At 44.4% G+C, this 144,179-nt stretch overlaps 1 protein-coding gene across 1 annotated transcript; it reads left to right on the top strand.

The window, feature by feature from the left end:
• The first annotated feature begins 75,148 nt into the window (after positions 1–75,148).
• On the top strand, positions 75,149–140,837 carry TMEM164 (transmembrane protein 164). Its single transcript, XM_044306299.1, has 6 exons — positions 75,149–75,953; positions 105,049–105,098; positions 105,532–105,598; positions 129,506–129,584; positions 130,642–130,742; positions 137,519–140,837. The coding sequence occupies exons 1-6, from the start codon at positions 75,570–75,572 to the stop codon at positions 137,723–137,725; spliced, it is 888 nt and encodes a 295-aa protein (XP_044162234.1). The 5' UTR covers positions 75,149–75,569; the 3' UTR covers positions 137,726–140,837.
• Positions 140,838–144,179: the final 3,342 nt, after the last annotated feature.

The raw sequence follows: 144,179 nt of genomic DNA, 5'->3' as shown, positions 1-144,179 counted from the left end.
CGTAGGCAATTACCCTTTCTTTGTTATCTTGCACTTGAGCCAACACGGCCCCCAGGCCTCTTTTACTGGCATCCGTGTAGAGGTGGAATGGCTTCTGATAATCTGGGTAACCCAAGTCAACTTCTTCTTTAGGAGTTGGAAGGCAATTTCCCGTTCTTCATTCCATTCAACAGGAATAGGAGTCTTTTGGCTCTTCTTTGGATGCCCCCTCAAGAGTTCCTGGATGGGATCCGCAATTTGTGCGAAATGCGGGATGAAACGCCTATAATACCCTGCAAAACTGAGAAAGCTTCTCACCTCTTTCACGGTCGTAGGAGTAGGCCAGTTACGGACAGCAGCAAGTTTATCAGGATCAGGCTGTACCCCTTCGGCACTGACAACGTGCCCGAGATATTTGACGGCTGGTTTCAGCAGGTGGCACTTGGATGGCTTGATTTTGAGGCCATATTTAGTAAGAACTTGAAACACCTCACCTAGGTGCTTTAGATGGTCCTCGTACGTCTTGGAATATATAATGACGTCATCCAGGTATAATAGTACTGTCTCATATATAGTACGGCATGGTTAGCGGCATCAGGCTGGGCGGTGCCGCGGCGGCAGGGGCCCTAGAGTCGGATGCGGGTACTTCGGCAGGCACGACTGGGGCTGCCTGTCCGATTTCCTCAGCTGCGGACATGGCGTTGCTAGGTGGGTATGGCCCTTTAAATGTAGCGGAGTGGACCGGAGCGGCAATGGCAGTAACTTTATTATTTTTTTTTTTCAGACAAGTCTTGGGTTACTAGCGGGGGTCCCTCCGGTGCCCTGGCAGGGGTCAGGAAGCTTCCGGTAAGATAAGCGGAGAGGCCGGCAAAAGTTTTTAAAGTCTGTACTTACTCCGGTGGTGCTCGCTCCAGGTCTCGCGATATGCGCGGCTACAGGTGTCGGACGTCCTGCGTACCGCGTCAGCAGGTGGGCGCGGCCTCTCGTAGCTCCGGGACTCAGGTAGGCGGCGTTCTTCTTCCTTGTTGGCTGGGCGATGGCTCCGCCTGATTCTTTTCGCGCCAAAATCCTCTTTTTCGCGCCAAACAGCTCCACGAGGCGCACTTGTAATCCGATCAGGTTAAGTGGGCAATATGGCTGTCTATTCACTGACAGCAAGCGGTGACTTAAATCGGCAGCAAACAGTCTATACAATGCAATCTTCACACCGCAATTATCACAGTTCACTTTGGCCCAGCAATTTCCAATAAAACCATTAGGGCTTGTCACTTTAAGGCAATTTACAGCACACAGTTTTTGTATCCGCAATGGCGCAGGAATGTTCGTATCCTGTTCGTGACGCCAATTTATGCAACACGCCAGACCTGCAGGGTATAGCGAAGTGAGGTCACGGTTATGGGCAATCAAGGGCTGCTCACTGTATTGGAGAACCCTGGGCAGGCATGTGGCAGTGAAGGAGAGGTAGACACGGTTCCTCTGGGGCACACTCTGGATGTAGGGACCAGGCCTGATGGTGGATGAGGTGCCCTGGATGTTACAGGTATTTTGAGTGCCTGGGGCATGGTCCCTTTTGGATTTGTGACGCCAGTGCCTTTGACGGTGGCACACCGGTTGATAGTTAGAATAAGTGAGGTACGCAGGTGGTATAGTGAACCAAACGTTGCTTTACTAAACAGTCCAACTTTGTACATGCAGATGTTGACACAGTCTCTTAGTTCACAGATTACAAGCAGGCTTATTTCACAAGATGGCAGGTATTGATTATGCAAGATACTCAAAGGGTAAATCCACAATGCACTCAGAATCAGGTTGTACCTTTCCTCAGAAATAGCGTACACTGTTCCTTCTAGAACTCCTGTCTGGCTTTCTGTCCCAAGGCCCGGATGCCTAAATGGTGGCTTAAATCCTTGGTAAATATCTCTTCCTCTGGTATTAAATACTTGCTTTGCTTCCTAAGCATCTGCCCATCAGGGTTACTTATCTTTGTCTGTGATGTCCTTACTTGTCTGGTGGATGACTGTGGGTTTCTCCCAGGAGGTTCTGTCCTGCAACTGGGGTGTCTCTACTGAGCTAATCCTAGCCTCAGGAGCTTCAGGTGGACGAAGTAACTCCTCTAGTCCCCTGGAATGAACTACCTCTCCCCTGTCTGGGCCTTCCTATATATATATATATATATATATATATATATATATATGGCTCTCTGGCTCCCTCTAACGTCTGGGAGGCTAAACTACACCCTGACAGGCCTGACACCCAGATAATACAGGGGAAAACATGCACATGACATTCGATGCAATGAAACACATTAACCTGTGCAGTGCCCACCTTTACCTAGTGGGACACTACAGTCATAGGACTCAAGAAGAAGGCATGTCATAGAACATTGTGTGCATGTCATGTGAATAGCATGCAACGATGCAACAGCATGTTTCAATATACACATGGCAGATTAGATTGACCTATTGTTAAACAAGAGAGTTTCATAGGCGGCTACTCCATTTTGAAATAATATATCTTAATTATGGAGCAGTCATAGGCCAAAAATGAGCTTTTATTCAATATGCAATAAAAGTGTTGTAGTGCACCAAAGAATTCATACATAAAAAGGAGAACCAAGGGGTTAGGTATCTGGTGTGGACTGACCATTGAATAGCTTTCTTGGCAATATGGGTCTCTTCAAAGTCCCTCGGGTAAGTTCACATCTGCTCTAAAGGTACTCTGGTAGTCTCTTCCAGCAAAGGAATAGACTACCGGAAATACCGTACTACCGGTACGATTACCGGATTACTTTTAGCACAGACATGAACGGAGCTTTATCTTGATAGTGCCACAGTCCATTTCTAAGCTCTGTAAAACAGTTGAAGCACCTGCCCTAGCTGGATTAATGCGCCCTACGCTCTGAAGAACCCTTTTTCCTACTTGTTTTGCCAACAATCTGGTCTGGTTCATCAGGGAGCGATTAGGCAGCATGGTGTTGGTATCAGGTATGAAATGGCAATGGCCATTTGTAAGCATCCGGACTTGCCTCCTATTTTATTAACTCCACCGCTCCGAGGGGGCTAGCTTCATCCCCCAACCAATCACATTAGGAGGTGGAACACTTGCCTCCCCGTGTTCATGTAATTGGTCCACCATGAATCAACTTACCCTGGAGATGACGTCAACTTGTACTGCTTGGCATGCTCCCCATCAAACATTATCCTCTGGGCAAGTAATCTCACAGTCAGATGGTATCCTACATACAGTTGCAAGAAAAAGTATGTGAACCCTTTGGATTGATATGGATTTCTGCACAAATTGGTCATAAAATGTGATCTGATCTTCATCTAAGTCACAACAATAGACAATCACAGTCTGCTTAAACTAATAACACTAAAATAATTAAATGTTACCATGTTTTTATTGAACACACCATGTACAAATTCACAGTGCAGGTGGAAAAAGTATGTGAACCCCTAGACTAATGACATCTCCAAGAGCTAATTGGAGTGAGGTGTCAGCCAACTGTAGTCCAATCAATGAGATGAAATTGGAGGTGTTGGTTACAGCTGCTCTTCCCTATAAAAACACATACCAGTTCTGGGTTTGCTTTTTACAAGAAGCATTGCCTGGTGTGAATGATGCTTCACACAAAAGAGCTCTCAGAAGACCTACGATTAAGAATTGTTGACTTGCATAAAGCTGGAAAGGGTTATAAAAGTATCTCCAAAAGCCTTGCTGTTCTTCAGTCCACGGTAAGACAAATTGTCTATAAATGGAGAAAGTTTAGCACTGCTGCTACTCTCCCTAGGAGTGGCTGTCCTGTAAAGATGACTGCAAGAGCACAGCACAGACTGCTCAATGAGGTGAAAAAGAATCCTAGAGTGTCAGCTGAAGACTTACAAACGTCTCTGGCATATGCTAACATCCCTGTTAGCGAATCTACAATACGTAGAACACTAAACAAGAATGGATTTCATGGGAGGATACCACAGAGGAAGCCACTGCTGTCCAAAAATACCATTGCTGCACGTTTACAGTTTGCACAAGAGTACCTGGATGTTCCATGGCAGTACAGGCACAATATTCTGTGGACAGATGAAACCAAAGTTGAGTTGTTTGGAAGAAACACACAACACTGTGTGTGGAGAAAAAGAGGCACAGCACACCAACATCAAAACCTTATCCCAACTGTGAAGTATGGTGGTGGGGGCATCATGGTTTGGGGCTGCTTTGCTGCGTCAGGGCCTTGACGGATTGCTATCATCGAAGGAAAAATGAATTCCCAAGTTTATCAAGACATTTTGCAGGAGAACTTATGGCCATCTGTCCACCAGCTGAAGCTCAACAGAAGATGGGTGTTGCAACAGGACAACGACCCAAAGCATAGAAGTAAATCAACAACAGAATGGCTTAAACAGAAGAAAATACGCCTTCTAGAGTGGCCCAGTCAGAGTCCTGACCTCAACCCGATTGAGATGCTGTGGCATGACATCAAGAAAGCGATTCACACCAGACATCCCGAGAATATTGCTGAACTGAAACAGTTCTGTAAAGAGTAATGGTCAAGAATTACTCCTGACCATTGTGCACGTTTGATCTGCAACTACAGGAAACGTTTGGTTGAAGTTATTGCTGCCAAAGGAGGTTCAACCAATTATTAAATCCAAGGGTTCACATACTTTTTCCACCTGCACTGTGAACGTTTACATGGTGTGTTCAATAAAAACATGGTAACATTTAATTCTTTGTGTGTTATTAGTTTAAGCAGACTGTGATTGTCTATTGTTGTGACTTCGATGAAGATCAGATCACATTTTATGACCAATTTGTGCAGAAATACAAATCATTCCAAAGGGTTCACATACTTTTTTTTGCAACTGTATGTAGTTTGCACAGCGCTAATAAGATGGTCCTATTGTATGGCAGCCTTTCAATCTTGTATGGAGATATTGCTGGTAACTGTATCCTCTGTCCATCAGTATTTATACATGAAGATCAGTGCCAGTTAAGACCATGACCCAGAAGCAATTTGAGTCAATATGGAAATTCCTACACTACAACGACAATGCAAAACTTCTGAAGCCCTACAGTCAGGGCTGGCTCCAGGTTCATGTGGGCCCTTGGGCAATAAATCTCAGTGGGCCCCCTTGTGGCATTTGTCAAATGTCATCACTACATCTGAGAGTGTTAAAAAACTGAAGCGCAGGCTTCCAGCTCAGACGCACCTTCCTCCAGCGGAGATCAGGAAAAGCACCCTGTTCTAAAAATGAGCCACAGCCTGTACTAGGCTTCCAGGCTCATTATTAGTATATCCCAGTTCAGGCCACTAGGTGGCAGCACTAAACTGTGGTATAATGTAGTAAGAAGACCGACACTCGCAGGATTTTCAATCAGGAATTCGATTTATTGGTCACATATTATTCCATAGTGACGCGTTTCAGCACTAGTGTGCTTTCATCAGACTACAAATTAACATCTCACTTACAGACTTTAAATAGACAAATGAAATACAGGGGAACTGATGTCATCTGACTGTGAGATTCCTTGCCCAGAGGATAATGTTTGATGGGGAGCATGCCAAGCAGTACAAGTTGACGTCATCTCCAGGGTAAGTTGATTCATGGTGGACCAATTACATGAACACGGGGAGGCAAGTGTTCCACCTCCTAATGTGATTGGTTGGGGGATGAAGCTAGCCCCCTCGGAGCGGTGGAGTTACTAAAATAGGAGGCAAGTCCGGATGCTTACAAATGGCCATTGCCATTTCATACCTGATACCAACACCATGCTGCCTAATCGCTCCCTGATGAACCAGACCAGATTGTTGGCAAAACAAGTAGGAAAAAGGGTTCTTCAGAGCGTAGGGCGCATTAAAGCTCCTCCCCTTCATTGACGATAGTAATCATATCATCAAATTGTAATACAATATAATCCAATATGTTAAGCAATCAATCCCGCTGGGGAAAAAGGAAGAAATACATTTATAAACTTTATATGAGCAGGATGCCTCATAGGAAGCAAGACACATTGTATTCACGATTGAGGCCCCTTGGCTCCATCGTTTGTAAACGATGGATCCAGTAGGCCTCTCTTTTTAGTAACATTTTATTTCTGTCGTCCCCACGACAGGGTAACAACACTCCCTCAATAATCTGATACCGTAACTGTGAAATGTTATTTTATTTTTTTCGTGGAAATGAAAGGGTATTGGAAGCTTTTCGTGGAAATGAAAGGGTATAGTAGATTTGTGCTTACTTAGTCTGTCCTTCATTCTCATAGAGGTTTCCCCCACATATAATAATCCACATGGACACTTAAGAATGTAAATCACTAATCTACTATCACATGTGAATGTGCCCCTTATCGAAATCCTTTCACCTGAAAGGGGATGAGAAAAACATGGACCCTTGATAACACTGGAACAAATCACACAGTTAAGACAGGGAAACGTGCCCCGTCTAGGTGCTGACAAGATACTCTGCCCTCTTTCTATTTTATTACTTCCCACGTCAGCCCGAACTATCTTATCTCTAATGTTATCAGCAAGTTTATAACATATCATAGGTGGTCTCTGGAACTCACCTATCTGAGGATAAGATTTAGGTAGTATATGCCAATGTTGATTAACAATAGTCCTCAGACGTTAGGACAATGGGTGATACTTAATCACTAGAGAGATCCTTGTCTCTTTCTTATTTCTATCCACCTGTGTGTTCTCAATTTTGTCTCGCTGTATCTTCAATAGTTCGAGGGGGTAGCCTCTCTCTCTAAATTTATCATATAATCTTTTTTGACACGTGTCTTTGTTACTGACAATGCTTTTTACTCTCTGATATTGAGAATACGGAATTGATTCCTTAATAGATGCTGGATGACTGCTAGAGAAGGCCAATAGACTGTTTCTATCAGTAGTCTTGATAAACAAATCTGTCTGTACCTTGCCATCCTTTCCCTTGATCACCCATGTATCTAAAAAGGAGATCCTATCTAAATCTTGATGTACTGTGAATTTCAGCTCATCCCAGATGGAATTTAAATACGTAGTAAATTCCGTGAGGGATCGAACGTTGTCGTGCCATACGCAAAATTATTATTATTTTTTTTTTACAGAAGTTTGTCTCATAACCTGTACCCCCAGTTTGGAAACATTAGTTGGGCAAGCAATCCTGCTCTGTCACTCTGGAAGTTGTGGCTTACTTATAGAACCAAGCCAAGCTTCCCATTCTAGAATAACCCAGCCTTATGACTCATGCACATGGCTGTAGCTGTTTTTGCGGTCCACAAAGTGTGGATCCGAAAAACACGGATACCAGCCCCGTGGATTCCGCATTTTGCGGAACGGAACATCCAGGCCATCATAGAACAGTCCTATTTTTCTTCATAATGCGGACAAGAATAGAACATGTTCTATGTATATTTTTGCAGATGCCACGGAAAAGACAAATGGATGCGGACATCTTTGGCCGCCCCCATGAAAGTGAATTGGTCCTTATCCGACCCACTAAAAATGCGTATTGGAGGCGGACCACAAATTTGTTTGTGTGCATGAGTCCTTAAAGAAACACCTACTTTGTGTGCCCTTAAAATGTGCCCTAGATATGAAGGAACTTATCCATCACACACACATAGTGCAATATCAACAATGTAAACATATGTGAAATAAAAACACATGAACACTTAAAACATAACACAACCGACACATGACTGATCCCATTTGATGCTTTCTGTGACCAGATTCATCAGAAAAAACATAACGTTAAGGCTACATTCACACAACCTTATGTGTTTTGCGGTCGTCAAATTGTGGATCCACAAAAAAACGGATGACGTCCGTATGGCATCCGTTTTTTTGGGCGGATCTATTGTAACAATGCCTATCCTTGTCCGCAAAACAGACAAGAGTGGGACATGTTCTATTTTTTTTGCGGGGCTACGAAACGGACATTTGGATGCAGATAGCACACAGTATGCTGTCCGCATTTTTTGTGGACCCATTGAAACGAATGGTTCCACAGCCTATCCGCAAAAAAAAAAAAAAAAAAACAGAACGGGCACGGAAACAAAAGATATTCGTGTGAATATAGCCTTAACATGTCAAAACTCCCTGGTGTTCCTAATGCATGTGTAGCGCTCACTTATGTGTTATACATGCAAAACATGTCATCAGGGGAACACCATGGAGTTTTAACATGTTACATTAAAAGTTAAATTTTATTCATTGGGCACTGGATTATTCTATTTTTCTTGAAGCTATTCTTTACTCAAGATCTGGGGAAGGATCCGTGCTTCCCTACACTGGCCAAGGACTCTGTTCACACCATCTGCCTCTGGGTGAGCTGTACTTATTTTTCTTTTGGTTATCAGAAAAGAGACTGGAGGGTCGGGCATATGTGAACCAGCCCCATGGAGCAAAAGAAATATGCATAGGTTTCGGTGCCTAACAGATTTTTAATTGCTTGATCTACAGCACCTCTTAGTGGCTAAATGTAGTATCATCAACTTTGCATATCAGTTTAAGGCCCCATGCACACTGCCGTGTTTCAAAGCCGTGTGCGGGCCGTGGAACCGCGGCCTGGATCCCTCCTGAGAGCAGGAGAGCACGGCGTCACTGGTTGCTATGACGCCGTGCGCTCCCTGCTGCCGGCACAGTACAGTAATACACTGGTATAGATCATACCAGTGTATGACTGTATTGCGGCGGCAGCAGGGAGCGCACGGCGTCATAGCAACCAGTGACGCCGTGCGCTCCTGCTCTCAGGAGGGATCCAGGCCGCGGTTCCACGGCCCGCACACGGCTGTGAAACACGGCAGTGTGCATGGGGCCTAAAGAATATGAGCACTACAGAATTTAACAAATCTTCAGCTTAAATATGTCACATTATCTACAGTAATCTTACTCATTCATTAATAGATAAAAGAGGACCAGTCACCACTCCTGTTACGACTGTTTTAGGAATTACTTGCATTTCGCATAAAATAATACATTTGGAGCATCTGTGCTTAGAGCTCTTACCATTCTTACGTTGTTCCACTTGGAAATGTATGGATAAAATAAAAATGGTGTCGCCATGTGCCCTCCCGTGTTCCTAAATGTTTAATCAGTGAAGAAGGGAAAAAGTAACATCCAGTTGTCAATTTATTCAAATATTTGCAGGCAAAATAATAGAGGAACATCGCAATGCAAGATTCTTCACAATTATTATTTTCTGTAGAATGCAAATGTTTACTAAAGCAGACCGTTCTGGAGACCTGACATGTCCTTTGTAAAAGACCTCTCCCATGGATCACCCCAATAAAGGCATAGGAATGTATTAGATAGGGTTCCTCAGGAGAGGTCATTAAAGTGGCTCTCCGGGAATTAAGAAAATGAAAATACTTAAATATTACTTTATTATAAATATATTCTCAAATACCTTTAATTATTTATAATGGCTCGTTTTGTCTGGGGAGCAATCATCATGGGAAACAAAATGGCTGCTTTCCCATTAGTTCACATAAAACCTGTCATGATCATACATGAGGACAAGTTACTTTACAACACTGAGGTAAAGCGCTGCCTCATCCTCCTCCTCTCTACTTGTCAGGGATTATGATCCTGAATACAGATGATAAGAACTTTAGCTGAATCTCTGTGGAATTTAGTTCATGAAGAGACATGAAGTACAGAGAGGATGGACAGTGGTAATGGATACTGCATACAAGTGCTGCTGCTCATTAGCCACACCTCACCCTCCTCTCATGTCTCCTCATCTTCTCCATTCCCACAGAGATTCACCTGTATTCAGGATCACGATTCCTGATAGGTAGAGCAGAGAGGACGAAGCAGCTCTTTTCCTCAGTGTTGTGAAGTAACTTGTCCTCCTGTGTGATTAGGACAGGTTTTGTGCCTACTAAAAGGATGGCGGCCATTTTATTGAAGATTGTTGAAAGACACCTCTCGTGGGCCTACAAAATAGGGTGGTGTGCCTTGGACAAGTGTGTTTGATTACGTTAACATAATTGGTATTATAATTTATTACAAAAGGAAAAAAAAAATCCCTGTGTATTTGTACAAACTTGAAATACTGTAGGTTAAAATCTTAATTTGCAAAAACAAGCTTTAAAAAGTGTAATTTTTAGCATGTGAAAAAGCAATTTCTAAAACTCCAGTCTATGTTGTTTAAGGCTACTTTCACATATGTGCTAAGGTATTCGGTAGACTGGTCTGGGTTGAGAACCACCTGCTGAAGTTCACCGTATCCGGGGTAGCCAGATACTGATGTTCACTGTTGGAGCTCATTGACTATAATGGGATCCGGCAGGGAACCGGACAATTTCCGGCATGAGTGTCGGGATTCAGTCGGACAAAAAAGTAGTGCAAGCACTAATGCCGGAAACCGGCCAGATCCTTACCGAGTCACATTATAGTAAATGGCGTCTGGTGGTGCCCCTGCCCTATGTGGCTATGCCCAGTACAATGAACTCCAGCAGGCTGTTCCTCTGCTAGAACAGCCTGCCAGATACTTTAGCGCATATGTCAAAATAGCCTAACTCTTTGTCACGACCCTTGGTCATGGTCGTGACTCTTGTGGCCGCATGCAGTTGCCTGCGGTCCTGGTGTTGTTGTCAATCACAGGTGAGGGCTATAGTATGTTGCCTCACTTGTGGTTGCCGCTGGCAACATGGGGTATGTGGCAGCAGTGCAGCCTGAGCGGTGTTAGGCAGCTTGCTGCAGTAGGCATGCGGTTGCACCTGGCAACCTCTCCTTATAGGTGTGCCTTTTATCAGTGTGCACGGGGTGTTATATGTGTTGTGTGCACTTCCCCTTTAAGTTGATGTTTTCCCTTCCCTGGTGTTGGAAGGGTTAACCTCCTTCCTAGTGTGTGTGTGTGCACTGTGTGTGTCTGACTGTGGGTGTGGCTACTTGGCCCTATAAAGCCTCAGTGGAAGGCAGTAGTCAGAGAGGGTGCTTCAGCCATGCTTGCTGGAGACATCCTCCTGGTTATTTACCATCTACCAGTGAGGGCCACCCTGGTGGTCATAAACTTTGTCTGGTGTTAGTTTATGGTTTATGTGTTATTGCAGCATATGGTTTACTGGGTTCCCGTGTGATGTCTGTTGTGTGCTGTGTCCTTGGTGTTGGTTGTGGATAGCAGCACTTGCATGTGGTTTCCAGGTTGTGTGTCTGTGGCAGGTAAGTGTGGTACTAGTCTCACTTACCTGTGAATGCCATATGTCTGTTTATGTTTCCCCTTCCTATGTAGCTTGGCCAGTGAGACTCCTGTTCCTCTGTGTCTAGAAGGAACAGGCCATCTTACCTTGACTCCTAGTTCAGGGACCGGTCGGAGGGTGAGTTAGGGATCCGAGGTTCCTGAGTATGGGCCCTCCTACCTTCAAGGTCGGCCCATGCAGCTAGGAGTTAGGGTCAGGTTAGGGACGCTTTAGGAGGTGACCTGCTCCCTAATCCTGTCGTCCTGGCCGAGCAGCCTAACGTCTTCTGGCATCGCACGGCTGAGGGTTATCCCCATCCTCAGCAGTGACACTCTTTCAGAGCAACAGTAATCACATGATTCGGACAGTGAGAATGTGTACAGAGTATTTGAGATGTATCTGTACTGTGTTAATTTGGTTGACCAGTAGAAGGCAGGCTATAACAATATGGCGTGCAGAAAAAAATATTCCCATTCCAGCAATCACAGGAAATGTATGCATGAAGCTACATTGGTCTCTTTCACGAATGCATTATTGTAAAAAAAAAAGCTGTTGTGGTACATACTGTAACTAGCAACTACATAAACTGGTCTTTCACCATGTTCTTCTTTGTGAGATAAGCTCCTCTAAGAAACACTAATGGTTCCTTTTTATTTCAAAATTATATAGCGATAGCCAGGAGCAGGAAATCTTTTCTACACCTGAGCAACTGCTATTGTAATGATCCTCAAATTCTAGACCAGGGATAGGCAACCTCCGGCACTCCAGCTGTTGTGAAACTACAACTCCCAGCATGCATACTGCCTCTGCTCTTCTCAGAATGCTCATAGAAATGAATAGAGCATGCTGGGCATTGTAGTTTCACAACAGCTGGAGTACCAAAGGTTGCTGACTCCTGTTCTAGACCATGAGCATACCTGAATCCAGGTTCTCGGTGAGTTGACTGAAGTTATTAAGACAGAAGGTTTTTGGAACACCAATGCACAGCAAGAAGCAAGAAGCAAGAAGCAAGTATTAAGGTTATGGCCACACTGTCAGATTTTTTTAATGCAGTTTTGGAAGCCAAAATCACGAGTGGATCATAAAAGGAGAGACTGCATAAAGGTCAGATTTGACTTCTCGTATTTTGGAATTGATTCCTCATTTTGGCTTCCAAAATTGCATCAGGAAACCTGACTATGTGGCCGTACCCTAAGACCAGTGGCGTTGCTAGGGCTGGTGTCACCTGATGTGGTAGAAAATGGTGTCACCCCCCCCCCCCCAAAGCTTAGAGCCCCAGCACCCCCTTTCCCCCCTGGCAGCAGCTCACCTAGGTCAGGTGCTTGCTGACCGAGACACCAAATGCTGTTCAATTTATTCTGGTGACCGCTTCCTGTGCGGATGAGTCACGTAGAAGACGTCCATCAAGCTCCACCCTGCCGCTGCGGCGCTGCTGACATGCCTTCACTTAGCCTGCCGACCGACCCACAATCGTTAAGGGGGGGGTTTGGATAGTAAACAGACCGCTGAGACGTGGGGGGGGGGCTAAGCAGACAGTTCGCCAACGGGGGGGGTGGGGGGGTGGTTGAGGGTGCTAGCATACAGATCGCTGAGGGGGGGAGGTGGAGCTGGCAGTCAGATGGCTTACCCTTGCTAGTGGTGTTGGGTCCACGTCTGGCGGTGTCACCCAGTGCGCAACGCCATTCAGGGCCGTCTTTAATATTGATTGGACCCTGGGTAAAAATTTACTTGGGCCCCCTGGATTCCGCCTTCCCACACCTTAGCAGGCAATCACGCCCTCCACCACAACACACACAAAAAATCTACACATCTGGTAGAGTACAGTGAATGACTGTAAATACTTCCAGTTCTGAAGACTCCAGCGGCTCAGGATCAGTGCTCTGGGCAGCTGGGCTCAGGCTGGAAGTGGGCACCGCTCTGCAGGAAGGAGACCAGGGCTCGGCTCACCCTAGCGTTACAGTGCACCCCAGCACCCCACAGTACGCAGTATAGCACCCTATAGTATACAGCACCACACAGTATGCAGTATAGCACCCCACACTATACAGTACCCCACAGTATATAGTAGAGCAGTATAGCAGCCCACAGTATACAACACCTCACAGTATACAGTAGAGCAGTATAGCACCTCACCGTATACAGCACCCCAAACTATACACAATACAGCACCCCACACTATACAGTACAGCAGTATAGCACTCCACACTATACAGCACCCACAGTATACAGACAGCAGTATAGCACTCCACAATATACAGCACCCACAGTATACAGTATACAGGCCCCCCTTCTCAGCTCTAACAGTACGATGCCTGGACTCAGTGCCGGCAGGCATGGCATGGCAGCACCCCCTGTGTAGCTGACAGCCTGACACCCGGGGCAGTGGCTAGCAGGGCTCAAGAGGCAGCTGCCTTGGGCCCCCCAGGAGCAACTGGGCCCAGGGCAGCTGCCCCTTTTGCCCCTTGGTAAAGACGGCCCTGACGCCACTGCCTAAGACTCTGTGGCATCCTGTTCACTATTTGAAATAATCTATAACATCTAGCTATAAACTATAACATCCCTTCCAGTGCAAAACATCATTATAGGTATAATGCTATGAATACATATATTTCCCAGAGTTTTCCTGTAACCCCTTGAGCGCAGGGGTGCCATACCCACTGGGTTTCTGCTATTTCAAACGGCAGAGTCCTGGAGCTAATGTGTGGTAAAAATACGGGAGCCACATGCTCCTGTGCTCATAACAGCCTCCGTCGATAGGGTCCCTATGATAGGCTCTGATGCGTATCACTGCTATATTCCAATACAAGCCTGCAGGTGGCAGCACTGTATTGGAATATACAGAATGCTGTGTTCAGTGATAGATAAATATATCCATCCATCACAGAATACTATTGGCAATCTAAGGCTACTTTCACACTTACGGCAGCCTTCTCCGGCAGGCTGTTCCGTGAACAGCCTAACAGACCTGTGCTGCTGGAAGTCCGCTCTGGCCCCATTGACTATAATGGGGGTGGGCCGGAGTTCCGGCGGCAGTACAGCAAACATGCCGAGAGGCAGCCGGAATAAAACTACAACATGTCTTGGAGCGGACTTCGGGCGGCATGCGTGAACTAACGGCAGCAAAGTTCCGGAAGGCTGTTCGCCCACCGGACAGCCTGCCGGAGAAGGCTGCCGCTAGTGTGAAAGTAGCCTAAGGCTGTTTTCACATCACGTTTTTCCCATCCGTTTAAGGCCTCATGCACACGACCGTTGTGTGCATCCGTGGCCGTTGTGCCGTTTTCCGTTTTTTTTTGCGGACCCATTGACTTTCAATGGGTCCGTGGAAAAATCGGAAACTGCACCGTTTGGCAGCCGCATCCGTGATCCGTTTTTCCTGGCCGTGAAAAAAATATGACCTGTCCTATTTTTTTCACGGCCAACGGTTCACGGACCCATTCAAGTCAATGGGTCCGTGAAAATCACGGATGCACACAAGATTGTGTCCGTGATCCGTGTCCGTTTTTTCCTATCATTTCAATGGCAAACTTGACTTAGATTTTTTTTTTCATTTTTCATGTCCGTGGATCCTCCAAAAAACAAGGAAGACCCACGGACGAAAAAACGGTCACGGATCACGGACCAACGGAACCCCGTTTTGCGGACAGTGAAAAAATACTGTCGTGTGCATGAGGCCTAAGGTATACAAAAACTGCACCACGCCACACCTGTCATAATCCAGGCTCAAGCTTGACAAAGGGTACCGTATTAGGACCCGAAACATTGCATTGGCTGTAAATGTAATCGTGTGTACTACTGTACGAATAAAACTCAAATAGCAACTTCATTTGGTGTGCTGTCTCCACCATCTTTTGTGGAAAATTATATACAAGACTCCTGGGGTGGAAGGAATCCTTTGGAGACGTGCACCCACAAAAACCCCATACATGAGTGCTGTGGTCACTTTTGATTGGAATAAGGTATACAAAAAAAGTATTTGTTAAACAGATGCCTCAGACTGATGCAGCATAGAGTTCCATTGTAAAAAAAAAACAATGTATACTTTTTTTTGCCATTGTAAAAAAAAAGCATACATTTTTTTTTTACCGGACTGAGCAGGATACAAGAACGTGGTGTGCTGCGTTTTTGTATCCTTTTTTTCTAATGTATACGTCAAACGGAGGCATAAAACGTGATGTAAACCCATCCTAATCTAGTAACTTAAAAAAAGTTTCACATGGGCAAGATTTCCACGCGGGTGCAATGCGTTCATCACATGGTCCATCACATGATCCATCATGGTGGTGGATCATGTGATGGACCATGTGATGAGAGTAGTGACTGTAGATTTCTTGAAAACGTTTCACTCGTTCTTCCAACGAGCTTTCTCAATTCTGAGTGATTGTACAAAAATTCTGAGAATAAATATGTAACTGAATCCACATCTGGTAATTATACCCAGCATTGTATATCGGTGAAACAAAACAACAACTACATCAGCGTATGGTGCAGCATAGAAAAGCCAAAACCTCTGGTCAAGATTCAGCCGTGTACTTACATCTAAAAGGAACAGGTCACACCTTTGAAGACAGTCAAGTATGTGTTCTGTTGTGTCAGAGAAAACGTATCCGTCCCCATTGACTTACATTGAGTCATGACGGATCAGTTTTGCTCCGCACCGCATTGCGGACAGAAAAACACAACAAAACGGAATGGAATGCATTCTGGTGGCATTTCGTTCAGTTCAGTTTTGTCCCCAATGGGGAAGCATCCCCCCCCCCCTTCCTTATTGAGAGCCTATGACGGATCTCAATAGCTGAAAGGGAAAGCGCAGATGTGAAAGTAGCCTTTAAGGGCATAGGATGGGGTCATTAGATTTAATAAAACACATAATATAATATTATTGTTACCAATTGCACCTAACTACAACATAAGCTGACAGTGTAAGCTTGCAAGCCGCTTACAGACTTTCTTTCTTTAATCCATTCACTGTAAATGGCACCTGCTGTGATAAGTAAAGGAAGACTGGCAGCTTTCTGACTGCAGGGCAGGGCTTGCTTACTGTCCTAAATATGCTGTTGTAAGTAAATGAATGGTTGGCTGGAGAGGAAAGCCCAGTCAGACTTGTCCAACAAAAACTTCAACCATTGAGAAGTAAAAAATAAGTGAACAGGAATTTACTGCCATCATATCATCAGTTACCCCATTTGACACAAATTATACACAGTCTAAGGATTGAAGGTGATGTAAACCAGAACCTGTTTAATTGAAAGGGTAATTGCACCCAAACACATAGTTTTCATATTGAGCAGCACGGTGGCTCAGTGGTTAGCACTGGTGCCTTGCAGCGCTGGCGTCCTAGGTTTGAATCCGACCAAGGACAACATCTGCATGGAGTTTGTATGTTCTCCCTGTGTTTGGGTGGGTTTGCTCCCATACACCAAAGACATCCTGATAGGGAACTTAGATTGTGAGCCCCATTGGGGACAGATTGATGCTGATATCTGTAAAGCACTGCAGAATATATAAGTGCATAAAATAAATAAATATTACTTTGAACATTTGTGTTTTTTCCACTGCTGTCATCTGTAAGGACATGCATACCACAGCGGTAGAACTGTACACGGATGGTGAAGGGGCAGATACAGTTTGTTCTTGCTAGCTCACTCCTCTTGCCCTTGGGCATTATGATACTACAGAGTCCTCTCCTTATTTTGCTAATACTTGGCACTCCTACCCAGGGATATGTGGCATGGTGCCGTGATCTAGTGCCAGTAGCGTGATTCATTTTTAATTTTTGCAGAGGAGTTCCCTCTTCTGTCACTTAATCCCCCAATGTAACTGCCCTCCACCCCGCAGGGGGAGAATATTAAAAATGTAAACAGGCGAACCTTCTTATAGAATAATGGGGCCTCATTAGATTAAAAATCACAAGAAAAAAATATTTTCTTCCCCTATATTGTTTTTATTTCTATTAGCTCACTTCTTGAAAAAAATAGAAATTTTGTATAAAAGGCTTCTATAAGGAAATCCTAAGAGAGTGTACTGTATCAGTGTTTAACATAGAGAAAAGAAGGGCCCGTCCAAAAACAGTATGTGGGCTCCTTGAACTCCAGTAGCACATCATGAAGCAGTCCTTTATATTTCCTTAACTAGGACCTTTCACTTCTCTTGATAGGTCTGTTTTAGTAAATACTTGCATTCCCTATGTAATAACAATTATGGAATGTTTTTATAACTCTGTGTTGTGCAATTTCTCTGTTATTCCTCCTAGAAATGTATGGATAAATTAAGAATTGGATGTTACCAGTTGGTAGTATGTTCTTACATATTCTGTCCAAAAAATGGTAACACCCAGTTGTCAATAAAAAAAAAACAAGGGTGCTGGAGGGGATGAGGGTCCACTAGATTAGTACAGATTTGGCATTGGGCTAAACAAGGAAGTAAAGTCTAAAGGTAGATTTAGGCCCCTTTCACACGAGCGAGTATTCCGCGCGGGTGCAATGCGTGAAGTGAACGCATTGCACCCGCACTGAATCCTGACCAATTCATTTCTATGGGGCTGTTCACATGAGCGGTGATTTTCACGCATCACTTGTGCGTTGCGTGAAAATCGCAGCATGCTCCTCTTTGTGCGTTTTTCACGCAACGCAGGCCCCATAGAAGTGAATTGGGTTGTGTGAAAATCGGAAGCATCCGCAAGCAAGTGCGGATGCGGTGCGATTTTCACGCACGGTTGCTATGAGACGATCGGGATGGAGACCCGATCATTATTATTTTCCCTTATAAAATGGTTATAAGGGAAAATAATAGCATTCTGAATACAGAATGCATAGTATAATAGTGCTGGAGGAGTTAAAAAAAATAAAAAATAATTTAACTCACCTTAATCCACTTGCTTGTGCAGCCAGGCATCTCCTTCTGTCTTGATCTTAGCTTTGTGTAGCAACAAGGACCTTTGGTGACGTCACAGTCATCACATGATCCATCACATGATCTTTTACCATGGTGATGGATAATGTGATGACCGGAGTGACGTCACCACAGGTCCTGTTGCTACAAAAAGCTAAGATGAAGACAGAAGGAGATGCCGGCTACGCGAGCAAGTGGACTAAGGTGAGCTAAAAAAAAAAAAATTAACCCCTCCAGCGCTATTTTACTAAGCATTCTGTATTCAGAATGCTATTATTTTCCCTTTATAACCATGTTATAAGGGAAAATAATACAATCTACAGAACACCGATCCCAAGCCCGAACTTCTTGTCACGGCTGCGGATGGGGAAAACCCTCAGCCGTGCGGTATCAGCAGATGGGTGGTCAGAGCATGGCCAGGACAGGAATAAGGGAGAAGGCCACCTCCTACACATCCCTAATTCTGACCCTGTCTCCTATCCGTATGAGCCAACCCTGAAGGTAGGAGGGCTCATACTCCGGAACCTGATATTCCTGCTCGCCCTCAGGGCGGCCCTGGACTAGGAGCAGGGTAAGACGACCTGTTCCTCCTAGACACAGAGGAACAGGAGTCTCACTGGCCAAGCTACATAGAAAGGGGAACATAAACAGACATATGGCAATGACAGGTAAGTGAGACTAGTACCACACTTACCTGCCACAGACACACAACTTGGAACCCACGTGCAAGTGCTGCTATCCACAACCAACACAAAGGACACAGCACACAACAGACATCACACGGGAACCCAGTAAACCATATGCTGCAATAACAGATAAACTATAAACTAACACCAGACATAACGTTTATGACCACCAGGGTGGCCCTCACTGGCAGATGGTAAGTGACCAGGAGACTGTCTCCAGCAAACATGGCTGAAGAACCCCCACTGACTACTGCTATTCACTGAGGCTTTATAGGGCCAAGTAGCCACACCCACAGTCAGACACACCCAGTGCACACACACACTAGGAAGGAAATTAACCCTTCCAACACCAGGGAAGGGAAGACATCAACTTAAAGGGGAAGTGCACACAACACATATAACACCCCATGCACACCGATAAAAGGCACACCTATAAAGAGAGGTTGCCAGGTGCAACCGCTTGCCTATTGCAGCAAGCTGCCTAGCACCGCTCAGGCTGCTCTGCTGCCACATACACAATGTTGCCAGCGGCAACCACAGGTGAGGCAACATACTATAGCCCTCACCTGTGATTGACAACAACACCAAGACCGCAGGCAACTGCTTGCGGTTACAGGAGTCACGACCCTGACCAAGGGTCGTGACACTTCTGTGAAGAAGTTCGGGTTTGGGTACCAAACACGCGCAATTTTTCTCACGCGAGTGCAAAATGCATTACAATGTTTTGCACTCGCAGGGAAAAATCGCGGGTGTTCCCGCAACGCACCCGCACATTTTCCCGCAACGCCCGTCTGAAAGAGGCCTTGCACAGCCTGATATTCGGGCAGATTACACTCGTTCCCGATGATCTGCCCATCTAAATGTGCCGCCGATCACCCGATGAACAAGCAAAACACAAGTTAATGGGGTGATCTGTTCGGTCATGAAGGCACGTCAATTATTGTTTCTGGGCAGGAGATCGTGTGGTCTAAACAGCGATCTGCTGCCCAGAAACAATGCAGCTCTATGAGGATGAAAGATCGCATTAGCGATCCCTCATATTCATTGCTGTGAAGGAGATCACTGGATGTAAATGCAGTAGAGATGGCTTTGCGGTTTGCACCGGCGGTCACTTTGCTCGTTCGCGGTTGGCTGAGTGTCACGAGGGTGTCAAGAGCCACGCCTGACTCCGTTGTACCCGGGGTCAGGAGGTCGCAGCGGTTGGCTGCACGCTCTATGTCAGATAGGGAAGTTTCCTTATTGTAGCTTTCTGGGTTTGCTTTACAAACCCTTTTGGCTCACTCAGGGATCCGTAGCTCCTTCTCTCAGCTGTTCCTTGTCCAGCACTCCCAATCCTCCTTATATTCCCCTCTCACACTTCTCTGGTTGCCAGATATAGAGCTTCCTGCCTGGACATCTATTCTGACCCACTGGAGCTGTGTTGCTGCGTTCTCTGAGTGTTGCCTTAGAACGCTACCCTCCGGATCCCTGTTGGACCTTTGTGGACAATTGTTGCCGTCCACCTGGGTGTTTGTGTTTGTCTGTGTTTGTCTGTCCTCTCCCTGGTGTTTCCCTCTTAGTGCAGTGGTGAGGACTAGCGATCCCACCGGCCCGTTCATTATCTAGGGCTCATTTCAGGGAAAGCCAGGGTTTAGGCACGTGATCGCCGCACGGGTGAGGAACCCGTCTAGGGACGTCAGGGCAGGCAGGTGCCAGCTGCAAGGTGAGTTAGGGGTCACCACCTTTCCCTCTCCCTTGGGCAGGGCTTTCCCTGTTTTCCTCCCTGTGCGTGTTGCCGGTCATTACACTGAGCAAGCGAACATATGGCGATGTCCGCCGGCGCCATATTCTTTTGCATTGTGCCGAACTTTGACCCATGACACATCCATTAGGTGGGACAGGACAGCCAATTGAGACATTTCAGCACATGGACATACCCCCTACCCTATAAATAAACCCGATCTGGCCACCATTTTACATTCAGTCTTTTTCCAGTGTAGGGAGAGGTTGCTGTGCGTTCTGTATTACGGATGCGGACCCATTGACTTGAATGGGTTCACAATCCTCAAGATACAGAGCAGAGCATGGATCGAATGTTCACAGAAGCACTAGAAAACACTTCTGTGGGATTTCGGTCCGTATAACTGCACCGCAAAAAATAGAACATTTCATATTATTCAAGTGAATGGGTCCGCATCTGCAAACGTCATGCACACTAAGGGTGCATTCACATGACCGTATGTATTTTGCGGCCCGCGGAAAATAAGGAAGATGTCCGGGTGAAAACCGTGTTGCATCATTTTTTTTTTTTTTGGAGGACCCGTTGTTAAAAACAGATAAGAATAGGCCACTCTACGGAAACCCCTTTTACAAATTCAGTAGCACTGGTATTAGATAACAGTGAAGGGTCTACTACAAGGAGGCCAACATGTCATAATTCATCAGTCACATAATCTCAATGCAAATTACAATTAAAGTAGGGGCTAGAATTGGGTCTTACATTGTTGCTTTTGTTTAAAATAGGCTGAGTTGCTATGTCAACTAGGAGGCTAGAACTGACAGGTGTTGATAGATTGCATAGCAACCATCTCTATGGGTTTATATTGTAAAGCTTTTGGGTTAATATTTTAGTTAAGGGTGCTTTCACACTAGTGGCAGGGGAGTCCGGAAGGCTGTTCCGGCGGGTGAACAGCCTGTCGGAATAATCCTGCCACTAGTTCACGTGTGCCCCCGGACTGCCGCTCCGTCCCCATTGACTGTAATGGGGGCGGGGCGGAGTTCCGGTGGCAGCACGGCAGCGCGCGGCTAGAGGCAGCTGGACTAAAAATTCATTTCAATGGGTCTGCAAAAAAAAGGTACTCCGTGTGCATTCCGTTTCAGTTTTTCCGTTCCGCTAAAAAATAGAACATGTCCTATTATTGTCTGCATTACAGACAAGGATAGTACTGTTCTATTAGGGGCCAGATGTTTCGTTCCGCAAAATACGGAATGCACATGGATGTCATCCGTATTTTTTGCGGATCCGTTTTTTGCAGACCGCAAAATACATACAGTTGTGTGCAACAAGCCTGAGTCCCACGGGCAGTCTGGTCCCGAAGAGGTCTTCCCACCGTGGAGACCTGGAGGTGCCGTGAGTGGGGACACATTGCTGCCCATTGCCCTCTGACCTCAGAGCCCATGGAGTGTGGAGCTAGCCGGGGACAGTCGCTTTATGTGGTGCCAGTCTGTGTGGCTTCACCAGGACTAAAGACTAAGACGCAGATATGTACTCTGGTGGTAAACGACTGCTCTGTTTGGACTCCGGTAGTCTGGTCACCTTGGTGCATCCACGGGGATGCCAAGTCTTACCTAGTGGCATGGGTTAAGCTGGTGACTCCAGCTGGGACTGTAACCTATGAAGTCGGGGTAGTAAAAAGACCTATGCATGATGTGATACTAGGCCGGGACTTCCCATTGTTTTGGAAATTATGGGTTAAGAGAGACTCTTCTGCAGCCAGTGACGAAATTCCGGCAGAACCTGTACCTGTCCCTTTAAATGAAGGTGTAAGTTAGATGCACATTGAACTCAATGATTTAAGTGAAATGACCACTGAAAACAATGGTGCAGATGAGGTGCCAAATGAAAATGTGGAGTTAAGTGAAAGGCATGTTGATGATGACACTTTTCTGTTGCAGGTGTTAGCAGGAAAGGGGACGCTTCCCCATCAGGGCAAAATGTGTTGGACTTAGAAGTGTCCCGAGGTAACTTTGGTTCGGAGCAATTGAGAGACCCCACTCTCGTGAGTGCTCGAGAAAATGCTACCGTGATTAGAGATGGCTTTGCGGTTTGCACCGGCGGTCACTTTGCTCGTTCGCGGTTGGCTGAACAAGCGAACATATGGCGATGTTCTACAGCGCCATATTCTTTTGCATTGTGCTGAACTTTGACCCATGACACATCCATTAGGTGGGACAGGACAGCCAATTGAGACATTTCAGCACATGGACATACCCCCTACCCTATAAATAAACCCGATCTGGCGCCATTTTACATTCAGTCTTTTTCCAGTGTAGGGAGAGGTTGCCGTGTAGAGCAGGGACAGACTGTTAGAGACACCAAACACTAGCTAATAGGGCCACAAAAGTCCTTTTAAGGACTGGTATAGGTGTGCTATCGATAGGTGTGACTTACTGAGGGGTGTGACATACTTATAATATACTTTCTAACATAGAAAGTATGTTATAGTGCATTTGTATTGTGCTGCAGTTGTGTGCGGTTCTGCTGAGATACTGCAGCTATACAGGGGGACAAACGCCATTGGAACAACTAATTGAAACTGGTGTGATATTCCCGTTGCCCCCCAAAAAACTGATTAAGGCAGGGGTGTGATATACCTATAATATAATTTCTATATAGTGCATTTGTATTGTGCAGCATTTGTGTGCAATTCTGCTAAGATACAGCAGCTATACAGAGGGACAAACATCATTGGAAAAACTAATTGCAACTGGTGTGATATACTAGTTGCCCCCAAGAAAAACTAATTGAGGCAGGGGTGTGATATACCTATAATATAATTTCTATATAGTGCATTTGTATTGTGCAGCATTTGTGTGCGGTTCTGCTGAGATACTGCAGCTATACAGAGGGACAAACGCTATTGGAACAGTGAATTGCAACTGGTGTGATATACCAGTTGTCCCTAAGAAAAACTGATTGAGGCAGGGGTGTGATATACCTTTAATATAATTTCTATATAGTGCATTTGTATTGTGCAGCATTTGTGTGCGGTTCTGCGGAGGTACCCCAGCTATACAGAGGGACAAACGCTATTGGAACAACTAATTGCAACTGACTGGTGTGATATACCAGTTGTCCCCCAAAAAACTGATTGAGGCAGGGGTGTGATATACCTATAATATAATTTCTATATAGTGCATTTGTATTGTGCAGCATTTGTATGCAGTTCTGCTGAGATACCGCAGCTATACAGAGGGACAAACGCTATTGGAGCAACTAATCGCAACTGGTGTGATATACCAGTTGCCCCCCCAAAAAACGGATTGAGGCAGGGGTGTGATATACCTATAATATAATTTCTATATAGTGCATTTGTATTGTGCAGCATTTGTGTGCGTTTCTGCTGAGATACCGCAGCTATACAAAGGGACAAACGCTATTGAAACAACTAATTGCAACTGGTGTGATATACCAGTTGCCCCCAAATAAAACTGATTAAGGGGTTTGATATACCTGCTTCCAGCAAATACTCATTAAGGGGTTCTATATACCTGCTTCCACAAATACTGCTCTTCTATAGGGACTTTGTCACAGGATCATTTTGAAAATGACAGACAGAGGAAGAGGCAGGCCATTCCGCAGGGGTGGTAGGGGTCGGGCAGGTGCACCAGGCCAGAGCCTAAGTGGGAAGTTGGAGAAGGTGCGTGCGATTATGTAAAAGGATGCACCAGAGTTGGTTGAGTGGCTCACTCAGCCTTCCGCTTCTGCACCCTCCTCATCCTCTGTATCAGCACCCTCCTCACTCTCTGCTGTGTGCACCCCCAAAGACACCACCACCACTATAGCCCCTCCACTCGAGTCAGAGGAATTATTTTGCCATCCATTCCCAGACCTTACCGATGCGCAGCCATTCTTGGAATCGAATGAGGAAGAGGCGGTAGCAACGGCCGCCACCCAGCGGTCTGACTACAGTACCCAGATCAGCCCAAGGAGGGTGGTCCCAGCTGTTGCTGCCTACTCCGAGATCTCTAATGTCAGTGGTGGTGAAGGTGACAATGATGACTTGTCGATGGACGTCACGTGGGTGCGCACAACAGAGGAAAAAGAGGATAGTTCAGATGGAGAGACGGAGCAGCAGGTAGGGAGGAGAAGGAGGAGAAGCAGGCAGAACTCGCAGTGCACAGGTGGCAAAAAGCAGACTGCTAATGTACCTGGAGCGAGCCATCCACCATGCACGGTCACATCTGGCGCTCCCAGGATGCTGGCACATGACTCCGCAGTGTGGGCTTTTTTTAACGTGTCAGCTGCTGACAATAGTGTTGCCATCTGCAGCCTGTGCTGTCAACGCATAAGTCGCGGTAAGCCCAACACTCACCTAGGGATGACCACCTTAAGAAGGCACCTGTTCTCCCATCACTGAGCCCAGTGGGAGCAACGCCGTCAGAACCCACAAAGCCACACTCCCGGCACTCCACTTCCTGCCTCTTCTCCTCCCATTTGTCCTCCACTCCACCTTCCACCGTGCCGTTGTCGCGTTCATCTGGCAAAAGGCAGGCTTCCGTTGCCCAAATGTTCGAACGTAAAAAGTTGATGACGCCAGATAACCCTCTTGCCCAACAGCTGGCCGCTGGCTTGTCTACTGCCATATAAACTGGTGGACTCGGAGGCCTTTAGAAAATTTGTGACCATTGGCACAACACAATGGAAGGTCCCCAGAAGGAAATATTTCTCCCAGAAGGGCATCCCAGAGCTATATGGCCATGTTCAGTGGAAAGTGAAGGTATCTCTGAAACACAGTGTCGGTGCCAAGATACATCTGACCAGACACGTGGTCTAACAAACATGGGCAGGGTAGGTACATAACTTTTACTGCCCACTGGGTTAACCTTCTGTGGGCTGTCAAGCATACAACCCGTGGCACCTGTGTGGATTTGGTGTTACGGTCACGGATTGTAATCAGGCCTGCCTCTACTTCTCCTCCTCCTACTCCATCCTCCGTCTCCTCCTCGGCTGACTCCTCCTTTTCCACTGCTACCGCCTCTTCCGCTGCACCCCCCCCCCCCAGCTCCCCAAAGCCTATTCGTCGTGCCAGGTAAGACGATGCCATGCTGTGCTGCGGCTGTTGTGCCTGGAAGCCAAGAGCCACACCGGTCCTGCACTGCTTTCAGCTCTGTGGTAACAGGCCGATCAGTGGCTAACCCTGCTCAATTTGACAGTTGGTAAAGTGGTGTGTGACAACGGTGCCAATCTGCTGAGTGCGCTGAAACAGGGCAAAATGACACACGTCCTAAATACCCCGGGATCCAGGACGTCTTGCGGCAGACCAGGAAAATTTTTGGCCATTTTAGAAGATCTTACACGGTCATTGCCCGTCAGACATCTGATTTGTCCGACGTGCTGGAACTCCACCATGTATATACTTGATAGGCTGCTCCAGCAAAAACACGCCGTTAACGACTACCTGTATGAACTCTGCGGCAGGACAGGTTCTGGGGAGCTTGTTTTTTTTTTCACAGCGCCATGCTCGACGCATGCAGACTTCTGCTGCCATTTCATGACTGGTCAGTCGCAGCCACGGCACCATCAGTGACATCATACCTTACACCTTCTTTCTGAAACATGCATTGCGTCGTGTCATTGATCAAGTCGTCGAGGAATAGTAGCAGGAAGATGAGGAAGTCGCAATGCTGAGTGAATTCCCTGGGGGGCTACTCCATCTGAGACAAGTCAGCAGGAGTCTGAAGAGGAGTCAGAGGAGGATGGTGCCTAGGGGGAGGAGGAGGAGGAGGAGCAAGAAGAGCAGGCTTTAAACTTTTCTGGGATCCCTGGTGTTGTCCGTGGATGGGGGGAGGAGACCGAGGATGACATTCTCCTGGGCGATGAGCAGGAACCAGGCCACTCCACTGCTTCCAATTTAGTGCAAATGGGGCCTTCATGCTCTAGTGTTTGAAGAGGGACCCCCGCATAAAAAGCATAAAGGGCAAGGACCAGTACTGGGTGGCAACGTACTTAGACCCCCGGTACAAATACAAAATGGCGGACATGTTAACAGCATCACAGAGGGCTGTCAGAATGCAGCATTTCCAGCCCTTGCTTCGAGAGCATTTTGCTGTTGCGGGCTCTGGCAGAGGAATTTCCACCCACAGAGAAACAGTTGCGAGTACCAATACTAGAGCTCATGCAAGAAGAGGGCAGTTTGAAGATGCGTTGGTCACTTCGGATATAAGATCATTCTTGCAGCCAACCCATCGACAGCCGCCCTCCAGATCCAGCCTCCGGGAATGCTTAGACCGACAGGTCTCCGACTACAATGGGTTAACGGTCGATGTGGACACTTTGAGAAATGAGGAACCCCTGGACTACTGGGTGTGCAGGCCTGACCTGTGGCCAGAGCTGGCACAATTTGCCATGGAACTCTTGGCTTGCCCCTCGGCAACAGGGGGGACGTTCAGCGCAACAGGGGGGATCGTGACCGATAAGCGCACTCGCCTAGCTCATGACCGTCTAATATGCATCCAGCCACATAATCACTTAATGTTTTCTGTCCGGTGAATAAATAATTTTTGGGGCCTGTAGTCCACTAGCCTGCAGAAAAATTGATATCTATTGACCGTCTAATTTACCTCCAGCCACATAATCACTTGATCTTTTATGTACGGTGAATGCATAATTTTTGGGGCCTGTAGTCTACTGGCCTGCAGTAAAATTGATATCCAATGACCGTCTAATATACCTCCAGCCACATAATGTCACGGTGGGGAGTGGGGAAAAACCCCCACCGTACAATGTCAGGTATAAAAGGGAAGCAGCTAGGCCAGGATGCCGGAATCAGGGAGCAGGTCACCTCCTAAAGCGTCCCTAATCCTCACCCTAACTCCTCACCATATGAGCGGACCTGGATGGTAGGACGGCTCATACCAGGATACCTTTGGCCCTGAGTCGCCCTGATAATCCCTCACATAGGAGCAGGGGAGAGATGACCTGTTCTTCCCAGACACGGATGAACAGGAGTCTCAAATGACCTAGCAGCAGAGAAAGTAAAAGACCTTAGGCAGCAACAGAGTCGGCAGGTAAGAACACCGGAAACACACTTACCTGCCGCAGCCACCACGACGGGAACCCATGCAAAAGTACAGGTGCCCACACACCAAATAGGACACCGTACAAACAACACCACACACAGGTATCCAGGACTCCTGATCTCTGCCTGTGCCCGAAAGAGCAAGGTGCACTGCAGCCCCAGGCAGCATTGCATACAGACTTATGGTTCACCCCTCCGGGAAACCAGCCCCCTTCCAGAGGTACAACACACACAGTGTAACGTCTTGCACACATGTAGGGACAAACACCAACAACATTCCAGACATGTAATACCAAACAAGACATACAACAAACCCTGAACATAAACACACACCAAATGTACAAAAAGTGAGGTTGGGTACATAGAGGATACAAGGGAGACAAAGGAATGACATCGCAGATGACATCGATGTCCTATAAGGTGGCCCACAAGGACTGGGCAGATAGAACACCCTGGACTGGAGCAGAGCTCCAGCATCAACGACAGCTGAAGTACAAATAACTCCAGCCAGAAAGCCACAGGAGATAAAAGCCAAGTGACCACACCCAGTTAGGGAGTTAACCCTTACAGCACCAGACAGAGGGAGGCTACAACTTAAAGGGGAAGTGCACACACCAGCCAACACACAACACGTAATCAGAGGCAACAGCATGCGTGGCAACCATGTCACGACACACACAGCAAAAGCCGAGACACTGCCACGACATGCCATAACAGCAACACGTTGCTAACGACAACTGCAAGTGTGGCAAAAGTGTCACGGCGCACACAGCAAAGACCGTGACACATAATCACTTGATGTTTTCTGTCCGGTGAGTGAATAATTTTTGGGGCCTGTAGTCCACTGGCCTGCTGTAAAATTGATATCCATTGACCGTCTAATATACCTCCAGCCACATAATCACTTGATGTTTCCTGTCCGGTGAATGATTTATTTTTTGGGATTGTAGTACACTGGCCTGCAGTATAATTGTTATACGGTGACCGCCTAATGTACCTCCAGCTACATTCTCAATAGTTCTTTTCTGTATGGTGAATGAATAATTTTTGGGGCCTGTAGTCCACTGACCTGCAGTAAAATGTATATCCTTTGACCGTCTAATATACCTCCAGCAACATAATCACTTAATATTTTCTGTACGGTGAATGCCTCATTATTGGGGCCTCGGAGGAATTCAACACCTGTGACGACCACGTGTTATCGAATTTTACCTATTATCATTTGGGGTTTATTCAAGAGGGGGATTTTGTTAGCCATGTTTTCTTTTAAACATATGTATTTGACATTTATTTGTACTGGCGTGCAGTAAAATTGAGATCCAATGACCGTCTAATATACCTCCAGCCATATAATCACTTGTTCTTTTCTGTACATTGAATGAATAATTTTTGGTGCCTGTACTCCACTGGCCTGAACATACACGAACAAAGGATAAACTGAGACTAGAGGGGTATAGTAGAAAAAATGTACATATACTTTATTAAACAATACATAAAAAATTCATATTCATATCATATCTCACTATATAGGGTACTTTCCATCACATAGGATCACTAAAACTGAATGCAAATCTATGTGTTTCCTGTGACTGTTGTTTCCTATCCACTGGCCTGAAGTAAAATTGTTATCCAATGACCGTCTAATATACCTCCAGCCACATAATCACTTGATGTTTTCTGTCCGGTGAATGCCTAATGTTTGGGGCCTGTACTTCTGTGGCCTAAAATAAAAATTTTCTAGGCTCCAGCAGGCCACATTTTTGACAGTTTCCCTTTAGGATGCATAAAAATGGCCCCTGATTAAAATACATATTTGTTGTGGGAATTGTTGCCATTGATCCTATTCTGGTATGTCACTGTCCATGTTGTGGGACGATTTGTGCACTTCTTGTAAGTATTTGGTGGCTGCAATAATGACCTGAAGGTTTTTAAGGTTCACCTGCCATTAAAGTGAATGGGGCCCACATTTGATCGCGTTCACGTGATCGCATTCACGAATCGTCCCGGCCGATGTTCGTCCATCACTAACCGTGATAGATGGTGTACCACAGGAACCAGAAACTGACCAGAAATTTTTGCATTTTGCCATGAATGGAAACCTACTATATTGAGTTACTAAATGCAATAATGAAATTCTGGAGCAGCTTCTGGTACCAAAATCCCAGATCTCGCACATAACCAGTTACTTGGGGTCATTTGGGCACTAGAAAAACACAAGACAGAGTACTACAAAGGTTTTACTGACATGGAGTGTATAAGAAGATAGGATTATACTGTGAGTCGTGCCCCACCTGCCAGATAACTGCCCTGGATCCACATTTTCGTAGTCCTTTAGTACCTCTTCCCATCACTGAGGTACTTTTTGAAAGAATTGCAATGAATTTGGTGGGTCCCATTGTTAAGTCGGCTAGGGGACACCAGTATATGTTGGTTGTATTAGACTATGCCACTTGGTACCCGGAACCCAAATACGTACATCCGTGTATCACCCCCAGACAGACGGGCTGGTCGAGAGATTCAATAAGACCCTTAAGCAGATGTTAAAAAAAGTGGTAGAAAAGGATAGTCGGGACTGGGACTTCCTTCTCCCCTACCTTATGTTTTCCATCAGAGAGTTGCCCCAGGCTTCTACAGGGTTTTTGCTGTTCGAGTTAGTATATGGTCGTCACCCATGGGGTTTACTAGACGTGTCCAGAGAAACCTGGGAGACCGAGGCTACTCCCTATAAAAGCGTCATCGAACATGTGGCTCAAATGCAAGACCGGATAGCGACCGTGATGCCCATAGTTAAAGAGCATCTGCAAAGAGCTCAGAAGGCTCAAAGCAGAATCTATAACAGATCTGCCAGGGTAAGGGGCTTTAATCCCGGGGACAGAGTCCTGATCTTAATGCTACCGTAGAGAGTAAGTTTCTGGCAAAGTGGCAGGGTCCCTATGAAATTCTGGAAAAAGTGGGCGAGGTGAACTATAAGGTGCACCAACCAGGAAGGAGAAAACCCTTCCAGATTTATATGTGACAAATACCACACCTCGTGCCCACTTGACGTCACCTACATCGAGCTCATGAGACGCGGTATAGTCACGGGTTACCACAGCGTGACTTTACGCCCTCCAGAGGAGCAGGTAAGGTTAGCTTGGTACAGTTTACACAGACACCTCCTGTCCATGCGGGCACAGAGAGGCAACAAGCTGAGAGAGCCTTTTCACTGCCGCAGTGAACACAGCGCTGTCTCAGCCCAGGTATCTGCCACCAGCTTCTCGTTTGATATAAGCCCGGTCCGCTAATGGGATTATATAGGGTGAGAAACCAACCCACAGTAGCTTATAACTAGGACAAAACACGGACGTGGGGATTCGTGGTCGAGATACAAGATAGCACAAGATTAAATTATATTTTTAATCGCCGTAAGGGAACACTAGATATAACACAATATACACAGAGAATATGTACAGTGGTCTGAGGTTACAGATACAGGTTATATGGGTACAACAGGGTTAAGCAGAGCAAAAGATAGTTACCGGGTAAGATGAAAGTTCCTTTGGGTTGTGAGGTGTTCTTTGCTGTAGTCACATGAAGGGCAGTGATCTCAGCTAGTTCCTGGGTCCCCCTAAACACATTACACGATGTGACCCTTCTTCAAACAAAGACCCGCCCGCTTGCTGGCACAAGCCTTTTAACCTATAGCCGGCCTCTCCCTTCCCGGCCTTTGGGAGGGGTCCACTCCCCCCCTGCTGGACTGGCTTCAAATGACCCACAAAACCCTTTAGGGTTCATAGCTCCAGTCCAGAAGGTCACAGGGAGATGGTTCTGGGACCAACAGATCCGCCTGGGTTCCGGGTATACCTAGAGTCCAAACATGGTACCGTTAGTTGGTTTCTGTGGGGAGATATATATATCTTCCTTCCGTGGCATCCCACTATCAAACAAAGAACATGGGCACGTTCCTCGTGGCCACCGGGACACATATATGTATTCCGGTTTGTGCCTGCGATGGCCGGGCGATTCATAATTCCTTATGAAATGTAGGGACAACATGTCTGGGAGGTAGCATTGATCCTGGGCAATAGCTGAGACCCCCTGCTGGGGGTTTCCCTGCAGATTTGGTTGCCTCCAAACTGGCTGGTTGAGGTGTGACATTATCCACCTAGGGCCTCCTTGAAGCCTGGACCCCTGAGGCTTTCTCCCTTGCTAGCTGACAATCAGATGGCTGGGAGGTGGGAACATATTTTGCATGTACACTGACTGTGTACAAGCCAAAAGGTGTATCCACTGATAATCAGGGCTGCCAGTAAATAATATTCCATATTCCTGACACCTCCCCTCTTTAGAGGGCGCTAGGGGGAGCACATTCCTGTGTTTCCCCATACACCTATCCGCACCCTCTCTGGTGGTGAAGGGCAAAGGGGTACGCTGGAGCGCCAGGCTCACGTGTACCCACCTCCCATTCGTTCTTGGCCAATGGAGTCACCCGGACTGAGCCTGACACTGAGGCCACAATGACTGGCATCAGTAGGTACTATAAACGGCCGCGTGGAGTCGGCTGCCTGTAGTACCAGGAAGCTGGAAAGGGCGTCCTTCAGTGCCTGGAAGGCCGGCTCACAGTCGTCTGTCCAATCGACTGTGGAGGGCAGCTTCTTCCTGGTGCGGTCCCACAGGGGCCTCGCCAGGCTACTATAGTGGGGTGCGAACTCCCTATAGTACCCGGCGGTGCCCAGGAAGGACATCACCTGGTGCTTGTCCCCGAGGGTGAGCCAGGATGAGCTGGCATCCACTCTCCCAGGTTCCGGTCCCGAAGGTTCCCCGTCTGCCTGGGGCCCCTCACTTTTGCCCAGCTGGCACTTTCCTGGCGTAAGGATCAAGCCTGCCTGGCAGATCTGGCCGAGTATCTGCGCCAGATGCTCTCGGGGATCCTCCCATGTAGGACCGAAGATGGCAATCCACGCACGCGGCTGCGTACTCTTCAAGTCCCTTAAGCAGCTTGACCATCCACTTAGAAGTGGCAGGGGCATACTCCATGCCCAACAGCATCTCGGTGGACGCCGTCCTTCCGGGCGTGTTGGGGAACATTCCCGGAAGGGGCGGCATTCTGGGAGGGCACCTGCCTCCCGCTCATGGTGCGCCTTTCCCGGGAAGCACATGACACATTCGATGACCGATGCCCCTGGGGTGGCCACGTCTCCCGTCCAGGCCTCTGTATTAGCGGCCCCTGGGTATCTGGTCACCGGAATCTCATGCGCAGCCCACAGAAATTCCACCCTGAACGGATAGGGTAGCACAAATTGTCTGCGCCTAGGCCACGCCTCTGGTGAGCCCTGTTGGACCGTTTCCTGGCACAATTGTCCTTGGTCCTAGACCGCCCTCTGGAGGTCTGAGTCCAAGGGAGGCCGTGCCACCTGCTCCGTGAGAGCCTTCAAGCTGGCGCTAGCCCCTAGTGCCACCTGAAACCCCTGGTGAGACGTGGTCAGAATAGATGAGACTGCCACGTCCCCTGTCAGTTCTACTACCTGCCAGTCCCTAGGCCACTCCTCTGGTGAGCCCTGCTGGACCGTGACCCGGCACAGCCATCCTTGGTCCCGCTTGCTCCCTGAGAACTTTCAGGCTTGCGTCAGCCACTAACGCCACCTGAAGCTCCTGATCGGACGTGGTCAGAATAGACGAGACTGCCACGTCCTCTGTCAGGTCCCTGGGACCGTATCCGGGCCTCCATCTGACTCAGCAGCCACTTGGTCAGAAGGGGGAAAGCCATCAGACCCCTGATGGGCGCCTAGGGCCCCAGCACTCCCACTGCACGTGACAGCCGCTGTCACCGCTGGTAGTGCCTGCTTCCCTTTGCTTCTGACCAAGTCGCCAGTCCAGACGGACTAACTTGGCCCTCTGACATCCCAGTGGCGGAGGAACCCTGCACTGAGGCCTCACCTAGCAGCCCTACTTCTCCTGGGACAGCCCTGACCTCATTACTCGATGTGACCCTTCTTCAGACAAAGACCCGCCCGCTTGCTGGCACAAGCCTTTTAACCTGTAGCCGGCCCCTCCCTTCCCGGCCTTTAGGAGGGGTCCACACCCCCCCTGCTGGACTGGCTGCAAATGACCCACAAAACCCTTTAGGGTTCATAGCTCCAGTCCAGAAGGTCACAGGGAGATGGTTCTGGGACTAACGGATCCGCCTGGGTTCCGGCTACAACTAGAGTCCAATCATGGTATCGTTAGTTGGTTTCTGTGGGGAGATATGTATTTCTCCCTTCCCTGGCATCCCACTATCAAACCAAGAACATGGGTACGTTCCTCGTGGCCACCAAGACACAAATATGTATCCGGTTTGTGCCTGCAATGGCTGGGCGATTCATAATTCCTTATGAAATGTAGGTGCCAACATGTCTGGGAGGTAGCATTGATCCTTGGCAAGAGCTGAGACCCCCTGCTGGGGGTTTCCCTGCAGATTTGGTTGCCTCCAAACTGGCTGGTTGAGGTGTGACATTATCCACCTGGAGCCTCCTTGAAGCCTGGACCCCTGGGGCTTAATCCCTTGCTAGCTGACAATCAGGTGGTTGGGGGTGGGAACATATTTTGCATGTACACTGACTGTGTGCAAGCCAAAAGGTGAATCCACTGATAATCAGGGCTGCCAGTAAATAATAATCCATATTCCTGACACCACGTCAATCTGATCAAGCCGTGGAAAGATTGGGAATCCTTGGTGGCCACACAGACCATGACTAAGAAAGTGTCGCAACCCGGGTAAAAATTAGTGAGGGATTGTCAGGGCACCAGAAACAAGAAGTAAAGGAGTTTCTGCAGAAAAATAGCTTGATGATGTGGTAATTTTTTCACCTGATTGGAAAAGTCATCTCTGGAAAGTGCAGGCCCTGATAGCTCCATTAGTATTGCTGACCTAACCATAAAGCCTGAGAAGTGTGCAGTAGGGCTAGAAGAAGCAAAATACCTAGGCTTCATTATTGGCAAAGGGCTGGTTAAAAAATTACAGAATAAAGTGGCCTAAATGGGAGGAAGTGCTCAAAACCCCAAACACTGTAGCGTGTTTATACCCGGGGGAGCAATCCCTCCGCATGTAAGCCGCAGCTAACGGCAATTCCTAGCAAAAATGCATACAATGGAGGATGTTGGCAGCGGACCACATGCACCACAACAACATCCTACACAAGATGGAATAATGTGTGGATGAGAATATAAAAATCTATAAATCACTGCAAAAGGTGCACCACAATAATATGCTTACTGACAATACTGGCCAAACACTCACGCTGATGTTAAAAACTGAGACTTTGGCCAATATATTCCAGTCAAGAATATATCGGAGCCCACGGCACCCCACCAAGATATCTCAGTGTGGCATGGGTCCTACTGCTAACCTATCTACAGTGTGTGAACACAGTCCGATAGGTGCTGAGGTCCGACTCACAGCCAAACTCCCACATACCTTCATAGTAAGATCACTAATTTAATGGGAGGGTAGGAGGAGGCTGAGAGCCCCACCTATAACAGGCCATGTGACACAGGCTACTAGGTGCACAAAATGTTACCAACGATAAACTATGGCAGATTCCATATGCTGTATATCAAGAAAAAAAATCACAGAAAAAAGTGGCCTAAATGGGAGGAAGTGCTCAAAACCCCAAACACTGTAACGTGTTTATACCCGGTTGGAGCAATCCCTCCGCATGTGATTCGCTGCTAACGGCAATCCCCAGTAAAAATGCATACAATGGAGGATGTTGGCAGCGGACCACATGCACCACAAAAACATCCTACACAAGATGGAATAATGTGTGGATGAGAATATAAAAATCCATAAATCACTGCAAAAGGTGCACCATAATAATCTGCTACTGACAAAGGGCTGATTTAACCCCAGGTCAATAAAGTAGAGGCAATACATAACTGGCCTAAGACCTTAACAAAAAAGTTAGGGCCTTACTTGGCATAACTGGGTATTACCGCCGGTTCGTACAGAATTTTGCCTCAATTGTAGCACCATTGACTGGCTAAACGAAAGGCCCTAAGTCAGTAATGATGAAGTAGACCCCAGAGGCAGAAAAGGCTTTTCATAGCCTAAAATCTGTCCTCTGTCAACAACCAGTGCTCATTTCCCAGGATTTCGGAAAGGAGTTTCTGGTCCAAAGAGATGCGTCTGATATAGGCTTGGGAGCGGTCCTGTCACAAGTGATAAATGGGGAGGAGCAACCGGTGATGTACCTAAGCAGGAAGTTGACCCCGGCAGAGAAAAATTATGCTATAGTGGAATGAGAATGTCTGGCCATTAAATGGGCTCTGGAGTCACTTAAATATTACCTGCTGGGGAGAAAATTTCTGTTGGTGACAGGTCATGCTCCTTTAACCTGGATGAAACAAAACAAGGAGAAAAATGCAAGAGTGACCAGGTGGTTTCTCTCCCTGCAAAATTTTAATTTCAAGGTTGAGCATTGGCCAGGGAAGTTGCAGGAAAACACAGATGCGTTTTCCAGGATACACTGTATGGTTGCTGAAAGTGCCCAGACCTCTGGTCTGGAGAAGAGAGGGGGATATGTGGTAAAGTGTATGGAAAAGTCTTGGAAGGGGTGTATATCTCACCTAGGTTCCTCAACTGGGAGAGGTAAGTCAAATCTAGAAAAGATAAAGTGGTTTCAGCAAGGTGTAGGTTGCTGAGACAGTTTTGTTAAATGTTCATGGGCTGGATTTTAATTGATAAAAGAGTTCTATGAAACCCGCACTACCATGGAAGAGTCTGGAGAGAGGCATAGTACTAAACTCAAAAGAGTGCGTCGCTGCTTGGTCTATAGAGCGTAAATTGCCAAAACACTCAGTTTAATTCAAGATAGAAAAAGGTAGAAGACCTGACTACTCGCCTACTTGCCTGTATTGCTGCAGGCAGCGTCTTAGTCCACAGGGATGATGGCGCTATTCTGCTGTTAGGTTGTGGGTTCGATGTGTCTTCAGCTTCCACTACTAGCATGCGTGGCCCCGGTCGGTGGCGCGAGCGTGTGAGGGAAGCGGTGTTAATAATCCAGTGAAGCAAATCTTCTGTGTGACGACACACCAGGTACGGATGCCTCCTAGGAACAAAACTTCTCTGATGCGTTTCGGAATTTCCAAATTCCTTCCTCATGGATGATTCTGATCCCTCCTGCTCGCAAATAAATAGACATTTGTTTCCATGGTTACCAGTTCTATTCGCCTTGATCTTTGGTAAACACACCAGCTGTAGATAACATGCCGCAGCATAAATGCACTGTCCCCTATTATCTTACTGTGTAGATGCCATCTTATTAATATGGGCTGATATTTAAATATCAGAAAGTAACTTGATCTATCCCTGCACATAGGTGTAAATATGGATATGTTTGTGTTATTTTTATGAGAATGCAAACAATTCAATTTCTTGATTAAGCCCTGCTGGTGCAAGGCTATTCAGGTTATAAATCCACTTCGTATCATTTCTTGACATTAATTTAATAAAGTCCCCCACTCTATGATCGGCTTTTATTTATTCCAGTGCTCCAAAGGTGGACCCCCCAAATTTCCCATTGTGCTTCTATTTGTAGTGACGTGAGAGCGCATGGCCCTCAAACTTTTTGTCTATAATTCTAATATGCTCCCCTATTCTAATCCGTAGTGTTCTTTTAGTTCTGCCCACATATAGTTTTGCGCACGGTAAAAGAATAGGGGACAGTGCGTTTATGTTGAGGCATGTTATCTACAGCTGGCTTGTTTACCAAAGATCAAGGTGGATAGAACTGGTAACCAGGGAAATGAATGTCTATTTATTTACGAGCAGGAGGAATCAGAATCATCCCTGAGGAAGGAATTCGGCAATTCCGAAACGCGTTGGAGGAGTTTTGGTCCTAGGAGGCATCCATACCTGGTGTGACATCACACAGAAGATTCGCTTCACTGGATTACCAACGCCGCTTCCCTCGCATGAACGCGCCACTGGCCGGGGCCGCGCGTTCTAGTAGTGGAAGCTGAAGACTCATCGAACCCACAACCTAACAGCAGAATAGCACCATTATCCCTGTGGCCTGCAGCAATACAGGCAAGTAGTGTGTCGTCTCAGTAGTAGCTATTCAAGCTTGTGTAACCCATTCACTGCTGCAGAACAGCAGCAGTGAATACGATATTGTGCATCAGCCAGTAGGTTTTAAGTACACAAAAAAAAACTAACATTATTATTTAACATATAGCATTTACAAGTAAGGTAACACTACCAATTAGATCATCTAGTGGTTTATACATTTAAAGAAGTATCATTTATACTTCATATTACCACATAGCACTGATTAGTCAGCTCGGGTCTGGTCTTCCACCTTTTTCTATCTTGGATTTTATTTGGACTGGGAAGGTAGGTTTGATAGTGGGACCTCCCCAGTCCACCCCCATTCCAGGGCAGGTTTTTCCCCTAACCAGCTGTAGCCAGCTGGGATCGTTAGGGGGAAATAAAAACACATCCAAGGCTGTCAGTCAGGGGAAGTTATGCCTGAAAGAAGTCTGGGAAGCTGGCTGCCTTGCTGGCTAGAGACGCCGGATTCTCTGTGTGTGACCTGAGCTCAATAGGTGAGCTAGGAGCTAACCTGTATTAGTTAGAGCCCAGACGGGCAGGAGTTGATTTTGTTTGATTTATGTTTTGTGATGCTGGATCTACACCGTACCCAGTGAAGTATGACTGGAGTTGCCTGTAAATTGCTGGACTGTCATAAAATAACAAATCAGTTTGGACTTTAATCCTGTTGTCTGCAAACAAATCTGTCACCGCCGCCCTGTTTGAGAGAGCAACCTCTTACCCCTTGTAAGACTCATCTCAGACATGGCAATACGTGGCATATTTGCCCATAAATTGCACAATCAACCCAGCATTTATAAACATTAATAAATACACAGACTAGAGAGTGGGGGTAAAATTGGCAATGGCCTGTTTATTGAACCAAACTTTAAACAAAACTTTATTAACCAATTATGAGCCTAGTCATAAACTCTGTCTTAAATAAACCATAACCATACATCATGAGTCCATCCCATCACGGGATGACTATCCTTAAACCACCCTTCACAACAACCCATGGCCAAAACTAACAAGAAAAAAGGGGGTGGGTGGGAGGGGGCGCAAAGGAACCAGCTCCACGGGCGGGTGAAGGCAAAGGCAAGCCAGCCTGCGGAGCTCGGATACTTATAGCCCGTTCGCTCAATCCCCCCACCAATTAGACCCTTGTCACCAGGGCCCAGGTAATCCTACCCAGAACCCTGGGACACCATAGGTTATCTTAATTGACCAATTAAAGGACATCACTGGGCAGAATCACAATTCTGCCAGGTGATCCTGAAAAGAGCGGGAAACATTTTCCCTCCAAAATATAAGGCTAAAAATAGCCTTATCATCACTGGGCAGAGAAAACTTTCCGCACAGTGATAGACCATAGGAACTATTGGCAATGCCAGTATTGCCATGTGTACCCCTCCTTAATGTCCGGGGTTCTTCCACTGTTGGAATATCGCTAGGATATGACATCAATGTCTGAAAGGTGCAGGGTCCCACCTCTGGTACCTGCTCCTATTTCCAGAAAGGGGCCCGCAAAATGAACAGAAAGCTGCTGCGCATGTGTGACCACCCTCCGTTCTCCTCTGTGGGAGTTCCAAAAATAGCCGAGCGATGGCTCGACTCTTTCCGGCAGCCCCATAGTGCGCTCTCTATTCACTGCTATGGGACTTCCAAAAACAGCCAAGTGTACAGCTACAGCCTGGGAGGAATGAGTGGAGGATGGGAGTGGTAGTGGCTCTGTCAAGAATGAATGTACACACGGATCACAGTGGCAGTTCTCACACTGATACCCTCCTAGGGCCGTGCAGTGACAGGAGGGCACACCCTTTCTTCCCTCAGGGCACATGGTGGTGTTGAGGCTCCTGCCTGGTGGTAGTTGGGGTGCCTTTGGTGTTCTGTCATGGCAAAGCAAGGCAGGAGGGTAGATGTGGGTGCAATGGCCTGCGTAAGGTTTTGGGAAGGATGGGATTTGGTACCAGATTTATAAATATGATCAAGCTTTTGTATATGTCCCCTATTGCAAGATTGAATATCAATGAGAGCTTGACAAGGAGTTTCTCTCTGAGTAGAGGTCCCGTCAGGGCTATCCACTCTCCCCATTTTTACTTGACATCTATATTGAGCCCCTCTCTGACAGAATTAGGCAGGACCGAGGGGTTTGGGACATTAGGAGTAGAGGACCGCATTTCTCTGTATGTGGATGATGTTCTGTTTTTTTATAAATCATACTAATACCTCACTTCCCGAACTTATCCAAATAGTTAACTCTTTTGGCGTAGTCTCGGGCTTTGATATCAACTGGTCAAAAACAGCCTGTAGATGGACTTAAATATTCTATTGAGGGGCCCTTGAGTATGCTTAAGATTGCTGACTCATTTGAATATTTGGGTATGATGATATCCCCCAAAGTTGAAGATTTTGTACATCTAAATCTGATTCCATTGATAAGCAAACTGAGGTAAAAAATTACGGTATGATTTCGACTTCCCCTATCTAGAGCAGACAGAATATCCCTAGTAAAGATGGTGATATTACCCCAACTTCTCTATAGGCTTAGGAATTCTCCAATATGGATTGAAGATAAGTTCTTTAAGTTATTTGAGAGAATTATTAATGATTTACTTTGGGGAAGAAAGTGAGTAAGGCTTAAACTGGAATACCTTTTTAAGGGTCCATTCACACGTCCGTTGTTTCTTTCCTGATCTGTTCCGTTTTTTGCGGAACAGATCTGGACCAGTTCTGTACCCATTCATTTTCAATGGGTCCTGAAAAAAATCAGACAGCACAATGTCAGATTTTTTTTCAGGACCCATTGAAAATGAATGGGTACAGAACTGGTCCAGATCTGTTCCGCAAAAAACGGAACAGATCAGGAAAGAAACAACGGACGTGTGAATGGACCCTAAGTCGATGGAACAGGGAGGGCTGAACCTTCCTTATTTTAAAGGCTATTTTTATAGCTTTACAGCTACGGCTTTATAGCCATTGGGAGAAAAGCCCACTCTGTAGGAATTTGTTTAGATCTGCATATGACAATATGTTTACGTTATTAGAGTCTGGGCTAATAGCCAGAGTCCAACAGGACTATAGGGAATCTAGGAAGCTACTTACTAAGATGTGGGGCACTATTAGAGATTGGTTTGGAATAAGGGGATCTCTTTATTGTACGCCTCCTTGGCAGATGAGCTAGCTGGAGATAACTATTGGCAAAAAAATATTTTGTATATAGCACAAGTGGTGAGTAATGGTCGATACTTTCATTCTTGGATTTCACATAAAAAGAGCATATAATGTATTTATTCTGGTTTAGGTATCTACAGTTATGTTTGGCACTGTCTAGTGCAAAGGGGAAATTTCTGTTTTAGATAGACACTTCTATACCTTGGAATGTATTGATGGGAAATTTGGGTCAGAAGATTAAGATCTCTCAACTTTATAAATTGCTCCTTGAAGCACGATTTAATAATACACGTTCCCCTGGACAAAGGGCTTGGGGATCTGATTGTTCAATGATCCAATCAGATGATTGGGGAAATATAATGGCTAATTTAACCTCTTCAGAACACAGGGCGTACAGGTACGCCCTTATGTCCTGGTACTTAAGGACACTGGGCGTACCTGTACGCCCTGTGTATTTTTGATCACCGCCGCGTGGCGGGCGGTGATCGGAAGCCGGTGCCTGCTCAAATCATTGAGCAGGCACCTTGGCTAAATGCCAGGGGGGTCCCGTGACTTCAATTCAGACCTGCGGTTTGCGGCTTTTCTAAGTTGCGGCGGCGGCGGGCGGTGCCATTGGGTCCCCATGCGGCTGTAAGGGGGACCCGATGGCATCGCGCTGCCTTCCGGTGACGTGCCTGTGAGATCCAGCCCCAGGATCTCACAGGCCCCGGAAGCTGTATGAGTAATACACAGAGTATTACTCATACAGCCAATGCATTCCAATACAGAAGTATTGGAATGCATTGTAAAGGATTAGACCCCCAAAAGTTCAAGTCCCAAAGTGGGACAAAAAAATTAAGTGAAAAAAAGTTTAAAAAATAAAGTCCCCCCCCCCCAAAATTAAAATTTTCAAGTAAAAATTTACAAAAACGTCATTTTACCCAACTAAAGTTTAAAAAAATTGGTGAAAATAGGGGGGAAAAAAGTATACATATTAGGTATTGCCGCGTCCGTATCGACCGGCTCTATAAACCTATCACATTACCTAACCCCTCAGATGAACACCGTAAAAAATAAAAAAAATTAAATTGTGCTAAATAAACCATTTTTTGTCACCTTACATCACAAAAAGTACAACAGCAAGCGATCAAAAAGGCGTTTGCCCACCAAAATAGTACCAATCTAACCGTCACCTCATCCCGCAAAAAATGAGCCCCTACCTGAGACAATCGCCCAAAAAAAAAAAAAAAACTATGGCTCAGAATATGGAGACACTAAAACATAATTTTTTTTGTTTTAAAAAAGCTGTTATTGTGTAAAACTTACATAAATAAATAAAAAGTATACATATATGGTATCGCTGCATTCGTATCGACCGGCTCTATAAACATATCACATGACCTAACCCCTCAGATGAACACCATAAAAAATAAAAATAAAAACTGTGCTAAATAAACCATTTTTTGTCACCTTACATCACAAAAAGTGTAATAGCAAGCGATCAAAAAGTCATATGCAGCCCCAAAATAGTGCCAATAAAACCGTCATCTCATCCCGCAAAAATCATACCCTACCCAAGGTAATCGCCCAAAAACTAAAAAAATTATAGCTCTCAGACTATGGAAACGCTAAAACATGTTTTTCTTTTGCTTCAAAAATGAAATCATTGTGTAAAACTTACATAAATAAAAAAAAAAAGTATACATATTAGGTATCGCCGCGTCCATGACAATCTGGTCTATAAAAATACCACATTATCTAACCTGTCAGATGAATGTTGTAACTAACAAAAAATAAAAACGGTGCCAAAACAGCTATTTCTTGTTATCTTGCCTCACAAAAAGTGTAATATAGAGCAACCAAAAATCATATGTACCCTAAACTAGTACCAAAAAACTACCACCCTATCCCGTAGTTTCTAAAATGGGGTCACTTTTTGGGAGTTTCTACTCTATGGGTGCATCAGGGGGGCTTCAAATGGGACATGGTGTTAAAAAAAACAGTCCAGCAAAATCTGCCTTCCAAAAACCGTATGGCATTCCTTTCCTTCTGCACCCTGCCGTGTGCCCGTACAGCAGTTTACGACCACATATGGGGTGTTTCTGTAAACTACAGAATCAGGGCCATAAATATTGAGTTTTGTTTGGCTGTTAATCCTTGCTTTGTTACTGGAAAAAATGGATTAAAATGGAAAATTTGCCCAAAAATTTAAATTCTGAAATTTCATCTCCATTTGCCAATAACTCTTGTGGAACACCTAAAGGGTTAACGATGTTTGTAAAATCAGTTTTGAATACCTTTAGGGGTGTAGTTTCTTAGATGGGGTACATTTATGGAGTTTCTACTCTAGGGTTGCATCAGGGGGGCTTCAAATGGGACATGGTGTCCAAAAAAACAGCCTATCAAAATCTGCCTTCGAAAAACCGTATGGCATTCCTTTCCTTCTGCGCCTTGCCGTGTGCCCGTACAGTAGTTTACGACCACATATGGGGTGTTTCTGTAAACTACAGAATCAGGGCCATAAATATTGACTTTTGTTTGGCTGTTAACCCTTGCTTTGTAAAAGTAAAAAAAATATTAAAATGGAAAATCTGCCAAAAATGTGAAATTCTGAAATTGTATCTCTATTTTCCATTAATTCTTGTGGAACACCTAAAGGGTTAACGATGTTTGTAAAATTTGTTTTGAATACCTTGAGGGGTGTAGTTTCTTAGATGGGGTCAGTTTTATGGAGTTTCTACTCTAGGGTTGCATCAGGGGGGCTTCAAATGGGACATGGTGTCAAAAAAAACAGTCCAGCAAAATCTGCCTTCCAAAAACCGTATGGCATTCCTTTCCTTCTGCGCCCTACCGTGTGCCCGTACAGTGGTTTACAACCACATATGGGGTGTTTTTGTAAACTACAGAATCAGGGCCATAAATATTGAGTGTTCTTTGGCTGTTAACCCTTGCTTTGTAAAAGTAAAAAAAAAATATTAAAATGAAAAATCTGCCAAAAAAGTGAAATTCTGAAATTATATCTCTATTTTCCATTAATTCTTGTGGAACACCTAAAGGGTTAACAACGTTTGTAAAATCAGTTTTGAATACCTTGAGGGGTGTAGTTTCTTATATGGGGTCAATTTTATGGAGTTTCTACTGTAGGGGTGCATCAGGGGGGCTTTAAATGGGACATGGTGTAAAAAAAAAACTGCCTTCCAAAAACCGTATGGCATTGCTTTCCTTCTGCGCCCTGCCCGTGTGCCCGTACAGCGGTTTACGACCACATATGGGGGTGTGTCTTAAAAGTAAGTTTTTTCCTAAATCTACTGAACGAAAATTATAATAACCTAATGTATGGCAATATCGCAGGATAGGGATTATAAGTACACACAAAAAAAAAATAAAGAGTTTAGTGGGGTGACAGAAGCCCTTTAAGGAGTTAAGATTAGTGTCGCACAATTTTAACCCTTTCATGACCAAGGGTCATTGATGCCCCCCGTGTCCAGGTCAAAATTTATAGTTCTGGTATGCACTATTTTAAATAATAATATCTTTACAAGTGCTTAGCATATCATTACTGTTTTGACTTTATTTTTTCCAAGACACATAGGGTATTTATTTGCTTGACTGATTTAATAAATTACTGTGTTTTTTTTTTATTATTACGAGCAGAGTAATAGCGAAAAAAGTTTTTTTTTAACTTTTTTATTTTATTTTGGTCACTACACTCCCTTGATTAGTAGTACAAATGCGAATATTGATACCAAAATATATTACCTTACTGATCTGGACGTATAGAATATCTAAATTGTGTACGTAGCCAACTCCCAGGGCACTTTATGGCGCTCAGAAGTAAAGGCATACCTTTCAGCTTTAAAGTGCCATTTTTTCCATAGGCCATTAGATAGCAGCATGTTGTCTTTGCAGTGCACCCTATGCAGACAAAACATAAAAAATCACCTAAAAAGAACACTACTGAGTAAAATAGACATCCCAAAGTATTCAACGAGGGGTATATTATAAAATTGCCATTTTCCATTCCTGCAAAAAAAGACACCCCAATTGCGCACGTCGCCCACTCCCAATACATTTTATGGTGCCCAGAAGTAAAGGCATACCCTTCAGCTTAGATACCAGCATGCTGTCTTTGCAATGGCCATATGCAGCAGAAATGGTAAAAATCACCTAAAGAGAACAATACTGAGTCAAATAGACAATGCAACGTATTCAACAAGGGGTTTATTGTAAAAGTAACATTTTCCATTTTTTTACACCTTTTGTTGGAAGATGTAACAAAACATAAAAAACTGCATTTTTTCACTATGCTGCTGATTTAGCTCAAACTACAAAAAAAATAAAAATCCTACTACACCACTATGTGCACCAAAATACAAACAGGGAACAGAAATATTATACATATTTTTCTTCAGCAAGAAAATTTAAAAGCGTGTATGATACACTTTAAAACAGATTCCAATACAAGTTGGTGTCCGAGAGGGGCAGTCAGGGCAAAGGTATCTTGTGTCTCGTCTGATGCCTCGTTTTGTGCAGGCACGGTACCTCCTTTGTGGAAGTCTTTAGTTTAGTGTTGGGGGTAGAGCTGCAATAAAGTGCCTTTCAACTATTCTCCTTATTTCTTCTGCTTCCAGTGGTAGTGTGGGGCCTCTAATGGGGTACATTAATTTCTCAAAAATTATTTCTTGATACCCAAAAAATATCTGGGGGAACACAAACTTTTTGTACGGCACATAGGAGTTGTACATTGCCATCTGTAGCAAATAGATGGATAACTTTTTATACCAGACATAGGACTTGCGCATTACCTCATATGGTTTAAGTACCTGATCAGACAGGTCAGTACCCCCATGTATTTATTGTAATCTTGTATACAAGTCGGTTTTGTTTATCGGTGGTTGACCCCCTTTCTCCTACTGGCACTGTGGGTTCTGTGTGAATCGTACTTAGCATAAGTACATCTTTTCTGTCCTTGTAGCGTAGTGCCAGCAGGTTGCCACTGCGAAGGGCATCAGATTTTCCTCTTTGTAGTTTTTTTACCAGCAGGGATTGTGGAAAACCTCTGCGATTTCTCCTGAACGTTTCACATGCTCCCTTGAGAAAGCGACCGCGAAACACGTGTCGGGATCCAGGACTGTCTTGGTCTGAATTGGGGTGCAATGGATGGGACTTTAAGACTCCCAATAAGACCGCATTGTAGTTTTTTTTTTAAAGGATAACTGTCATATTATTTTTTTGGCTAAAGTGTAGGGCAAGTGATAGGTAACAATTTTGCAATAGACTTTATTTACCCAAAACCTTTATTTTTGGTAGAAAAAATGGCCCTTAGCAGCACTCTTCAAAAGAGCGTTGCTAAGGGCCATCCGTCTCCGATTAGAAAAGATGGGCTATGCAGCCAGACGCTATGCTTCTGCCTCCCGTGCTTCCCTGAGAGACAGAAGGCTAGGCACAGGAGTCTTAGGAGTTAAAATTACATTTATATTCCCCCGTTCTATGCAATCTAATGCTCCGTTACATTCACTGACCTGCGATCCCTGTGATAATAATTCATGAATCAGCCGCCAGGAAGCACTGTGCGAAGTAAGCCGGCGGCTGCTTCATGAATTATTATCACAGGGATTGGCTAAATAAAGTCTATTGCAAAATTTTTACCTATCACTTGCCCTACACTTTAGCAAAAAAAAAGGGACAGATATCCTTTAACCCCTTAAGGACTTAGGGTGTAGGGTGTACCGATACGTCCTAACTTTAAATCGCAATTGCGGCGCGGCGGGGGTTAATCGCAACAGGATGTCCGCTGAAATCATTCAGCGGGCACTCTGACACAACGCCGGGGGGGGGGGTCCCATGACCCTCCGTGTCTGTCGGCGATCAATTCAGACCTGCGGTTTGCGGCTTTTACCTTATCCGGCGGGCAGCGGTGCCATCGGGTCCCCATGCGGCACCGCACCGATGCGGCACCGCACCGATGGCATGGAAGGCAGCGCGATGTCTAAGGAAGGCATCGCGCTGCCTTCCGGTGACGAGCCTGTGAGATCCAGCCCCCTGGATCTCACAGGCCGGAAGCTGTATGAGTAATATACACAGTATTACTCATACAGCCAATGCATTCCAATACAGAAATATTGGAATGCATTGTAAAAGGGATTAGACCCCCAAAAAAGTCACAAAGTGGGACAAAAAATAAAGTTTAAAAAAGTTTAAAAAATAAGTTTTTCCCCCCAAAATTAAAAGTTTCAAGTAAAAATAAACAAAAACGTCATTTTCCCCAAATAAAGTTACAAAAAATAGGGAAGAAAAAAAAAGTATACATATTAGGTATTGCCACGTCCGTATCGACCGGCTCTATAGACATATCACATGACCTAACCCCTCAGATGAACACCTTAAAAAATAAAAAATAAAAACTGTGATAAATAAACCCTTTTTTTTGTCACCTTACATCACAAAAAGTACAACAGCAAGCGATCAAAAAAGCGTTTGCCCACCAAAATAGTACCAATCTAACCATCACCTCATCCTGCAAAAAATTAGCCCCTACCTAAGACAATCGCCCAAAAAAGTAAAAAAAACTATGGCTCAGAATATGGAGACACTAAAACATCATTTTTTTTTGTTTCAAAAATGAAAATATTGTGCAAAACTTACATAAATAAAAAAAGTATACATATTAGGTATCGCCGCATCCGTATCGTCCGGTTCTATAAAGATATCACATGACCTAACCCCTCAGATAAACACCGTAAAAAAAAAAAAAACTGTGCTAAATAAACCATTTTTTGGCACATCACAAAAAGTGTAATAGCAAGTGATCAAAAAGTCATATGCAGCCCAAAATAGTGCCAATAAAACCGTCATCTCATCACACGAAAAATCATACCCTACCCAAAGTAATCGCCTAAAAACTGAAAAAATGATAGCTCTCAAACTATGGAAACACTAAAACATGATTTTTTTGCTTCAAAAATGAAATCATTGTGTAAAACTTACATAAATAAAAAAAAGTATACATATTAGGTATCGCCGCATCCGTGACAACCTGGTCTATAAAAATATCACATGATCTAACCTGTCAGATGAATGTTGTAAATAACAAAAAATAAAAACAGTGCCAAAACAGCTATTTCTTGCCTCACAAAAAGTGTAATATAGAGCAACCAAAAATCATATGTACCCTAAACTAGTACCAACAAAACTGCCACCCTATACCATAGTTTCTAAAATGGGGTCACTTTTGGGGAGTTTATACTCTAGGGGTGCATCAGGGGGGCTTCAAATGGGACATGGTGTAAAAAAAAAAAACTGTCCAGCAAAATCTGCCTTCCAAAAACCATATGGCATTCCTTTCCTTCTGCGCCCTGCGTGTGCCCGTACAGCGGTTTACGACTACATATGGGGTGTTTCTGTAAGCTACAGAATCAGGGCCATAAATATTGAGTTTGGTTTGGCTGTTAACCCTTGCTTTGTAACTGGAAAAAAAATTATTAAAATGGAAAATCTGCCCAAAAAGTAAAATTTTGAAATTGTATCTCTATTTTCCATTAATTCTTGTGGAACACCTAAAGGGTTAACGACGTTTGTAAAATCAGTTTTGAATACCTTGAGGGGTGTAGTTTCTAGAATGGGTCATTTTTAGGTGGTTTCTATTATGTAAGCCTCACAAAGTGACTTCAGACCTGGACTGGTCCCTAAAAATTGGGTTTTTGAAAATGTCTGAAAAATTTCAAGATTTGCTTCTAAACTTCTAAGCCTTGTAACATCCCCCAAAAATAAAATATCGTTCCCAAAATGATCCAAACATGAAGAAGACATATGGGGAATGTAAAGTAATAACTATTTTTGGAGGTATTACTATGTATTATAAAAGTAGAGAAATTGAAACTTGGAAATTTGCAATTTTTTCAAATTTTTGGTAAATTGGGTATTTTTTTATAAATAAAAATGATTTTTTTAACTTCATTTTACCAGTGTCATGAAGTACAATATGTGACGAAAAAACAATCTCAGAATGGCCTGGATAAGTCAAAGCGTTTTAAAGTTATCAGCTCTTAGGCCTCATGCACACGACCGTATGTGTTTTGCGGTCCACAAATTGCAGATCCGCCAAAAAAAACGGATGAGGTTCCGTATGGCATCTGTTTTTTGCGGATCAGTTTTTTTTGTGGATCCATTGTAGTAATGCCTATCCTTGTCCGCAAACTAGAAAAAAATAGGACATGCACAATTTTTTTTGCCGAGCAACGGAATGGACATACTAATGCGGACAGCACACGGTGTGCTGTCCGCGTTTTTTGCGGACCTATTGAAATGAATGGTTCCACATCCTATCCGCAAAAAAAATGGAACGGACACGGAAACAAAATACGGTCGTGTGCATGAGGCCTTAAAGTGACACTGGTCAGATTTGCAAAAAATGGCCAAGTCCTTTAACCTGCTCAGGACCGCCGTACGCAGGATTGCGTCTTTGCGGCGGTCCTGTTTCTCTGGGTGGACGCGCCGGTGCGTCCTCTCGCGAGACGCGAGATTTCGGGGAAAGCCGGCCCGCGCATGCGCATCGCGGGCCGGCAAAATTTCAAAGACAAGTTCGTCATCAACCTGCCAGCCAATGATCGTGGCTGGCAGGTTGTTGATTTTCCAAAAAACGAATCAGCAGCCAGCTAACAAATCATATTTAGTAAATATGATGTGGTTAAATGGCTGCTGTGCTCCTCTGCGCCTTCTTTTGGTCGGTTGGTTCCAGCAGAGGAGCACACATCACTGTGAGTACCCACCAACACCACACTTAGCCCCCAGATCAACTCCCAGCACCCCAATTAACCCCTTGATCACCCCTTCTTGCCCCTGTCAATCACTAGTGAAAAGGAAAAAAGTGATCAGTGTAAACTGTCACTTTTTTTTTCCCACTGGTATTGACTGTTAGGTTTTAGGATAGTTTAGGCCCCTTGGTTAGGTAGTTTAGGGATCAGTTAGCGCCCAGCCCACCGCACCGCAGTCCCTTATTCGCTGATTAGCGTATCGCATCTGCGTAGACGAGTCCCTTATACATTTTACCAGGTGCCTTGGCTTCAAACAATACATCCCAAGCAAGCCCGCCCGGTATGGGGTCAAATTGTATAAGCTCTGTGAAAGGGCCACAGGCTATACCCACAAATTTCGGATCTATGAGGGAAAAGATCAGACCCTGGAGCCGGTCGGTTGCCCTGACTACCTGGGGAGCAGTGGGAAGACAGTCTGGGACTTGGTGTCACCCTTATTTGGCAAGGGGTACCATCTTTATGTGGACAATTTCTACACAAGTGTGGCCCTCTTTAGGCATTTGTTTCTAGAACAGATTGGCGCCTGTGGCACCGCGGGAACTAGTCGCGCGGGCTTCCCCCAACGGCTCGTTACCACCCATCTTGCAATGGGGCAGAGGGCTGCATTGTGTAACGAAGAACTGCTCGCGGTGAAATGGAGAGACAAGCGTGACGTTTACATGCTCTCCTCCATTCACGCAGACACGACAATCCAAATTGAGCGAGCAACCCGTGTCATTGAAAAGCCCCTCTCAGTCCACGACTATAACCTTCACATGGGAGGGGTGGACTTCAATGACCAGATGTTGGCTCCGTATTTAGTGTTCCGCAGAACCAGACGCTGGTATAAGAAGGTGTCTGTATATTTAATTCAATTGGCTCTGTATAATAGTTTTGTTCTCTACAGTAAGGCTGGGAGAACTGGATCCTTCCTCAAATTTCAGGAAGAGATCATCGCGAACCTCCTGTACCCAGGAGGTTCCGTGGCCCCATCCACCAGTGTAGTTAGCCGTCTACACGAGCGACATTTCCCCAGTGTTGTTGCTGGTACCTCAAACCGACCGCCACCCCGAAAAAAATGTCGTGTCTGTAGCAGGAGTGGAATAAGGCGTGACACCCGCTATTTCTGTCCTGACTGTCCTGACCACCCTGCCCTATGCTTTGGAGAGTGTTTCTGGAAGTACCACACACAGGTACACTTAGCATAGGGATCACTTCTCACCAGGACAGGCACACAGGGCTATTAGGGCCCATTCACATACAGCTCTTGCAAACCTCTCCTTTTACCCGGGACAAAGTGCATAACGCACTTCGCCACATCTTTGGGCGATTTGCGCTTTGCACATTGACCTATGGGGAAGGAGAGGTTTGTTCTATAAAGGTAAAAAAAAAAATATTAATAAAATTATTGCGTTGCGGCCTGGTTTTTTCATTTTTTTTTTATCTTCCAGGTGGACCAACCGATCGACTAGCTGCAGCACTGGTGTGCATTCTGACAGAAGCATTGCGCTGCTGTCAGATTACACGCAAGTCGGTGTATGCGGCGCTGCAAGACGAGATTTCTACTCTGCAGTAAAAGTTATGTTTGCCAAGGCATACGAGCTGAGGAGGAGGCGGTGTTCCTATGCTTTGGCAAACACTTTGTATATATAAAAAAATAAAATAAATCCCGGCAATGATTTATTCATCCACATCGATTGATGTGAATGGAGAAATCGGGTTTGCCAGGGCATACGAGCTAAGTGGGTATGGATGTTGGGCGGAGCTCCTATGTCCTGGCAGACGCCTTTCCCCTCCTTTTTTTTTTGGGCAGAGATTTTTCCATCCTCATTGATGCGAATGAAGAAATCTGTGCCGTTCATTTTTTCCTTTCAGCCCAGAGGCTGATCGGAAAAAAAAATCTCATTAACTGTATGCCCAGAGGCTGATCGGAAAAAAAAATCTCATTACCTGTATGCTCAATATAAGGAGAATAGCAGAAACTCCTAATGCTGGCCATACATGTAATGATTGCGGAGACCCTCAAATGCCAGGGCAGTACAAACACCCCACAAATGACCCCATTTTGGAAAGAAGACACCCCAAGGTATTCGCTGAGGGGCATATTGAGTCCATGAAAGATTTAAATTTTTGTCTTTGTGAGAAAAAACAAACAAAAAAAAAATTTCCGCTAACTTATGCCAAAAAAAAATAATTTCTATGAACTCGCCAGGCCCCTCATTGAATACCTTGGGGTGTCTTCTTTCCAAAGTGGGGTCACATGTGGGGTATTTATACTGCCCTGGCTTTTTAGGGGCCCTAAAGCGTGAGAAGTCTGGGATACAAATGTCTAAAAATGCCCTCCTAAAAGGAATTTGGGCACCTTTGCGCATCTAGGCTGCAAAAAAGTGTCACACATCTGGTATCACCGTACTCAGGAGAAGTTGGGGAATAAAAATCATCATTTTCCGTTAACTTGCGACAAAAAATTAAAAATTCTAGGAACTCGCCATGCCCCTCACGGAATACCCTGGGGTGTCTTCTTTCCAAAATGGGGTCACTTGTGGCGTAGTTATACTGCCCTGGCATTCTAGGGGCCCTAATGTGTGAGAAGTACTTTGCAATCAAAATGTGTAAAAAATGGCCTGCGAAATCCGAAAGGTGCACTTTGGAATATGTGCCCCTTTGCCCACCTTGGCTGCAAAAAAGTGTCACACATGTGGTATCGCCGTACTCAGGAGAAGTTGGGGAATGTGTTTTGGGGTGTCATTTTACATATACCCATGCTGGGTGAGATAAATATCTTGGTCAAATGCAAACTTTGTATAAAAAAATTGGAAAAGTTGTCTTTTGCCAAGATATTTCTCTCACCCAGCATGGGTATATGTAAAATGACACCCCAAAACACATTCCCCAACTTCTCCTGAGTACGGCGATACCAGATGTGTGACACTTTATTGCAGCCTAGGTGGGCAAAGGGGCACACATTCCAAAGAGCACCTTTCGGATTTCGCAGGCCATTTTTTTACACATTTTGATTGCAAAGTACTTCTCACACATTAGGGCCCCTAGAATGCCAGGGCAGTATAACTACGCCACAAGTGACCCCATTTTGGAAAGAAGACACCCCAAGGTATTCCGTGAGGGGCATGGCGAGTTCCTAGAATTTTTTATTTTTTGTCGCAAGTTAGTGGAATATGAGACTTTGTAAGGAAAAAAAATAAAAAATAAAAATCATCATTTTCCGCTAACTTGCGACAAAAAATAAAAATTCTAGGAACTCGCCATGCCCCTCACGGAATACCTTGGGGTGTCTTCTTTCCAAAATGGGGTCACTTGTGGCGTAGTTATGCTGCCCTGGCATTCTAGGGGCCCAAATGTGTGAGAAGTACTTCGCAATCAAAATGTGTAAAAAATGGCCTGCGAAATCCGAAAGGTGCACTTTAGAATATGTGCCCCTTTGCCCACCTTGGCTGCAAAAAAGTGTCACACATGTGGTATCGCCGTACTCAGGAGAAGTTGGGGAATGTGTTTTGGGGTGTCATTTTACATATACCCATGCTGGGTGAGAGAAATATCTTGGTCAAATGCAAACTTTGTATAAAAAAAATCTTTTGCCAAGATATTTCTCTCACCCAGCATGGGTATATGTAAAATGACACCCCAAAACACATTCCCCAACTTCTCCTGAGTACGGCGATACCAGATGTGTTACACTTTATTGCAGCCTAGGTGGGCAAAGGGGCACATATTCCAAAGAGCACCTTTCGGATTTTGCAGGCCATTTTTTACACATTTTGATTGCAAACTTCTTCTCACACATATGGGGCCCTAAATTGCCAGGGCAGTATAACTACGCCACAAGTAACCCCATTTTGGAAAGAAGACACCCCAAGGTATTCTGTGAGGGGCATGGCGAGTTCCTAGAATTTTTTATCGCAAGTTAGTGGAATATGAGACTTTGTAAGGAAAAAAAAAATAAATCATCATTTTCCGCTAACTTGTGACAAAAAATAAAAAGTTCTATGAACTCACTATGCCCATCAGCGAATACCTTAGGGTGTCTACTTTCCGAAATGGGGTCATTTGTGGGGGTTTTCTACTGTCTGGGCATTGTAGAACCTCAGGAAACATGACAGGTGCTCAGAAAGTTAGAGCTGCTTCAAAAAGCAGAAATTCATATTTTTGTACCATAGATTGTAAACGCTATAACTTTTACCCAAACCATTTTATTTTTTTTGCCCAAACATTTTTTTTTATCAAAGACATGTAATACAATAAATTTAGCGAAAATTTTATATATGGATGTCGTTTTTTTTGTAAAATTTTACAGCTGAAAGTGAAATATGTCATTTTTTTGCAAAAAAATCTTTAAATTTCGATTAATAACAAAAAAAGTAAAAATGTCAGCAGCAATAAAATACCACCAAATGAAAGCTCTATTAGTGAGAAGAAAAGGAGGTAAAATTCATTTGGGTGGTAAGTTGCATGACCGAGCGATAAACGGTGAAAGTAGTGTAGTGTAGAAGTGTAAAAAGTGGCCTGGTCATTAAGGGGGTTTCAGCTAGCGGGGTTGAAGTGGTTAAAGGGCTTCTGTCAGCCCACTAAACCTTTTTTTTTTTGGTTAATAATAATCCCTATACTGCGAGCTCTGCATACATAAGCTAAATATTCATTTTGGTTCAGTAGAATTTGATAAAAAGCTATTTTTATAATATGTAAATTACCTTGCTACCAGCAAGTAGGGCGGCTACTTGCTGGTAGCAGCCGCATCCTCCGATCCTAATGACGCCCCCTCCACATTGTGATTGACAGGGCCAGGGAACGGAATCGTTCTCTGCTGGCCCTGTTTGAATTCCAAATATCGCGCCTGCGCCGTACCTGTCTTTAATCGGCGCAGGCGCACTGAGAGGCGGCCGCTCTCTCGGCTGCTCCATCCTCAATGCGCCTGCGCCGATGACGTCACATCTACACCCGGCGCAGGCGCATTGAGGATGGAGCGGCCAAGAGAGCGCCTCTCAGTGCGCCTGCGCCGATTAAAGACAGGTACGGCGCAGGCGCGAGATTTGGAATTCAAACAGGGCCAGCAGAGAACGATTCCGTTCCCTGGCCCTGTCACTCACACAGCGGAGGGGGCGTCATTAGGATCGGAGGATGCGGCTGCTACCAGCAAGTAGCCGCCCTACTTGCTGGTAGCAAGGTAATTTACATATTATAAAAATAGCTTTTTATCAAATTCTACTGAACCAAAATGAATATTTAGCTTATGTATGCAGAGCTCGCAGTATAGGGATTATTATTAACAAAAAAAAAAATGGTTTAGTGGACTGACAGAAGCCCTTTAAGGTGAAATAGGGCTGAGTCCTTAAGGGGTTAAGACCCAAAAAATATTTTCATTTCATCCACATTTGTGGGTGTCCATTGTCCAGGCCGGGCATAGTAAGCAGAGTTTTTTTTTTATATATATTTGAGCACCATATAAATTTGTCTGTTTTACAAAAATCTCAAAAAGGTTGTCTGGTACAAACAGCTGAAAAGTGGGTCAAATCCAGTTACATCCAGTGTAACACCTGGTACAGCATTAAATTCTGGGACAAACGGGATGCCTGTACTTGGGGGTTTTCAATTCAGAGAGGCAATTTGAAGGGGCGTTTCGGGCACTTGTGCCTCTCTGCTGGAAGTTGGTATATCTCTGCTGGTGCTGGGCGTGTCTGAACTTGGTGCACTTGTAGTTGGCACGTCTCTGCTGGTAGTAGGCGTGTCAGAATTTTGTGGTTTGGTGGTTCTGCACCTCTTTGATAATCGTCCAGCGTGCACACTACTGTCAGAGCTCTCTGTGTCGCTCTCCTCAAAACCACAGAAACTGACATCACTATCAGCGTTATCAGACAGCTCAGTGTCTAAGCACAGCAGTTCGTAAGCCTCATCTGCAGTGTACAGTTTCTGAGACATATTTCTGAAAAAAAAAGTTTTTACATTTTATCAGCGAACACACTATTATTTATTCCCCATTCAACTATATTAGGACGGATTAAAACAGAAAGTGTTCCTTTTGGTTTCCGTTATACCAATTCCGTTATTTTCCATTATAAACATATTATACAGAAATCAAAACACGTATGTGACCCCCCCCCCCCCCCCGCATCCTAATTAGCGCTATGTGACTTTTGGTCAGTTATTTCCATCAGTTAGGGCTCATGCACACGACCGTATGTCCTCCGAGACATACAGTGTGTGAGCGGTCCATATGTCCCGGAGCGGCTTACATTGTGCGCACGGGTGCGCACAGCATCACAGGTTACTATGATACTGTGCGCATCGGGCCGCCTGCGGGATTACTGTCCTGCACTCATATGATCATATGAGTGCAGGACAATAGTCCTGCGGGCAGCCGAATGCGCACAGTATAATAGTACCCTGTGACGCTGCGTGCTCCCGTTAAAACGATGTATGCCGCTTCGGGACATATGGCCCGCTCACGGATCATATGTCTCAGAGGGAATACGGTCGTTTGCAAGAGGCCTTATTGTGAGCCAAAACCAGGTGCGGGTCAAAAACACAGAACAGGTGCAGCTCTTTCCATCATACCTGATCTCTGAGTAGGCGTCACTACTGGTTTTGGCTCACAATAACTGATGGAAATCACTGATCAAATAACTGAAGTGTGAACTCAACCTTACGGTTCTGGAATGTATTGTATACAGTAACAATGACAGCATTATGCAAGGGTTGCACTGCATCATAAATCAATATAATGCTATGTGACTCCGTCAGTGCTGGTAGGTCAGGATGGGTGCTCTTGCTGACACACGCTTGAAAGACCAATGCATGGAGCTCGCTTGTGTAAAAGGGGCCTTAGGGCTCATGCACACAAATGTATTTTTTGCCTGTGTCCATTCAATTTTTTTGGGTGGCCCTTATGCAGAACCATTCACTTCAATGGGGCTGCAAAAAACTGAAATGACTGTGTATTCCGTGTCTGTATGTCCGCTTGTCCATTCCGCAAAAACAAAAAAAATAAAAATAGAACATGTCCTGTTCTTGTCTGTTTTGCGGACAAGAACAGACATTGTGACAATGGATCCGCCAAAAAAAAATGGATTCAACACAGGTGTCACGCAGACCGCAAAATTCATACATTCATACACAATATATATGGTATATTATATAAGAAAAAGAAGCCGCAGCACATCCAACTTCAGTGAAGAAAGTAGTGTCCTTTATTCACCAGCTATATGGGTGAATAAAGGACACTACTGTTTTCACTGAAATTGGATATAATGCAGCTTTTTTTTTCTTCTCTAAAGCCTCATTCACAAGTCAGTGTCCCATGTACGTGTGCAGGATGCCATCTGTGTTTCATGGATCATTAGAAAGAAAAAACTGACACACGGATCCTTCACGGATGCATCACTGACCACATTTTCACGGATTTGAGGACGGACACAGATGTGTAAATAAGGCTTAACTGGCAGATGGTTGATCCCACCTAAACTGCTGTCACTCTGTCTATTACCACATAGACAGTGCTGCTTTAACTGCAATAGTATATATAACTTTTTTCCATACCTGCCTAATCAAGTTAAAAAATATATATATTGTGACACAGTGAGAGGTTTGGTCTGGGAAAACAGGTATTTTCCTCCCAGCATGTGCTGCTGTTCTGATTTACAGCCAGGTGAGGTCAAATACCGGACCGGATTTTAAGTCCCGGTCCGGGTTTTGGCAGCACCTGGCTGTCCTTAAATAGGCAGCTGGGCTCACAAGCAGGGTCTCTATGTTGGGATCTGGGAGCCTTGTGTCTGGATGAAGGCTTGCTACCTGTTTGGCGTGAAAAGGGCTCTTTGAGGCAGAATTGCTGCATGGTGACAATATATACTGTATATCCGAAATTAGGGCAGCACTCTCAGTGTAGGAATAAATGGCGTGTCTTACCAATTATCTGCTGTATAAAAGAGAAAAAGAGCAGTGTCACATCCAGATAAAGTGAAAAAAAGTGGCGTCCTTTATTCACCCAAGTACAGATGTTTCAGTCCTCTTATTGGAACTAAGCAGATTATCTTCCAGTAAGGCCTCATGCACACGACAGTTGTTTTTCTCAGCCTCCGTTCCGTGTTTTTTTTTTTTGCGGATAGGATGGTGACCCATTCATTTCAATAGGTCAGCAAAAAAATGCTGATAGTTCATCCGTTTGTGTTCCGCGTCTGTTGTCCGTGTTTCCCTTCAGCAAAATAAATAGTGCATGTCCTACTTTTTTCAAATTTGCAGGACAAGGATAGGCATTTATTACAAGGGATCTGTGGAAAAAAACAGATCCTCCCCCCAAAAAAAAACGGATGACGCATCCTTCTTTTGGCGGACGCACAATTTACGGCGCTAAAAACAACTGTCGTGTGCATGAGGCCTAAGGGGACTGAAACATCACTAAAGGGCACCACTTTTTTCAATTTGCCTGGATATATACACTATAAATATGAAAAGGTTCCTTGGTCCCGAGCTACTTGAGAAACCTTGGCGCGGTGCTCGGGCTCAGACATGTCCTCACGTAGGACATGTTGGCTAATATCTCAATTTTAACACCAGTTTGAGGGCTTAGTTAGGCCACAGAGTGCACCTGTCTTTTTACATATATATATATATATATATATATATTTACACTTATACAAATATCTTTTCAGTTTTTATTATTTTCCCCCCTACATGACTAATCTGGTTGGGGCAAATGAGATTATATTGGAGATGATACAGTATAGATATATAGAGAAGTATTTCACTGTCTTCTTCACTATCTCCTTCACTGGATCGCGCTGTGAAGTGAAGGAGGAGGGGGGCTGAAATAAGGACGGAGAGTGCTGGATCATGTAAACATATGACATTGTACAATCGTGGTAGTCAACAGATACTATTCTGCTCAGAAACCGATGCTATAGCACGGTTATCGCTGGGCAGAAGAATGAAGCCGGGTACTTTGCGGGGAGGCGCTGCAGAGAGCAGTGAAGCAGTGCACTCTCTTTCAGGCTGCCGACATCTATACACGTGCTATCTGCACGGGGCATGTATAGTTAGCACGTATATACACTAGCCGTATGGCAGTCAGGAAGGGGTTAATCATGTTTTGGTTCAATTTAATATTATACACAGAATATATGTCATGCCAGTATGGCTTACTAAATATGGGTTGAGAAATACATCTAATTGTCCACTGTGTGATTCACCTGGGGCTGATTATTTACATATGTTTTGGTTTTGTACACAATTAATAGAATATAGGGTATCAATAGCTAAATTACCCAAAAACTGAAAGTAGTGATTCCATACATGGCGGAATGCTGGATTCTGGGGGATCTCTCCCAGGTCAATTGTTATAAGTATAAAAAGATTCTCTTAAATAAAATAATGTTTTTGGCGAGACTTTTACACAAGTCTGGTTCTCACGAAATATCCCTAGTGTGCATACATGGTTCAATCTGGTAATAAAGAAATATTGAGGAGAAATGGAATAAGGTATGGGGGATTTGGAAGTCTTTAGTTTCCCTGCCTTCACCCCATCGTCATCCCTGCCTCGTCCTTGTTGACGGATGGGATAGAAGCATCGCAAAAAGAGGGAGGGGAGATGGGGGAGTTCTGGGGTAGGGTGTCACGGGAATAAAGATAGAGTGGAGGTGCACCCCCTGAGCTGCTACCCAGTCCCCTGTCCCTGCCTACTTGCACCAACCGCCCTAGGTTACGGAGCACAACTGGGCGACAGTCCCTAACCTACTAAGTGCAGGCAGAGAGAAAGAGACAGCAGTTTGCCTGTATTTATAGTGAGGAGTGAGGGTCATGTGACGTGGCCAGCGTCACATGACCGACAGACCGACAAGTCGAGCACCGAGTGATCAGCTTGGCGCTCAAGGCAGACCTAGGAGCAGAGAGCCTCCCAGCTAGCAAAATCCGCCCTGGGAACGAGGCTGAACACAAGCGGCAGGTCTGCGGCTGATAGGAGACCGAGTGCGCCTTCGGCGCCCCGTGACATAGGGATTAAAGTTGTAAAAAGAAGATATTTGATAATGTCGATGATTGATTTGTGTGGAGAACAATTTTTTTGTTTCTTTTTCTTCTAATAATTTTTTTTTTTAGGGGTAAAAAAAAAAAAAGAACATTTATTTTTTACATTGTGACCACTGGTTGACATAAAGCTATTGTTGTATGTGAGGTTTACGTATACCTGAACTGTCATGTGAACAGAGCTTAAACCGCTGCCAAAACAAGATGGTATGGTTTGCTTTAAGAAAAACAAAGCATAACACTCAAAGATCAAATGTACCATAGATGCAATGTCTTCAGCTCTAATTATGCCTGGGGAGGGTAGGAGCCGTAGGTCCTTTCCCTAAGACCTCTCACATCACAGGAACCATAAGAGACGGAAAGACCAGTCAAGTTGTACCTAGGAAGGTGGGAAACCAAGTGGAAGTCCTTTCTGTCCTGGGACAGGAGTATGCAGAGATATTAATTAGTGCAGGAGGGGTTCCCATTTTTTTTTGTTGCCTCGTTGACTCATCCTGAGGAAGCAAGACGGCGAAACGCGCTCCGAGGAGTCAGCGACCACGTACCCTGCTATCACCTTGGTATGATTAACCTTTTTTTTTTTTACCAGATAAATTATTTCAGTAACTCTATCACTTCATGGTCTTGGAATTTGGAATGTATTTGGACGTGTGCTCACTAACACTTTTTAGAGAGGATGGATTTCCCTATGTACTTAATCTAGTGTGCACAGATCACACTCCCCACTAATTATCTTCCCATTGGCCATATACAGTCCTCATCAAAAGTTTAAAAATCATATTTAGCATGGCTGGATCTTAACAAGATTCCAAGTAGAGCTTCAACATGCAACAAGAAGAAATGGGAGTGAGGCAAAACATTTCTTGAGCCTTCAATTTAATGAAAACAACGAATAAACTGAAACAGGCTGTTTTTCAGCTGATCAAAAGTTTAGGACCACACCTCCAAAAAAAACTAAACCCCCCAAAACAGAAATCCAACTTCCAAACATGAACTCAGTAATGAGTAGCTCCGCCGTTATTGTTTATCATTTCCAAAATTCGTTTCGGCATGCTTGATGTAAGCGTTTCCATGAGGTGAGCGGGAACATTTCTCCAAGTGGTGAAGGCGACCGCACGAAGGCCATCTACTGTCTGGAACTGTTGTCCATTTTTGTAACCTTCCCTTGCCATCCATCCCCAAAGGTTCTCAATTGGATTTAGATCAGGGGAACACGCAGGATGGGCCAAAAGAGTGATGTTATTCTCCTGGAAGAAGTCCCTTGTCCTGCAGGCATTGTGTACTACAGCGTTGTCCTGTTAAAAAAAAACAGTCGTTACCACACAGACGAGGGCCCTCAGTCATGAGGAATGCTCTCTGTAACATCTGGACATAGCCAGCGGCCGTTTGATGCCCCTGCACTTCCTAAAGCTCCATTGTTCCATTATGGTGCCCCCTCCACTGTGGCGCGTAGAAAACATCTCAGGTGGGATCTGCTTGTCATGCTAGTAATGTTGGAAACCATCAGGACCATCAAGGTAAAAAAAATTCTCATCAGAGAATAAAACTTTCTTCCACCTTTGAATGTCCCATGTTTGGTGCTCTCTTGCAAAGTCCAAACGAGCAGTTCTGTGGCGTTCAAGGAGACGAGGTCTTTGAAGCCGTTTTTTGTTTTTTAAGCCCTTCAGTCTCAGATGCCGTCTGATGGTTATGGGGCTGCAGTCAGCACCAGTAAGGGCCTTAATTTGGGTCGAGGATCGTCCAGTGTCTTGACGGACAGCTAATTGGATCCTCCGGCTCAGTGCTGATGACATTTTTTTTGGTCTTCCACTTGACTTTTTTGTTCCATAACCCTCAGGATCATTTAAGAAATTCCAAATGACTGTCTTACTGCGTCCCACCTCAGCAGCGATGGCGCGCTGTGAGAGACCCTGCTTAAGCAGTTCAAAAACCCGACCACGTTCAAAAAGGGAGAGGTTTTTTGCCTTTGCCATCACAACGTGTGACTACCTGACAGAAAATGACAATAAATCCACATCTTTGCACAGATTTGGCCTTTTAAAGGCATGTGGTACTAAAATTTTGATCAGTTGAAAAACAACCTGTTTCAGCTTAATCGTTATTTTCAATTAATTGAATGCTCAAAAAATGTTTTGTCTCACTCTCATTTCTTCCTGTTGCATGTTGAAGCTCTATTTGGAACCTTGTTAAGATCCAACCAGGGCCGTCTTTAATATTGATTGGACCCTGGGCAAAAATTTACTTGGGCCCTCTGGATCCCGCCTTCCCACACCTTAGCAGGCAATCACGCCCTCCACCACAACACACACAAAAAATCTACACATCTGGTAGAGTACAGTGAATGACTGTAAATACTTCCAGTTCTGAAGACTCCAGCGGCTCAGGATTAGTGCTCTGGGCTCATGCTGGAAGTGGGCACTGCTCTGCATGAAGGAGACCAGGGCTCGGCTCACCCTAGCGTTACAGTGCACCCCAGCACCCCACAGTATGCAGTATAGCACCCTATAGTATACAGCACCACACAGTATGCAGTATAGCACCCCACACTATACAGTACCCCACAGTATATAGTAGAGCAGTATAGCAGCCCACAGTATACAGCACCCCACAGTATACAACACCTCACAGTATAGCACCTCACCGTATACAGCACCCCAAACTATACACGATACAGCACCCCACACTATACAGTACAGCAATATAGCACTCCACACTATACAGCACCCACAGTATACAGCCCCCCACAGTATACAGTACAGCAGTATAGCACTCCACAATATACAGCACCCACAGTATACAGTATACAGGCCCCCCTTCACAGCTCTAACAGTACGATGCCTGGACTCAGTGCCGGCAGGCATGGCATGGCAGCACCCCCTGTGTAGCTGACAGCCTGACACCCGGGGCAGTGGTTAGCAGGGCTCAAGAGGCAGCTGCCTTGGGCCCCCCAGGAGCCCTTGGTAAAGACGGCCCTGGATCCAACAATGTAAAATATGATTTTTTGCCATTTTTCAAGTGGTCTTAAACTTTTGATCAGGACTTTATAATAACGTGCATTAATTAAGTTAGGTGGCGCTGTCAATTGGATGTCTCTACATATGTTGAGCACTATTATGTATTTGGTATGAATATGTTTTGGTTTTTTATTTGTGTTTTTTTAATAAATATTACATTTTAAATTTATGGGAATTTAATCTCCTTCTTGTGGTATATTGATCAGTGTAGATCTAGCCTTTTTTCCTGCTAAGCTACTATGGGAAACTGTATAGTACTTGCAGTAGTCACATTGTACGTGAATCCTCCCAGAACTCGGTGCCTGCTAGAGTTCATTGGCATTGACCTAGTAGATAAGCTATCTGTTTAAACTTGCAGTATTTGCTTCTCTATCGCATACCCACACATCTTGTTTGCATGTCCTAAGACATCTCTGGAGGCACATAGTTTTCCTTAGGTACAACAATGAACTGCTATTCTAGAATGAATGGTTGAACTTGATGGACTTTTTTCAACCGTGCTATGTAAGGGTACGGCCACACAGTCAGGTTTTCTGGTTTTGAAAGCCAAAAGCAGGAGTGAATTCAAAAAATAGAAGACATCATATCTAGTGTTTATATATTCTTTCATTTTAAGATCCACTCCTGATTTTGGCTTTCAAACCTGCATCAGAAAAGCTGACTGCGTGGCCTTACCCAAATTATAAAAATGTGCAAATGTCAAAACTATGAACAAAAAAATAAGTAAATGATTAGCCTCTGGTGGATTACACACTAACTCACTGAAACGGGTGAAAATGCTCTAAACCCAGACACTGTAACGTGTCTATAACCGGGGGTGCAATTCCTCCGCATGCGGTCCGCAGACAACGGCAATCCCCAGCAAAAAATGCGTACAATGGAGAATTGCGGGGCGGACAGCATGCACCACAAGAACATCTTACACAAAATGATACATTGTGCAGATGAAAGAATTACTCCCCCGGTTATAGACACGCTACAGTGTCTGGGTTTGGAGCATTTTCACCCGTTGAGGCCACTTTTTTCTGTGAGTTTGTGTCCTTATGTGTATGGAATGTGCCACTTTAAAGGGGTTTCAGAGCTGAATTCGGATATAACCTCTTCTTTACTCACTTGCTATGTATGAGTGGAGCATTGGATCATTTCCGTGCTCTGATGCTCCCCTTTGTCGTGTGCTGCATTGTGCAGGGTAAGGTCTATTTGTTTACTGCCGGTGACCTGCCGCTAGGACCCGCTCTGTACAGTATTCTGTACAGTATTACAACGAAGCTCATCCCTAACCGAGACCATGGTAACATGCGCAGCAACTCCTTTCCTGGCCACCTTGTGGTGGTCGTAACCCCTGAAAGAGAGCTGTGTATCATTCGATAAAAAAATAAATCCACCCAACAAAGGAGGCAATATGGCCTTGTATTAAAGGGATTGTCCAGCTGTTAAATATTGGTGACCTATCATCTGACCATTTGCTTAAAGGGGTTGTCTCACTTCAACAAATGGCATTTATCATGTAGAGAAAGTTAATACAAGCCACTTACTAATGTATTGGGATTGTCCATATTGCTTCCTTTGCTGGCTGGATTCACTTGTCTGGTTTACTTGCTGTACCATACAGGTATTAGGTGTCTTGATGCCACATCATAATTATCCCATTGAGGATTGTTATTTGACCTTTCCGTTTTTTGGCACTACTTGATATTGTTTAAACCTGGACTTGTTATATTGTGTCCTTATCTGTGGTCTTTGGTGGGAGCTGTGTGTGTGTCTGGTTTTATTCTATACCAGCACTTTGTTCATTGTATACAATTTTTAAAGCTGTTCGTGTGTATTTTTGGTCTAATAAAATTATATGTTTTTACATTTGTGGGTTTTCTTGGGTCATTAGGCCCGTTTTTGGTCATTAAATTCTAGAGCATCTATTCCTATGACTAGATTGTGCCATTCCTCTGTTAGAAGTTTATGACTGAATTGCCAGCAATCTGCAATAAAGGTCCAGATGGGTGTTACCAGTTGGAGTTGTGTCGCTGCACAGTCTGCCATTATCCAATCAGTGCTGCCGGCAGGGACACACCCTGATCTGGTAACACCAAGTTGGACCTTTTATTGACATGTGTCGCACAACACAAAGATTGCAATGTTCCTTAGTGACATCGGATCTAATAATTGTTAAAGTGGTTGCAGTGTGACATACATGTCACAACTACAACAGATGCAAAAAATCCAACACTGCTGAATTTTTGGTCACTGGTCGCAACCTGCTTGCGACTTTTCTGTGATTTTATAGCTCTCACATAGTCGCAAGACAGCAAGCGGCATACAAGTCACATGAATGTTTGTGGTTGTGTGACTTTTCGGATACTTACTGTTGTGTAGCCCCAGACCTATTGCAGTCTGCTGCCAAATCATTCATAGACTTCTAGCAGGAGTAATAGAAAAACGGCACAACAGAGTCAAAACAAAAGATGCTCTAAAATGATTAGTGCATGAGGTATGCAAGTAGTTACTACTAAAACAGACATGTTAGGAGAGGTGACAGGTCCTCTAAAACCCTTCTACCCCGGAGGTTTTTTAGTTTTTGCGTTTTCGTCTTGCACTCCCTGCTTTCCCAGAGCCATATTTTTTATTTTTTTTGGGCCGTTCACATAGCCGTATGAGGGCTTGTTTTTTGCAGGACAAGTCGTACTTTCCAACACCATCATTTCTTATTGCATATGATGTAGTGGGAAACGGGAAAAAATCCAAATGGGGTAAAATTGGAAAAGAAAAGCAATTCCGCCACAGTTTTACATTTTTTTTAAATTTACTTTTGATGTGTGATAAAACTGACCAGTTACTATCATTTTACAGGTCAGTACGAATCTGGCGATACCTTATATGTATAGTTTTTCTTGCATTTTGATATTAATAAAATAATAACAAAGTTGGAAAAATCTATAAAAAATTTTCGTCACTACATTTTGACCCCTATAACTTTTCTGAAAATATGAGCTGTGTGGGGGCTTATTTTTTGCAGGGCAATCTTTAGTTTTCATTGATACCATTCTGGGGTGTGTGTGACTTTGACTTTTTATTTAATTTTTTGTAGAAAATGAAGCAACCAAAAACGGTGAATCGGCCATTTTGACGCTTTTTTCTGTTTCGCCATTTGCCGTATGGGGAAGATATTTTTATACTATGGACATTTTCGCAAGTGGCGATACCCATGATATTTTTTTAGTTTTTTTTATAAACAAGCAATCATTAGATTACTATTCTCATAGACCCCAATGCATTAACATTGAAGTCTATGAGAAAATAATTAGTGTTCTATGGAGCCCTATTACAGGCAAGGGCTCCATAGGAAACACTGTGCAGCAGCCTCCTGTCATCCACTATGACAGGGGCTGCTGCACACAAGCTCCCGCTCCTCCAATCGCTGCACAATATTTTGTGCGTTCAGATGCCCCAGATAGGAGGAAAGAAAGCACATACTGTAAATGAAAACCAGGTATTGGGGGCATATACAGGTGAAACTCAAAAAATTTGAATATTGTGCAAAGTTCATTTACTTCAGTATCGCAACTTAAAAGGTGAAACTAACATATGAGATAGGCTACATGCACATCCGCAAAAAACGGAAGCCGCCCGTGTGCCTTCCGCAATTTGCGGAACGGAACGGGCGGCCATTGATATAACTGCCCATTCTTGTCCGTTTTGTGGACATGAATAGGACATGCTATATTTTTTTTGCGGGGCCGTGGAACGGAGCAACGGATGCGGACAGCACACGGAGTACTGTCCGCATCTTTTGCAGACCCATTGAGGTGAATGGGTCCGCATCCGAGCCGCTAAAACGGCCATAGAATCATTACATGCAAAGCGAGATATTTCAAGCCTTTATTTGGTATAATTTGGATGATTATAGCTTACAGCTTATGAAACCCCGAAGTCACAATTTTCAGGTTCCCTTTGCTCAGGGGGTATAGATTAATTAGCTGACTAGAGAGTGACACTGTGAGCCTAGAATATTAAACCTTTTCACAAAATTCTAATTTTAAGCTGCATTAATGCAATTCCTTTTCATTTGCATTATTGAAATAAATGGACTTTTGCACAATATTCAAATTTTTCGAGTTTCACCTGTATATGCATGAGGGGTGTTAGGAGCACATAAAAAGAATTCTGATTTTGGGACCGGACAACCTCTTTTATTTCAATGAAGACAAAAGGAAAAAAAATGTTTTTACGTGCCTTTTTTTGCTACTGTTTTCACTCTTTGGGCCACCTGTTTACGAACTGTGTAGAAAAGTTCTGGATTTTGTTATTTAGATCTGGAATAATTCAGAACTTATTTTTATCTTATGAACTCATAAAAAGTATGCATTTAAAAATATTACAAAGAGCGAATATTTCCCTGTGAAGAAGTTCCGCAAACATATACTGTGTTGTAAAATAAAGCTGCCACCGCATCTTACCTAATATCCCCTGGCTATAGGTGACAGTGACACACCACTGCTGGCTGTCTTGCAAAACATGCAAACCTCAATTTAACACCTTAAGGACCTTGCCATTTTTCAGCTCATGTGTCACTTTATGTGGTAATAACTTTGGAATGCTTTTACTTATCCAAGCCATTCTGAGATTGTTTTCTCGCAATACATTGCACTTTATGATAGTGAAAAATTTTGTCAATAGAATTCAACTTTATTTATAAATGGGTGCGGACCCATTCACTTCAATGGGGCCGCAAAAACAACAGATGCGGACAGCACTCTGTGTGCTGTCCGCATCCGTTGCTCTGTTCCCTAGCACCGCAAAAATTATGAGTCATGTCCTATTCTTGTCCGTTTTGTGGACAAGAATAGGCATTTCTATAATGGGCCGCCTGTTCCGTTCCACAAATTGCAGAAAGCACACAGACAGCATCTGTGTTTTGCAGATCCGCAATTTGCGGGCTGCAAAACACGGCACGGTCTTGTGAATGAGCCTTGAAGTGTTTCTGTCACCAGAAAAATGGGCATTAAGCTGACTGACATTAGCGATGTGCGAATGTCAGCTGAACATAACTATATTAGTGCCATCTCACTGCCTAAAGCCTTTATTGAGAAAAACAAACTTTTATAATATGCTAATTCACCTCTAGGAGCGGGGGGGGGGGGGGCATTGAACCTGCTCCTAGAGGCTCCGTTAGCCCACCTCTTTTCACGCCCTTCTTCTCTTGATTGACAGGGCCAGGGCAGCGCTGCTCTCCTCCTGCTGGCTGTGTCTACAGTGTGATTCTCGCACCGTTCAGTATTTGGCGCAGGCGCGGTGAGGAAGCCAGCAGCTGCCAAACCTCCTTCCCTCACTGCGCCTGCACCGAATACTGGACAGCGCGAGATTTACACTTCAGACACATTGGATACATCATAAAAGAGTTATTACTTTACATTTCCTATATGTTCACTTTCATGTTTGCATCATTTTGTAAATGTAATTTTATTTTTAGGATCTTATAAGGCTTAGAATTTGAGAAACAAATTTATATTTTTATTTTTAAAGAAAATTTCCAAATCCCACTTTTTTAAGGACCAGTTCAGTTATGAAATCACTTTGTGGGGCTTACATAGTAGAAACATAGTAGAAACCACCCACAAATCACCCAATTTTAGAAACTATACCCCTCAAGTTATTCAATTTTTAAACTTTTAAACTGCAGTTTACATAAACACCCCACATGTGGTCGTAAACTGCTGTACGGGCACACGGCAGGGCACAGAAGGAAAGGAGCACCATATGGATTTTGGAGGGCAGATTTCACTGGTATATTTTTAAGTTGCCTTATGAAATTTAAAGACCGCCTGATGCACCTCTAAGGGCTCTTTCACACGAGCGGATCTCGTGTGTGGAATCCGCTGCGTTAAAGAGAACCAAGCCCCGTTCCGGACAGCAGAGACACGGAGCAGTAACATGATTGATAATGCTCCTTGCCTCTCTGTGATCTTTTTACTATAAAATCACAGTGAGATAAAGTTGTCACCATACAGCATGGTGCAGGGATTATAATGTACAATTGCAAGAAATAGTATGGAATGATATGGATTTCTGCACAAATTGGTCATATTTTCTTCTGTTTAAGACATTCTGTTGTTGATTTACTTCTATGATTTGGGTCGTTGTCTTGTTGCAACACCCATCTTCTGTTGAGCTTCAGCTGGTGGACAGATGGCCTTAAAGGGAGTCTTTCACCTAATCTGAGCGTTTTAGACCGCTCAGATCAGGTTATAGACTCTTTAACCCTCATTACGATCATTCCTTTCTCTTATGTGTCCCTCGCCCAGATAATGAAAATAACACTTTTTAAACTTATGCAAATTACCTTCTGAAGGTGCCCAGGGGCGGCGTTACTGGGCGATGTGCCCAGAAAAACACACCTCCAGCCGGCGGACGTCACGAGCGGCACCAGAGGACGGCGGGCTGGGAACTGGCCCGCACCTGCGCACTGCTCTGCCCATTATGGGCAGAGGAACATCCTTTGATATTGCGCATGCGCCGGCCGGCTGTCTTTAGTTGGCCGGCGCATGCGCAATATGAAAAGATGTTCATCTGCCCATAATGGGCAGAGCAGTGCGCAGGTGCGGGCCAGTTCCCAGCCCGCCGTTCTCTGGTGCCGCTCGTGATGTCCGCCGGCTGGAGGTGTGTTTTTCTGGGCACACGCCGCCCCTGGGCACCTTCAGAAGGTAATTTGCATAAGTTTAAAAAGTGTTATTTTCATTATCTGGGCGAGGGACACATAAGAGAAAGGTATGATCGTAATGAGGGTTAAAGAGTCTATAACCTGATCTGAGCGGTCTAAAATGCTCAGATTAGGTGAAAGACTCCCTTTAAGTTCTTCTGCAAAATGTCTTGATAAACTTGGGAATTCATTTTTCCTTCGATGATAGTAATCCGTCCAGGCCCTGAAGCAGCAAAACAGCCCCAAACCATGATGCCCCGACCACCATACTTCACAGTTGGGATGAGGTTTTGATGTTGGTGTGCTGTGCCTCTTTTTCTCCACACATAGTGTTGTGTGTTTCTTCCAAACAACGCAACTTTGGTTTCATCTGTCCACAGAATATTTTGCCAGTACTGCTGTGGAACATCCAGGTTCTCTTGTGCAAACTGTAAACGTGCAGCAATGTTTTTTTTGGACAGCAGTGGCTTCCTCTGTGGTATCCTCCCATGAAATCCATTCTTGTTTAGTGTTTTACGTATCGTAGAATTGCTAACAGGGATGTTAGCATATGCCAGAGACTTTTGTAAGTCTTTAGCCGACACTCTAGGATTCTTCTTCACCTAATTGAGCAGTCTGTGCTGTGCTCTTGCAGTCATCTTTACAGGACGGCCACTCCTAGGGAGAGTAGCAGCAGTGCTGAACTTTCTCCATTTATAGACAATTTATCTTACCATTGACTGATGAGCAGCAAGGCTTTTGGAGATACTTTTATAACCCTTTCAACAATTCTTAATCGTAGGTCTTCTGAGAGCTCTTTTGTGCGAGGCATCATTCACATCAGGCAATGCTTCTTGTGAAAAGAAAACCCAGAACTGGTCTGGTTTTTATAGGGCAGGGCAGCTGTAACCAACACCTCCAATCTCATCATTGATTGGACTCCAGTTGGCTGACACCTCACTCCAATTAGCTCTTGGAGATGTCATTAGCCTAGGGGTTCACATACTTTTTCCACCTGCACTGTGAATGTTTACATGGCGTGTTCAATAAAAACATGGTAACATTTAATTATTTGTGTGTTATTAGTTTAAACAGACTGTGATTGTCTATTGTTGCGACATGAAGATCAGATCACATTTTATGACCAATTTCTGCAGAAATCCATATCATTCCAAAGGGTTCACATACTTTTTCTTGCAACTGTATATTATACAGCATGGTGCAGTGATTATACTGTATATTGTACAGCATGGTGCAGGGATTATAATGTATACTGTACAGCGGTGCAGGTATTATATTGAATATTATATGGCATGGTGCAGGGATTATACTGTATACTGTACAGCATGGTGTATGGATTATAATGTATATTACACAGCATGGTGTAGGGTTTATACTGTATATTGTATAGCATGGTATACGAATTATACTATATATTGTACGGCATGGTGCAGGGATTATACTGTATTATGTACAGCATGGTGTAGGGATTATACTGTATATTACCCAGCATGGTGCAGGGATTATACTGTATTGTACAGGATGGTGCTGGGGTTACACTGTATGCTCTTTAATGTGACAATTATCTTAGGTTTTCCTATCGCCCACCTTTGGTGGCACTGTGCCTAGCTCTGCAGCTGCCAAGGCTGAGGGAACACTGGTCTGATCCCTGTTTCAATGCAGCACAATACATCTCTATTTTACTGCATTGACTATCAGTGTATTACACAGGGTAATACACTGATAGTTTGACTATGAGGCCCAGCCTGGGGGCCGGGCCTCATAGGTCAACGTAGCTGCCGGGCCCCAAACCTTTGAATGGCTTGGGGCTGCCATGGCAAGCATCGGGTCCCCGTCACCGCAGCGCCAAGACCCAATGGCTCAGGAGAGGGACCGCAAACCTTTCTTATGCTGCGGTCAACGCTGACCGCGGCATATGAGGGGTTAATCCACCGGCATCTGCGTTATTACAGATGCTGGTGGATGCAACAGGGATTCGGCTGGCACACAACAGGGGGATTTTTTTGTACTGGTACACATTATGGGGGCATTATGATGTACTGGCACACATTATGGGGACATTTTGTGTAATGGTGCACATTATAAGGGGCATTTTTTTTACTGTCACACATTATAAGGAGAATTATTACTACTGAGGGATATTATGGTGAGCTACTGGGGGCCTATGGGAAACTATAATGCCCCCATAACTATAGTGTTATTACTTCTGGAGCATTATTACTTCTGGGGCACAGTGGGGACATTATTACTGTAGGGGTACTATTACTAGTAACTGAACTCTGGCAAGGAATTTTTACTATTGGTGGGACATTGGGGGGCACTATTACTGTGGGGGGCACCCTGGCATGGTATCAGCTTAGCACAATTATTTTTTGGGGACATTATGTTTACACTATTAGTATCAGGGGCACTATTTGCTGGGTGCATTTTTTAGTTATTGTGTGCCAATAATTATTGAAGGGGGCACTATCTGTGTGGTACTAATATTTTCAGCGGGGCAGTTTCTGCAGTACAGTTTTGGGGAGCACAGCGGGCAAATTACTGAGGGTGGCAGGGTGGGGTGTTCAGAAGGAGAGAGAATGATGTAAAAGTAGGAAACTAAGATGTCTATTTGTCAAACTCTGCAGAGATGAGAGATGGCTGAAAGAAATCATCATGGCGGTCTGGTCTGAAGATGAGGAAAGAACATCTACATCACTGGGTGTAAGAGGTATGTGGTGCTGTTACCTTGTATGTTTTGTACTGATGTATAGAATGTTAGCAGGGAAGAGGATAGGTTGAGACTTTGGCATGGGTGGGGGCACCGTTTGAATTCTAAATGGAATGGAATTGGGGAAAAAAACAAATTTCCTTCACATTTTTATAGCTCTCTTCTTTACGGCTTTCCATATGGGGTAAAACTGAACTGTTACCTCTATCCTCCAAGTCAGTATGGTTAGAGCGATACCATATTTATATGGATTTTTTGTAAGACACTAAAGATGTTTGGGCAGTAATGCAAACACAAGTCTTGTGTCTGGAAAAAGTCTTCATGGTGGTCCGGGCCAGATGGAAATGTGAAGGACTACAATCAGAGAAGACGTCACTTCTTAGTCGTTTAATGTAACTGTACTGTAATGACTTTAAACGGTCTGCAGAGTGTCTGTGTAGAACCAGAATCCACTACTACTATATGGTTGCTCTATGACACCATTCAGTCACTAAGTGGTGGCATTATGTGGTCATGATGAGGTGGTATTATTTGGGCCTTATATAGTACTATAAGAAGGCATGTTGGAGAATAGCCGGAAAGCTGGTCAAACAAAGTCCAAAGTTACATCTCTTGCCTAATTAAAGTGATGGATCAACTTTTGCGGAGGATAGGCATTGTTACAATGGATCTGCAAAAAAAAAAAAGGGATGCAATGCAGATGTCACACGGACATCATCCGTATTTTTAGCGGATCCATGTTTTGCGGAATTCAAAATACATACGGTCGTGTGCATGAGCTGCACTCAAAAATAAGTTGTGCAGGACACTAAAAAGCTAAATGGAGGCTCCCACTGCCTATTGTGGATATAAAAAATACCCAAGAAAATATTAATCTTTAAAAAAAAAAAAGAATAATGAACTCCATTCCTCTGTGATGATTAATAAAACCAATAGATGGTGACAGGTTCTGTGTGATCCGCTACAACATGGAGGACCTCTGTACACAAAGGCAGAGCAGTCTCCTTAGCAACCAATCAGATTTCAGCTTTCTTTTTTCAACTGCAGCAATGGAATATAACCAGAAAGCTCAGCGGCTCAACCTCTTACCGTATGAGATAAGGTGCTCACCTACAAGTCCCACCCTAAGGACCAAAGTGAAACATAGATGTACAAAAGCAATGAAGGGGCACACTCAAAAGGGCTCACTTGAATTAGGCTACTTTAACACTAGCGTTGTTTAAATCCGGCGTTCAATTCTGACACCGGAACTGCCCGCCGGATCCGGAAAAATGAGTGAAAACGGATTATATTTGAATCCTGATCAGGATTTTGATCACAATGAAAAAATGCATTGGAAAAAACGGATCCGCCATTTATGGGTTTAACATGCAAAAGCAGGATCCGGTTTGACTGAACACACGGCGCCGGATCCGGCATTAATGCAAGTCAATGGGAAAAAAGCCGTTCAGTCAAAGTGTTCAGGATTTTTGGCCGGAGGTAAAAATACAACATGCTACGGTTTTCTGAAAAGCCTGATCAGTCAAAAAGACTGAACTGAAGACATCCTGATGCATCCTGAACAGATTTCTCTCCATTCAGAATGCATTAGGATAAAACTGATCAGTTATTTTCCGGATTTGAGCCCCTAGGATGGAACTCAGCGCCGGAAAAGAAAAACGTTAGTGTGAAAGTACCAATGATAGACACTTTATTTAACCTAAAAATATCCCCGAAAAATATACTTAAAATATAGGCTGAATGCAAATATACATATAGAATTGAGTCACGTGTATCGGTACACCCAGGGGGATTCCTGTAGCAGGTATGTCGGCTGAGACCCTTAATAATCGATAGGAAGGTGGTGCCTATATGCCGGCTATATATCACTCAAATGAGGCACGTGTGTCAGTATACCGCAACCAACTGTAGATCAATGGACCTGCAGCACCTGTATAGGCGTAATGATAAGGGCTGTATAGCACTAGATCGCTCTCAGTCAAAGTCCAATTGATATAGGCGGCAACACTCACAGTTGATAACACCGCCAAAAGTCAGTGCATTCACAATGACACAATAGAAGATCCCCAGGAGCCGGGTCTTACCCGTCTTCACTGCCTCTGATGCAGCGCTGATTCCAGGCGGCCGCACACCAGCGGCGTCCCACGTGGTGTGCTAGACCTCAGCGTGGCATCCCACGTGACCTGGTTGCATAGGAGACCGGGTGAAGCTGGGATGACGTCACCAATCGGCGACCGCTTGCTATGAATCTGGACAAAAGCTTCCTTTATCTTCTTTATTTATTGTAGGTATTCAGTGCAACGCTCACTCCTCACGCCAGACGCGTTTCGAGGTGCTGTATCTCTTCCTCAGTGGCCAACTGAGTGAGCGTATCCTCACTCTTATATATGGGACAACTACTCCCATCATCCTTCACATTATCGTGCATTCATTAAACACCGGAGTGAACCGGGGTCATATTCCTTCTTTACATCAAATTCCCTAACTAATATAGAATTACAGCCCTCATCATTACGCCTATACAGGTGCTGCAGGTCCATTGATCTACAGTTGGTTGCGGTATACTGACACACGTGCCTCATTTGAGTGATATATAGCCGGCATACATGCACCACCTTCCTATCTGTAGCTGACATACCTGCTACAGGAATCACCCTGGGACGGGTGCAGGGGCGTAGCTAAAGGCTCATGGGCCCTGGTGCAAGAGTTCAGCTTGGGCCCCCCTTCCTCAGTGCTCTGTGGCAAGGGGCAGGGAAGCACATAGGCTTCGTGCTGCCTGAGGCAAAAATTGAAATGCCAAACCCCCATGCCAAATTCTTGACCTAACCCCTTCCCTCCAGTCAGAGGTGTAACCTGACCAGCATGCACTTTCTATAATACTGGTGTCTTCTTTTGTGGCAAAAAGTCTTTTTGGGCCCCCTCAGGCTCCTGGGTCCGGTAGCGACTGCTACTTCTGCACCCCCTATAGCTACGCCCCTGGAGGGGTGTACCGATACACGTGACTCAATTCTATATGTATATTTGTATTCAGCCTATATTTTATGTATATTTTTAGGGGATTTTTTAGGTTAAATAAAGGGTCTCTCCTTACTTATTTACGGGAGCCCTTTTGAGTATGCCCCTTCAGTGCTTTTGCACAGCAATGGAATATAAAAGCTGTGTTCTGATTGGCTGCCACTGACGTTCTACAGGATGAGACCCGCACAGTCCGTGTCAGGACACAGAACGCCCAGTATGTAAATAGCGGGTCACGGCTTAGGACGTCATAAAGGAAGGCGTGGCTCAGGAGATGCCTCCCGGCCAATAGGAGGAGTCGCAGGAGCTCAGCGGACTGACAGGAGAGCCTTCCACTTCTTTCAGCATGGAGTTGCTGTGTGAGGAGGCGGCCATATGGTGGCGCACACGTTCAGGAAACATTCATCCTCTTGTTACTCAGCGCTGTGCGTGACGTAGGTGCACATACATGTCCTGCACATACATGTGCACCGTGTGCAGGTGTCCTCCGGCAGCCTTCTCTTCGTACACTGAGAGCCCTCACGCGCCCTCCTTCTGCCGCCATCTTCCTCCTCCCTCCCTGAGACACCCCGGCCGTCCCTCCCTCCCTGAGAGAGCCGGGCCGAGCATTTGATGTTCCGTCAGGAAGGCGGCGGCGGTGTGCTGGGCTTACCGACTGACCAGAGCATGTCCCGCTACACAGACTGGTTGTATGGAGGCGTGGACCCCAGTCTGGCCGGTAACGGGGGGCCGGAGTGTGCCGCCTTCCTGCCCCCTGGCCAGAGGCTGCTGGAGAGCCTGGTGCTGCTGCTGGTGTCCGTGCTGGAGATCGGGCTGTCTCTGAGGAAGATCGTGGGGGGCGACCTGCCCGCAGTCACCGCTCGGCCGGACAGCCTGGGCAAGAACGTCCTGCTGGGGGCGCTGTGCCTCACCTTCGGGGTAGAGGTTGGCTTTAAATTTGCCACCAGGACTGTCATTTACCTGTTGAACCCCTGTCATGTGGTCACCATGCTACAGGTAGGTATCTCCTTCTACCATAGCATCCGTGCAGTGTAATGGCACTACAACTCCTAGTATGCAGCTGGGAGTAGTAGCCGGAAAAGCCCAACGACAAGAGAGCGGTTGTCTTCTTCATCTGACACGACTCTTGGGTGTGGCACAAGAAGCGGTTTACTAGCATCAGGTGCACAGGTGACAACCTAGGAGGATGGTGGTAGTAGTGGAGGGATAGAGAGCCGGGACCCCCATCTGCCTTTGTCAGTTTGAAGCGCCACTCAAATCTAATATTGGCTGGATCGGTAGAGCGCCTGTACGTAAACTGCAGTTACCGCGTCCACTTGTGACGGGTACACTAAGGGCGCATTCACACGTGGCAGGTTTTGATGCTGACCGAGAATCTTGCGTTCATTTGAATGGGGTTGTTTTGGCTTCAGGCGCGTGGATTTCTGCAAACCCCGTTCAGATGAATGGATCTGATTTTCACAGAAACTTGTGCATCAGAATGGACGGCATGTGAAGGCACTGGAATATTATACTGGGAACCAGTCTGGGGTTACTGGTGGAAAGCTGCACTCTATATAAATGCAGGTGACTGAACCGGTCCCTATCCCAGCTGGTAAGGGCTCGTGCACACGACCACGGTTTTTGTCCGCCTCCGATCGATTGCGGACCCGTTTATTTCAGTGTGCTGACCGCATTTGTGTGTCCGTCTCACTGCCGTAAAAATATGGAATATGTCCTATTGTCCATTTTACAGATAAGGATAGGACCGTTCTATAAAGGACAGGATGTTCCATTCCACAAAATGCAGGACGCACGCGACTGGTATTTGTGTTTTGCGGACTGATAAAACGGATACGGTTGTGTGTATGAGCCCTAAGGGTGAGCTACGCTGTGACTTTGAGCTACGGATTGATCTTAGCTAGTGTTGAGCGAACCTGTGTTTTCAAGTTCAGCGTACAAGGTTTGGTTATAGAACTGAGTTTTTGGTTAACCCGAACCTTGTACGCCAAGCTTCGCTCATCACTAATCTTCACTATTGAACTGCAGCTGCGGTCCAGATGAATGCAATCTTGGAAACCGCAGCTGTCATTCAATACCTAAAATCAGTCGCACTGCAAAACGTTAGCGTAGCCCTGGCCCAAACACGAGTTTTTAAGTGGACTGCACTTCGATGGCGTTTCTATTCGGTTTGTTTTTCTTGAAGACCTATTCATTATAAATAAATTAAAATAATCGGAGCTGAATGAGGCGAGCTGCAATGCTCTCTGTACAGACGGGTGGTCCATGCGGAAAATCGCACCCATCGGGGTAGATGTATCAGAACTGGTGTAAAGGGCACCTTGCTTAGTTGTCTATAGCAACCAATTAGATTCCACCTTTCATTTTCCAAAGGAGCTGTGAAAAATAAAAGATGGAATCTGATTGGTTGCTATAAACAACTAAGGCTACTTTCACACTGGCGTTTTGGCTTTCAGTTTACAAGATCCGTTCAGGGCTCTCACAAGCGGTCCAAAACGCATCAATTTTGCCCTAATGCATTCTCAATAGAAAAGGATCTGCTCAGAATGTATCAGTTTGCCTCCGATCCGTCTCCATTCCACTCTGGAGGCGGACACCAAGACGCTGCTTGCAGCAGTTTTGCTGTCCGCTTGACGAAACTGAGCCAAACGGATCCGTCATGACCCGCAATGCAAATCAATGGGGCCAGATCCGTTTTCTCTGGCACAATAGAAAACTGATCCATCCCCTATTGACTTTCAATGGTGTTCAAGACGGATCCGTCATGGCTCTAGAAGACATACAACCGGATCCATTCATGACGGATGCATGCGGTTGTATTATGGTAACGGAAGCTTTTTTGCAGATCCATGACTGATCCTCAAAAAGCGCTTGTGTGACAGTAGCCTAAGCCAGTACACGTACGTGGTTACTGCGTGGACCCCCTCGGAAAGCCACAATGGGAGCCTGCTCATGGTTTAGCTCCGTTCAGAGGAGCTAGAACGGGGACCGCACCATTCAAAATGAGAACCCACGGCAGACACTGCACCCATCTTGTCAACATACCCTGCCAATTGTTTGTGTGGATTTTTAGTGTAGATTTCACCCTTTTGTATGCAAAGGGTGAGACCGGGGGGAAAATCTATGTCAGTCTGTAACACTCGCAGATTTGTGCATGGATTTGGTGTGGAAACCCAGCAAAATACACACAGAAAACCTGCTTAAACGACACCGCTGTGTGCATGTGCCTAAGGTGGGTCATGACATCCAACAGGTCTGAGCTGTTCGACGGCTTGGCTGCCCTCATCCTGAGTAGAATACAAAATTAAGTCTACTTTCACACTGGCGTTTTAGCTTTCCGTTTGAGATCCGTTCATTGCTCTCACAAGCGGTCCAAAAACAGATCAGTTTGCCTTCTAATGCATTCTGAATGGAAAAGGATCCACTCAGAATGCATCAGTTCAGTCTCCATTCCGATTTGGAGACGGACACCAAAATGCTGCTTCCGTCTGATGAAACTGAGCCAAACGAGGCACACAATGTAAGTCAATGGGAATGGATCCGTTTTCACTGACACAATCTGGCACAATAGAAAACGGATCTGTGTGATCGGAAGGATGGCTCTATGTTGCTGGGTTACTTCTGGGGGGGACATGCTTTCCATGGGTTCCCATTAGGGATGAATGAATCATAGTTACATAGTTAATACGGTTGAAAAAGACATAAATCCATCAAGATCCTAAGTCGATTTGCTCTAAACTTAGTTTTAATGCTTTACAGAGACGGGTCACCATACAGCATTACAATGTATGGGCTCCGGTGAGGGAAATTAGTTATCACTAACCGGAATCCGAAGTCTGCTTCAGTACTGGCGGGTACCTTGGTACCGAAGCAGACTTCAGATCCCTGTCTTAAACTTGAAAAATTAAATCCCGAAGTCTAGCGAGACATCTGTGATAACTCGTTTCCCTCGCCTGAGCCCATACATTTTAATGCTGTACGGAGACCAATTTCTGTACAGCATTCAAACAAAGATTTTAGCGAATTTACTTTGGATTTTGGAGCCGAAGGTCGATTCGCTCAACACTAGTGCCCATCTTTCACGCAGTTGGTGTTTGATCAGTTATTTCCATCAGTGATTGTGTCCCAAAATCAGGAGTTGAGCCTACAAAGAGATAAGGGTATGGGTCACCAACCTCCGGCCCTCCAGCTGTGGTGAAACTACCACTCCCAGCATGCACACTCCCATGGAAGTGAATGGAGCATGCTGGGAGTCAATGTTTCACCACAGCTGGAGGTTGCCAAGCCCGGTATAGGGTTAGTTACAGAGAATTCCCGTCTCGCCTCTGATCTACTGTAGTCACCGCATTATGTGAGACTGGGATTCACAGCATCATAAATCATTCTAATGGGAGTTTACCTCATAGGAGCAGCGTTCACGCTCGCACACTGAGGGGGTCCATTATTAAGGGGACTTGTGAGTATTATTTTAATTTTATTTTTTACAAAAATAGTTACAAGTCCACTTTTTAACTAGCCGTGTGTCAATATTTTGTCAATGAATCAGACGCGTGCTCTCAGTGTTCCCCACAGACTGCACAGAGATCCATTGACTTGAGTGGTTTTCCATTTACTATGGGTTGGTGGAAAAACTCCAGAGACATGCACTACAACACCCCCATTGAAGTCTATAGGTCCATGAAAACCACTGATGACTTTTCACTGACCATTGGTAGAGGGATATCCAGAGCATCTCCTATCGGCCTAGCTGTGCACGTGGAGTACAGATAACACATGGACTGTTCACAGATGAGCCCTGACTGATTTGTCACGAATGTCATCACTGACATGGACGGTCTTAAAGGCTATGTACACCTTTTGGAGTCAATTTTGTTTTATGATTGCATTTTAAGTTATTTTTGGCTAAAAATCATATTTCCAATTGTCCTTTATTAAAAATATTGAGCTGTTCCGTCACAAAGGGTTAACTGATTTTCTAACTGTGTGACTGGTACTTTCAGTTTGTGACGGTCATCTAATTACCCTTATGTCTAAACTACTGAGAGGTCATAACTAGGGATGAGCAAATTTCATATTTTGAAATTCTTTTTCCTTTCGTGTTGCAGGTAGTTACTGAATTGCGTTATGGATTTCGTTACCATGAACCATAACGCAATTCCATGACGGAATTTATTCCGTTATTCATTTCACGATAATAAGTCTATGGCCTGCATAACTCATCTGTCCCGTTTGCATTCTGTTATGCATTCTGTCATGGAATTGCGTTGCATTCTGTGGTAACAGAATGCATAACGCAATTCAGTAAATATCACAACACTAAAGGAAAAAGAATTACAAAATATGAAATTCGCTCATCCCTAGTCATAAACACTTATTAGGATTGAGCTTGAGTGTTTATAGTGTCAGAGAGCAGAGATAAGAAGTCCGTCTGCTCCTCAGATGACGGAAAGGACAAAAAATCCACAGGCAGCTAGTAGAGCATCTCGGCTCTGTACAGAAAAAAGGATTCCATATTGGTAATAAAGACCAATTGAAAAAATTATTTTTAGCTCCAAATAAGTACTATGCAATAATAAAAAATACAAAAATTGCCCCCAAAGGTGTACATAGCCTTTAAGGGTGTATTAGACACATCTATCACTCAGACGATTGTCGGGATGGAAGCGATCCCTCTTAGCAATCGCCTGCTCGCTAGCTGCGGAGACTGCTGTTATTACATGCAGTGATCTCCTCCACAACATGGGGAGGAGCTATCACTATGCCATCACTCTTCCCAATGCTGTACAATGGCTTGTGGGCGGCAAATCGTAATTAGACCCCACAGTCGGCTGCCGGCAAATCCTGATCTTTCTGCACGTTTGCTCGTTCATTGTGGAGCCTCATGCAGACGTCAGTGTTTCACAGACCTGTGCTGTACATGTTCTCCACGGACAGTACACGTCCCTATTCATTTTACACATCAGTGTTTCAGCATGGTCTGTGGGTCAGTTGTTGTTTTTTTTTTAGCACGGATGCATGCTCGATTGTCTGTGTTCACAGATCCATCACGCTCAATATAGTCTATGGGTCCGTGAAAACCACGGATGCCATCCGTGTTTCACGGATCATTAACAAGAGATTATTTGAAAATTATTTTTCAGCTGTTGAGTGTTGGTGAAACACAGATGCAACACGGACAGCAAAAAATGGACCCAACACGGATCTGTCACGGGAGAAAACACGGTTTGAACACTGTTACCACTGATCCAAAACTGACACTGACGTCTGCATGAGGCATTAGCGTGCAAGATGATCGCTAACGCGTGTTCATACGAATGCTCGTTAGCAATCATCGGGCAGAAAATCTGCCCATGTAATACACCCTTTACACGGCATCCGGTGAATTTGGAGTATGTATGAAACCTCCTACATGAAGCGCTGGAATGCTGAGTTCATGGACACGAAGGATGAACACAAAGCATTGTGCTAACTACAGTGAATGGGTCACGCTGCCCCTTCAGCTGGATGTGGAGGTCCTAGGGGGGTCAGTGCTCCTCTAAGGACATATTCTTGATAGACAACTTGTGAAAGAAAAGATTAAGGTATCCCGCCAGATTTTTGTGTCAGATGGAACTTTATTTAGAACACAGGCTTTTTTTTTTTTTTTTTTTTTTTTTTTTTTATATATTTTTTTTCTTTTGGGCTGAAGCATGGGTATATATATATATATATATTTTTTTAACCCTTTTCATGTGTGGGATTCTCCAGGCTTCACATATTGATGATCCATGTGAATAGGAGCTGAGCTGCAGTAATCTGACACGGCCACTAAAGTTTGAAGGGAGCTCTGCACAATGCTGGTTCTGGTGCCAGCGGCTGCAAGGAGCATTAGATCGTGGAGTTGGCAGGTGCCAGTCCTGCACTGAATGGATATTAATGACCCATTGTGAGGATGGGTCATCAATATGCAGAGCCTGGAAACCCGCCTTAAAGAGAGTTTCAAGTACCTCAAAGGCGGTCCTTCATGCTGAAGAACTCTCCTACACAGCCCCACCCCTCTGCACTGAGTGACAGCTGTAACATCCAACCAGGAGACCCCAACAGCTGCCATTCAGAGAGCAGGTGCTGTGTAGCAGATCAGCATGGGGGGCTGCTCTTGGGTCAGCAATGCATGCCAGAATGCATGGTCTTTTTCACAATGCTCCTGCTAATGAAAGTATGTTTAAAGGTATTTTTCAAGGGATTATCTAGAATCGGGGAAAACATGGTTGCTTTCCTCCAGAAACAGCAGTATACCTGTCTTGTGTTCTGTCTGATGTTACAGCTCAGATCCATTCAGATCCATCCCTGCATAGTTTATTATGTTTGGACCCATGAAAGGTCCTCTAACGTTTAATACAAATACAGGAGGCTGGGTGCAGAATCACATAGCCGACGCCCAGCCTCTATGAAAGGAAGCTACGCTCAATGGCAGTTAACCCCTCAGGTGCCGCTGATTGCAGCTTCCTGTGAGCGGCAGGGTGCCGGCTGTGTGATTCTGCCGCCGACACACCGGCTCCTGTATTAAACGTTAATTATCATTGGTGGCACAGTGCGCCCTCCCCAGTATTAAAAACAATGTTGGCGCAGTGCGCCCTCCCAAAGGGTCCCCTCCCCTCCTCTTCATTCATTGGTGGTGCAGTGACAGCTTCTGATCGGAGCCCCAGCAGTGTAAGCCTGGGGCGCCAATCGGTTACCATGGCAGCCAGGACGCTACTGAAGCCCTGGCTGCCATAGTCGGCTCCATGCTGCTGTGTGCAAAAGATGCGGCCAGCACTCCTAACAGCTCATGGCATCCACATGCCTTCTGTCAGTCACACAGCCCCATTCACTCCTATGGAAAGCCGCACAATATAGAACATGCTGCGATTTTTCCCAAATGCAAAAATGATGCATGAAAAACTATCTATTGTAATGAATGGGTCGGGCTTCAGTCTGGATGCTCAGACAGAAATCTCTATCGTGTGAAGGAGTCACCTGGGCTAAAGATATTTATAGCCAGGACAATCCCTTTCAGTGGATTATCCGGACTATTAGGTCGGGTTCAAACATTACTGAAAATCCAGGGAAAGAAAATCCACTGTGGTTCTTAGCGTGTTTCCGCAACAAAAAACACACACAAAAAAAAACAGTCAATTTCACCCTCTCCATCGCAATCCGCTGTATAAATTGACATGGTGTCACATCCTCTTTAAATAGGTTTTCATGTGATTCTGAAAACTGAGACCGCTTCCTCTATTATACACATGAACTGTCTTTACACCCATAGCTTGTTTTTTTATCATTGCACTTTTTTATTTATTTTTTATTTTTTGCAGCTTTAGGGCTTGTTTTTTTTGCAGGACAAGTTGAAGAAAAACAAATGTTTTTGCACAAGACCCATAATGTTTATAGCTATGTAGGGACTTCATTTTTACGGGACAACTTGTAGTTTTCATTGGTATCATTTTATGGATACATTATAACACTTTATCTCTGTTTGTTCAGTTTTTTTATGGTAAGTACACAAAAATGGCAATTCTGGCTTTTTTTTTTTATGGCGTTCACCGTGCGGGATAAATTACATGGTAATTGTGTAGTGCATGTCGTTATAGATGTGGTGATGCTAAATATGTGGAGGGGAGATTATCTATGCAATATTTTCCCCTGAAATGCATTTTAACAATGGAAAAAGATGCGTTTTGGTTACTTGTATTTAATAAATCTTTATTTAACTCTTATTTTAACTGTTTATTAGTCCCACATAGGGACTTTAACAGGCAATCTTCTGATCGCTTCTATAACTGCTCATGCAGTACAGTGTATTATACAGTCGGTGGTATACTGAAAGGCACAGTATATCCTAAGACACCGCAGGCAGACCAGACAAGGATAAGGAATCGTAAGAATATTATATGATGAGTCTTTTTGTTTACCCAGATTTTGGCTTTTGCACTGCTAGAGTATATCCTCATTGTGCTCGAACACTGCTCTAGTCATGTGGGAGGGCACAGGACTTGTGATTGGTGGGTTGATGGCTAACCTGTTACTGGAATGCCTCTGTAGGACCCTCGTACACAGAGTATTGTGAGCTACAGCCATCAATATAACATCTGATCGGTTTGTCCTCACTGAAGATGAGCTCCCACCAGAGGTGTCTGGCAGCAGCTTCTTCCTCTCCCTTCATTGACGTCTACACGCTTGTTTGTATGAGGGATTCAGGAGAGATGGCTGTCCCTGAAGGTTTGACCTGCAGCTATTGATGGTCTATGGGCCCTTTCACTTTCTCATATGGAGAGTGACAAGAGGCAACTGTTACCAACTGATTTCAGCCTGTAGCTGTCAGACACTGTCATGCAAGTCTGGTTTCTGGGGATAATACTGCCTGGCAATCAAATTATTTTTAATGAGCTTGTCATATGCTACAGCTTTAAAATTGCAGAAAGAATAACGAGGGCCATATTTATTAGATGACCTGACTTCACCAGGGCCAGTTCGCCATCTGCCTCTCCACCAATGACAGGTGTTTGGGGGAAGGAGGAAATGGTCACATTGTATTTCAACATGCCCGATCCTTTTCTTGACAGGAGATAAGCTGACCCCAGGGATATCTGGCGATGGCCCTCTCCTCTCTTCCTATTGAAAACACGTGTACGGTTCAGCTGAGCATGCATGTGGATTGGGGAGGGTGGTGGTTTGAGGATACAGCAGCGTGTTCAGCCTACAGCTATCTAAGGTGAATGGTCTGGTCTGCTTTAGTCTATATGGTGACTATTATTGCAATAGGTCCAGTAGGACAGACAGTGTATAAATCACTGTTTGGTCCCAGCCAGAGGTCATCTTTCATTGCTGATCCCCGATCACATTATTCTTCATAGACTCATTCTACTTATGGGTTCTTTAGACGTACATGGAATATCTCCTTTTATGATCAACCTGCAGAGGCTATAAACAGTAATGATGGAGGAACAATGGACCTCGCAGGCATTGACAGCTAAAGGATTAAGTGTTCTTGTGTGATACTCAATGAGTCGCCTTGCTGACCCTCTCTGGCTGTGTACCACATAGTCCTCTTTTATTCTTCTTTGTAAGAAGGCGCAGTGTAATGACGGGCAGCACGTTCTCTGGTTGGTAGCTGAACGACCCATTGTTGATTCAGTTCTCTATTGTCAGCTTGCCAGGGCGTTGGTTTGTTTGAGTTTGCAGGAATCTACTGATTGTCTAAAGACGAGCGTCTAGGGGCAGAGAATACAATGACAAAGATCTTATGTATTTTAAGGCATGTAAAATATTAAAAATAGCCTTTTTATAGGCTAAGTAGATTTCATTTTAACCCCATAGAAAACCACGGATTAAGGCATCATGCTGTCCTATAAGTTGTGTTAAAGGGGGTTCCCAGGGGGGATAAAATTGCGTTTCTCACTGATTCTCCATCGCTGCCTTCTGCCCTCAGCTTCCTGGTCCTTCCTAGACATTCAGGGAATGGTTTGGAATGGCGGTTTCCGGAGGTGAAATGAGCAAAAAGCAGCAATTTTGGCATTTATTATAATTATTTTTATTTTTTATTTTACTATATTTGCCCTACAGGATAAATTATGTGATAATTTTGTTTCCTAGGTTATTATAGGCACAGGGATACAATATATATTTTTTTTTACACTAAATAAAGGCATTTGTTAACTAAGGCGATTTTTGTATTGACTTGAACACTTGTATCCCATTGGAACAACCTATCCACAGCATAGGGCAGGCGTGGCCAACCTGAGGCTCTCCAGCTGTTGTAAAACTACAACTCCCAACATGCCGTGCTGTAGGCTGATAGCTGTAGGTAGCCTGAGCATGCTGGGAGTTGTAGTTTTGCAACAGCTGGAGAGCCTCAGGTTGGCCATCCCTGGCATAGGGGATAAGAGTCCCTTCAGTTGGACATTCACTGATTTAACATTTGTCCCACTCCCCCCAAATGATACTATTAGGACTGCTGTAGGCAGGAGTCTTGACCAGGAGGACTGTTCTAGCTATGCCCGTACCTCTGGTAACAAGGAAGTGTAATTCCTTCATTTTTTGATGAAGACAATAACATTATTAGCTGTACCAGACAATTAAAGGGGTCCTCCAGGAATTATTTCAAATCCACCAGCAACCTGCCCTAGAATGTGAGTAGGACTGGTTACCTCCACTTGCAGAGCTGCCTAGGAGGGTGAGGGGCCCTCACTACACACAATGCTGTGGCACTTGCATATACTGCATATTGGTGACCGTTCCGGTCAGGCTGCTCAGCCATTGATGCCATATCGTAGGCAGGGTCGCATCATTACCATTTATTGTAGAGCAGTGTAGTGAGGCCCCTTCACACCCCCCCCCCCCCCCCCCTGTCAACTCTGCAAGTGGAGGCAATGAGTCCTGCTCACATTCTAGGGCAGGTTGCTGGTGGCCATTTTAAATGATTCCTGGAGAAACTTTTAAGGTAAATAGCATATTGTAGGAATTAGGGATCGACCGATTATCGGTTTTACCGATATTATTGTCCGATATTCAGGATTTTCAAAGTTAACAGTAATGGCATCTATTTTGCCGATATGCCAATAACTAATCTGGAACAAGGATCGCGCTGCTGTCAGCGCGATCCGTGTTCCCTCAGCAGCACAGTGAAGAAGGAAGCAGTGTCCCCTAAGGCCCCCCCCCCCCCCCAGGACGGGAGGTGATGTTGACTCACTCATTCATTCAACAGGAGGCGAGAGCTGGCTGCAGAATCGCATAGCCTGCTCCCGACCTCTGACAGGTGCCACACCTGAGGGGTTAACTGCCGCGGATCGCAGCTACCGCTCATAGAGGTCGGGTGCGGCTATATGATTCTGCAGCCATCTCCCGCCTGCTGGACCCCACCCCAGTATTAAAAACATTGGTGGCGCAGTGCGCCCCCACCCCCCCCCCCTAACCCTCAGTGATGCAGTGGCAGCTTCTGATTGGAGCACCAGCAGTGTAATCCTGGGGCTCCGATTGGTTACCATGGCAGCCAAGACACTACTGAAGCTCTGGCTGCCATGGTAATCTCCCTGCTGCTGTGTGTACTATGCACAGGGCAGCAGGTAGAGTGTCAATGGAGTTCATGACTGATCCGTCTTGTCTGTTACAGATAATACAAACGGATCAGTTTATGACGGATGCATGCGGTTGTATTATTGTAACATATCCGTTTTTGAAGATCCACGACGGATCCGCCCAAAACACTAGTGTGAAAGTACCTTTAGCTTTAAAATTACTTCAGACTGAATATTGTGGGTGCAATGTTTGAGGCGCAGAACTCGTTTGAACTTGGAGAGCAGGACGAGAAGTTTTATTTCCTGGTTCTATGAGTAAGAAGCGAGTTGTGGCAGGAAGAAAGATTGCAGCAATGTTACTGTAATTTCTCCCCTGGACTGCCTCCAGTGACCCCATGAGGGCATGTTCTCGCACCTCTATCAGGCAGGATATACCCTCTGGCTGTCACATAGTTGGGAGAGGGCCATGTTTTTTTTTTTTTCCGTCGGCATTCCTTTTCAGTCCTGGCTGAATTGACATCAAACAGGCCGGGATATGACATTTCAGACCGTGACCTCTTTAGTAAACTATTATTGTCTTGTACAATGCTTTGGCGGTGGTTTAGAGGCTGTATGTGTGAGGACAGACACTGAAGACGCTTTATTGTGCTTTTGTAAAGTCTCTTAAATTAAAAGCTTAATCCAGCACATAAAAAATGCTCCCCAATGGCCTGCAAATGGTCAAAAAAAGTAAACCAGCTTCTGCTCGCTTCGTCGATGTATGTATTGGAGTGAGCTGCTGGTTGTTTGTACAGTTGGGAAATGAGAAGAGTATTAGCACTGGGAACTATTACTCCAATTAGAGGAGCTCGCATGCTCTTTTATTGTACGGTGGAGCTGAATCCCTTTGGGTCCAGTTGCTGCCTAACATATTGCAGACCTGTTTTGTAACCGCTCAGTTGTTACTGTATCTAGCAATTACATTGTGAGCTGTTGCTAGGCAACTGACTTGTTGATTTCATTAAAACGATTAGATATTTTAGATTGTGGTGTATTTCTGATTTTATTATAATAACAAATTCAGAAGTCCTTTGTGGTATAGCGCAGGAGGAGCATTATTGGTGCAGAATCGCCATAGAGAGATCTGCTCTAACTCATGCACACAGTTGTACTAAAGGTAACCGGTCAACAGTTTTATGGTGTCCTAACTAAGGGCAACATAAATAAGTGACTGATTCTCTTAGCAAAATGCTGGGTCACTTTCTTTAATTGACCCAGTCAATCTGCCAACATCTTGTATTAAAAAGCTCCAGCTGATAATGATGAGTCCTGAATGTTCATGAGCTCCTGACTCTCCCTGCTGCTGAATGACAGTTGTTTTTTTTCCATATAAGTCAGCAGCAGGGGAGTGGCTTTAGCCACTCCCTGGACTCAATGACCTCATGCTAGACTCAAATCAGCTCATTAGCATGCGGCATCTTTGTGTGTATATTATGAGGTAACCATCTGTCACACCAGTAAGTGAATACATCTAAGGTTAGTAGTTAATGATTTTATATAATTAGATTATAATCAAATATCCACATGACAAATATCCCTTTAACCTCTTAACCGCCTCCGGACTCACAGGCGCGCGCGTTCACAGGAACGGAAGGTCAGAGACAGGATCTCCAGCCTGCCAGCGGCGATTGTTCGCTGGCAGGCTGGAGATGCGATTTTTATTTATTTATTTTTATTTATTTTTAACACCTAACAGGTAATATTAGACGCTGTTTTGATAACGGCGTCTAATATACCTGCTACCTGGTCCTCTGGTGGTCCCTTTTGTTTGGATCGACCACCAGAGGACACAGGTAGCTCAGTAAAGTACCACAAAACACCACTACACTACACCCCCCCCCTGTCACTTATTAACCCCTTATGAACCCCTGATCACCCCATATAGACTCCCTGATCACCCCCCTGTCATTGATAGCCCCCCTGTCATTGATCACCCCCCTGTAAGGCTCCATTCAGACGTCCGTATTATTTTTACGGATACATGGATCGGATCCGCAAAACACATACGGACGTCTGAATGGAGCCTTACAGGGGGGTGATCACCCATATAGACTTCCTGATCACCCCCTGTTAGGCTCCATTTAGACATTTTTTTTTTTTTTTTTGGCACAAGTTAGCGGAAATAGATATTTTATTTTATTTTTCTTACAAAGTCTCATATTCCACTAACTTGTGTCAAAAAATAAAATCTCACATGAACTCACCATACCCCTCACGGAATCCAAATGCATAAAAATATTTAGACATTTATATTCCAGACTTTTTCTCACGCTTTAGGGCCCCTAAAATGCTAGGGCAGTATAAATACCCCACATGTGACCCCATGAACTCGCCATGCCCCTCATTGAATACCTTGGGGTGTCTTCTTTCCAAAGTGGGGTCACATGTGGGGTATTTATACTGCCCTGGCATTTTAGGGGCCCGAAAGCGTGAGAAGAAGTCTGGGATCCAAATGTCTAAAATTGCCCTCCTAAAAGGAATTTGGGCCGCTTTGCGCATCTAGGCTGCAAAAAAGTGTCACACATCTGGTATCGCCATACTCAGGAGAAGTTGGGCAATGTGTTTTGGGGTGTCATTTTACATATACCCATACTGGGTGAGATAAATATCTTGGTCAAATGCCAACTTTGTATAAAAAATAATGGGAAAAGTTGTCTTTTGCCGAGATATTTCTCTCACCCAGCATGGGTATATGTAAAATGACACCCTAAAACACATTCCCCAACTTCTCCTGAGTACGGCGATACCAGATGTGTGACACTTTTTTGCAGCCTATGTGGGCAAAGGGGCACACATTCCAAAGAGCACCTTTCGGATTTCACCGGTCATTTTTTACAGATTTTGATTGCAAACTACTTTGCACGCATTTGGGCCCCTAAAATGCCAGGGCAGTATAACTACCCCACAAGTGACCCCATTTTGGAAAGAAGACACCCCAAGGTATTTTGTGATGGGCATAGTGAGTTGATGGAAGTTTTTATTTTTTGTCACAAGTTAGTGGAATATGAGACTTTGTAAGAAGGGAAAAAAAAATAAAAAAAATCATCATTTTCCGCTAACTTATGACAAAAAATAAAAAGTTCTATGAACTCACTATGCCCATCAGTGAATACCTTAGGGTGTCTACTTTCCGAAATGGGGTCATTTGTGGGGTGTTTGTACTGTCTGGGCATTGTAGAACCTCAGGAAACATGACAGGTGCTCAGAAAGTCAGACTGCTTCAAAAAGCGGAAATTCACATTTTTGTACCATAGTTTGTAAACGCTATAACTTTTACCCAAACATTTTTTTTAATCAAAGACATGTAGAACAATAAATTTAGCGAAAAATGTATATATGGATGTCGTTTTTTTTTTTTTTTTGCAAAATTTTACAACTGAAAGTGAAAAATGTCATTTTTTTTTTGCAAAGAAAATCGTTAAATTTCGATTTAATAACAAAAAAAGTAAAAATGTCAGCAGCAATGAAATGCCACCAAATGAAAGCTCTATTAGTGAGAAGAAAAGGAGGTAAAATTCATTTGGGTGGTAAGTTGCATGACCGAGCAATAAATGGTGAAAGTAGTGTAGTGCAGAAGTGTAAAAAGTGGCCTGGTCATTAAGGGTGTTTAGCTAGGGGAGTTGAAGTGGTTAAGGACACATGACATACCGGTACGTCATGTGTTGTTCCGATCACTGCCGCCCGGCCGGCGGTGATCGGAACAAGGTGCCTGCTCAAATCATTGAGCAGGCACCTAGGCTAAATACGTGAGGGGTCCCGTGACACCCCCCATGTCGGGGATCGCAACAAACCGCAGGTCAATTCAGACCTGCGGTTTGATGCGCCTTTTGCAGTTTCTGATCAGAAACTTTATAATGCCCAAAATATATGTTTCACCCCTTCCCCCTGCACCCCTGAATGATTTTATGGCGGCGGGAGGTGCAGGGGGAGGGTTGTGGGCGGTGCGGCAGCCAGCCCGCCTCCTCTTGAATAATCGTTGGTGGCCAGTGGGTATACCAGGGTGTCAGCACATTGCTGACACCCTGGTTTAAACGGCTGACATCTGTGATGCGATGTCAGCTGTTTAACCCTTTCCATACCGCGGTCCGTACGGACCGCTGTATGAAAAAGGTTAACAGCTCAAGGAGCTCCCTCCCTCTCCTCTGCTGTGCCTTTGCAGCCCCTCGATGGAGAGGGAGAGAGCCCCCAGACAGCCCCGTCCTTACCCTTCCCCGTCTGCAAAGTTGTGGCAGACGGGGAAGGTTCCCATGGCAACAGGATGCCTTCTCAGGCATCCTGCTGTCCATGGTGCTGAACAGATCTGTGCTGAAGGCATAGATCTGTTCAAAGTGTAAGTAACACACAGTACAATACCCTATATAGTGTATTGTACTGTATTATACAGACATCAGACCCACTGGATCTTCAAGAACCAAGTGGGTCTGGGTAAAAAAAAGTGAAAGTGGGGAAAAAAAAGAAAAATTTTTTTTTTTATCACTGATTAAAAATGAAAAAAATTAAATTCCCTACACATGTTTGGTATCGCCGCGTCCGTAACAACCTGATCTATAAAACGGTCATGTTACTTTACCCGAACGGTGAACGCCCAAAAAATAAACTATGATGAAATTTTAAATTGTGCCCACCTTACGTCCCAAAAAAAGGTAATAAAAGTGATCAAAAAAGTCGCATGTACGCCAAAATTGTAACAATCAAACCGTCATCTAATCCTGCAAAAATCATACCCTACCCAAGATAATCGCCCAAAAACTGAAAAAAACTATGGCTCTTAGACTATGGAGACACTAAAACATTTTTTTTGTTTTCAAAATGTAATCATTGTGTCAAATTTGCATAAATAAAAAAAAAGTATACATATTAGGTATCGCTCTATAAAATTACCACATGATCTAACCTGTCAGATGAATGTTGTAAATAGCAAAAAAAAAAACTGTGCCAAAAAAGATATTTCTTGTTACCTTGCCTCACAAAAAGTGTAATATAGAGCAACCAAAAATCATATCTACCCTAAACTAGTACCAACAAAACTGCCACCCTGTCCCGTAGTTTCTAAAATGGGGTCACTTTTTTGGAGTTTCTACTCTAGGGGTGCATCAGGGGGGCTTCAAATGGGACATTGTGTCAAAAAAAACAGTCCAGCAAAATCTGCCTTCCAAAAACCGTATGGCATTCCTTTCCTTCTGCGCCCTGCCGTGTGCCCGTACAGCAGTTTAAGACCAAATATGGGGTGTTTCTGTAAACTACAGAATCAGGGCCATAAATAATGAGTTTTGTTTGGCTGTTAACCCTTGCTTTGTAACTGGAAAAAAAAATATATAAAAATGGGAAATCTGCCAAAAAAGTGAAATTTTGAAATTGTATCTCTATTTTCCATTAAATCTTGTGCAACACCTAAAGGGTTAACGTTTGTAAAATCAGTTTTGAATACCTTGAGGGGTGTAGTTTCTTAGATGGGGTCACTTTTATGGAGTTTCTACTCTAGGGGTGCATCAGGGGGGCTTCAAATGGGACATGGTGTCAAAAAAAACAAGTCCAGCAAAATCTGCCTTCCAAAAACCAAACGGCGCACCTTTCACTCTACGCCCCGCTGTGTGGCCGTACAGTAGTTTACAGAAACACCCCATATGTGGCCGTAAACGGCAGAGTCAGGGCAATAAAGATAGTCTTGTTTGGCTGTTAACCCTTGCTTTGTTAGTGGAAAAAAATTGGTTAAAAAATGAAATTCGCAAATTTCATCCCCACTTGCCAATAACTCTTGTGCAACACCGAAAGGGTTAACTAAGTTTGTAAAATCGGTTTTGAATACCTTGAGGGGTGTTGTTTATAGAATGGGGTCATTTTTGGGTGGTTTCTATTATGTAAGCCTCGCAAAGTGACATCAGAGCTGTAGTGGTCCCTAAAAATTGGATTTCTGAAAAATTTCAAGATTTGCTTTTAAACTTCTAAGCCTTGTAACATCCCCAAAAAATAAAATATATCATTTCCAAAATAATTCAAACATGAAGTACACATATGGGGAATGTAAAGTCATCACAATTTTTGGGGGTATTACTATGTATTACAGAAATAGAGAAATTGAAACTTTGAAATCTTTCAAAATTTTGGGTAAATAATTTAGTTTTTTTTATGCAATTTTTTTTTCTTCCAGTGTCATGAAGTACAATATGTGACGAAAAAACAATCTCAGAATGGCCTGGATAAGTCAAAGCGTTTTAAAGTTATCACCACTTAAAGTGACACTGGTCAGATTTGCAAAACATGGCCTGGTCCTTAAGGTGAAATAAGGCTGTGTCCCTATGGGGTTAAGGCTCCAACAACCTCTGGGTTGGCTGTGGTTCTGTACTGATAGTCTCGCCATCATGTAATTCAGAATATTTGTAGTATTTTGTGTATTAAAGGCAATCTGTCACCATGGATATGCTGCCCTGTCTTATTACTTCTATGTCGCATGTTTTCTCAAGATCCTTGCTGAGCGGCTCCAGCGGGAACTGAGCTCTGGAGTCCACCAAATGTAATGTGTTTGCTCAGGAGTCCAAGTGTTCATCTATTCCTGAATACTCTGTGGTCTCCCATTGGCAGCCTTTTCTCTATAAAAAGTATAGAAAGAAAGCCGTTTATCATCCGTTGTAGGATGGGGGCAGCTTATCCATCTTTTTGTAACTGACTTCTGGATAGGTCATCAGCATCTAATCGGTGGGTGTCCTACACCCTGGACTTCTGCTAATTAGCTGCTTGAGAAGGCCTGGCTCTCACAGGAGCACCACCGCCTTCTTGCTGCTTACCTTAGGCCATTGAGGTCATGACAATTGGTCACTTGGCCTAGTCGCAGCTCAGCCCTATTCACTTGATAACAAGAACTTGGGCCCCGCTGGAGCTTCTCACCAGTTCATTTAAAGGGGGTTAATCTGGAAAAGATAATGATGACTTATCCTCAGAACACATCAGTGGGGGCCCAAGTCACGGCATCCTTGCCGATCAGCTGTATCAGGGAGCCGCTGTGTTCACTGGAGCTCTGGTGAGCGATGCAGGCTCCCGGCAGCTATCCAAGGACAGCTCTGTATAGTGGCAGTGCGTGGTATTGCAGCTCAGCCCCATTGACTTGAATTGGGCCATGTGACCGATGTACAGTGATGTCACTGGCCTAAAAAGAGCCTGTGGAGCTCAAGGCCTCTTCTAACAGCTGATCGGTGGGGGTCCCATGTGTCGCACCCCTGCAGATCTGATACTGATAACCTAGCCTCAGGATAAATCGTCAATATCTTTTCCTGGATAACCCCTTTAAGAAAAGTGCAGCACAAAAATGTAAGTAAACATGTTTGAATCAGAGTCTCTCTTACTAGTGCAGGGATCGGCAACCTCCGGCACTCCGGCACTCCAGCTGTTGTCAAACTATGACTCCCAGCATGCTCCATTCACTTCTCTGGGAGTCCTGAGAACAGCCAAGGAGGTATGCATGCTGGGAGTTGTAGTTTCACCACAGCTGGAGTGCCGAAGGTTGCTGATCCCTGCGCTAGTGTATGCTGCTCTTAGGACAGCATTAATCTGGTGACAGTTTGCCTTTAAGGTAGTTTTCTGGGAGTTAAATATTAATAACCTATTCCTCAGTATAAGTCAACAATATCATGTTCAGTGGGAGTCCTCTTCATAGTATACTGAGCACAGCACTGTACATTGAATAGTGGCTGGTCTTGGTATTGCAGCTCAGTTTCATCTGCAGAAAGGCCATGTTGACCGATGGACAGGGCATCAAAGCCCAAATCGGTCACCTGAGCGATGCAGCCCCCTTTAAAGCATTGTTCGAGCAGGGTGCTGGGAGTCTGACCCCAGAGATCTGATATTGACCTCCTGAGGATAGGTCACTGTACAAGGTATGGCACTGTGCTCAGTATACTAAACCTGTTACAGCTCGTTGGCTGGGGTACCAAGATTCAGGCCCCTACTGATCTGATATTGATAATTTCTCCTAAGCATAGGTCGTCAATATTTAGGTCCCTAAACCCCCTTTAATGATATCCTCACATTTTTCTCCGTTTAGGCCCAACATTATGAGGTCTTTGTGGAAGCAAATAATTGGCCAGCTATTCAGCTTCCTCCCTCCTCCTGAGTTCTGTTCGTTCGTTTCTGCCTGTTGAATAATTTGCCAGAACTAATTGCTGACAGATTGTGGTCCCAATGTAACGTTCCCCCAGAAGGACTGTTTCAGTGTTTCTCTCACATAATGTGTGTGAGTCCATATCATCTCCTGGCTTTTCACATCCTTATCTGAAAGTCATTCTCAAGCTGGCAGGATTATTTCATACCTTGGGGACCAGGAACCAGAACATGCACTTTACGCTCCGTCTCTAGTATTGATAATGCGTGGCCGCCTGCTGAAAAATTTGGTTAGTGACGACTGAAGATGTGGTTATGTTTGTCGTGCAATGTATCAGTTGTTTAGTTTGACGGCTGTTGTCTTTGCTTCTATTATATTTGTAAACCATACTATCTCTCTATCTCTCTATCTATCGCACTGGCATTCCCACCACTATAACAATAGAGCTGTGGTAATGCAGCGGTACCGCTACCACCTTCCACTCTTCCTCAAAATGCTCACAATTTTAGGGTACTTTCACACTTGCGGCAGGGGATTCCGGCAGGCAGTTCCGTCGCCAGAACTTCCTGCCGGATCCGGCAATCCGGACGCAAACTGATGGCAATTGTCAGACTGCTCCGGATGTGGATCCGTCTGACAAATGTATTGAAATACCAGATCCATCTCTCTGGTGTCATCCGGAAAAAACGGATCCGGTATTCATTATATATTTTTTTGCATTTTTAGCTGGATCCATTTTGCCGGAACACTTAATACTGGATCCGGCACTAATACACTTCAATGTAAATTAATGCCGGATCCGGCAGTTCCGGCAAGTGATCAGTATTTTTGGCCGGAGAGAAAACTTCAGCATGTTTGGTATTTTTTTCTGTCCAAAAAATGGAAGAGGGACTGAACTGATGCATCCTGAACGGAATGCTCTCCATTCAGAATGCATTGGGAATAAACTGATCAGTTTTTCCCCAGTATTGAGCTCCTGTGACGCTAGTGTGAAAGTACCCTTAGGCATCATGCGGACGTGTGCTGTTCGTGTTCTCCACGGTCGGCACACATTCCCATTCATTTTAATGTGGGTATTCACATATTTGTGTTTTAGCATGCTCGGTGGTTTCTGCAGGGAAGCATGCTCTATTTTGTCCGCTCACAGATCCATCACTCACATTAGTCTATGGGCCAGATTTATCATTACTCTTACTTCTTACTCCACTTTTACATATGTCCAAAGTCACTTTTGGCTAAGGCCTCATGCACACGACAGTATTTTTTCACGGTCCGCAAAATGGGGTTCCGTTGTTCCATGATCCGTGTCAGTTTTTTCTTTTCAGTGTGTCTTCCGTGATTTTTGTAGGATCACCAGACATGGAAAGTTAAAAAAAAAAAAGTTGTTTTGCTGTCCGCCTGGCCGTGCAGAGCCAAACGGATCCGTCCTAAATTACAATGCAAGTCAATGAGGATGGATCCGTTTGACGTTGACACAATATGGTGCAATTGCAAACTGATCCGTCCCCCATTGACTTTCAATGTAAAGTCAGGAGTCCCTATCGGAGTTTTCTCCAATCTGATGGTATATTTAACTTGAAGCTTTCCCATCACCATCGGAACACCTCTGTTAGAATATACCATCGGATTTGAGTTACATTGTGAAAACTAAGATCCGACAGAATATACTAACACAGAGGCGTTCCCATGGTGATGGGGACACTTCAAGTTAGAATATACTAAGAACTGTGGACATAACTGCCCCCTGCTGCCTGGCAGCACCCAATCTCTTACATGGGGCTGTAATCCGCACAATTAACCCCTCAGGTGCCGCACCTGAGGGGTTAATTGTGCATATCATAGCCCCCTGTAAGAGATCAGGTGCTGCCAGGCAGCAGGGGGCAGACCCCCCCTCCCTCCCCAGTTTTAAATTCATTGGTGGCCAGTGCGGCCCCCCCTCCCTCCCCTGTATTAAATTCATTGGTGGCCAGTGCGGGCCCCCCCCCATGCGGCGCATTGCTTATAGCACAGACTTGTCACTGGCCACCAATGAATTTAATACTGGGGAGGGAGGGGCCGCACTGGCCACCAATGCGGCACCTGAGGGGTTAATTGTGCGGATCACAGCCCCCTGTAAGAGATCGGGTGCTGCCAGGCAGCAGGGGGCAGTCATGTACACAGTTCTTAGTATATTCTAACTTGAAGCGTCCCCATCACCATGTGAACGCCTCTATGTTAGAATATACTGTCGGATCTGAGTTTTCACAAAAAGCTGTATGCAGACGGATCTGCGGATCCGTCTGTGCTAAAGTAGCCTACGGACATGGACCATGGACGCGGATGGCAAGCTTGTGTGCCTCCGTGTTTTTTCATGGACCCATTGACTTGAATGGGTCCGTGAACCGTTGTCCGTCAAAAAAATAGGACAGGTCATATTTTTTTCACTGACGGGATACATGGACGCGGATGACAAACAGGGCATTTTCCGGATGCATACAACGGTCGTGTGCATGAGGCCTAAGTCAGATTTATTAATGGTCCTTTAATACTGTGATAAATGTGGTTTGATGGTAGCTGTTTATCCTTCAATAAGCGGCTTTACAAAAGTTGCACATCTTTACGAAAAAGTCGCATAAGCATGGTCCTTACTGGAGTGAAATTGTGCCATTTTTTTAAAATGGTCGCAATAGTAAATCGGTCTTGAGATTCATTTACAAAAGAAAACACGCCTACTTTCAGAAGACTGGTGAGCATAGTGCAGAGCCAATAAGTCGCAAATTTTTGCGCATTTTTAGTAATTGCGCAAAAATTTGTGACTTTTTCACTCCATTATTTTGACTTGAGCTAATGATAAATCTGGCCCCTATGTGTCCATGAAAAACATGGACGCATCACGGATGCAATCCGTGTTTCACGGACCATTTAGAAGGAGATGCTATGTAAATTTTCAGCTGTACAGTGTCAGTGAAACATGGATGACACATGGAGAGCAAAAAACGGACACATGGATCCTTTATGCATGAATCACTGCCACCCTATCACGGATTTCATCACAGATGCGTGAATGAGGCTTAAGTCTTCTCCGGCCGTTGGCACTATTCCTATTGCTCTCACGCCAATCAAGCTCTTAGTAACGTCACTATGATGACTACAATAGCCCAGTTCGACCAAATGATACTATAATATGGAAGGAAGTATAGTACAGACTGGCAGTTATGGATCGGGTGGGAATAATCTGAGCACATACTCCTACTTAAGAAGAGAGCGAGAGACTGCCAATTGGAGGATCAGGTACTGAGACTCGCTGCATTGAGTCTAATATAAATATATAAATATATATATATATAAATATATAATTTCAATGGAACTCTATGGAGAGGGAGTCACTATTATAGCACATGTATAGGTAGATAGCGTGGTAACATATTACATTGTGTGTATTGTATTTGTACAAACAGCAGAAAGGAAAAGTATGCCTGCAGAATGCAAACAGCTTAATACGTCATTAAACAGCAGTATAATCTCTGCAAACCCCCGCAGCGGTAATCCGGGTGGATCCCTTTCATATTTTTTCCTGATCTAAAGGTCCTTCACTAACTGGCCAGATTATCAGTCCATGTAGGAGATAAGCTCCTGTAAAGTTGCAAATGCTTGTCCATCGGGTGATTTGCGTATTTGTGTCTTTTAGACGGCACCGAGACTCATTATTTCTGGGAAGCAGCTCCTCCTGTATAGACAGAAATCTGTTACCGAAAAACAGTGAAACTGTATGGGGACAAACGCTGGCTTTTACACAGACCAATTGCCAGTCAATTATGGGGATTGAACAAAACGTTGACGATAACTGGCTGATTGTCGGGGCAATGTGTGCTGAATTTACATGAGAGCTCTGCTGTCAATGCTTGTCCCCATACAGTTTTATTGTTTGCTGTTTATAAAGGGCAGTCTGCTGTCCATAAAGTATGGGGGTGATCTTAAAAAACACCGGTCTTTGAGTCCCCCCCTGCGCTGCTGTAGGAAGGCATGCCCCTCATCCTAAATTAGGTGCACCTTTAGGGCTGTTTCACACGAGCGCATGCCGTGTGTGACATCCGCTGCGTGAATGACAGCCAAGACCCGATGCAGACTGCAGAAGCACGGAGCATTAACATGACTGATAATGCTCCGTGCCTCTCTGTGATCTCTTTACTACGAAATCACAGTGACAACTTTATCTCACTGTCATTTTGTAATAAAGAGATCACAGAGAGGCATGAAGCTATCCACATGTCCACACGGGATGTAATTTGCTTTATTAAAATGTGCATGGTTTACATGCTGTGTGATTAGGACAAGTTTTGTGTGCACGAATTGGACGGCGGCCATTTTAGTTTCCCTGATTGCTTCCCTGAAAAAAGAAGCAGTTATAGCAAATGAAAGGTATTTGGGAATATGTTTATAATAAATTAATATTTAAGTATTTCCTGAATTCCCGAAGAACCCCTTTAACCGCATTTAGAAGATTGCATGAGCCCTAAGGGAGAGTTTTCTAGGCATGCTGTGACTTGTGCAGAGGTCATTATGCAAGGAAAGAATAGGTAACGTTTGACAATCCTCTATTGTGATTGGTAGATCCTGTCTTATCTATACACAGGTGATATCATTACAGGCATGATTAGAATGACAGATAAGCAGGTAACTGCAGTAAAGTGATCAGTACAGATCATTATTATGTCTCATTCACACGTCAGTGATTTCCATCAGTGATTTTGAGCCAAAACCAGGTACCAGTCAAACAGAACAGTAGAAAATCTTTCCCTTAGGCTACATGCACACGAACGTTGTTTGTTTCTGTGTCCCGTTTTTTTTTTTTTTTTTTGCGGATAGGATGCAGACCCATTTGTTTCAATGGGTCAGCATCAGTATGTCCTATTTTTATTTTTTCTAGTTTGCGGACAAGGATAGGGCATTATTACAATGGATCCGCAAAAAAAGGATGCCATACGGAACGTCTTTTTTTTTTTTTTTTTTGCAGACCGCAAAACACATATGGTCGTGTGCATGTAGCCTTATACCTTATAGCTGGAGGCTCCTGTGCTGGTTTTGGCTCACAATCACTGATTAACATCACTGATCAAACACTGACATGTGACGAAGAACCCACAACAGACAATTTAAATAATGATAAAAACAGCCTAAAAAAGTACGTTGCCTAATAGTGTCGCAGGTCCCAGTGGTGAAGTGGGTGCAGTTCACACAGGTAAATACGTTTCGTTTTGTTGGACCGCGCTGCCTCAGGAGTAGCAGAAATTCCACATTCGAAACCAGTCAAATAATCGCGGACATGGGAAAGCAAACGGGCCAGTCGAAGCCTTTCCTCCTCTCCCTTCCAGGCTTCTATGGAACATCAAGAATGCAGCCAATAGTGAAATACCGTCACATGAATTGGAGTAAAACAGGGTTTATTATACTCACAATATACAGGTAAAAACAAGCAATGTACAAAGGATCAATCACCCGACCCGGGTTTCGCTCAGTCAAGCTTCGTCAGGGGTATTCATACCGCCCCTTCCAGGGCAGTCTTATAAGGGGTCAGGTTGGTCCATACCCACCTCCCTGCTCAATCATGATCCAATTTATTATAAAATTTAATATTAAAACATCCAGCAATATAAATACACATCCCTCAGTAGCATGTCAAATACATAAGTTACAAATGCATAAAAACAAGGACATTTCACATTACTCTCCCACATATAGATACACAAACTTCTAAACCAATCCTAGATCACAGGCATGCCGGCTTCATTCATTGTACTCCTACGTCACTTAACACGTGACCACATTGCTCCTATCACCTTCTTTCTCTGATGTCCATCCTAACCAATCACAGGTTACACATTGCTTAGACCGCCCTCCATTCATAAAAACGGCAACGCCCCCACATCACATATTACTCAGCCAATTCGATCCTTCACTCTCAAAGGTCCTATATCAACAGGGTAAACTACAACATTCAGGTAAGGCAAGGTTTTAAATCAAATGTGTAATTTCTGCTACTCCTGAGGCAGCGCGGTCCAACAAAAAGAAAGACATGTGAAGAAGGACTAAGGCCTCATGCACACGGAAGTTCAGTTTTTTTACGGTCCGCAAACCACGGATCCGCAAAAAACGGAAGCCGCCCGCGTGCCTTCCGCAATTTGCTGAACGGAATGGGCGGCCCATTGTAGAAATGCATATTCTTGTCCGCAAAACGGACAAGAATAGGACATGGTTGTTTTTTTTTTTTTTTTTTTTTTTTTGGTGGACCACGGAACGTATCAACTGATGCGGACAGCACACGGAGTGCTGGCCGCATCTTTTGCGGCCCTATTGAAGTGAATGGGTTCGCATCCAAGCCGCAAAAACTGCGGCTCGGACCAAAACAACGATCATGTGCATGAGGCCTAAGGCCGGATTCACACATCAGTTTGGGTCATTTAAACCGTCAGGAGGGCCATGAAATGTAAGGAAAGCAGAAGTATAATACATCCAGAACACGGATGTTAGGTGTATTTCATTGAGGTTTTGGGGATATAGTATGTTTCCTGGGTAAAGGTTAAGTACACTGTGTTGCTCGCGGCGGTCACAAGCAGCAGGTCTGGTTTGTGCAGGCTGAAAGCTGCTGGTCAGGCTAAAAAACATTTCTCCTCTAAACAGTAAACTACATCTGACTTGAAAACAAATGTAGAATCAACTGTAGGAACTTGATCTGCCAAATAGATCCATAATACTTTATAGCTGGAACATCATTTTATTAAAGGAGTTGTCTGGGTTCAGAGCTGAACCCGGATATTCCCATAATTTCACCCAGGCAGCCCCCCTGATGTTGGCATTGGAACATTTCATGCTCTGATGCTCTCCCTTGCCCTATGCAGGATCTTTTATTTACAATAACACACTGCCGGGTGGAGGCTTCCGCCCAGCAGTGTGTTCGGTGAGGTCACCGGCTCTGATGGGCGGGCTTTAGCGCTGCTCTAACCGTTTTACAGCTCTAAAGCTCGCCCATCAGTGCCGGTGACATCACCGGGCTCACTGCTGGGCGGAAGCCTCCGCCTGGCAGCCCCAGAAACTCCAGAAAATGCCTTTGCCCTGTGCGATTTAACGCAGGGCAAAGGAGAGCATTGAGCATCAGAGCAGTTCATGCTCCAAGTCATGGGGGGCTGCCTGGGTGAAAAATGGAGGTATGTCCGGGTTCAGCTCTGAACCCCTTTAATTACTGATCTGACTTAAAGGGACGCTTCCGTCAGAAAGTCCATACTCATAGAAATGTTTTCGATCATTTTTTTTTTTTTTTTAGTTCATTTTGTCTTTACTATATTATTGAGAATTGGGCTAGGTCTAGACAACATTTGTCGCGCAACCATTTTTGTAATGATAGTCTATGGGGTCGCACTGCGACATGCCGCGACTACGACAGTCGCAAAAAATCCATTCAAGATGGGTTTTTCTGCGACTGTCGCGTCGCAGCATGTTACATTGCAACACCATAGAATATATTTAAAAGAAGAAAAACTACCACAAGAGGACACAGTTTTAAATTAGAGGGGCAAAGGTTTAAAAGTAATATAAGGAAGTATTACTTTACTGAGAGAGTAGTGGATGCATGGAATAGCCTTCCTGCAGAAGTGGTAGCTGCAAATACAGTGAAGGAGTTTAAGCATGCATGGGATAGGCATAAGGCCATCCTTCATATAAGATAGGGCCAGGGGCTATCCATAGTATTCAGTATATTGGGCTGACTAGATGGGCCAAATGGTTCTCATCTGCCGACACATTCTATGTTTCTATTATAAAAATTGTCGTGCGACATTAGTGCGACAAAATGTTGTGCTACAAGTGTTGCAGTGTAGTTGTGCCCTATCTGTTGCGTAGGTGGTGTAGACCTAGCCTTAAACGCAAAGTATCATCCTTCTGTAGCATTCAACACGACTAGCTAACACTTCTATATCGATAGGTAATCTATGGTGTAGTTTGCTGCTGCTGAGTATTACACTAGCAGGTCAGGCAGGTGATTGTTGGAAAGGAAGCGTTCCTTCCCGGCAATCGCCTGCTCGTCAGTGGAGGAGAGCGCTGCCATTACATCCACAGTATGGAGTAATGCCATCACTTGTCCCCATACTTAATCATTTTTGGCAGCTTCTCCTATATTCCGGCGCATGCGCAGACCGGAAAAACGTATCCGGCGACACGGCAATTTACGGAACACTTGGTACCAGATCCGGCATTAATACACCTCTATGGAAATTAATGTTGGATCCGGCAATTGCGGTATTGTTCCAGGATTTTGGCCAGAAAAAATACTGCAGCAAGCTGTGGTATTTTGTCCGGTCAAATACCGTACAAGGAACGGAAGACATCCTGATGTATACTGAACGGATTACTTTCCATTCAGAATGCATTAGGACAAAACTGATGCGTTTTTTTTTGTTTTTTTGTTTTTTTTTCGGTATTTAAAACCTATACCGTATTTCAATATCGGAAAAGGATAACGCTAGTGTGAAAGTACCCTAAGTGAGGTGAGACTAATAAAAATACGCTTAGTCTAATTCAGGAACTGATGTGTGACTTAATACATAGTCGGCAAAAGAAAGGCAGCAAATGAAATACGCCTGTCTAATTTTATGGCCAAAAACAGATGAGCTTGATAAATATGCCCCTGTATTTGGTATTTTGCATCAGTATTTATAAGCTAAAACCACGAGTGGGTCCAAAACATACTTTAACTCTGCAGCCTTCACTCCTGGTTTTGGCTTACAAATTCTCCATGACCATGTGAAAGTGGCCTTAAAAGGGTTTTGACTAATGTAAAAAATGAAAATCTGACATCATATGTTACATGACAATCTCTTTCTAAGAGGGCGTGTCCATGCTCTATCACAGCTCAGGGGGCAGTTGAGGGATGAAACTGAGCATGTGCGGCCATCTCAGTGAGCAGGACATAGAAATAAGAAAAAACAAAGATCAGGTGGCGCTATACCGATACATTTTACTGATGTTCCTGTGAATGCTCATTCCCAACAATCTACCCATGTAAATGTGCAGCCGATCACTTGATGAATGAGCAAAACGTTCATGCATCAGGTGAAATATCGTGCGGGGACATAAGTTATAGTTTTTGGGCAACAGATTGTGCCGTCATTACAGCGTTCTGCTGCCCAGAAACAATAGCGATGGCTCATTCTCATACTGTGGAGGTGATCGCTGCATGTATCTTCACCTCCACTTAACAAGCAGCCACCTGTCGGGAAAGAACACTGCCTTCCCTACAAACTGCTGCATATCTGCACATGTAAATGCGCCTTTTACTCTACACCCCATATGTCTGCTGTTTCACACCAGCGAGCACCTGTGTTTTTGTGTGTCTTATATTTTGGATCTTACGAAGAAAGAATAAAATTTCCATGTTTTTATCCGGTGGCTGGAGCCTTTATTTCCTTGTCACTCTGTTGGTGATCGACACCATGTCCGTGCCATGGGATTCCCTCTGAAGCTGGCTGTGATTTGTATACTTTGCAACCAGTCCTGCTCACATTCTAGGACACGTAGTTATTTTGAAGGCGGTTTCCTGTCCTCAGGATTGGCCATCAATATCTGATCGGCAAGCGTCTAACCTCCCGCACCCCTGCCGATCAGCTGTCCTGCAGTAGTTTCAGCATACGTTGTGCGCAGTGGGTGGTGCTGGTTACTGCAGCGCTGCTCTCATTGACTTCAGTAGGAGCTGCATGACCATTTCCCCCCTCTGTCTAACCGGGCTTTCCAGCGCCAGAGTTTCTGTAGAACAGCTGAATGGCAGAGGTGCGTGGTGTCTCTGCGAATCCAGTGTTGATGGATGTGATTCTAAAAGGATCGGAAAACACCTTTATAATGTAGTGAATGTATGTAGTAGAAATAAAGTATTGACTTTTTTTATTTTTTTGCATTGCAGATATTTCTCCTGGCATGCCCCCCGTGTAAAGCTGCCACCGTCATATTTAGGTGGGTAGTCTACAGTTAAAAATAAATGCACCGATATGATTGTAATATTTCCCTCCCTAAAATCCTGCAGCTTTATAATTTGAATAGGCCTATTTTATCTCCAATATCTCTGCATATGGAAAGGTTTATATACAGATCTGTATAGTGCCACCACACGGGTAGTCATCGGGTGTGTCCGACACTAATCTGGTGTAAATGACCAGCTTTACACTTTGGTAATCCTTTTTTTTTTTTTTTTTTTTTTTTTTTTTTTTTTATGCATCACAATGAAACATTTGTGTCCCTGTTCAAGTTCCCATAAAGGGGTCTTCAGATGGGAGGACAGATATTAATACTCCTCCAGATACACTGAGCTTTTCCATGGGTCTTCAGTTCTTAATTTGTAGCGATGCCACTTCCTCGGTAACCTTGTCGCTGTCTTTCCTCTTTGAAGGCTGCAGATGCATATGTTAAATGGGGCCCTACTCGCGTTGTTGTTCCCAGTGCTCAACACACGAATGGTAAGAAATCCATACTTTATTTGGTTTGATGTATATCTGTGACCTGTAAAGGAGCTCTATACAATGAAGAGCAAGTATCGGCAAGAAATATAATTGCTCTGTGCCGCCAATCTTGTCCCTGGTTTCCAGAAGTGATGACGTCCCATTCCTCCTCATGTGCCTGCTGCAGCCAATCGCTGGCTGTTCATGTGCCAGACTGGCCTCGGGGGTCAGACCAAGGCCATGGATTGGCTGAAGAGGTCAGATGAAGAGGAATGAAACATCTTCAATGCCGGACCACTGATGCTGGAGTGGGAGGAAATTGAAATGAGGAGTAGAACATATTTTCTTATGTATAGCGTTTCCTACACTAAACATTGTATGTACTCAAATTGGTTATGGAAAAAAGTACAGCTTATCCCTGAAAAAAGTTGGCCTCAAACAACAATGTCGACATCAAAATGTATGTTCAGCAGCAAAGACAAAGGGGTTCCTTTCTCACCACAACTCGGTGCTTAAGAGGTTAAAACGTGTAGCTTTCATGAAGTAAGCACATACATCATATTAGCCATACACTATAAAGCATAGCAATCATTGTAACTCATAATGTCATGAATTTTTGCATCGATTGTAGAGTTAAGCATGTAAAGCGTATCACAGGAAAGAGGTATTTTCATTTTCAAGCAGCTTAGTTCTCCTTTCGCAGCCTGCAGGCATTCTGTAACTGTTCAGAAACCTCATCAGTTCTTAAAAAGAAATCCATCTAGTGTAAAACTTGGGGACGGGGAAGAGGGGGTGAAGCTTCTCACTCCAAGTGAACCAGAAGGAGGAGATATCTGGTTAGTGTAGATCACTCAGCGCAGCCCTTACAATAGTCTAGGAAGAGCCAGCCCAGTCATCAAGCGTGGAGAGAGAATATGGACATGCTGCGGATATTGCATCCAGATATTACAGGGGGAAATCTGCAGCATATTACAGGAGCAGCAAAGTGAATGATATTGTACCAAATCTTATTCACACTGGGTAAAAAATCAACCTGGAGATTAACCTGCAATGCAGATTTTAAATGTGCGATATGTCAGTTTACGTTTTGGATTTTAACACCGATTTCATGTTTTTAAAATCCGCATTTTTCTCCACTTAATCTGCCTCCCATGTGTATGTACCCTTAAAGTGGAGTTAAATGGGCCGACTGAGCGACCGATTGTCAGAGAAGAAGTGTCCTTCCCAACAGTGCTCGTTCAGTGAAGGAGACGGTGCGTTTACATGCAGCGATCTCCTTCACTGTATGAGTTACGGGGGATTGCTATAGTGATCTCTCGTCCTTGTACAGAATCATGGCTCCTGAGCAGTAGATCACTGTTTAGACCACACAATCTGCTCCCCAGAAGCCATGATCGGTGGTGTCTGCATGAATGACAGGATGTTTGGTGGCACATTTAGATGGCCAGATGATCGGGAACGACTGTTCTTCGGAACAGTTGTTCCTGATAATCTGGACGCTTACACCACAAAACAAAAAATAAAAACTTTTTGTCTGCTACAGGGCAAAAAACATTTGTCCTATACTAAATCAAGTGTGCGGATTACAAATCCGAAGTCAGAATTGTTGTAATACGTCCCGAAATTTTGCTATGCATAAGTATGCCTAAAGGAATTAAGCACTTGGAAAGCATTGAATAATTTTGAACAGAACGAGTTTTACTCCAACCATCACCTGATCTACATCAAAGTTTGCGTAGTAAACAGTGTATGAAAATGTAATGGAATAACAACATTTCAAAAAGTCTCGTTTTTCAGTTTAAAAGTCTTACTTGAGCAAGGCCCAGAACTGTTAAAAGTGCTTCAGGCATCTGCTTTAGCGTTTGTGAACGGTCATATTTTCCCGTTGCAAAAACAAGCAGTAGTCCCCCATCATGTTGGGATTCCAGCGGCCTTGATACCTGTTCTCCATTGTAGAAATGTCTTTATGGAACCGCTGTCCATGTTGGTCACTTACGTGTCCCAAATTGGGTGGGAAAAAGATGGGAATGTAAGAAATGCACTTTCAATGACATTCGGAAGTTGTTCATATGCTGTAAGCATGTTGTCTACTAATTCAGTGTAGTTTGCAGCTCGTCTGTTCCCAAGGAAGTTCTGCACTACTAGCACAAATGCATCCCAAGCTGCAAGACGCACTCGCTTTGTCAGATTCTTGCGCTGATCATAAGTAGTGTATTTGCCACATATGTAGCAGAAATCTTCTGGATCGTTGACACATTTGAATTTATCCATCTTAAAGGGGTTCTGCAGTTTTTTTTTTTTTACTGATGATCTATCCTCTGGACCTGATCGGCGGGGGTATGACACACAGGACCCCTGCCGATCAGCTGTTTGAGAAGGCAGCGGTGCTGACAGTAGTGCCACGGCCTTCTTGCTGTTTACTGCATGCCCAGTGACGTCACGACTAGTATCCAATGGCCTGGGCGGAGCTAAGCTCCATTCAAGTGAACAAAGCTTATCCCAGGCCATTGATATTAGTCGTGATGTCACTGGTCCTGCGGTAAACAGCGAGAAGGCCTCGGCGCTACTGCCAGCGCCGCTGCCTTCTCAAACGGCTGATCAGCGGGGGTCCTGGGTGGGGGACCCCTGCCGATCAGATGCTGATGATTTATCAATCAGTTTTAAAAAAAACTGCAGAACCCCTTTAAGTTTCAAAATTGATAGCACTATAACAGATCACGTTATTAAAATATGTCCAGCTTGCCTTATATACTTACTGCTGACATCAGCCGGAGTGCCTCTGGACATGTCCATTAGAATATCTCCAATATAATGCATTTAATAGTATAACTGAATAGGCTTTGCATGTACTTAACCTCTTCAAGACATAGGGCGTACAGGTACGCCATTATGTCCTGGTACTTAAGGACACAGGTGATCGGAACCCCGTGCCTGCTCAAATCATTGAGCAGGCACCTGTGACCCCCCCCATGTATGTGATCGCAGAAAACTGCAGGTCAATTCAGACCTGCGGTTTTCTGCGTTTTTGGGTTATTCGGGTCTCTGAAGACCCGATAACCCGGAACAGGATGGTGATGGTGGTGTGATTTTACCCCCACCAATCACCATCCTGCGATCCTGAGTGGTGATGGTGACATCACCTCTCAGGATCGCCTCTGATTGGTTGGTGGGCGGCCCGGCGGGAGATTCAAAAGATGCAAGCGCTCCTCTCCTCCTCCTTTTGTGTTCCGGAGGAGAGAGGAGCTGCCTGCACGTTGTCGTCCATCGGTGCCAGCATCACCCCATCTGTGCCCCCAGGACCCGATCTGTGCCCCAGCACCCCCCATCTATCCAGCAGGTACATAGGGAAAGTTTGGGTTAGGCAGGGAAAATAAAGGGAAAGTTAGTTTGATAAACTTTTATTGCATCACCCTAAGTTAGGGTGTCTGGGGTCCCTAGACCCCCCAGGGGTCCTGCCGCTTGTTCCCCCCCCCCTAACTTTTTTGGGGTGCAGGATAAAAAAAAAAACATTTGTGTACGCTGACTGTGGCCGGCACTCTTAGCGTCCGGCCACTGTTAGTGCATCGCACACCCCACCGCTGATCAACTTCGGACGGTTGATCAGCGGTTTTGAAAAAAATTTTTCCAATTTTTTGCCCTTTTTTTTTTTTGTTAGTTTTTTTTTTTTCTGTTAGATTTATGGTGAGTTTGTGAACACCCATGCCCCCACACACACGTACACCAAATAAAGATTTACACACACACACATATACACGCAGACACACACTTCCCTATGGCCCGCCGGACGTTCTCGGCCGAGGAGGCATACGCCCAGCTTGCCTCCGACTCCGAGAGTCCCAGTGAGGACAAGGATGACTCCACATTCCTGTTGTCATCCGCATCCTCCTCATCATCTAGCGATGATGATGAGCCCCCAAAGCGTCGGAGACGCCGCCAGGCGGAGCAAGGGGACCGCCATGTTAGGGACCTTGTGGCCCAGCCTAGTACGAGCAGCTCTGGGGCTCGTACTGGTTTCCCGGCCCACCAGTTAAATCCACCGGAGCACCCTGCCGGTGAACTAGCCTGGTGTAGCCCAGAGCGATACGAGCCCGTGATTCCTGAATTTGTAGGCCAATCAGGAATCCAGATTTCCACAGTGGGCTACACTGAATATGACTTTTTTTGTCATTTTTTTTTCAGTGACCCACTGGTAAATCTGATGGTGGAGCAGACGAACCTGTACACCCAACAGTTCGTTGCTCAACACCCGGGCTCCTTTTTGGCCGGGCCCGGTGGCTGGGGGCCGGTCAGTGCAGCCAAAATGAGGACATTTTGGGGCCTCGTGCTGCATATGGGCCTGGTCAAGAAACCCAGTGTCGGGCTGTACTGGAGTGGGGACGTCCTATACCAGACCCCACTTTACAGTACGGCCATGACACGCTCCTGGTTTGAGGCCATCCGGAAATGTCTGCATTATTCAGATAATGCAGCATGTCCCTCCCCCCGAGGTGATCCTTCCCATGACCGTCTGTATAAGATACGGCTGGTCATCGATCACTTTGGGGCCAAATTCACGGAGGCCTATGTACCTGGAAGGGAGGTCGCGGTTGAGGAGTCTCTCATTGCGTTCAAGGGGAGACTCATTTTCCGCCAGTATGTCTCCTTCAAGCTGGCGAGGTATGGCGTGAAGCTATACAAAATTTGTGAGTACCTCAGGGTACACTTGCAAATTTTGTCTATACGAGGGGCAAGATTCCTGGATTCAACCCCCAGAATGTCCCCCACTCTGGGTGTTACCGGGAAACTTGTGTGGGACCTTATGTACCCACTGCTAGATAAGGGTTACCACCTTTATGTGGATAACTTTTATACCAGTATCCCCTTGTTCCAGTCCCTTGCCGCCAGATCCACGTCCGCTTGTGGGACCGTGCGGAAAAATTAATGCGGCCTCCCTACCCACCCCCTCCAGGTACCTATCCCCAGGGGTGAGACCCGTGCCCTTACCACTGGAAACCTGTTGCTGGTCAGGTATAAGGACAAGAGGGATGTCCTTATGCTGTCCACAATTCATGGTAACGGCATCACCCCTGTCCCTGTGCGAGGTACCACGGCAACGGTCCTCAAGCCAGATTGTATTGTCGACTACAATCGGTATATGGGAGGAGTTTATCTCTCGGATCAAGTCCTCAAGCCATATGCCATTCGCAAAACCCGGGCATGGTACAAAAAAGTTGCGGTCTACTTGGTACAGGTTGCCATGTACAACTCTTTTGTGCTGTCCCGGAGCGCTGGCAACACAGGGACATTCCTTCAGTTCTATGAGGCAGTCCTCAAGGCCCTGATCTTTTCGGACCAGGAAAGAGCAGGCCGGAGTACCTCGGGAACTGTAGGCGCCCGGATCGTCCCTGGCCAACACTTTCCAAGTGTGGTCCCCCATATTGGAAAGAAGGGACAAACCCCAAAAAAGTGCAGAGTGTGTCGCAGGAGGGGGATACGGAAGGACACCACCACTCAGTGCGACACGTACCCCGATCATCCGGGCCTCTGCATTGACTGTTGCTTCAGGGAGTATCACACTTCCATGGAGTACTAAATTTATATCCCAATTTAGCACTGACATCGGATAAAAAAAACTGGTTCTCAGACTTGAAATCTAAAAAAAACTAAAATAATTTATTCAAAGTAGACATATTGGGTATCGCCGCGTCCGTAGGAATCTCCTCTATAAAAATACCCCATGACCTAACCCCCCAGATTAACACGGTCCAAAAAAAAAAACGGAGCAAAAAACGAATTTGTTGTCACCTTACATAACAAAAAGCAATAGCAAGAGATCAAAAAGTCATATAGCCCCCAAAATAGTGCCAATAAAACGTCCGCTCATCCCCCCCCCCCCCCCCAAAAATGAGCCCCCACATAAGATAATCGGATAAAAAAATATGACACTTAGACTTTAGAGATACAAAAAAAAACTGCCAAAACCGCTATTTTTGGCACTTTTCCATTTCAATTCGTTTTTTTCCGGTAACAAAACAAGGGTTGACAACCAAACAAAAGTTAATATTTATTACCCTGATACTGCAGTTTACAGAAATGCCACATTTTTGGTCGTAAACTGCTGTTTCAGTAAAAGGGAGGCCGCAAAAGGAAAGGACCGACATGGTTTCTGGAAGGCCGATTTTGATGGCCTTTTTTATTGACACCATGTCCCTTTTGAAGCCCCCCTCATGCCCCCCTAGAGTAAAAACTCCCTAAAAGTGACCCCATCTAAGAAACTACACCCCTCAAGGTATTCAAAATGATTATACAAACTTTATTAACCCTTTAGGTGTTCCTCAACAGTTAATGGCAAATGGAGATGAAATTTCTGAATTTAAATTTTTAGTAACCTTGCCTCACAAAAATGTAATATAGAGCAACAAAAAATCATATGTACCCTAAAAATAGTCCCCCAAAAAAATGCCACCTTATCCCGTAGTTTCCAAAATGGGGTCACTTTTAGGGAGTCTCTACGCCAGGGGTGCATCAGGGGGGTTGAAACAGGACACGGTGTAAATAAACCGGTCCATAAAAATCAGCCCTCCAAAAACCAAACGGCGCACCTTTCCCTCTACGCCCCGCTGTGTGGCCGTACAGTAGTTTACGGCCACATATTGGGTGTTTCTGTAAACTGGCAGCGTCAGGGCAATAAAGATACAGTCTTGTTTGGCTGTTAACCCTTGCTTTGTTGCCTGATTGTGATTTTTATTTTCTAAAAATGGTGCGCTTTAAAATGAAATGTTAATAATCCAGTGCTAAATCTTCGTTTTCCATAGTATCACCACGACGGCAACACAAGGAGATTGACCCCTGACCTCTGTAGGGGCAGGAAGCAGAGAAAGGTTTAAATACTCCCCTCCCAACACCAGTGTTTACTGTCCCTACAGAGGACAGGGGCGCAGAAAGGTCTCCTTGTGTGCCTCGCGCCAGGGAGATGAAGATGCGCACCTTATACACCATATCCACATGGTGACTCCCTGCCCTCCCGTGGTCTCCGTACTAACACTGGGAGTGGATCGGGAGGCCTCGCTCCGGTATCATCTGGGGCCTGCTCCCGGGCTGCTGTCTCCCGCCTGGGCTCTGTTTGTTCCAGCTGGGTTGCTCTATATGTTACGTCACTTCCGGCGCCGGATGACATCACTGAAAGTGACGAAGGCGGCGCACATTCGGCGGGACCGGAAGAAATTTGAAATCATCTCCTTCTCGCAGCGTTCCTGGTGTTGGTGAGTTGTCTCCTCTCTCCCTCCAGGATGTCCGCACCGGAGCACTCAGAAGCCCCTGCGCCGCCTTGCTTAAGTCCCCCTGTGGGGAGATCTAATCTAATGTTGCTTTCTGTTTTTTCTGGCCATATGTGGGATACATTGGGCTTCTCTATTGTCTAATGGGGCTTTATTCCTTTGCCCTTAGATTTCTAAAGAAGTGCAAAGGAAGCCCAGGAAATCCCCAAAATGTATTTCTTGCTTTAAACCTTTGCCAGATGACTATCTAAAAAAGTTATGCAGGGATTGTATTGCCAAGGATATATACGAGACTAACAACCATCTTTAATGGATGAGTTTAGAACCATGATGCAGGAAGAAATTAAATCTTCCTTGACATTTCTGTCCGATTACACAAAGATACCCCTCCTCAAGCTGAACCCCCACACAAGCGCTTGAGAACAGGGGACTCCTTTTTCTCTGAATCAGATGATCTTGATGGTGCATCTTCCTCCAAAGCATGGGAGGAAGATGACAGACTATCTGAACGAGATATCCATGAAGGTAGAAAAAGATTTTATTTTTCCTCAGACGATATGCCAGAGTTGCTCAAAGCAGTCAGGGCAACCATGGGGGTAGAAGAAATTCAACCAACCCCTTCTGTTCAGGAAGAAATGTTCGGTGGACTGCGTGTGAAAAAAAACAAACTAGTTTTCCCTATTAATGAAAACATTAAAGGTTTTAATATTAGACGAATGGTCTGATCCGGAAAAGCATCTAGGAATTTCCAGAGCTTATCAGAGCAGTCTACTTTTTGATTAAGAGGAAGCCAAAATATTTAATATGATTCCTAAGATAGATGCTCAGGTAGCAAAAGTCAATAAAAAGACCTCTCTACCCTTTGAAGACGCATCACAACTAAGAGACCTTATGGACCGGAAGGCCGATGGGCTATTACGCAGGTCCTGGGAGGCGGCTATGTACAATCTAAAATCTAACATAGCTGCTACATCTGTAGCCAGATCCATGTTTGTTTGGCTTTCAGAGTTAGAAAATCGTGTTTCTGAAAACCTGACAACGAAGAAATTCTAAATGCACTCCCACTCTTAAAATCTGCCATGGCATTTCTTGCTGATGCCTCCGCAGAGTCCGTTCGGTTTGCAGCTAAGGGCGCAGGACTCTCAAATGCGGCTCGGAGAGCCCTTTGGGTAAAATGTTGGTTGGGAGACAAGGTGTCTAAATCGAGACTTTGTTCTATACCTTTCTCAGGAGAGTACATATTTGGGCCCGAGCTTGATAAAATACTTGAAAAAGCTTAAGCTAAAAAGAAGGGTCTCCCTGAGGAAAAGTCCTACAAAAGGAAATGCCCCTTTCATGCCCCCTCCAATCAAAACAGACCTTACAGTGGTAAAGGGAACCCCAAGGGGGGAAGGGGTTTCCTTGCCCCATCCCAAAAAGGAAACTAAAATCAGTGACGCCAGAGTGGGGGGGTAGATTGAAGAAATGTTTTCCTTTCTGGGAGGAAATTTCCTCAAACCCATGGGCAATAAAGATTATCAAATTAGGCTACAGGATTCACTTTTCTACCCTTCCCCCAAGAAGATTTATAGTCTCAAGACTCCCTACTCCAACACATCAAAGCCCAATTTGGGAAGGGGTTCAGGAGTTAATATCCAAACACGTAATAACAGAGGTACCCCCATTGGAAAGGTGGTGAAAAAGAAAGAGGGTTCCTTCCGAACCATTATAAACCTGAAGCTCCTAAACAAATTTATCTCTTATCAGAAGTTTTGTATGGAGACACTAAATTCAATCATTCCCCTCTTACAGAAAGAGTCAGTGATGTGCACGGTGGATTTAAGCGACGCTTACTACCATGTCCCAATACACCACAATTCCCAACAATTTCTGGGGTTTGCAATAAAGGATCACAGAGGCGCTGTTCTCCACTACCAATTTACCTCTCTCCCTTTCGGCATATCCTCGGGTGTTCACAAAACTGATAATAGAAGTGTAACGGCACCCCGGGCATAAAAGGGGTTAAAACAGTTTAGGCAATCTTCCCCTTCCAGAGCTACAGGCACAGATACTTACAGAACACCAAACTCCCGAACGGCATAAGGGAATGCTCCAAACTCCCGAACGGAACCTCACGAATAGCTGCTAGCAGACGAATAGGAAATGCACCCAAGCGGCTTACACTCCTAGCAATCAGTCTCTAACAGCATACAGTGAATCCCCCCAAGAACGAGACGAGGCTCTGTGTTGAGGGTCAAGCAGTGGTCAGCCAGAGCTGTGTGTTTGTTCTTATATACACATTAGTACCACCCACAGGGTTTTGTAAAACAACCAGTAACCATGTACAATACACTCAGACACTCCCACACAAAGTCCTCACCTCTGCCTGTAATGTATTACCTTACACAATGGGTTAATGTAATAATCACAGGCAATAATCTGTCCTGGAGATAATTGGGAAGTAATCCAATTTATCTCCAAGGACAGAGGCAGCAATTCAGGATACACAGAGACAATACATCCCCACAATGCATCCTGGTTTCCTCCTCTCTGCCCTGGAGACAACCGAGGAGTAATTCAATTATCTCTCAGGACAAAGGGACATCGTCATTGTCTAAAGGGACATGGGGCCATAGTCTAAAGGAAGCAGGCGGGCAACCAGGCTTCTCCAATGCAATGTGGCGAGATTGGTCTCGTCACAAGAAGTAGTAGCATATCTGAGGAAAAAAGGATTAACAATCTTCCCATATCTGGACGATTTCCTAATAGCCAACAATTCTCCTTCCCAACTACAGAAAGACCTGGAAGTGTTTCTACTAACATTTGACAGACTGGGATGGATGGTGAACAGAACGAAATCGAACTTTGTACCATCAACCAAGATCAGGTTCCTAGGAGTTATCCTGGACTCTCAAAAACAGCTAACTGGCAACCTGACAGGGCATCCCACACTTTTCATGATACACAAGGTCTGGCAGAAATGTTGGGCGCTGCTATCAATAAAAGGGTTTACGCAGTTTTCCCCTGTTGTGCTTTTTCATAACCGACACCCCTATACGGAAAAATCCGCAACTGCCTGAATTATTCCATTTAGATGGCTTTTCACCCTGGGAGCGCAAAGGAGTGAGGTATTTGTCAGCTACAGAGTGCTGATGTTTTTAAGTCCTTTGAACAGTTAAGAAATGAATTTGGTCTCCCACACACTGCCTTTTATCAATTTCTGCAACTACGGCATGCCTTTCAGACACAGGCAAAATCCTTATCGCTGAAATGTACTATGGTGCCGTTGTTTCAGCAACTTCTTACAAACAGTTCCTCGAGCGGTCTGATATAATCTACTTACAGGAACTTGTATGTGAAATCACTGAAACAAGAGGTTTTAGCAGTTAAATCTAAATGGGAAAATGAGGTAGGGACGATTTCAGAAGAGCAATGGAAGTCACTTTTAGCGCCCACTCCGCAATTGTCAGTTTGTGAGGGGCAGCATATGTCTCAGTTGTTTTTACTACACCGGGTGTATAGGACTCCAGAGTTTTTATGCCGGATAGGTGTTCGGGCAGGTGCGGATTGTCCTAGATGCGGCATAAGTCCTGCATCCTTGTTACACATGTTCTGGGACTGGGCTCCGGAGCTTCTGGACCGCGGTTCTGGCCTCTATAAAAGATGCATATAATATTACGGTTACACCTGGACCAAGAGCATGTGTGGTCGGGATATTGGACATCAAAAATAGTCATCATTGTCTGGGAGTACAGCGTTTGTTATTTCAAGCTAGGAAACTGATAGCCAGATATTGGCTTAGACCCCAATCTCCGTCTAGGGGAGAATTTCTCAATAGGATGTGAGATATACTACGCTTAAAAAAAGGTATATATGTTAAAAGACAATGTGTAACATAGTTTAACAAAATATGGGAAAATTGGGAGAAATTTAGGATACAGTGCCCGGATTAGCTTCCTTTCCTAATTGTGCTATGCGGTAGGTAGTAGCAAAGAACTTGTTTCTTTGTGTTTTCTATCTCCTTTATTCTGCTTGGCTTTGGATATGTGCTGTCTGAAGGTGATTAGAACGACATAAGATGGGTGGGAAGTGGCCTGTTAAACAGATAAGAGAAGTACAGCAATGGCTATTCTTTTGAAGTATTGAGAATGTATTTTGGAGTCGGACCCGTTCCATCGCTCGGGTGGGGGGTGGGGGAATGGGTTTTAGTTGGGTAGGGAGGGATGGTCTTTTGTTTATAAACCGTAATGTGTGGGAAATTTGGTTTGTACAAGGTATACTATGTAACAATATTACTTGATCTCATGTACGTCTACATACATATTGTATTCATGGAATTAATTCTATGACCGATCATGTAATGCTTTGGTAATACTTTTGACTGTTGCATGTATATTGTGCAGACTATTTTCTTTGTATTTTTGCAATTTACAAAAGGTTAAATAAAAATTATCTGATTTAAAAAAAAATAAAAGAAAACACAGCTAACCAGTCTACCTCGGGATAAGATATCAGACATCCAACGAAAGATCAATGTATTTTCATCCAAAAGAACCTATTCAATCAGTCTTCTAGGTGTCCTCACTTCTTGCACCCCATCAGTCTAATGGTGTCATATTCACTTCAGATCTATTCAAATGTGGATACTCAGAGTATGGGACAAGCAAGTTTTCTCTCTAGATCACAGGGTTACCATACCTCAGAGGATAAAGTCCTCTCTTCAGTGGTGAAGGATCCAGGAGAACTTGACCAGAGGAGTAACATGGAAGAAGATGCCTCACACCCAGATCACCACAGATGCAAGCCAGTGGGGCTGGGGGTCGAAGGTCAGCAAAGTTTACTACTAGGGACCATGATCAAGTTCAATCAGGAGTCACTCATCGAACTACTGAGAGCTGTATGGGAAATTCTGAAGATTGCAGAATCACAACTCCAGGGCCGTCATTTAAAAATGCTATCAGACAACACAACGACTATAAAATACCTAAACAATCAAGGAGGTACAAAATCCATGAGTCTACTAAAACTATCCTCAGAAATATTCAGTTGGGCAGAAATAAACATAGAATCCATTTCAGCGGTTCACCTAAAAGGATCCCTGAATATAGAAGCCGACTACTTAAGCAGGAAAAAGATGGACCAATCGAAATGGTCCTTGAACATAGAAATCTTCAATATGATAACAGACAAATGGGGCAGACCGGAGGTGGACTTGTTCGCCTCTCGGGAAAATTCGGAGGTCCCAACATTTTGTTCCCTAGACCCCCCCCTTCAGACGATAGAGAAATAACCTTCCATTCTCTAGACATCAGACGAGCTGTACTTGACTACATAGACTCTCTACTAAAGAGATTAGGAGGTCCGACTGTCTCTTTATTCAATTCGGGGGCAAGAACAGAGGACAGAAAACTTCCAAATCTTCAATCGCTAGATGGACAAAGAATGATATTTCTACCTGTTATACTATTCAGAATCTCTTGCCCAGATAATCTGAAGGCTCACTCTACCAGAGTGATGTCTTCCTCCCAAGCGGAGAGAGCGGGTGTTTCCCTAGAGGAAATTTTGTAAAGCCGCAACTTGGTCTAGTATCCATACCGTCATTAAACACTATAGACTAAACCTTTTCAAAGAATCAGACATGTCTTCTGGACAAAAAGTCCTTCAGGCAGTTACCCCCCCTTGATCATATTTTGTATATCTCCTTGTGTTGCTGTCGTGGTGATGCTATGGAAAACCGGAATTAGTACTCACCGGTAATTCCTTTTCCATGATATAACCACGACGGCATATAAATTCCCTCCCATTACGTTCTTGCTTTGTTTTTTGGGATTGCTATGCAGTAACACTTTCCCTTCGATTTTGCTTTTAATTTGGATATTGTAAAATCACTGGGTTTCCACCACCTTTCTACTCTTGTATTTTGGAATCCCTGGTGGTGGTGGGAGGGGGGTATTTAAACCTTTCTCTGCTTCCTGCCCCTCAGGGGTCAATCTCCTTGTGTTGCCGTCGTGGTGATCTCATGGAAAAAGAATTACCGGTAATTACTAATTCCGGGTTTTCAGTATCACGGGGGCCCCAGAGGTCAGACCCCCACAATCCTACAGTGCTAGGATATGCGATCACTTTACAAGACAGAAACCTCTTTAAAACATGATGTCTTTATTTGTACAATAGCTGTTGTGTGTTTTTTTTTGTTTTTTTTTTTGTTTTTTTTCCCCCTCCTCATTTTTATTTCCATTTTCCGTTTTGGATTTTCGATTTCCTATTTACCTGAGTGTTTTGCTGAGATCTGGCAGGAGCTGCATACATCCATAAATTAGCTGTGGTTTAGGGATTGTACAGCTGATACTCGAGCACGGAGTAATATTTGATAGCGTTCATAAGAACCTACAACTAGAGTACATCCCGGCATCTCATGCCCTCAAATCTGCATGTGCTGCAGATGATTTGATGTGTCCTATAAAAGATGCCATCAGCCGACGAACGTTCACTTGTTCTTTTGGTGGTCAGCGGCACCTAAGGGGTTGTGCAAGAATGAGGAGGAGGGGGGGGGGGCACTTTACCGGACCTGTAAACAGAAGATTACTTACCTGCTTCCCTATGCTGGCTCCCCGCTCCTTCTCCTCCAGGCCTGCGATCCTCTGCTGGGCTCCATCGACATAAACATTCGGTTTGTCAAATGGTCACCTGATGCAAAGGGATTCGATCTCTGACGCGGCCACTGATTGGCTGTGGCGATGACAAACTGGATGTTTACACTGAGGCAGGCCTGGGGGAGAAGGAGCGGGGAGCCAGCGCTGGGTAGCAGCTAAGTAGTCTTCTCTTTACAGGTCCGGTAAAGACCCCCATTTTTGCACAACCCCTTTTAACCCAAGTTAAAGAAAAAAAAACATGCTGTTCTGGGTCCACATTAGATTTCCGTGATAATGCTGCATTTGACCGTCACAAATGTTTTATATATGTAATCAGATTCTCTCAGTAGTGCAGCCTCAGACTTTGGGCCAAAACGCTGGAAAAAGCTCTTAAAGGGAATCTGTCACAATGAACATGGTGTCTGAGGTGCAGGCAGCATGTTATAGAGCAGGAGATGCTGAGCAGGTTACATACATAGTTTAATGGGATAAGATTCAGTATAACTTGTATTTTATTCATTTATATTCCTGCTCATTCTGGGATTTGAAGTCCAGGAGTCGGTCCTATCAGTGATGGACAGCCTTCCCTCTATGACTGTGCATACAGATACCTGTCAATCACTGATAGGACCGCCTCCTGGACTTCAAAGCCCAGAATAAGTAGGAATATAAATGAAAAAAAAAACATTTTACTGAATCTTTTCCCACAAAAATATACATCAATCTGCTCAGCTCCTCCTGCTCTATAACCTGCTGCATGCAGATTAAACTACATTTTCACAGTGACAGGTTCCCTTTAAAGGGAGCCGGTCACCAGGTTTTATGTATCTGAGGGCAGTGTAAACCTGTGACCGAGACCTTGCTCTAAACACAGGGTCACTTGATCTTTTGGTCTGCAGTATTTTATAAAATCACTGTTGAGCTGCTGCAGCATGGCCCAAGCTCTAAAGTCCTGTTATTCATGATCGTCTCCCCTGCCCCCTCACGGTATAGGAGGACATAATCTGCATTAGGCCCCATGCACACAACCGTTCCATTTTTTGTGGTCCCCAAATTGCGGATCCGCAAAACGCAGAAGCAGTCCGTGTGCCTTCCGCAATTTGCAGAACGGAACAGGCGGCCCATTGTAGGAATGCCTATTCTTGTCTGCAAAATGGACAAGAATAGGACATGGTATATTTTTTTTGCGGGGCCACGGAACGGAGCGTCGGATGCGGACAGCACACGGAGTGCTGTCTGCATCTTTTGCGGCCCCGTTGAAGTAAATGGGCCCGCATCCAAGCCGCAAAAACTGGCTTGGATGCGGACCATAAAAACGGTCGGGTGTATGAGGCCTTAGGGTAGAGGGAACCGGCAGCTGTATCTGAATCCAGGTCTCTGTCACTAGTTTAGTTTATGCTGCCCTCGAAGAATACATTTAAAGGGCCTTTCCAGTCTTCTTAAAGGGAACCTGTCACCGGGATTTTGGGTATAGAGCTGAGGACATGGGTTGCTAGATGGCCGCTAGCACATCCGCAATACCCAGTCCCCATAGCTCTGTGTGCTTTTATTGTGTAGAAAAAACGATTTGATACATATGCAAATTAACCTGAGATGAGTCAAAGCTTGAAAATATGACTCTTCTCTGCTCACACAAGTAAGATATGACTCTTTTATGTTAATTTGCATATGAATCAAATCGTTTTTTTTACACAATAAAAGCACACAGAGCTATGGGGACTGGGTATTGTGGATGTGCTAGTGGCCATCTAGCAACCCATGTCCTTAGCTCTATACCCAAAAATCCCGGTGACAGGTTCACTTTAAGCTACAGTTATACATGAGACTAATATACATTTGAGAGCTGGTGAATCATTTACAGGTGCGGACTACTGTACCTGTTTTCTCTGGTTTTAGCTGATCTTCGCCCTGTAAGTTTAGCTTTAGGAAATGTTTCCTGTATGTATGGATTTATATGTGGGTATTGTATATCACTAATAAATCCTTAATATCCAGCCTGGTTACTAGCTAAGGCTACGTCCACATCTGCATTACAGTTTAGGAGGACTAGACTACTGGAATTGCTGTATCTGGCACAGCCAGACAACGTTGGGGCCGACAAGATTCTCATTCACTACAATAGGATCTACTGGGTCGCCTGTAAAATACCGTTAGAGGAGCAGACAACCAGAATACCCTATAGCAGATGCTAACCTAGCCTAGGCGAAGTACAGGTTGTTGAGCCCAATCCTTCTTATCTCTGCCGTTACGAACGAATCCTTTTATTTACCCACTACTTGTGCCCACCGTTATTTGCCAATCTTTTATCTTTTAGATTAATTTGTAGTTTCAGCAAATGTTTTTACAATCATTTTGAGATTTTCTAGCCATGAAGAAAGAGTAAAAACAGCACTGCTAGGGTGAGATGCAGTTCAGGTGAAATTTATTTTTTCATTAATGGGTTAATACAACAATAGCTGGTGCATCTGGGAAAAATGTGCAGCATTTTGGGTGTAAGGCCCTTCATCAGGCTAAATGGAACAAGAATAACAAACATAATTAAATGGACTTTATAGCCAGTTATTTGGTTACAAAAAAGAGATGGTTATTGAAGGTATTTTCCAGTAGTTTAGAATTTATGACCTGGCCACAGAATGGGTCATCCGTATCTAAATGGTGGAGGTCCGTCTCTTGGCACTCCCACTTATCACCTGATTGAACAGTCAACAGCATGCCAAGCATAGTGCCATATATTGTGTAGCATCTATGCTTGGTATTGCAGCCCAGGCCCAATTATTTGAATGGGACTGAGCTACAAATGGGCCATGTGGTCAATTAACATGAGGCCACTGGCCTAGGAAATGGCAAAGTGCTCACTGGGACAGCTGATTGGAGGGGATGCTGGGCTCGGATCACTGATCAGATATTGATGAGCTATCCTCAGGATAGAATTCGCTGAAAAGTGCTTTAATCAGCAGCATTAGACCAAGGACATGTGCTATTTTCAACTATTTTGTATTGACCAATAAACAAAAAAAAAAAAAAAGTAAATTTACTTGAAGCAGTGCTGTCCTTTAACTTATACTATTCAGGGTATTTTCAGGTAATTTAACACTACAGCCTGCATTCACCACTAGGGGAGCTTACTGCATGCTGTTTTATTACAGAGTTCAGTGTATGCAGTCTTCCCCCTCTAGTGACTGTAGGCAGACAGAATTGTATTATTTATATGTCTCTTTCAGAGATACAAATCCCCTGCAGAGTTATAACCACTATGAATATGTATTAAAGAAAAAAAATATAATAGTGCTCATGGGGTCCCACAAACCCACCGCAAAGGGAATCTGTCACCAGTTTTCTGCTGCCATGTCCTTACAGCTCCAGCGCATGCCAGTGAGTCCCCATATTCATAAGCTCACAGCTCTCCTCGCCCACCTGCCTCTGACTTTTTTTTTTTTTTTTTTTCCCCCTCAGGATAGGTAATCAATATCAGATCAGCGGAGGCCCGACTCCCGGCAACACCGCCAATAAGCTCGTATGTGCGCTGCCTTCGCTACTCTGTTTACCTGCTCGCCGCAGCAATTGTAGTGCTGAGCAGGTGTAATTACAAGTATGGTGTCCCCATTCACCTCTACAGGACGGCAATGTCTGTTCAAGGGAATACTACAGCACTGCAATTGCTGTGGCGAGCATGTAAACAGAGCAGAGCGCTGCCTTCTCTTCGAACAACTGATCGCAGGGGGTGCTGGACCCCTGCCGATCTGATATTGATGACCTATCTTGAGGATAGATCATCAATACTAAAAAGCAGACAACCCCTTTAAAGGGAACCTCTCATTAACTTTATGCTGCCCATACTAACGGCAGTATACAGTAGACAGGTGAGTTGATTTCAGCAGTCTGTCATTTAATAGATAAAAGTAAGTGGTTGTCGAGAACCAACATCACAATCATTGTAGACTGGGCCTGGAAAAGAGTCCCGGCCACCTGAGAAGAGTCCTGGTTATCCATGAATTCCTGCTCTCCCACCCGCTGATGGCTGACAGTCTTCTACCTAGTTCCCTCCCTTTCTCTGTAGGAGAGAACTGCCAATCAGCAGCAGATAGGGGGGGGGGGGGAGCAGGAGATTAACCAGGACTCTTCTTGGGTAGATGTGACTCTTTTCCAGGCCTGGGCTGCAATGATTATGATGTTGGTTCTCAGCAACCACTTACTTTTTTTTTTTTAAACTCGTTTTATTGAAAAAGAGTAACAAGGCACATATATGGCATAGACATATGCATATCGTAAAATCACATACAGTAGGCTACAGCAAGTACAATGAAAACATACCGAAATGTCACATAATACAGCACAATAAAGAAAGAGTACACCATTGCACAGAAGTCATCACTTCCCTCCCTCCCAAGCACAGTGTGGACAATCAAAGCATCGAATCAAAATAAAGAGAACCTAGAGGTTCTGTGCCCCTCTCAGGGGTTGTCTGACCTTGTAGAATTGGGCGATGTGGTTAGAGTAGAGTCGCACCATAGTCCCCAAACCTTCTGAAATTTGTCAGGGCACTTCCTATTTACATATAATACTTTTTCGTATGGGATGATCTGGTTCACTAGCCTCTTCCAGATTCCCACAGAAGGAAGATCGACCGCCATCCATTTTAGAGCTATCACCTTGCGGGCCATAAACAGGGATTCACTGAGGAGTATCTTATTGTAATGTGACCACCCGTCGTTGTTTAATACGCCCAACAAACATACCTTGGGACATAACGGAATCGGACCCATACCTAATGACGACAAGACTCTAAGGATATCCTGCCAGTATGATCTGATATGGGAGCATTCCCACATCATGTGCCAGAAGTCCGCGCCAGTCTGTGAGCATCTAAGGCAATCAGGCTGAGGCATCCTCCCCATCTTATGCAGCCTGGTAGGAGTCAAATAACTACGGTGCAACATATATAACTGTATCAGTCTGTTGTTAACCGACGGTGACACAGAGGTGACAGCCTCCAACGCATCCGCCCATTCCTCTGCAGTAAGATGGGGAATATTACCCTTCCACCTGGCTTCGGCTAGAATGGGTTGTGAAGACATTCGTAACCCCAACAAGTAAGTGTAAAGGGCTGAAATTAGACCCCTAGGCCCTTGTGATTTCACCACACCGATTAAGGGATATGGAGAGATGGCCCTGCTTGGATCCCTAAACTGTACCTGCAGCGCATGCCTGATCTGCAAATATCTAAAAAATTGGGTACGCTCCAGGCCAAATTTCTCCTGAACTTGAGAAAAGGAACAAAGAACACCATTCTGATACAAGTCGCGCAGCGCATGTATCCCTAAAGATGCCCAAATCTGAGTCCCCTCCATAGATTGCAAATGTGGAAGCAATGGATTATCCCACAGGGGTATATCATCCGCCCAATCCTGATGGCGCCTCAATTTGGAGTCTCTCCAAACTTGATGTGCCAGCCTGTGAATCTGCAATAATTTCCCTGACAGCGATCCCGCCCCTTCTAACACTGGCCATAAACTGGACAGCCCCAGATACTGCTGCAGGTAATATTCCATATTCACTAGAAGCTGCCCATTAACCCACCCAGCTAAAAACCTCAATTGACCCGCTAGGAAGTACAAATGAAAATCCGGGAGAGCCGCGCCCCCCGCCATCCTGGACCGCTGTAACGTGTGCATGGCTAATTTATGTCTGGCCTTGCCCCAGATAAACTGCACCATTAAGGAATGAAGCCGATCAAAAAAATTCCTAGATACTGGAGTGCAGGCATGTTCCAACAAATATAGCCCCTTGGGTAGTAGGATCATCTTTATCAAGTTAATCCGTCCCATAATAGATATAGGCAGCGTTTTCCAGATAGCAAACTTGCTAGAAAAAACTGATTCCAAAGGGGCAACATTTTTGGCGTACGCCTCTCTCGGGTCTCTGGTAATGAAAATCCCCAAATATTTAAAATGGTCCACAATCCTCAGATTATGATACTCAATGGGCCAATCGGCGTCCCATAAGGGCATGAGAGCCGACTTGGTCCAATTAATATGTAAACCCGAGTACCGACCAAATGTCTCTATAATACTGATCGCTCGTGGCAGAGACACCTCCAACCTACTAATGAACAATATGAGATCATCTGCGTACAGGCCCACTCTATCCTCCCTCCCCCCAAGCTCGACACCTGCATAGAGAGGATCCTGTCGAATGCGAAGAGCCAGGTGCTCAATGGCAATCGCAAACAGGAGAGGGGAAAGAGGGCAACCCTGCCTCGTACCTCTTTGTAAATCAAAATAAGCTGAGGTGGTACCATTCACCAAGACATTGGCTCTGGGACTTTTATACAATATCCGAATCCATTGCAGGAACCTAGGACCAAAGCCAAACTTCCCCATTACCTTCAGCAGATAGGCCCACTCTAGCGAATCGAATGCCTTCGCGGTATCGAGTGAAGCCAAGGCCCACTGCCTGTCATCCTGAGTACCAATTTGGGCTATGACTTGAGTCCTACGAATATTGCTAGAGGTCGAGCGTCCAGGTATAAACCCAGTCTGATCGCTATGTATTATGCTGGCTATCAACTTGTTCAGCCTATTGGCGAAGATCTTTGTCAGAATCTTATAGTCAAGGTTCAGCAAAGATATCGGCCGATAGGAAGCACAGTCCACTGGATCCTTATCCGGCTTCAAAAGCACTACTATAGTCGCCTCATACATAGAATCAGGCAACCTACCCAATCTCCACGCCTCCTGGAACAACGCCTTAAGTTGAGGCCCAAGGATATCCGCGTATTTAGCATATACCTCTAACGGCAGGCCATCAGGGCCAGGGGCCTTCCCACTTGCCAGGTCTCCTATAGCCTCCTGTATCTCCTCCACAGTTATGTCCTCCTCCATCACATTGCTGTCCTCCACTGATAAAGTCGGATGGTCTATCTCAGCTAAATAATTCTCCAGTTCTACCTCCGAGTGCTCCTCTCGTGAGCGGTATAGATCGCTGTAAAAGTCGGCAAAACTCGATAGGATACCTGATACAGAGTCCCTCACCACGCCATCTGAGGCCTGTATACGCAGAACCGGTGGAGCAGCCGAATTCCTATGGACAATCTGCGCCAGTACTCTCCCTGCCCTATCTCCCACCTCAAAAGCCTGTTGTTTATAAAAGAACATCTTCCTGTTACTCTTTTCATGCAAGTGTACCAGATACATCCTGCCTTTCTGCAACCAGTCCTGCCTATTCCCCTCAGAGGGATCAGCTGCAAACCTCGCCTCAGCCTCTCTAACGCAAGTGTTAAAGGAGTCCTCCTTCTCCCTGGTTTCCCTCTTGATATAAGATATAGAAGATTTAAGACACCCCCTAAGATAGGCTTTAAGGGTGTCCCACAATAATAAGGGATCCGTATCCACATCCTGTACCTCCAGAAACACTCGCAACTGGTCAGGAATCCTGTCCTGATCTTTCAGGAGGGTGAGCCAGAAGGGGTGAATTCTCAATTTAGTCCCAGATCCTCCCTCCCGTGAATCATTCAGCCTCACTAATAATGGTGTATGATCTGACACATTCCTGGGACCATGAGAAATATCTGACAATCCCAGGCATACCCCAGGGGATCCAAACACGTAATCAATCCTAGACATTGCACCGGAGGAGGGAGTGAAACAGGAATACTCTATGGAGTCCGGATGCTTCTCCCTCCACAGGTCCAACCATCCCATCTCCGCAATCCAGGACGCCAATAAGCTCGGCGCACCAGACGGCGGGGAAGCCGGATTAGCATGAAATCGGTCCAACCGCATATCCATAACCATATTCAAATCCCCCACACACAGCAACCCAGCATGCGGGTACTGAGCTGCAAAAGTAGCCGCGGTCTGCAGAAGTGACATGTTAGTAGGTGGGGGGCAATAAATGTTTAAAATCACAAACGGCATATTATTCACATGCGCATGGACAAAAATATACCTGCCCTCTGTATCAGACTCAACCGTATGCGGCTCCCACCTAATAGACCGGTTAACAAGTAGGGATACTCCTCTTGAGTGGGAAGTACCAAATGAGTGACTAGACCATTGAACCCAGGGTTTCTTTAATCTAGATGCCGTGTCGGCCGTGAGATGGGTCTCTTGTAAGCAGAGCAAGTGTGGGTTATATCTACGGACATGCGCGAACACAGATATTCTCTTACCCGGAGCTCCCAGACCCCTCACATTCCACGACATTAACTAAATGGCAGCCATTTCTCCAGTGTCATCCCGCTACATACAGGGCTGTCTCCCCCCCAGGGACTTCCGTGCAGGCCCGTCCCCACCTTGCCACAGACATAGAATTTGCCGCCTACAAACAGTGTCATACCATATAGTGCCCATACACAATAAAACAACATAAATGTAAACCAACCATGCCATAAACTAGCAATGAAGAACATGGTATAATGCCAGAAGACAGGTAATATCTCCTGTGCGGCTACAGATTCAGGGACCAGCATGTCACACGATGGAAAACAGAACATGCCGGTATCTGACCAACTCCCTCAGCACGATATAGGTCGTGCTTGCAGCTATTATATGCACATAAACAGTGAAACAGCATAACTCACGCCGAGATCATAATGTCAGCCCGTTGTCTTGTGCGGGCAGCGAAGCACCACCCGTAAGTGCAGAATACGTCCCGGCTGGCCCCCAAGGTCCCTGGGGTATAACAAAGGCGGGTTATGGATGTGCCGCCATGCTTCATGGCGGTGGTGGTGACCTTCGCCTCTTCATTGCGACCCAGTCGTCCGCCTCTTTAGGATCCGTAAAAAAGATTGATCTGTCGCCGTCCACCACCCGCAACCTGGCGGGGTACGCCATAGAATACGGCAAGTTCATGTCCCTCAGTCTCCTCTTCACCGCAACGAAGGTCGCCCTCCTCTTCTGCAGGTCAGCGGAGAAATCGGGGAACAGAGACACCTTGGCATTCTCATGCATGACGGTCTGCTTCTTCCTAGCGTGGGTAAGGATCAAATCCCGGTCCTTCCAATTCAGCATGCGGGCTAGGAGCGGTCTAGGAGGGGCTCCGGGAGGCGGCGGGCGCGCCGGTACTCTGTGGGCCCTCTCAACTGCATACGCCATAGAGGATGCCGCCTCAGGAAAGGTTGATTTAAACCAGGCCTCCAGGAATGCCGCCGGATCCTGCCCCTCCGTCCTCTCAGGTAGGCCCAAGATGCGCACGTTGTTCCTCCTGGCCCTGTTCTCCAGGTCATCACATTTTTGCTGCCATAATGAGACTGAACCCTCCAGAGCTTGTATCTTGGCGGGCAGTGGGCGCGTAAGGTCCTCCAGCTCAGAGATTCTATCCTCCGTCCCCCGCACTCTGTCCCTTAGCTGCTGGACATCATGCCTGAGGAGGCCCACATCCACACGTACCTCCTCAATCTTAGTCGTGAGGGAGGTCTGGCACACCAATATCGCGGCCATCAGCTGGTCATGCGCTTCTTTAGGGGTAAGTTCTACCGTCTCTGGCACGTCCGCAGCCGCCTGCAATGCCGCCTGACCTCGGGTGTGCTGAGATCGGGGCGTTCCGCTCGCCGTGGCGCCATGTTGGGTGTCCTGGCGCGCGAATTCTTTCAGCCGGTCCGCCGCGGCCTGAGCTTTGCTGGGACTCATCCTTGACCGTAAGTAAGGTCCCGGCTGTATGCTGCTTCGGTTATTTCTAAAAGCTGCTGCTGTAGCACTCAGGATGGCTCAGGATGGAAACGGGAGCCGGAGCTCAGATCAAGTGCGACCGCTCATTTCGGCCGTTAGCCACGCCCCCCCAACCACTTACTTTTAGCTCATGAGTGACACACCGCTGAAATCAGCATTTCTGTCACTATTTTATGCCTCCCCCAATGAGGTCAGTATAAAGTTGATGACAGGTTCCCTTTTTAATCCCTTTTACAGTTGGATAATTGGATTTTAACAGAGAAAAATAGGACGTTTCATGATGCCTCAGAAAATGACAGTAGAATGGGAGTGTACATTGTACACTTGCACTATGAGCTCCGGTCTGGGTCTCTCTATATAAAGTGATTTTTTTTTCATTTGTCATTGCAGCTGCCATTTGAAGTTGAAGTGTATTATATACAACACATCCTGCTGTACGTTGTGCCAATCTACTTACTGAGGAAGGGAGGTAAGTTCTCCAGCTACCACTTGTACATTGTTTGCTGGTCAGTACTAACAGTAACATTTCCATAGGGAATTTATTTCTAGGTTTTTATACGTTATGTATTGAGTCATTTAGCGGAAACGCCAAGTAGAGTGACGGTAATTATTAGGGATGAGCGAATCGACTTCGGATGAAACATTCAAAGCCGATTTGCGGAAAACTTCAGTTGAATACTGTACGAGCAAGCACTCCATACAGTAATAGAATGTATTGGCTCCTATGAGCCGAAGTTATTACTTCGCGAAGTCTCACGAGCCTTCACATGATAACTTCATAAATTAATTTCTATTGTAAAAAAAACATTTCCCAAGCTCGAGTTCGGTTCCAAGTGGTACCTTGGAATCAAACACGAGTTCGGGAAAATATTTTTTACAATGGAAAATTATTTCTAAAGTTGTTATAAATAAACGAGACATTTGCGAAGTAATAACTTCAGCTCATAGGAGGCAATACTTTGTAATTCGCTCATCCTTAGTAACGATCACAACACAGTAGTTTTTTTCCAGTTTAAAACGTTTCATTCTGCTGCCATCTAGTGTTCAGTGGTTGGAAGTATCATGAGTTTCTTTTTGCAGCGCCTTCCTTTACTATACAATAAAATATTTGCTGTCTTAAACGGGTATTCCGGTTATATAAAGTAATCCCCTAGCCCCCTGTTAGAAGATAACTATTAGATTGGTTGGGGTTCAACTTCATACGCTGGGACATCCAACAATCACAAGCGCTGTACTTGGCTATTTATGTAATTCCCAAATAAATAACTTGATTAGCTGTGCACATTGCCAGCTGGCGCCACCGTTCATTTTGGGGGAATCCACTGGTTACGGGGCACCTTGTTCTTGTGACTGGTGGGAGTCCCAGCGGTAGAACCTGCACAGTCTAATAATTATCCTGCCTGATCTAACAGTTACCAGAATACCCCTTTAAGTATCTCATAATAATATTTATTATATACACGTTTTGTATTGTTTTTTTCTTTAGTCTGATAATTTGAACTTTTTCTTACATGGTGATTCTCTAGGTGCCTACACTCCAGAGCCACTTGGTAACTTTTGGTGGGCAATTTTATCGACTGGACTCATGTTTTTCTACCATTTCAGCTTTTTGCAGATCCTTGGCGTTGTAAGTATAAAGTATCTGTAAAAGAAGTTTTTGCTGTAACATAAAAATATTGAAAACTGATCCGTCCCCCATTGACTTTCAATGTAAGTCAAGACAGATCCGTTTTGACTTGGACTTTTTTTTAATGAATAATGCAAACTGATCCGTTATTAACGGATACAAGCGTTTGCATTATTCAGTGCGGATCCGTCTGTGCAAATACAAGATGGATCTACACAAAACGCGAGTGTGAAAGTGGCCTTAGGCGTATTGCAGACCCAGGGAAAAGAACATCAATCTTCACATGAGACACTGTCCCATCACATGGCCTAGAAAGAGGCATACGTTCTTCTCACGGAGGGCTGCAGCCTCTTCATACAACTGATCTGTGGGGTCCGACTCCTGAGGTTAGGCCATAAATATGTAAATCCCGGAGAAACCCTTTAACACTCAAAGACTTACTATTACAGCACTGTGATATTATGGACTTGGCATCACTTGCAGGTGCAGACTGTATTATACAGCTGACACCTTGCTCTTACTGCCATGATTAGATGCAAGTCAGATGCCACAGTCAGTGTTGATTGCGGCTTCTAAAGGGTTAAACTTCCAGGATCAAAGTGGTTAGAGAAGGAAGGGGCTCATTGTAATAGTGGGATGCTGAGGAGATGCTATGGCAGCCAGGAACCTAACTGTACACGGCAGACCTAGGGGCCAGACCCCTTTTGACAGGACCAAATAAGCAGTATGTCAGTTTTACTGTGACTGACGCTGTAATACAGAGGTACTGGAGTGTACTATATGGATGATCAGGGGATCACGTGTTCAGGTCCACTACTGAGGGAAAACATATTTTTTTTTAAAAGGGAGAAAGTGAAAAAACATTTTTTTTGTTTTGTTTGCAAACACTTTTATCTCAAACAAAAAAATAAAAACTATATTCATCCAAAACTGCTTCTTCCTTAATGACCCGTACAATAAAATTATCCCTTTTTTTTTGTCCTGAACAGTGAGCGTCATAAAAAAAGACAAAATTGCAGTAAATGTAGTTAAAGTTCTATGTACCCCAAAATGGCACCAATAAAAACTGCGTTATATAATGCATATAACAAGCTCTATGGATGGGAAAAAAAAACTTTATGGATCTTTTGAATACAGACAAAAAGATACAAAAAAATATATTTATTGTACAAAAGCAGAAAACCATGAAAAATGGTGTGTGTGTATATATGTATGTGTGTATATATATATATATATATATATATGTATTAGTGTGTATATATATATATATATATATGTGTGTGTGTGTGTGTGTGTGTGTATATGTATGTATGTGTGTATATATTATATATATATCAAGGAATGTGGGCAGCACCACTATCCGAATAGTACGGACGGAGTGCCAGCGGCTGAGTCGGCGATCCACCTCCAAACGGTATAGAAAAAACAATCAAGGTGATATAGTTCAAAAATTATGACAGCAACAATGTTGTTATTGTAAATTAACATTTCATGAAACTACATTCAATTTTACAGTGTAAATAATATCCATATCAAATCCAACATAGAGCGTGCTGACAAAATGCAATAATGACAATCCTAATTGCATCAGGTGTGTACCATTATAATAACTAAACAGTGCAGGTGTACCTCAGTGGAATGGTGAGTTAGATTGCAGGGGTGAGCGATGGAATCAAAATCAGAACACGAGGGTCCGAGCGTCTCAAGGGGATCAATGCGCATGTCACAGGACCTTCCTGGGGAATCCGATCACATGATCACCCATTCTGGTCATTCAATGTAATGCGCATGACGCAGGACCTGTGAGTATGTGGTCACAGCACGTGATCACTCCTCTGATCATGTGTTCAAGTAAATCGTCCGGTCATGTGCTTCCGTTTGTCACATGATCGGATTAGACGAACTTGCAGGTTCATGTGCTCAATAAGGTTTGAAGCACATGAAAAAGCATGATTAAACAGATTTGTTTCCAAGGATCATGGTGTGGGACATATATACAACACCTAAAGTAAGTATTAAATATACAAAGTATGAAGAAATAAATGATCTTACGGACATAAGATAATAGGATTGTGTATGCAAGCATGAACAGTAGCGCAGTATATATGGCAGTGTGGGCACCCGTAAACGGATCATTGCCAACCCTAGCGCATCGAATCCCAAGGACAGTGCCATTCATGAGTCAATCATCAATCTGGGAGCAAAAATAAATCAAGAGTATATACAACTGGAAGTACCATTGTTATGTACAGGAAAGCTGAATGTACTGGGCGGAAGTACCGCCGCTATCCTCACTGTGTGTGGACTTAATTTATTGGTTATTAAATAGCCCCCTAGTCTAATCGAGGATTTCAGTAAATGTGACTTATGTGGTTATCACAAAGTCCCAACCTGATTTGTCCCCCTGTCAGTTGGATACCATCCCTGGAAATCCAACATGGCAGACTCGGGATCATCCTCTAGATTACAGGGGCACAAGATATATAAACATGTCCCTATTCTACCCGAGACTGGTGGCTCAAGAGGCATGTCCATGTGTAATTCCGAGCGCATGGGTATAGCAACTAGACCATCCCAGGTTATCCAACATCACCTAAGTATAGTTGAATGCTTGCAATACCAATCAAAAAAAAGAAATGTGTCAATCGAATCTATATGTCAGTGCACCTGTATGGAGCACAGTCACATGTCATGCATAGCATAAGATATGACCGTATACCCAACTGTGCACCGAGACATGATCCAACCTATCTTGTTATAAAAAGATATAGTTCAAAAGAATAAAAATAAATACAGCTGTAAAAAGCAGTGAAGTGGTGTATATACATAGGTCCCATCATGATCCGGTGGATGAATCTTCCAGCGCTCACACTTTGTTGTGGGTACACACAACAGTCACCATAATCCTGAGGGTAATAAAAACAGTGTATAAGAACACCTTGTTAGATAAACAAGGGGCACAACCACTTAAGACTCAGCATACGAGCAGAATCAAGAGTACAATCACCTAGGACAATAACCAGGGTCTATAATCAACATTTAATCCCTGTGGTCTTATAGTATTTAGTTTTGCAATCCATCGCATCTCACATTTTTTGAGAAGGGCAAGTCTGTTCCCACCCCTCCGAGGTATAGGGATATGGTCAACCAGCATACATTTCAGGTCACGTTCCTTGTGGTCCATGTCAGTAAAATGTTTCGGGACTGGAAGATCCATCCGTTTTTTACGGATGGTGTATCGATGTTGATTGATTCTACTTTTAAAATCCAGTGAAGTTTCCCCAATATATAATAACTGACATGGACACCACAGGATGTATATAACAAAAGAAGAGTCACATGTCAGAAAGTGCTTCATATAGTACTTCTTCTGCGTGCGTGGATGCAAAAAGAAACTGCCTTTGTGCATGTATCGGCAATTGATACAATTTAAGCATGGAAAGCTGCCCAATTTGGGACTACGCAAAAAGGTTTGGCCCAATACTTTTTGTGTACCTATGTCAGTGCGGATCAATCTATCTTTAAGATTCCTAGTTCTCTTGTATGACATGAGGGGAGGGAGATGAAATTCCTCAATACCCTCATGACCGCTTTTTAGAACCGGCCAGTGTTTCAGGATAATTTGCCGAATATGTGTACTATCTTCTGTGTAGGTAGTTACCAAAGGAATTCTTTTGCTTTGTTTATCACTAATTTTATTTTTCTTAGTAAGGAGCTCTGTACGTGTTTTATCTTGTATAGAGTTAAGATGTTTAAGTAAAGTTATAGGATAATCCCTATCTATGAAGGACTGTGTCATACATTTAAGGGTGTCCGATAATTCATTGTTGTTACTGACTATACGTTTGGCGCGGTAAAACTGACTCAAAGGAAGGGACTTGACCATGGCCCTGGGATGTGCACTGTTGTACCTCAGTAATGTGTTGCGATCAGTGGGCTTAGAGTATAAGCCCGTCGATAGCACACGATCATGTAAGGTCACAACAGTGTCCAAAAAATGTAATCGTTCACGTGAGTGTTCCAACGTAAATTTAATATCCGAATCAATAGTATTCAAAAATTGAAAAAACTCCATAAGAGCCTCCTCTGAACCCGGTCCAGATCAAAAAAATGTCATCTATGTATCGCCACCACTTCAGAACATGTCGGAAGTGGGGCGATACATAGATGTACGTCTCCTCGAGGAAGAAGACCGCCATGTTGGCATAAGTCGGGGCCACATTGGATCCCATGGCGGTCCCCTTCCTCTGGAGGTAGAAATGATCCCCAAATAAAAAGTAGTTGCAAGTCAGCCTCTTGAGCCACCAGTCTCGGGTAGAATAGGGACATGTTTATATATCTTGTGCCCCTGTAATCTAGAGGATGATCCCGAGTCTGCCATGTTGGATTTCCAGGGATGGTATCCAACTGACAGGGGGACAAATCAGGTTGGGACTTTGTGATAACCACATAAGTCACATTTACTGAAATCCTCGATTAGACTAGGGGGCTATTTAATAACCAATAAATTAAGTCCACACACAGTGAGGATAGCGGCGGTACTTCCGCCCAGTACATTCAGCTTCCCTGTACATAACAATAGTACTTCCAGTTGTATATACTCTTTTGATTTATTTTTGTTCCCGGATTGATGATTGACTCATGAATGGCACTGTCCTTGGGATTCGATGCGCTAGGGTTGGCAATGATCCGTTTACGGGTGCCCACACTGCCATATATACTGCGCTACTGTTCATGCTTGCATACACAATCCTATTATCTTATGTCCGTAAGATCATTTATTTCTTCATACTTTGTATATTTAATACTTACTTTAGGTGTTGTATATATGTCCCACACCATGATCCTTGGAAACAAATCTGTTTAATCATGCTTTTTCATGTGCTTCAAACCTTATTGAGCACGTGAACCTGCAAGTTCGTCTAATCCGATCATGTGACAAACGGAAGCACATGACCGGACGATTTACTTGAACACATGATCAGAGGAGTGATCACGTGCTGTGACCACATACTCACAGGTCCTGCGTCATGCGCATTACATTGAATGACCAGAATGGGTGATCATGTGATCGGATTCCCCAGGAAGGTCCTGTGACATGCGCATTGATCCCCTTGAGACGCTCGGACCCTCGTGTTCTGATTTTGATTCCATCGCTCACCCCTGCAATCTAACTCACCATTCCACTGAGGTACACCTGCACTGTTTAGTTATTATAATGGTACACACCTGATGCAATTAGGATTGTCATTATTGCATTTTGTCAGCACGCTCTATGTTGGATTTGATATGGATATTATTTACACTGTAAAATTGAATGTAGTTTCATGAAATGTTAATTTACAATAACAACACTGTTGCTGTCATAATTTTTGAACTATATCACCTTGATTGATTGTAATTTATTCACTGATTGTTTTATTATGCCAATATGTTTAAATATGTACTAAGCACTGCCCACTATGTCATTGCTTGAGAAAAATCCCATTGAGAGGATTGAAACGTCGCATGTTTGGTGATTAAAATTTCTTTTACTTTTTCACGACTTGGATGTGCCGCGGAGTTCATTTTTTCTAGATATAGATAGATATAGATACATTTTTAAAGGGAGTGCTGACAGACCTTTTCCACGGATGTGTGTGTGTGTGTGTGTGTGTGTATGTATGTGTATATATATATATATATAATTATTATTATTATTATTATTATTATTATTATTATTATTATTATTATTTTCTCTGAACATAAGACAGGGTCTTAGATAATTTATTTATTTTTTCTCCGAAAAAAGGGTTGGGGCTTATTATCGTGGTAGGGCTTATTTTGGCTCCATGAACAACAATCGCACATTTATGCTTGAACAAAAAGACAGGGAGATCCGGCGCGAGAAATGACGGGGTGCTGATTGGTGGGGGAGGGAGCAGGACACGCTCACCACCAATCAGCACCTCCAGCTCCAGGCAGCAGAGAGGAGAAAGGATATCCTCCTGCTGCCTCATTGTTCGAATGTGCGGCAGTACAGGGTAGAGAAGCCGTCCAGCCCGCCCAGCGATGTACCTGTACGGTAGATGGTATGCGCGGGCTAGCAGCTTCACTGAAAGCTAAGTGCTTGCAGCCTGCACTGCTGTAACTCCTTCCTGCCTCCGATCAGCTGGGAGAGCAGAGATTTCCGGCGCCGAGGTCCTGCCTGGCAACTTAAAGGCCGTTAGTGAGAGCTGCTGAATCACCCACACTTCCATAAATATAAAATTTATTTAGGGCTTATTTATTTAAGCCCTACTCTCAAAACCCTGCAAAATAGGGCTAGGTCTTGTTTTCGGGGTAGGGCTTAGATTAACCAGACAGTGTATTGACAGAATAAACATACAAATGTAGCCTTTTCCATATGTGCGAAAATCCCTATCTTTAGGCCTCATGCACATGTATACACATGTATGCACATAAATCATGTATACGCAAAAGCGGTCTGTATTTTGCAGACTTTTTTTTCGTGGAATAAACTTACGGATGCAGAAAGCACATGGATGATCTGTTCCACAAAAATATAGAACAGTCGTGTGAATAAGCCCTTCTAGAGGTTGTGTTGGGGGAGCAATGAGCAGTTTTGTGAACATTTACAGAGACCATGCAGAAATTGAAAGGGGATACTTATCACTGGAAGGTGAGGAAGATGAGACCTTCCTCTAATAAGATTAGATGACAAAGTTTTCTGTCTCCTCATGTACTGCTGATCTCACTTATTGGACTAACTGTCTTGTTTTTGTATCTTCCCATAGATTGTAGAGGTGAACTTGAACAACATGCTGTGCCCAGCCATCTCAGATCCGTTCTATGGGCCATGGTATCGTATATGGGCTTCAGGGCATCAAACGCTTATGACTATGATCCATGGGAAACTTATTGTGGCTCTGTTCTCTCCTGGTGTGCCAGGGTATAAATTCCTAGTGGAGCTGCTTCCCTTCTCTGGAAAGAAAGTGGATTGATTGTTCATTACTGGAAAAATCAGCTTTAACCTCCTTTTATAGCCAAATTAAGCATATGGAGGTTAAAAGGGCTACCAGCACCTTGATGAAACAGTGTTACGGACTTCCAATTACAGAAACAAGTGACCTTACAGAACGGACTGCAGCGTCCAACACCTTTTCATATATTTTTTTTTTTTTTTTTTTATTTTTATCTTCCAAAGTCGTGCAGCCCTTTCAGCTGAAATGCTTTTATTCTAGCCGCAGAAGAGTTTATTAGCCAAGGGCTGTGGTGGCTCTTCTGCACAGAGACAGGGAACATAATTGGTTTTTACTTTATATGAACAGTCTGTTACAAGAATAATAATTTTATTTATAGATTTTTATAGGGATATTGCAATTCCGCACAGACGGACACTCGCCCATATGCCCAGACTTCTGCCTCCATAAAACCATTCTGGCTAGAAAAAAGGTTCATTGCTTGCATGGCATTTTTGTGCCATTAGGCATCCATCTTTTTTCGGTCCTGTTTGAAAAAACACATGTGGCAATGAGCGTTTTTTACATGGTTGTTTGTTTTTTTTTTTTTTTTTGTTTTTTTCTTCTTACATTGGCTTTTTAAATCCTAATGATCTACAGAAGACGGTGACACAAGGGGAATACTCACTCTTCTGTGGATAAACGCATGGCTTGCTAAAAACAAGTCTTACCACACACTATTTGTTTAAAAAAGTGACATGAATGCCTTACTCTAATCCATCATTTGGAGTTTAGTGATTTAAAATAATTATTAATTTTACATAATGATATTGCAAAATATACCTCTATGATCTGCTCACATTATTTTATCACGAACACACACAATACACATGAATATTCCTGAGCTCTAATATATACATAGAAGCCACATTTCTGTCATCTCCAAATGAGTTGTGCCATTGACATTGACAAGACTCTCCAATAATTTACATCAGAAAACTGGTATAAATTATAGCGAAGATCTAAGACCTCTCCTAGGTGGACTAGATTTTGGTTTCAGTTACAAGGACGAAATAAGATGAGGCAAATTTATTAAAAGGCATGCACGTCTTCATAAATTTACTGCATCTTATTCCAGTGGACATTTTAGCAAGATAGGTGTATTCTTTAGTAACTTAACCCCAATGTCTCTAATTGGCGTCCGGCCAATTCTGGGCACCACAAGTCGCGTTGTCTCTTACCAGCAGGTCACAAGACCTACCTGGTGAAATCTATAAAAGTGAGAGAGCTTTGTCATTGAGCACAGCCCGAGGTAGTATAACAAAGCTGTAAATAATGTTAAGTTCAGCTCTGCTAATCCTGTAGATAGAAAAAAATGTTTGACTGGATATATCCTAAACCTGTAATAGGTGTGGCGTTAATGGTTTATTTCTGCAATAATGCTAGCGTACATTTGTGATTTTTTTTTTTTTTAATCTAGCTTTCCTCTGGGCAGGATTAGCTTGCCCATGAGGAGTAACACAATATCTGACCATTATATGACTTTCCTACTGCCTGTATCAGCAGTTTTCCCTCTACAAGCTTCAAATCGAATTGTCAGTTTTTGCAGCGCTCCACTCCAGATCTGTAGACTAACTGCTTAGATTTCTCCCTAAGGGCTCGTTCACACAACATTTTTTGGCGCTGTTTTTGACCGTACTGTTATCTGCACCAAAAAAACACAACTAAAAAGCCTCCAATTCATTCCAATAGGAGGCAGAACTTGCGTTTTTTTTTTTTTTTTTTTTCACATGATGAAAAAACAGCTTGGGAAGCAGCATGCTCCATCTTGAAGAGGCATGTTCTTAGAAGCGAATTGTTAGTGAATTTTGTTTTGAAGTCAATGGAAGGGAAGTGGAAATAAAAATGCTGGCAGTTTTAGAAACTTTTTTAATGGTGTTTACACCACCTAAAATGATTCTAAATTATCCCACCCAAGGGCTGGATAAGAAAAATCCTGAAAAAAAAGCACTTCTACAACCTCCAAAAAACTCTTCCCAATCCTCAACCAAAAACTCTTCAAAAACACATCTTAATAGTCCTCTAAATCCACCACCAATTTAGAAATTTGCCTCCAAAACCACCTGTTTTCAGATGATTTTTCTGCCGTTTTTGCTGTGTGAACTTAGCCTTACACAGCACACATACAGGAAAGGAGATCCTGTTTCCCTCTCTCTGTAGCACATCCTCCGAAGAAACCATAGCATGGAGCATGTTATGCAGCAATACGGAGCTGTGTAGCTGTGAATTCTGCATTGGCGTGAGAAAACTTACCATATGCAGCTGTGTGTCTTTGGCTCTCTCTCGCTGCAGCTGCTCCTCACCTTCTATCCTCTCCATAGACTTCTATAGGGAGCAGCGAAGCTGAAAATCTGTTTAATCTATGATTCATATGTACTAATTGAAAGTGAGTGATCGGTGCAGGAGGCAAAAGGAAGGAGGAGTCAAGATGTAAAGAATATTTTTCAGTAGTTAGATATATTACAAAGTTTCTTCTGTGCTTGTGCTATTGATTCATGATTGAAACAACCATTTCTCTTTCACTGTGTTCTCAGGTGACATGTCTGTATTGACTACGTAACATAAGTGCCATAAATGAGTAGCATACATCCACTGCTTCACCCTTCAAATTTTAAACACTCATTTAATTGGTCCCATCATCAAGGAGACCCATCTTTCCTTTAATATAACATAATGACAAATATCGCTCTCAAATATCTTTTTATTTTTTAAAACTAAACAATGGGGGAATATCGCTACTAAACCTCTTTAAAACTCCTTTCGATTCAGTTATCTGTCTTTATAAAAAGACATCTGTCAGCAGCTTTGTACCCATGAAACTGTTGACATCTCTGGTTCACAGGATCCAGCATGGCTGGATTCTCTAGATCAAGGCCGGATGCCGATTGACTGTAATGAGGTCCAGTGGTGATGAAGCCTCTTTCCATCATAAAAGCCAGGTTTCGGCCGGACAGTTCAATGTAGCCTGACCTGTTGGATGTGCACTTGGCAGCTGAAGGCATCTGTGTTGGTCCTATGTCCATGTGTCTGCATTGCTGAGAATTTTTTTTTAATATATGCAAATGAAACTGTAGAGCAATGGGGGCGTTGCCGTTACACTGCTCTGCTCTCTCTGCAACTGCTGTGCCTTCTGCAGATTGATTGACAGAGCCAGGCATAAAAACATCAATACCAATGCCCCCGTTGCTCCTAGAGGCTCATTTGCATATATTAGAACATCACTTTTTCCAGCAATGCGGGCACATATGAACATGGGACCAACACAGATGTCTTCAGCTGCCAAGTGCACATGTAACAGGTCAGCCAGTGTCATAGGTACAAATCTGCTAACAGATGCCCTTTAAAGAGGACCTTTCACCAGGATACATGTATTGAAATAGTTATATTACCTTACAGTGCGGCCCCCCAGTGATGTCTTTCCGCTTTTTTTTTTTTTTTTTTTTTCTCTCCCGCGAGAACTTGAGCTCACTTGGACATCACTTGGGGCAGCACTGTAAGGTAATATAACAATTTCAATACATGTATCCTGGTGAAAGGTCCTCTTTAAATCTCTCACCCCAGTTTTGAACCATGATCTACAGTAAAACTGCAGATATGGAGTCCAGATCACTTTTTTCATGTTCCTACCGCCTCCCTTTCCCCAGCTGTCAGCACTGAGTTGCATTGAAATACATCGTCAGGACTGCTGTACATGCGCAAAGGAGTCCTCTTCATTATGTTAGCATACCACGGCTGACTGTGTATTTCAGTGCAGTTTTGAGAGCTGACAGCAGGGGAACCGAGGGCAGCAGGAAAATAAAAATTGTGATCTAGACGACTTATCTGCAGCACTACTCATGTATTACTGTAGATAACAGTCCAAAACCAGACCGGAGTAATGGATTCCTTTTAAAGCAGAATAATGATGATGATTGAGAAAGTGCTGTTATTGATATTCTTATTATATTGTTGTTCTTATTAAAACTCATAAGATGAGCTGTACAGCCCATGACTTGTTTTACGGAGTCGTAGTAAAGTAGTACACGTGCAGCTATCTCATTTGTATGCTAAGCTCGGCTGAGTGTGCAGGTGTTGTCAAACAGGTTAGGGAAGTGAACAAGACTCCTCTAGCACGGGCAGCTTATCTCACTGAGGACAAAAAGATCAGGAATGTCGATATCTAACAGCCCGATCTTAATTTCCACTATAGGCTTCCATACACATTACATGGCCAACCATAATCCGGTTCGGCCAATGTACTTCTGATGTGTGCGGCCAGCCTTACCAAGTGTTTTATTCCCCTCTTTCTCTGATATAATCTGCTCCTGCAGCTTAGGCTACTCGCACACTTTCCGTTTAAGAGATCCGTTCAGGGCTCTCATGAGCGGTCCAAAACGGATCAGTTTTGCCCTAATACATTCTGAGCGGATCCTTTTCCATTCAGAATGCATCAGTTTGCCTCCGTTCAGTCACCATTCTGCTTTGGAGGTGGACACCAAAACGCTGCTTCCAGCGTTTTGGTGTCTGCCTGACTGCAGAGCCAAACGGATCCGTCCTGGCACACAATGTAAGTCAATGGGGACAGATAAGTTTTCTGTGGCACAATAGAAGAAACTGATCCGTCTCTCATTGAATTTCAATGGTGTTCAAGACTGATCTGTCATGATGGCTATAGAAGACGCGTTTTTTCAGATCCATGATGGATCTGCAAAAAAATGCTAGTGTGAAAGTAGCCTTACATCAATGAGAATGAAGTAAAGTGCTACAGTAATAAGTCACCTACTACTCTGACCTGCATTGAAATAAATGCAGCCTGCAAGTGAATATGAGCGTTGAAGTTTACACACTGTGGTGCATAGCCTAATACATTGTAGCAGATCACTGGAGAGGCACAAACTGCATGTGCACATCAATCCATCTGCTCTCCCCTTCCTGTTCCTGCATAGAAAATGGAGCAGTATTTTTGTATCGCCATTCTATTCCATTGGTGGTATGGAGGTACCTGCAAAGGACATTACCATAAGAGGCCAGATAGATAACTGAGAGCTGGCAGCCAAGATTCTGGTCAGTAATGAGGGTAGCATGGTGACATGGTGGTTAGCACTGTGCCTTGCAGCGCTGGGATTCTAGGTTTGAATCCGACCAAGGACAACATCTGCATGGAGCTGGAATGTTTGCTTGCGTTTCCTTCAACACTCCAAAGACATATATAGGGAATGTAGATTGTGCGCTCCGCTGGAGACTGCAAGTGAGGAAAATGTCTGTAAGGTGCTGCAAAATATGTCAGTGAAATAAATGATCGATCCCCTCTATCTCTCAGTATGTATGTGCTCAGATAATTGTTACTATTTAAAAATGAAATATGGTTGTCTGTTTTTTCATCCTCCTGGTAGATATCTACATGAGTAGTAATGAAATGGAATTCTTTCAGCTAGATTGTATTTAAATTCTTTAAAACTGTTTACACCTCATGGTTGTGGAGTAGTTACCACTATATCTTCGACAGGAAGGCGACACTTTGTATCCAGCATTGGGATTCTTTTATGGGATCCTCTTCTGATTTTGGTGTACAAGGATATATATTGTATTTTTGGCCGTTCTTACAACTGTGATGTGTTCCTATATTGAATATAGCCATGTTCTAGATATGTATATTTTATGTTTTTATTGCAGGGATCTTTTAGCTGCAGATTCAGTTCAGATGCCATCCGGCAGATAATGTACATACAATATATTACACCGGAGTCATTTTATGTTAGTATTTTGTGATAAAACGTGATGGTAGCTTTTGGTGCCTTATGTTGTATGCCAGATTCAGCACATCCCAGGCAGATCCACTATAGTATGGACATCTAGTTGTACAGTTATGTGTATGGCACCTGTAACCTCTGCTGCCTGAAGGGGGGGATTTTGCAGAGTCAGATCTATGTATCAGTTATATGAAAAAGGTAAATGCTGGATATTCACTGAGAATTTACTCCAAAGCTTCAACATATCGAATATGTTCAGGGCCAAGTTTCTACCTTGTTCAGTAGTACATTTTTCTTCACTCAGTGTGGGTTCTACGCACCATTAATCCTATCAAGGTATTGGGTACTTAGGGGGCATTTATTGGGCAAAAGTAGAGCTCACTGCATATGTTAAAAGTTTATAACCAACTTGACAATGATGGATCCACTTGCTACTTTTCTTGACGACTTTTAACAAACTGTGTAGTCCAGGTATAGACATATTAACCACACAAAATTCCTCTTCTTTGGATAAATGTGAACCTATTTGAGTGACATTTTCCCCCCAAGGAACTTAGTATATAGAACAGCTTAGGGAAGGCATTTCCAGTAGTTTCCTTTAAGAAAGGTTTGTGCTTCCATGCAAGGACCCCGTTCCTTTTCTTTGTAGATAACGAGTGATTGTGCTGTTGTTAGATCCAATTAGGACAAGGAATGGTGTTTGTGTT

This window comes from Bufo gargarizans, chromosome 9, assembly GCF_014858855.1.
Source record: "Bufo gargarizans isolate SCDJY-AF-19 chromosome 9, ASM1485885v1, whole genome shotgun sequence".
NCBI classification, from domain to species: Eukaryota; Metazoa; Chordata; class Amphibia; order Anura; family Bufonidae; genus Bufo; species Bufo gargarizans.
This window is presented reverse-complemented; position numbering and strand designations above follow the sequence as displayed.

Bases quoted from the DNA above. Each gene is read 5' to 3' on its own strand.
- TMEM164 (XM_044306299.1), top strand. From the start codon at position 75,570: ATGTTCCGTCAGGAAGGCGGCGGCGGTGTGCTGGGCTTACCGACTGAC. The intron at 105,099-105,531 runs GTGGGTAGTCTA...TCCTCTTTGAAG, and splicing joins GCTGCCACCGTCATATTTAG to GCTGCAGATGCATATGTTAA. The intron at 105,599-129,505 runs GTAAGAAATCCA...TTGTCATTGCAG, and splicing joins CAGTGCTCAACACACGAATG to CTGCCATTTGAAGTTGAAGT.